The 123,903-nt window shown below is 32.2% G+C and overlaps 2 protein-coding genes across 11 annotated transcripts; one reads left to right on the top strand and one right to left on the bottom strand.

Annotated features, from left to right (window-relative positions):
• Positions 1-14,215: 14,215 nt before the first annotated feature.
• Positions 14,216-95,354, top strand: LOC143222143 (importin subunit beta-1-like). 9 transcript variants are annotated; one of them, XM_076448182.1, is made up of 21 exons: positions 14,242-14,420; positions 16,040-16,218; positions 37,205-37,263; positions 47,947-48,129; positions 48,685-48,885; positions 49,674-49,886; positions 52,970-53,059; positions 53,582-53,692; positions 60,410-60,511; positions 61,212-61,383; positions 63,180-63,424; positions 67,743-67,873; positions 71,524-71,743; positions 72,557-72,704; positions 80,410-80,492; positions 81,277-81,384; positions 84,622-84,765; positions 90,989-91,094; positions 91,614-91,728; positions 91,862-92,026; positions 94,363-95,354. In XM_076448182.1, coding segments are annotated over exons 4-21 (2,475 nt in total). In that variant the 5' UTR covers positions 14,242-14,420; positions 16,040-16,218; positions 37,205-37,263; positions 47,947-48,009; the 3' UTR covers positions 94,364-95,354. The 9 variants fall into 9 exon arrangements, with proteins under 9 accessions (XP_076304295.1, XP_076304303.1, XP_076304296.1 ...); XM_076448180.1 differs by lacking the exon at positions 16,040-16,218 and having other exon boundaries at positions 14,216-14,420; XM_076448181.1 differs by lacking the exon at positions 16,040-16,218 and having other exon boundaries at positions 14,221-14,420; positions 91,653-91,728.
• Positions 93,477-115,821, bottom strand: LOC143222144 (annetocin receptor-like). 2 transcript variants are annotated; one of them, XM_076448190.1, is made up of 2 exons: positions 114,489-115,821; positions 93,477-96,847 (listed from the first exon to the last, which is right to left on the bottom strand). In XM_076448190.1, exons 1-2 carry the CDS (start codon positions 115,432-115,434, stop codon positions 96,789-96,791), a joined length of 1,005 nt encoding a protein of 334 aa, XP_076304305.1. In that variant the 5' UTR covers positions 115,435-115,821; the 3' UTR covers positions 93,477-96,788. The 2 variants fall into 2 exon arrangements, with proteins under 2 accessions (XP_076304305.1, XP_076304304.1); XM_076448189.1 differs by lacking the exon at positions 93,477-96,847 and adding an exon at positions 110,239-113,382 and having other exon boundaries at positions 114,489-115,789.
• Positions 115,822-123,903: the final 8,082 nt, after the last annotated feature.

Raw genomic sequence — 123,903 nt, 5'->3', positions numbered from 1 at the left:
AATCTAACGACATCTTATTTTCACTTTTCCAATTATCTAGAAAAATGTTTAAAAGGGAGGAACATTTCTTCGGTCATATTACATAGAATTACAATCACAATGGTACCTTACGCTTTAATAAGCTTAATAACTAGGAACTAGTAGTTAAAGGAAAGGCAAGTAGCTAACACTTGCTATCCAAGGAAGTTTTCTTGGATATTTGAGAAATAATGCGACATACTGTCACTTTCCTTATGCTACTATTCCTTTAAGTCTAGGCTTTTCACTTCACAGCCCTATACATTAACCATCAACCTACCTACGTTTAGGGTGTTTTATAGAAAATAACTAAATATCAAAAGCAATACAAGTATAATTATTTGAAAATTTAAAGAAGTATGAAGATTAAACAGTTTTGGAGAATAAAAATTAAAAACAAAACAAAGTAAATCTCAACACTTAAATACTTTCTTTATTTTAATTATGCGCTTAAAATTAGTTAACAAATGTTAAACGTATTTTGTGATTATTTTGTAATTAAAGTCAAATATATAAGTAATAAAGGTGAAAAAAAGACATAAAATAACAAAGTAACTTTATAAAAGGTATATTAAGAACAAACTACGACATGAGAAAATTTCTTTGGTGAAGAAAGTTAAATTTATAACTATTACTATAAATAAGGCTTGCAGAAGTTTGAGATAGTAAAGGCATTATATTTAAGCTCATAAGTTAGTCACCTCAACGATAAATATGAAATACTAAAATTACATGAAAAAATAATATGATTATAACTCTAAATGTTATATTAATTTTTATTACACTGACACTAGAAGTACTGATTTTAAACTTTAACAGTAAATATTCATCTTTGATTAATTCAATAAAAAGACTAGAATATAGCAATAGCTAAGTATATTATCCAAATTTTAGTTGTAAGATTCTTGTTTTCATAAGTATAGCCTTAAAATGTTAAGAAAGCTAATGCAGACTTTTCAAGACAGATATTATGATGCTGTTTATCAAATTTATTGCGATACAAGTCTTTGTTTATTGTTTGTTTTGGTTGAAATATTTGGTCTAAAAATGTTTTTAGACAACATACTCTACAGTTTTAAGTTTCTATTTCATATAATATTATATAAACTTATAATCACTCTTGAACAGATTGCAGTTGAAAATATTGTAACTTATGTAACAAAATCCAATTAAACATTTAGTCGTTTCATTGCTGTATTAAAAGGATGAAGTGTATATGTGTGTCTTTACTGTATGTATTAGAGGCGTATGAAAATTTCAAACATCTTTTTTTGTATTTTGAAAGGGAGATTATTGTATATGGCATAAGTTAAGCTAACAACTACGTCTATTACGTGAGATATAGGTTATGCTAACAATTGCCTATATGTGTATCTGTTACCTAAGATATAAGTTAACAACTACTTAAACGTGTGTGTATGTAGATGAGACTAAAGATATAAATTTGGTCTATCTGGAGTTTATGAAATCATTCGAAAAGATGTCACATAAACGATTTAAAAAACTATTTTTATAGGTGAGATGGATAAGTTAGCAATTTGGTAGAAGAGAGGTTGAATGAAAGAAGGCTGTTACGAATGGAGTTTAGTCAAATTGGGTTAATTTCACAAGTGGAGTACCTGAGTGCGAAGTCTTAGGACATTTACTCTTTTGATTTACATCAGTGACATAGATGAAGAATAGCCAATACATTACATAAATTTGCTGATGACATTAAAGTCTTGTGTGTTGCTAGTTGTAAAGAAGATGCTATTGATTTACAAAAGGATTTAGATCATTTAGTGAGTTGGAAAAATAAATAAATTATAATAAAAGCAAGATAAAGGATGTGGGTTATCATAATTTCAATTATAAGTATAACGTGGATGGGAATACCCTGAAAACTGTTATGAATAGAAAGAAAACTTGGTGTAGTAGTTGATCAGTCTTTTAAGATATTCAAGCAGTGTGCTGTTGCTAGTGGTAGAGCAAATAGGATTTTAGGTTATACTTACAGAACTGTTGAATACAAGCCAAAAGAGGTTAAAATTTCATTGTATAAATCGATGTTTAGGCTTCATTTGAAGTATTGTGTTCAGTCTTGGGCTCCTTACCTTACGAAGGGTATTGAACGTTTAGAAAGAGTTCAGAAAAGGGTTACTAAAATAGTGCGAGTGATAGAGAAGTTGACATACGAGATTTTGAAATTTCTCAAACTGTTTATTTTTTTTAGAAAAGAAGAGTTAGGCAGGATTTGAGTGAGGATTTTAAGATTTTAAAGGAAATTGATAGTGTTGGTGCATGATCTTTTTTCATACATAATAGAGAAAATAGCAGAACTTGAGGACACAGACATAAATTTATGCCTGGTGGATGTCATCTATATCTAAGACAGTTTTATTTTTATAATAGGGTGGTTGGCCTTTGGAATGTATTGCCTTCAGATGTTGTGAAAGCTGTAAATGTAACAGAGTGTAAGAGAAAACTTTATAAGTTTATGAATGAGAAAGGCCGGCTTTAAGATTATTTCTAATTTATTTATTAATAATTTTCGTTTAGTTTGGATGATGGGATAGCGGAGATGGGCCAATAGGTCTCATGTTGTCACAGAACATTATTTTATATGTTATACTCTGCATAAATTAAGTTTATATGTGTTTCTTTCCTTAACAAGTAATTTAAGTTAACTATACAGTTTGATCAAAAATACTAGAACCGTAAGTAATTTACAGCTTTTATATGGCATTTTCAATGTATGTGAAGGTCGGAGTTAATCTTACTGTGTGGTAGAGAAAGCTGCTCCCAGGGAAAGGTTGCTTAATTAATGCATGCTATCAAGAGAGAGAGAATACATATATCACTCAAAACACCTGTATACAAAGAGAATATTCTGGACACTGAAAATATGAAACGGCGGATTGACGACAAGTGAAATGATTATTAACAATAACGTGAATATGCTTGCAATGTTTAAAGAGGATGGAAATGTCGTTTACAAGCTTGTTTTTATAAGGGTAGCATGCAGATCACATCCTGTAAAATGCGTTGATGTATCTATTGCTCCAGAATTTTCGAATATTTTGTACATTCAACAGATTATGTTTATGTTTATTCATGTACTTTATTTTGCGTCCAGTATCTTATAGTTCAATTTTTTTCATGTATAAAAGGAATGATTCTCAACAACGTAGGATGGGAGTGTAGTTATAATTATCACGTTGGTGTAAAAATCAAACTTCGTATGAGGACATAGTTATATATAAGTAAGTAATCGAAGAAATAATTATGTAAACAACGGAAGAACTTTTTCTATTTGGTTGAGACAAGTTATTAATATTTACAACTGTTTCCACGTTTCAACTATAAAATATAAGCTTAGTATTAGTACAGTCAAAGGCCTATCGTAATTTGAAATATAAAAGCTTTTTTTTTTATTTTCGAGCAAAACTATATGCTTTTTAAAAATAATAAAATGAAGAGTAATTGAATTTTAATACTGATACATGTGAAGAACTGTTTTCTAAAAACATAAAAAACATGATACTCTTTAACCCAAACACCAACTTTTGAAAACTTTCTGATTATAGGGTATTGTATTTTAAAACTGATACATGTAAAGAACTGTTTTCTAAAAACACAAAAAAACATGATTCTCTTTAACCCTAGCATCAACTTTTGAAAACTTTCTGATTATAGGATATTGTATTTTGTTTTGTGAAAACAAATGTAATTTTAGTTACTATCTCCTAATTCAAATTCATTTTAGAGTTTATATGAAAGAAATAATACAAATTTCTTAAGAATAGCTATTAGCGGTTTATAACAGATACAGTTTACAAATTAGTCGTTCAGGACAATTTCTCTTTTAGTCATCACAATGAATCTTTATTTATATAGGATATGAAGGATATGTAGCATCTGGGGCGTAGATTTCTTTACACTCGATGGGGAGGATGATTTCTGCAACCACTTTTGTGGACTGTTCAATTTGCAAATTGGTAATCTCTGATTACGTGAGGGGCCTGGCATGGCCTAGCGCGTTAAGGCGTGCGCTTCGTAATCTGAGGGTCGCGGGGTCGCGCCCGAGTTGCGCCAAACATGCTCACCCTCCCAGCCGTGGGGGCGTTATAATGTGACGGTCAATCCCACTATTCGTTGGTAAAAGAGTAGCCCAAGAGTTGGCGGTGGGTGGTGATGACTAACTGCCTTCCCTTTAGTCTTACACTGTTAAATTAGGGACGGCTACCACAGATAGCCCTCGAGTAGCTTTGTGCGAAATTCCAAAAAAAAAAAAAAAAAAACTGATTACGTGAACCTGAAAGCTGTAAACATGCAGTCACAGAGTAATCTTGTTGCCACGATACTTGCATGTATACTTAGGCCTACTGATTGATACTTATGAACTATCGCTTAGATCAAAAAGCTTAGAAGCACGCCTATATAAAAGATGTACATTTTGGCTACTGAAAAAGCATACATCCAGGCCTAATTATGTAATTCGATTGATAAGAACACGAGAATCACAAGAACAAAGACACAATTTGTAGGCCTGTGATACAATAAAACAATTCAACAGACCAAACTGTAGGGGGATGATTGTATGCACCATACCCCCACCTAAAATGAAAGGGGGGATGTATACCCTCCATCCCGCAGGATCTACACCCCTGTGTAGCATTGATGCTAATAATTTATTATTCTAAATTAATTAGCGGACAAGGTGTATAATATACTGTCCACCGGTAAAAGGGAGCCTTGTCTTTTTTTTATTTTTACAGTTTGCGTTTATTCAAGGTTATCAGCAAGGGGTGGAATCTCCCTAGACTATTAATAGAAAGTGGTGAATTGAATGAAAGATTTTGTTTTATGTTTATTTATAGCATATTAAAGAGTTTATTTGCTGAATTTTTGAAATGATTAGTTAATAGTATCAATACTACATATTCTCCAAATCCTATGTAAATATAGTTTCACTGTGGTAACTAAAAGACAATTAAACACCATACAGTATTACCCAGAGTGCAAGAAGAGTTTAATAGACGCAAAGTGATCTAAAATTCTGAGGCTCAAAAATCATATATATGTATACCTAGAAATCAGGGGCTCGGTTCCCCTCGATGGACTCAGCAGATAGCTCGATGTAGCTATACGAAAAAACACACCAACACACATGTATACCTAGATTCACAATGTCCACAACAAGCTACCTGAAATTTGTAAATGGCCTCCAAACCACATGTCTCTATCATCGGAAAAATGCACTTTTATCTATCACCTAACATTTGCTACCTTCCCATGGAACTAACAGTAACTAATAACAACCAAAATATATCTGTAATAAGTTAGATTAGTCAGTCTATCTGCTCTTGTCCTACATACAGGTAGAATGTTTGGACGGTAATGAAATTAGTAGCCTGAATTGCAGCATAAATTCTTTAAAATTTTGAGACTTATGAACGTAATTATCGAGGAAATAGATTTGGTAAGCAACAAGTGCACTAGTGGTATTGGATTAACTAGCCTCATGAATATATTTCGCAGAGAAGTAAAACATATCGACATTCATAATGGTTTAGGAAAATTCTAACCCCATCCGCAAAACAAGAAGGTAGTAAAAATAAAAAAAAAGTTTATATTGCTCACATTTACCAAATATATTCAGGGACATCGTCTCAGTATGTAACAACATAATGTTTATACGTATTCAAATATTAATTCTTCAGCACAGGCTGGATTTATTAGGCACACAGTGAATATTTAAGAAGTGAAATTTAATAATGTATATAATATATACCACATAATATAATACAACATCTAAAATAGAAAGTGAACTATTTCTGCCTAATTGGTAGCATCATAAGTACATTATTCTGGTTCTCGCACGTTTGTTGGCAATGTAGTCATCTTGCTAAGTTGGGCATAATATAAATTAATAGTCACAAAACCAGCAGTGACTACACTACTCTTTGTTATTGTATCTAAAATATTCCTTCAGATAAGTAAATGTGTTATTAATGGAGCACAAATACTGAGCTTATTTCAAGTATTCACGAAACGAAGACGATCATTTGCTGAAGGTCTGGTCATATAACTGCTATTTTAACTTCCTTTCACTGGTATCTGTCATCAGAGTCTGATACACGGTTATAACTACTTGAAACATTGGAGTGTACTTCATATAGCAGTGTTTTCCCACATTTTCCTAGAATCAACATCAAAGGTAAAAGTGATCTTATTCTTGACACATGAAGATTTTTTCTGCAGCCATTGTTGTAGCTATGTAAAATTGCCTTTGTCATCTGTTATAGCCATGCTGATTGAATGGACGGCATAGGAGTTAACTTGTCATCCTCGATAGCCCATCCAAAACCTCAAAAAGGCAGGATGTTTCTTTTGAGACTTACACAGTAATGTCTGGTGTTGTAGGTATTGGTGGTAACAATTTTAGTAGGATGTATTTGTTTTGAGGAACTTTCAGGCCTTTAGCTTTCTGAAATCGTATCTTGAGTACACATAAAAGGGTTCTCTTACTTGATTGATCAAATCTAATGCGACTAAAATACCAATCATCCGCATAGCTCTTCAGAACAAATATGTTAATCTACTCGCTACTAGTCATCCAAGTCTTTTTTTCAATTAAAATGCGAATATGAAATATTTATACAAATTAAATATGAAAAGAACAGTGTTTAACGTTGATAAAGTCTCAGTGCCCCTGTGTTCTAATGGATAGTTAGATAGTTCTCTTGTACATTTTTCTGCCCACAGCTATGGAAGTTACTTTAAAAGCACATTTTTATAGTACATAAAAAATTAGGCACACACATGACGGGGGATACTGCTGCACTAATGATTTCCAGTATAACTGAAAGTTTGAGTTTTTGCAACATTGGCAGCTATGAAAGTTGTTTCAAAAGCATAATTCTATAGTACATGCCCATTACAATAATATCTGACTTATTTATTATTTTCATTCTAATCAGCATGTTGTAGAATTTTGGTATTATTCTCTTATTGAATTGACTCCAAGACATGTGCTCTTTGTGACCAGCAAATTTTAATTTTTTAGAAAAGATAGAGAGCAAGGAGTGCAGAATTGGTGCTAGTTGTTCATCTTTGTTACATTTATCTCTGAAGAAAATTAGAAGTCTTTGTTTGTTGGTAATAAGAGGAATTATTGTGGGGCATAAATTTGACACTTTTTCTGATTTCATGCACTCTTTCTGGTCATAACTTCTTTCCTTGAGGATTTGTGCATTATACTAGAGTTACAACTAGAGTTTGAGGTTTTTAAGATAACATTACACTTAATGGTACATGGGCACATATTTTCCTTGTTTCAGTTTCAAGTTTTCCTTCTCATCTGCTAAAATATCATTTTCACGTTTTCAGCCACAGGTTTGAATGTATTCCTAAACTAAAATGTTGTTAACATTTCTTCCTTCCTTATTTTTAAAAGCAGCGGACAAACTGAAGAGGTAAAACAACATTACGTGAAACTAATGCAATTCATCTCTTCTGTTGACAACAGTCTAAGATCTGTATCTCAGAACAGCAACTAAAACCAAAATTAAACCAATATAAAGGAACACCTTTATTCCTATACTAATCAATAACCTAGCATCTACCTGCTACGCCCCTTACAATCCCGTACCCGTTTTTACTTTTGTCCCTAAGACACATGTCCGGCAACGGTCACTTTCAAACTCTCTATTTCTTAACCTGAAGATGACCTAGGAAAGTCGAAACGTTGCTCTCTCCTTATCAATAAAAGTGTTAAAACTTAAACCAGACGTTTTGAGATACATTTTTATTTCAAGTGGGTTTCTCGTCATCAAGAGTATAAGATCTGCTCTTTTTATCCAGTTTGATTTGCCAGTATTTGAATCCCAGATCTAAAGTGTTGAACCAATAAGAACCTTCCAATAAAAAAAATCCATGTGTTCTTGCCTGTCACCAACGCGAAATACCATATCTACGTAATTAAAATAAACACAGAACGTAATCACACTTTCTTTCTTTCTGACAATCATGACTGAAGGTGACCAAGCCCTTTCGAAAAAAGCATGGTTCTGTCCTTCAACATTTGTTGTATTTCCGCTCTGGCTACATGCCTAGAGTTTCAGAGAAGTCTGCAGGGTGGTTGTTTAAGTATATATATGTCACTTGTACCTATGTGGTAGGATCACACGCATATTCAACCAACATGTTACTGAGTAGCTGTTGACGCACTGTATCTGGATTGATGGCTCAGGCATCAATCAATTACCCCGGATATGCTGACAGTCACACATTTATCCTTAGACATGATTTAGTCGAGACAACTGACTGCCTTAATTACTTCCACTTTGTTTACCATTCCGATAACAATTCCTGAGAGATGACTCCTTTAGTTAATGCTACTTGTTTATTGGACACGAAACAGTTAATTTCATGTTTGGGGCCTGTAATTAGGTTGCTTTACATGGAACTAGACTTCACCTACAGTAAACCAAGGAATACTCATTTTGTGCATAGGGTTACCCTGACATCCTTTCCCAGATAAAATCAAGCACTCCAATGTTGATGAGCTCAACCTTGCAGGCAATCAATAACTCTCCTATAGATCATCAGGTCACCAGTTGCATAGGCAAAGCAGACTAATAGGCTACATAATATCGCATCCAAGGGTGCCAAAGCTGCAGGTGAAGTTGATGATAAGTACCTTCATTTTACGAGCAATGTTATCTAGGCATGGTGAGGGATTTACCATTCCATTTACTTTTAACTTATCAGTATTTGTCAGAATGAAGTCATCATCTACTGGCTATATTAGTGGTTTCACATATATGTACAAAGTTTTACAAGCGCTAAGAGAGCTAGGTTGGAAACCAAACTTTTCAGTGAAAATTAACTGATGAGTGGGCCCGACATGGCCAAGCGTTTTAAGGCGTGCGACTCGTAATCTGAGGGTCGCGGGTTCGCATCCCCATCGCGCCAAACATGCTCGCCCTTTCAGCCTTGGGGACGTTATAATGTTACGGTCAATTCCACTATTCGTTGGTAAAAGGGTAGCTCAAGAGTTGGCGGCGGGTGGTGATGACTAGCTGCCTTCCCTTTTGTCTTACACTGCTAAATTAGGGACGGCTAGCACAGATAGCCCTCGAGTAGCTTTGTGCGAAATTCAAAAACAAACAAACTGATGAGCTCCCCCATATCAGTGAGCAGACCCCTCATAGGGTTTATTAGTTGTATGGAGCTGTAGCGATAGTATTTACTGTTTGTTTTTGATAATTCTGATCGTCTTAGCTATTGGTGAAAGATGATAACCCTTTTAAAATTGTTGGATGGCGAAGTATGAGCAATTCATTTTATAGTTATCCATCATTTCCTCTACCATGTAAATGCTTTGATCATTTCTTCCATAACTACGTCTGGGGGTAGGCATCATCAGCATTGGCTGCAAAATATAAATTATGGGAGAAATGGAATAGTTTTGTCTTTTTACTGGATACAAGAGTATTCAAATACAGCACCAAAAGCTGTGGTTGGTTGGTATGTCTTTGTATGTCTTGTGCTTGAAATGATTAATGTAGGCGGGTAGGATAGCATGTCTGTAATACAGCTATGGCAGCTGTTGTTGCAAACTTTTTCATCTTTTGTGATTAGTTTGAAGCTACTACATTGTACTTTATCACATAGAAACTGTCTCTATTAAAGTGAGAATATATCTTACCAATGTGTTTCACTGATTCACCAGGAAGTCCCTCAGAACTTATCCATTAATATATCTTCTCAATCTGAGAAAACCAATAGCATGCGAACTTTACTATGCAAATAATATAGATCATTTGCGCAAGAGGCCAAACCCTCAGTGGTGTTCTTGTTCTGAGCTTCACACTTGGCAAGTTAAATTAGTTAATTTCCTACTGAATCAGACTGTCAGCACAATTTAGAAATGACTATAATGTAGTTCCAAAGTGAGACTTTGCTAAAGTGTTTGATAACATTCAGGCTGGACTGTCCATATTCAAGATCAGGTGTAAGGTGACATGGTCTGGATAAAATATATTCCTTCCTCAAATGTTTTAGGATATGGTCTAAATCTTCTTTAGTTGTGCTCTTGCCAGTTGTGGATGAGATTTGTTTTGCATCACTCCCTAGGTTCGTGATGTAACAGATTTACCGTTGTATATTTATTTTAGTGCCTACGCTTGTTTCTGTATAGTTTCTTTTTTGCATGTGACGTATATTACTGACTGCGTATTGTACCAACTCCACCTGTTCTCTAAATTTGTAGAAAATTATTTAGGGTAAGAATCAACAATGTACTATGTGGTTTGTTTTGTTTTGAATTTCACGCAAAACTACTCGAGGGCTATCTGCGCTAGCCGTCCCTAATTTAGCAGTGTAAGACCAGAGGGAAGGCAGCTAGTCAAAACCACTCACCGCCAACTCTTGGACTACTCTTTTATCAACGAATAATGGGATTAATCGTCACATTATAACACCCCCATGGCTGAAATGACGAGCATGTTTGGTGTGATGGGGATTCGAATTCGCGACCTTCGGATTACGAGTCCAGTGTTTTATCCACCTGGCCATGCCGGGCCTGTACTAGGTGTGTATGCAAAATTAGTGATTGACAGTAACGTTGCCATGCAAACTTTAATAAACGTTCTAGAGTCTCACGTGATTCGTATAAAAAGTAGTTAGCGAGAGACAGAAGAGTATTATTATTACTAGTCAGCTACAGTCAGTGTGCTATAGGCCCCGGAAGCTATCATTGTGATTAACGCCTATTAATCCGAAAAATATAGAACTGGACCAGAAAATTTTCGAGATTGCGAACATTACAAACCGTTCAACTTAAGTGAATTAACTTCGGACGTTAGGATTTCTACGAGGACATTAAGTATATTCGCTGGAAAAGTCAGATTGTAAGGGTGTGAGGATATTCAGGCTAGTTAATTCAAACGAAGTGTGACAATATCAACTCAGTATTAGTTTGCTCGAGGGGGTTTGGATCTTCGACAAAATATTCCATTCTAGATTAGATATAAGACTTAGTGTTGTTTGTAAGTTTGTAAAACTCTCGTATAAAAGCCATCATTTGAATAACCATTATTACAAAGAGTATTATTTTTTGTTTATTAATTTTTTTTGTTTTATAAAAGAAATGTGTGTATAAATCTTCTTCGAAAGTATCATAAATTTAATGCATACTAACATTTAATTAACTTCAAATTCAAGTTTCCGGTTATTTGAAATATTAATACATAACATAAGTAACATAATAAATCGGAGACTCGTTCAAAATAAATTATAATACGTAATAGTGTCTGTGGGCAAAACGTTTTCACTTTAAACCTCCAATCAATATCTAGCTTAAATATCTTCAACAGTGCTGGTACAAATTGCTAAGCATTTTCAGGAATCGCAACTACGGGATAAGTATAAATTCTTTATTTAGGGCAGCAAAATGACGAGTTTCTTTTGACAATTTTTCTCTAATCTATGGTCGCCTTAGAAGGGAACCTACAAGCATAGAGAATCTCACAACTATCCCGTCAATAATTGTCCTCCTACTTGGTGCTCACCATCTCACCTGTAAATAAGATATTTCCTGTTGGTGCATGATGCCTGCTAACTTCACCTCTAGTCTTCCCCAGTTAATATCTTGACCAGAGTTCAAATGGGATTGTTATGGGTATTAAAGGTCTGGGATTTCGATATAGACTGTCTCATTAAATATCAGACTTACAAATGCCATATTACTGTAATGACTCGCAGGTATGTTGTATATACTTCCCTCACTCTGAGGTCAAACTTCAAAAAACGAATTTGCTTAACCAATCAGAGTGCACAGTCGTCAGCGTCTCTCCTTTTTAAGTTGTTTGTCTGAATAAAAAAGAATTCATAGAGTTTCATTGTATCTACATAAATCTTATGTTCAGGAAAGAATTTCTCCTACATCTAAAAATCTCTCTTTAGATGATATTTTCGATTTAGGGACCAACAATCAACCATGCTCATGAGCTCTTTTCGTGAAAGAAAATGCAACTTTCATTCCTCCAAAGCCTTTTAAAATTAGATATACAATATTTTAAGTAAGTGCATATGAAATGAAATACAGATACTCTGCAATACGATATATTGTGATCAGGGCCTCATAGATTTTGTTTACTTATATACAGGTAAAATTGATTTCTTCAAAGTGTGACAAGAAATATTCAGTTAATAACAGGAGATTCAACAACATATCTACCATGAAATAAATCTATATTCTTTGACTAACTGAGTTACTGAATTATTGAGAAATAAGAAATACAACATAATAGAAGCGTACAGTTAAAATAAGCAACTTGTATTTAAAATAAATACTGTAAAAAACACACTTAATGAGTTTTAATGGACAATTACCTATGCCAGAAATAAAGCTCTGAAATTACAGAACTTAACCACATGGTACGCCTAACACGATATTTTTTGTTTCAGAATGTATATCTGAAGATCATGTTTAACACTCAATAAATGAAACATGAACTACTTAAATCCTTAACATCAGATTTAGCCACGGACCCCTTGCACATATTTTTCCCCTGGGGAAACGTGCTGCTCGAAGCGAATGACACAGAACAATAGGTAACTAGAGAAAAAGAAACAGAACAACCTTCCTTACCCAGATGTTATGTGTAGACTGTACAAATAGAAAAGAACAAGGATGTAAAAAACAAACACATAGTATGTTTATATACTGTTTTTATACTTACTTGGTTTTGCATTCTCAGTCAACACAGTATCCCCAGTGGCGCAGCAGTACATCTACGGACTCGCACAGCGAAAAACCTGGTTTCGAAACCCGTGATGGGTAAAGCACAGATAGCTCATTGTGTAGCTTTGTGTTTAATTCTAAACAAAGAAACTGAGTCAACATTTTACTGATTTGTAGAACATATTGTTTGTTTGTTTTGGAATTTCGCACAAAGCTACTCGAGGGCTATCTGTGCTAGCCGTCCCTAATTTAGCAGTGTAAGACTAGAGTGAAGGCAGCTAGTCATCACCACCCACCGCCAACTCTTGGGCTACTCTTTTACCAACGAATAGTGGGATTGACCGTCACATTATAACGCCCCCACGGCTGGGAGGGCGAGCATGTTTAGCGCGACGCGGGTCCGCGTCCCTCGGATTACGAGTCGCACGCCTTACGCGCTAGGCCATGCCGAGCGTTGTAGAACATATCCGAGAACGTCCCTCCTCTCGGATAGGGCCTTGTAGAACATATCCGAGAGGAGGGACGTTAAAAGCTAAAGCCTAAATTTCCATTGGACGAGTAATAAAAGAATCACTGGAGAAAATGATTTGTGATTATGGTATATTATACTAAGACTAAATATGTAGAAGGTCTTTTTTTTTTAGTGTAGACATAATTATTTAGTCTTAGGTAACTTAAAAAAGTCTCATCTTTGTATTTGCTCAATAGTTAGAGCAGTTAGTCAACAAAATTTAAGCCGGCCAGTTTTAGTGAGCTCTCAGAAGTTCCAGTGTTGTGTATGAGAAAGAAAATTGTTTCTTGTTTAGATGAATTTTTTGAGTATTATTCTCTTTGCTGTTGTGTTTCATTTCCCATTAGAAAAACGTTTCTTATATCTGATGCTTATTGCGGATCTTGATGCTCGCCTGTTAGAAAATAATAAACCTGAATATCACACTGTATGGTATTCTGGTCTGGAATCAGAGTTACATATTTTCACAATTGAAGTGAAAGGTATGTTGAATGTGTAAGTCTTTCTGCCAAAACAAAGGTTAATAAGAAACTACAACATCAGGAATTGCTAATAGTTGAATTTTCAGTATATAAATCGCGCAACTTTAAAATATTTCTAATGACTTTCATTAATGTAAGTATGTGTTTTCGTATATCAAAGCCACATCGGGTTATCTGGTGAGTCCACGGCGGGGAACCGAACCCCCTGATTTTAGTATTATAAATCCATAGACTTACAGCTGTACTAGCGGGGGGACGAATTTGATTAAGCTGAAGGATCCAAACAGATCTTATCTTTTAGAAATAAAATTGAACGTTATTTGACATTCTATTTTTAGTGAAAAATAAATGCAGGCATGCATCATATAAATTATGTATACTATTTGTGTTTGTTAGATGTACAATTTCAGTACCTTCTCAAAGATACCTTTTGGCCATATGAATCACCCATAATATCCAGATATTTAGAAGGCCAAACACTAATGCGCAGCTAGCCTTAACGCACCCGCATGTATATTCTTCGCTGGTATTGAGAAGCGTGAGGGTTTGATGGATAGTACTGATTTTGATTTATAGAAAATTTTCACTTATTGTATAATATTTCTTTAAGAGTAATAACTTTGCAACAAGCATAAAATGAATCTTATAACAATTCTGGAAAAAACTGTATCACCAGGTAAGGCTGGTATTCAATGTTTTTTTGTGACTCTTAAGCATAGTCATAAAATTTTCTGTTAAGACGACTGTTAACCTTAGTATTGGTACGTAAAGTTCATCGAATGCATCGTTAGGCTTACTGTTAAGCCTAATTTGTTTTCGGGGAAAAAAATCAAGTTTCGTAGAATATTTACAAAGTAGGAAAAAGCGTAGTTGTGAAGCTATCGTGTGATCATTTATTATTTTTTGTCGTAGTGATCGAGATAAGTACTATTGCACAACTTGTAGTGTCTGTAAGCTCATTGATACTGTGATAGCATTAGTAATATTAAGTATTACCATTATTAGCATATAGCATTAATAGTAAAACTGAAATAAAAACCCTTATAATCTGAGTGCTTTGGAAAGGTGGACCTTTTGAAAGCACTTGGGTTATAAGGGTTCTATTTCAGTTTTATCAAGACTTCTTGAACCCGAGTGTTTTTAGCACATCATGAATAGTATTAATAGTAAAGCTGTCCAGTGCGTATACCACGCTAATATGTGATTTAGTAATGAGCTTCAATTAGTTCTTTGGGTTAGTTATCTTTTCAATTTCCAAGTCGTAAGACTCATATGAAATATATTTTTCATAAGTGTAACATAAGAATGGAAGTATTAAGTGTTTATTATGAACTTAACTTTTTTTTCTCCTGCTATGCAAAAGTTTCTTTACTATGTTCTTTTATAATGTGAAATTGCACCATTTTACCATTGTAAACGTTAAAACCTTAATTGTTATTCATGATTGATGCACTCCTAAAGATATTTATTTGAAATGTGGTAGTTTTCATGATGGTAGTAGTGCTGTCAATCACATTCATGAGATACAAGTAATGGAACTTGTATAGCATAAAAAAAGAGAAAGGTAAAACCTATGTGCATCATAAATTTTTGACATTTCTGCTGTTGCTGTATTTAAAAATACTCTGATTTATGAAAGAAGTCAGAAATATACTTGTCACTTTATTAGACCTAGGATTGAGTTTTATACTGTTAATGTATATTGTAATTTATACTATTTACATGATAGCAAGTTGTGAGGTAAACTGTCAGAATTGATATTCACCTGATTTTAACATTGTATTTCTGTTTTAGTCTTTATTGCAAACATGTTTGAATGATGTGATAATTGAATTGAAATTCTTTCAGTTTTATTTGAAAATTTAGTTAATGAACTAATGAGACATTTACAAAAAACTTAAATGTTTAATTGACTTTATGGAATATTAATGGATTTTGAAATAATTTATAATAAGAATTTAGGATAGTTTTTCAGTTCTAAGCTTGTCCTTGTTTTTGACATTACATTTTACAAGATTTATGCCGAATCAGATATATTTGTTATATATCTGAAAAAAATTGAAGAATAGGCAGCTAGTACATAAGTATGAATGTGGAGGGATGGTCATTTTCTAAGGATGTGATTTTTAAGTTTTTACCAGAATTTTTTTTATGGCCTAAATTTGTGATCCTTGTGAATTATATAAATCCGTTGAAAAAAAAGTTTAATATGGGTGTCTGGGACTTGTGACTGTTCTGGTTCAGTTCAGCAAGCTTGCACTTTTGGTGATTTTAAACAAAACAAATGCTCCACAGCTCCAAAAGAAATCAAGCTTTCATTGGTTGAGAGATGTATAATGACAGTTGTCTAGTTGGGTAGGAAAATACAAAACTTGTGGCTTTCATGCCTACAGTTTCTGCTAAACTATTTCTTCAACTGCAATGGTTCCAAATGTACATTGCTGAAGTTGCAACCAAGCTCTAAGAAACAAAAGGTTAGTTTTTGATCTGTTCTCTTTTTATTGACTAATGTTGAACCACCTGTGCATTTTGATTCATGAGTTAATGTACTATTTAATTTTTTGTAACATTATTTTCAATAAAATGCTACATGCAATATGCTGACTCAGAAGCCTTTTATTACAACCCAATAACTGTTAATCAAATAACTTTATTAACTCTCTCAGTATGGATAACTAAAAGGGTGCATGTCATGATGTTTTATTATTATATTTGTAACTTGTTTTTATCAGTGTATACCAGTAAACTTATAATTTGTAATTTATCTTTTAATATATACTTTATTTTCAAAAGGAAATATTTAAATAAATCCCCAGACTTCACTTGTGTGTCTCACATGACAGTTTAATCCCTATATGATGTCCTTAATTTAACATAAATTACCCTTTTTCTGTTTAAATATTTCTAATGCATGTTTAAATTTTGATAGCCTCCAGACTTTGTGGTTCACAATTATGTAAATCTGAAAAGAAGTGAATAGTTAAGTACTCTAGCAGAGCAGATGTAACACACAGTCCAATAGATTCCTGCTTAAGTCCAAGTATAAAACATTCCAGCATTTCCTGAAGAACAACATTAGAAATCGAATATCAAGAGGTAATAAATCATAGATGGGTAGAAGCCGTTGCCAGCATGTTAGTCCGAAGTTGGAGAGTTTCAACATTGAAAATAAAAGCAGATGACAGTACTATTTTTATTTGTGCACACGTTTTAGTCACATGATTGTAATGATCATAATTACATAATATTGTTTAACATTTGTTGATTTTACAGGTGGTCCAAGAACATTTGTATGTATTTCATACCTTTTGTATTTTATGCATTGTGCCTGATTTACATAGTAATATTTACAGTGGTTATGTGATTTTCAATTTAATATGAAAAAAATTAATATTTATTATGACCAAAATATACTTTTAATAATAAAAAGTAAACTGAAATAGACAAGTAGATAGTTAAATAAAGTACATATATGACATTTACATTTTAAGTGGGTTGAAATTCATTAATTATGTTATTGTGTCTTTAGAATCATGTAGCACCTAGAAAAGAGTATTATTTTAACATTTTTATTAATGAGAAAAATATGTGGTGGATTAAATATAAGACTGCATTTCTCACATTCAAGCGAGCTTGTTCTTTTTACCATGTGTGTGTGTGTGTGTGTGTGTATACATCTTAGTTTCTTCTGTTTATTTATTCATTGTCATAGTGAAAGTAAAAGTTAGACAGGAGAATAACACTGTGTGTGTGTTTATATATATACATCTTAGTTTCTTCTGTTTATTTATTCATTGTCATAGTGAAAGTAAAAGTTAGACAGGAGAATAATATTCCACAAAGATATGCACAAAATAGTCCTTTTGATGAAGGGGTAGTAGGTTTAAAAATTGATATTCTATAGAATGGGCAGGAAAAATTGACAAGTTGGTTCTGTTTACAAGTAAAACTTTGCAGTTGTGTACAAAATAAAACATTAACTTTTTTCTTCATTAACTACATTAAAGTCTTGTAATAATCAAAATATGAATTTGAAAATATTAGTTAAAATTGCCTTTAAAATAGTTGAAAAGTGAGAGGAAATCTTGTATTAAACTGTTGTACTTAAATGCATTACACATTCAAATCAATACAAAACCTGAGAGTAATACAACAGCATTCCCTGGGTTTCTTCCTGTTGACTGCCATAAGACTACTAGGCTAAACACTAAATAGTTATTGATAAAAATTATATTAATTTGTGACATTTTTATACAGATTTTTATATATTATAAAGGTTGTTAGTAATCTGTTTTGATAAACTCAGAATGGGCTATACAGGATATTTTAAGGAGTTAGGGTGAGTAGTACCAATGAGATTTCACTAGCACTGTTGATAAATTGAAATTACTTATAGATAGATAGATAGATAGATAGATAGATATATAACTACACAGTTAGTAATTTTAGTAATGAAGTCATTTAGAAAGCCTCGAAGCTCATTAGTAACTCCAATGGGTTATAATACAACAATTTCAAAGTTTCATATATTATTTTTTTTTAGTAATGTGCTTGATATGAAAATTAACTTAAATGGTAACAACATTTGCATTTCTGCCTCTTAAATATCAACGATGTAAAAAACATTTTTCTTGCAAGTATTATAATTTCCAAGCAGTTAAAGTTGACCTACTAATGAGTGTATAAGAGCTACAGGTGTTTTAAGCAATACAAACTCTTAATAAGGATATAAGAGCTACAATAGTAAATCATGGCTGAAATAAGTTTTTTTATTATTGATTGGAGAGTTTTTTTTCCATTTTATTACTAAAAATGTGAAACTACAGATGTATGCACTACAGATTTTTAGAAACAACAACCTTGATGAAAACAAATCTGTAAAATCTAGAGTGCACACACACACACACACACACACACACACACACACACACACTGTTAGTGTTTAAAAAATGCCATGGCATAAAGATTTAGCCTGACAATTTTAAATTTCATATTGTTTTATTCATTTAGAAATAATTATAATTACTGGCTGAAGCTGTACTCATGTTGATGTAGGCTCCAGTTGTGCTGGCATTGGGAAAAATGAAAAACAAAGGCTTTTTATAATAACTTACAGACCAAATAAAAATCACAGAGTTGATATTTTGATATTAACTCCTTTTTAATTCTGAGAAAAAAGAAGGCTCAGACACCCTAAATATGTATCTGTTTGCAAAATTGTAAATAATATGGTTATTAATTTCTTGTAAAGAAAAACTACTCTCTTGATTATCTGTACAAATCTAACAGCAATATCAGAGAGAATTGTCATTTTTGAAAATCTGATATTTGAGTGGCATGCCATGTCACCTTGACATTTTAATTTTTAATATCTAAGTAAAGTAAAAGATGGGAGATTCTAGATTTGTTTATATTCTGGCTTTCTGATGTCTAAAATATGTATTTATAAGTTGTTTGACATCCAGAAGATCATATAAGTTTAGAAAGGAAGTTTAAAATAGCCAGTTTGGAATGCTTACATGTTGAATACGTAAGTAAAGATTAAGATTTTTTTCTTCATATTGAAGTTAAGATATTAAAATTTAAATATTATTAAAATTAAAGTTAGAACTAGTTTTGAGTCAAGTGTATTGAAATATATTGATAACTATCACATAAGTTTAGAATGGAATTATAAAAATTTGTAACATGCATACTTTGACCCTGCAGATAATATAGGGTTAAACTCTTGTAAAATGAGGGCTCCTTTACAATAATTTGTATACAAATTGAAAACCCTTGACTTTTGATATATCAATTTTAAAGCTTTAAAAAAACCTTTACATTTTCCAAAATTACTTTTGCAGCAGAAATGTGTTTTTCACCATATTCTGCTGAAGCATGTTCAGCAACATACAGTTTAGGAACATGCCTCAAATTAAAACATTGTGTATTTTTGGGTTATGTGTTGTGTATTTTTTCTTTTGACAAGAAAGGGTTGATTTGAGGGTGAATCAGTACAAAATAACTTATTTTCTTAGTTTTTAATTTTAGGTAGTTGCAAAATTGAGTTGCTTTTGTGTGACAAAAGATAGTTAAAAGTCTTAAAAATCAGGATGAAACTGCAAGTTCATTTCACGTGCCTGTTGAAGTTTGTTTATCCTTACATGCAGTTCTATTATGCCTACAAAATAAAAACAAAGTTAAAAATAAATGGAAAAGTAAATATAACCAAAAATGATATACAACTGGTGCTATATGCCACATTTTCATTGACAAAAAATAAACTTAAAAGACTAAATTTTGGAGTGTATGGAGAACTTAAATTTCATTCAAGCAATTGACATGTTTATGCATTGTCTGATTTAAGTTAACGTAAAATGGAAATCAGTGGAACAAAAATCTCATATATTAATAGTTCTATTTGAACAGTTTTCAACTTAAATATTTTTAGAAAGAATTCATTACTTCAGTTTGTAAGGAAAAGTGAAAACAATTTCAGAGATTTATTTCTGCACATCCTCAAGGACTCGCCTGTAAACAATGCAGCTATTAATTTTGTTGTTGTTTTTAAAATTTTTTCTGATTATCCTAAAGAGTAGATTTAAGTTTACTAAAAACTATTACATCTTGAGAATACATATATATTTCTTGATTTTCAACCATTTCTCTTTTGCCTTAGTTTTTTTTTTTTTCACACCTTGGTTGCTACCCTTTTATGATGTTGCATTAAGTGGTTTGATCATTAATAATGAAATATAGATTTAGAAATGGCTATAGATAAAATGTTATTGGACAGAACAGTAATTGCCCTTTTCACACCACTGTAAAATATGTAAAGTAGTTTATGGTTTCATGGGAAGGTTGTTGTTTGGAGCTCCTGTGATATTAACCAGTAGCAGACAGTAGGAAGTTTTGAATACTTTGTAAAAAGCAGAACTGGGTATTTTTTATAGTTTTTTTTTTTTAGACAATATTTGCATTTATGAAAGTGCCTCTATCTTAAATTATATCTGTTGAAAGCTACAAATATTTTCAAAATTCTTCTTTGACACTTGTGAGAAACACAAATACTATAGTTAAAAACAACTGGCAACGTACATTACAACATGTTTGGTTTTGTTTTCCACCTTGCTAAACACAGGGATAGACTGAATTCCATGATTTTGGAAAGAAAGTTCTTTCTTCTGGATGTTCTCGTATAGAGTTAACCATTTTCCTTATGGCCACTGAACTTAATAGATCTGTATGTTTTTATGATAGACTTTTATTTGGGGAAAATTAAAATAAATAATTATAATTTTAAACAGAATTTTTTCAACATAATTTCAAACAAATTTTAAGAAAATCATCTGTGGACACAGTGGAATTATGTCTGTGATTATAAGCCCTACTTTCAGTATTTACTGCACCTAACTTGACCCATATTGTCTTCATTGCACGGTGATATTAAGTTCAACAGATATTTACTAGTACTGTTATAATGTTATCAAATCAGCAAATATAATTTTCATTTCAGTTTTCACATCTTAAGTATTGAACTATAAGGACATACCTTTTCCATTACGATGTATAGATAATAATAAGAGAGTTGATATTTTAAAATATAACTATAAATATGCCTTCTTGAGGTACTACTTTAGCAGTAACTGATTTGAACTGACAATGAAATATTGGTTCCTGCTGATGAAATAATTCCAAATATAAAACTGCTGTTCAAGGCACTAACAAAGAGTATATGGTCAACGAGCAGTGATTAGGTGAAATGTCAGAGGACAGTCTTGTAAATATTTCATCAAGGAAAAGTCTACAGCAGAGATAAACAACTTGTAAATTCAACATATATACATATTCTTTGGTGCTAAGGAATTTTTTGGGAAAAAATTTTTTTCAGTGGTATTTTAAAAAAAGATAACTTGTATATTGATCTCTTGTTATATTTGATATCCAGTTGAAGAAAAATTACTTAATTGCCCAGTTTGGTAATCATTAACTAAATTTCACTTGTCTATCTCAAAAATAAATTGTTTGAGTAAAGTGTCAGTGTCATACCCTGAATTTTTGTTATCTGTTATGAGTTCTTTGATACCATTTTGTAGCTGTTTATGTTTTGGATTATTATTCTTGGTCTGGTTGTAGTATTCTGATTGTTTTGACAGGCCACAACATGGAGTTTATTGTTAATCATTACAATGACTAAATTCAGCAGTATTCACATAATCTTTTATCCATGTGATTAATTGCTGTATGGTTCAGAATCATCATCAATAAGCTGTCTCATTTGTTTACCAGCTCTCTTACAGCAGTTTTACCAAATAAGGTAGCCTTTGGAAAAACTTCTTTTGATTTTGTCTGCAGGTCTACTCGGCCATCCCTTTTATCAAAGCTTGAAGGAACCTGGTCATAGTTTCAAAAGTTGTTGCTACATAATTTATGATAAACTGCATGTGAAACATTTATCTTAAAAGAGTAGTTACTGTCCACTGTCATTTCTTAACTTGCATATTTCTTTTATACTCTCATCAAAATTCTTTTTTTTTTTTTTAACTTGAAACATTTCCTACACTTTTATGGGATATAGAAAAGTCAACAGTTGATCTACAAAGAAAGATGACATTTTTGAAGTTGAACAAAGTAAATCTGGATTAAAGGGTACACAACAAGCAGCAATTTTGGCTAACCACTTCTCTTCAGCTTATGGGTGTTCATGCATAATTTTTATAGGATGTTTTTGTTAGCAGTGTTGATGCACTTCTTTACTAATACATACTCCTAAGTTATAACATCTTTGTCTGATATATTCCTTAATGTGTTTGGTTTCTTTGCCCAATAATCACATGTTTTTTGTTTTTACTCGTGTGAAATATAACAGTCACTGTTGATGATATTCCTAATTCTGGTTTGAAGAGTAACACTCTGGAGTAAGGTTAATATTTTGTGGAGAGGCAGATCATACCTTGCATGAAATGAGAGAGTAGGTTTTAAAACAAAGTTTGGTTAATATTTCTAAAAGTATTGATATCTTTTGGTTAGCATTTATAATTTTGCAAACCATTAAAATGCATCCTTTCTATTAAGTAGGCATTATTGTTCCCAGTGTGTATTGGAAAAGATGGTAAGGACTAGCTGTATAAAACAAAAATCAGATTTTTTACCATATATGCACCCTCATTTCTAGATAAAGCTGTATAGTTTAGATATTTTTTTCATTTCTAAAATGATTTCTTGTTTGATTGTCTTTTAAAGATACTAACTATTGTTCTGCACCAAGACAAGTAAAGTCATTTAGGTTTAGTAGGTATGATATGTGCTGACAAAATATTCTGAAGGCTTGTATCCTTATTTATTGAATATTTTTGTTAATCCTTTTTCCAAAAATCCACATAAATAAAAGAAAATACTTATTGGAAAGAAATAATATTTGTTAGATATAAACTGATCATGACAAAGGATATTCTTAGATACCTTGAGAAAAATAAGTGACTTCATTGTGAAAGGTCAGGTCCTAGGTCACCAGTAAGTTTGACTAGTTTATAAATTGTATTTTTTGTAATTTATAGCCAGAAGCAGTGATTAGTGCAATCTGTAAAATAATTTATTAATCATATATGATTATGATTGATGTATATATGACATAATCTGAAAATGGTGAAATTTATGTACCATTTTTTATTTTTTTTACTTTGGCACATATATGGTGCCTATGGCTATCATCAAGTGAAGAAGTTTTTGTTCTTTATTGTTGTCAACAAGACGTGGTACAAATTACATGAATACATCATTTTCAGTACGAGTGAGATTTTGTCAATAAGAAAAAAGAAGGAAAGCAAACAGAAAGTAGGTATGATTGGTTAAAGTATCACATTGTAAGTATGGTTTAATATTTACTAGTGTTACTCGAAAGAGGAGGTATCCTTGAAAAGTTTTGTATTTTATTGCATTCAGGAGGCTGAAAACTAGATAAAATGAACATTGTTGAGAGTTTATTTTGCTACTGGTATATTGATGATAGATTTGACCACAGCTTATTTCATGGTCAAACTGATGAAATCTCAAATGGGTGATATCAGATAGAGTATTAGTTCTTTTGCCTATCCAAAACATGCTGTTGATCCCTGAAGCATTGTTCAAAGAGCTGTTTTCATTTCAAATTTCACATAATGTTACAAAATACATTGTGGATAAGGCTTTTGATCTTTTAAATGAGTTGTTCCTTAACATGTACATGTGTTTATTCTTTGAGATAAATGTTCTGTAAAGTCATGTTGCAAGCATGAAAAATATAGTGGCAGTGTTAGATATTTTGTGGTTAAAGAAGCTTGTTTTTGTAATCTTCAAAGCGTAATACCAATAATATATATATATATATATATATATATATATAAAGTTTTTTTGACAAAATTGTGTATTTGTTTGTAAATATAACAGCAAAGAAAATTGAGTATAAATTACGTAACAGCTAAAAACAGTAATAACAGTGTTTTGAACTAAAGTTGCCCCTCAGTTGCACATTTTTTGCACAGAGTAAGTTTACATTGTTGAACTGATCTTGCATTTAAAGTATAACTTCAAAGCACCTTTGAGTTCAGGTGATAGCATAATAGCTGTTGTTATCTACCCAAAATGTCATGTTTCTATGTTTTGCTTTTTTACTGTGGCTAATACCAGTTGTTCTTGATCCACCTTTAGATATTTTTTCCTCTTGTGTGTCAACTTTCAGAAAATATTAACAATGCTATTTCACAGTGATATATTTTGCAATGAAAATTACATGAACACAATAAGATGCATTATAAAGTTGTTGAAAATAGTAACGTACAAGTTAAAGACTATAATGTAATAATAAGCATATGATATTATATTAAAAAGAACAAAACTGTATCTGTAATTGCTGCTTAATATTCATAAATATTTTGTTTTTGACCAATGTTATAAATAATCAGATTAGTCCCTTGTAATAGATCTTTCCAAGACAACCAATATTTTGGAAGTGGTAGGCTATTATACATTCTGTAAGATAAATGTGGTTTCCAGTATAGTACCTTACCTTCCCACATAAAAGCTATTTTTGTTCAGTGCTGCCCTCTACATGCAAAGTATTTTCAATGCCTTAAGCTTTGAAACTCTTACTTACTCCATAATTGGTGTAGATTCCTGTATGTGGTGACGGACCTCCCAAGAAAGGTTCTGTTCTTTCAGTTTACCTTCTCTGGAATCTAAACATCCACCCAAGTGTTTGCCCTAACACTCCACTTTGGCCTTGAATTCCTGTGGATAGGCAGCCTAGGGGTGGACCCCCTTGGGTCAATCGGCTGATCCAATTGGACTCGGGTTGACTAAGTACCAGTGTTGGAAGTTCTCAATAGGTGTTGTGGACATTGTATCTGATGCTGGTGTTTGGGAATAGTGCTCACAAAACCCTAGCATTGCTGCAGTGTCCTTGCTTGATATTGTAGTGCATCCCCTCATAGGGCTTCATGGTGGGTGGAGTCAGTTGGCACTGAAATTTCCTTTTTTTTTTATGGATCCCCCACAACAATTTAAATAAAATAGTGAAATATGGTCAATAGGTAAACGACCACGTCTTGAAGTTTCTGAGCAGCAATCTTCAACATCTGTACCACCTGTTGTACCTCGCTTTCTTATCCTACATTCTCTTTCAGAGAAACCTTTAGGGCGAATGTCCCCTCTTTTATTCAGAAGAGACTGGAAGAACTTGCTTGCTCTCCAAAGTCAGTAAAGAAGCTTGAATCTGGAGACATGTTGGTGGAAACATCCACATCTGAACACAGTGAACTCCTTGAATTCAAAGGCAATTGGGGATATACCTATTGAGGTTACATCTCATGCTACTTGAATTCATCACAAGGAGGTATTGTTGAGAGGGATTTGAAGAACATCCCCAAGTCAGAGATTCTTGCTGATTTCTCCACTCAAGGAGTTTCTGCAGTGAGGCATATCTCCATTTGCAAAGATGGAGTTACATTGCCAACCAGTATCCTTGTTCTGACATTTACATCACCACATGCACCTGCCACCATCAAGGCAGGTTATCGTAATTGCAGGGTATGGCCGTACATTCCAAATCCTCCGATGTTTCCATTGTCAGAGGTTCGGTCACTGAAAGACGTCATGTCGTGGTTCCCTGACATGTGCTCGTTGTGGTGGCAAGGACCATGATGCCTATGAGTGTGGCATGGACCCACATTGTGTCAATTGCAATGGCTCTCACCCATTCTACTTTCATTTTTGACCTAAATGATTGAAGGAAAAAGAGGTCCAGTGTTTGAAAACATTTCATAACATTACTTATCCACCACTTCATCTCGGACGTATGCTGCTGCACTCCATTCCACAACTACAGTGGGAGTGCAGACAGATCTCTCTATGCCTCCAAGAGAATTGTTCTCAAAACAAATGAAAAGCCTTTTGACATCCATGGTTAAAAAAGTTGATGAATCAACTTCTACACTCATCTCTGTCTCTTCCATACATTCCAACAAACCCCAAGATCCACATCCTTTGGTTCCAGGTACAGGCATTTCTTTGAATACACCTTCTTCTCCCACCCCAATTGCAACACAATAATTCATTTGCATCCTTAGTCGCTGGAATCCCCTTCCAACAACAAAGACCTGCCCAATCAACCCAGGGCAGGATCCACAGAGGTCGATAGACCTCTCTTGAATAAGGACAATAAAGAAAAAAGATGTGGTTGTAAACAGAAGGGTTCTCCAGCCAATTTGCCTACATGTCATTAAAAACGACCACCTTAGTACAATGGAACTGTCAAGGTTTACGTTGTAAACTGGATGACATCAAAATACTGATTGCTTCCTACCATCCTGTATGTCTTTCCTTACAGGAAACATTTCTGAAACTTGCCAATACAGTCACCTTTTGGCAGTTTTCTTTGTACAGAAATGACAGGTTGTATGATGGATGAGTGCATGGAGGAGTGGTACTGTAGGTTGATCAGCATGTGTTTATCATGTCATTGCCACTTGACACACCCTTGAAGGCCGTAGCCATCTCTATTTCCTTTGGTCGTACCATCACTGTTTGTTCTCTCTGCCTGTCACCTGGAAAGACATATGATCAATCAGACCATGATGCTCTCATTGAACAGTTGCCATCTCCCTCTTTAATTCTGGGGGACTTTAATGGACATCATCCCCTCTGGGAAAGTGCTGTTATTGAAATGAGGTGTCGCTCTCTAGAGCATATGCTCTCTGATCACAACCTTTCTCTTTTCAATACTGGTTCTTCTACCTATTTTCATTCACCTAGTTAGTCCGTTATTGCTATTGATCTCTTAGTTTGTTCCCCTTCATTATTCTCCTATTTTTCATGGAGGGTTGACAATAATCCATGAGGCAGTGATCATTTTCTTATAATTTTGAGAGAGACTGGCCATGGTGGATGCCACCCAACCTGTGTGCCTTGTTGGAAGCTCGATCAGGCAGACTAGCCCACTTTCACTGCTTTCGCAGAACTTGATCCAGCCATCGTCTTTCAGCCATCAATAGACGACTGTGTGGCAGCAGTAACTGAATGTATTATACAAGCAGCTGCTCATTGTATTTGTAAAACCTCGACATGTGTTCTACTATATCCTCATCCCTGGTGGAATCCTGCCAACCACATGGCACGGAAGGCTCAAAAATGGGCCTGGGATACTTTCTGTAGATATCCCACACTTTCAAACCACATCACTTTCCAGTGGGCCCATGCACATGTTTGGTGGGTAAGACATCAAAGCCAGAAGTAATCTTGGATAAAGTTCACAACTGGCATATCTTCTACCACCATTTCCAAAGTCATATGGGACACATTACAACATTCGAAAGGTCAGTGGGCAATACAATTTTGTCCCCTTCTCGATCTTACTCTCTGATAGCCAGGAAGTAGCTGATATCTGGAGCATCACTGATACTCTAGGTGAAAGCTTTTGCCAGGTATCTAGCACTTCTGCTTCTTTCTCCACCTTCTTAGCCATCAGGACTTGGACAGAGCAATCATCTCTTTCCTTTCAAGCTGATTCTCTCTATGACTATAATCATCCCTTTACACTTGTGGAACTGAAACTGGCCCTTCATCGGTCTGGCAGTACATTGATTGGACCAGATGATGTACACTATGACATGCTGCACCATCTATCTCCTGCTTCTCTTGTTATTCTTCTAATTGTTTTTAACTGGATCAGGCAGGAGAATGTTTTTCCTGATGCCTGGTGCCAGGCTATTGTCCTACCTTTCTCTAAGTTTGGGAAGGATCCCAATATTCTTTCGAACTACCATCCAGTTGCTTTGTCTAGTTGTCTCTGTAAGACCTTAGAGAGGATGGTTAATGCTCGTCTTCTTTGGTTCCTCGAATCAAATAACCTCGTCTCGCCCACCCAGTGTGGGTTCTGACAACAGCGCTCCACCATGGACCACCTGATTTGCCTTGAAACCTGAATCAGAGAAGCCTTTCTCAAATGACAACATCTTGTATCAATATCCTTTGACATTGAGAAGGTTTATGACACAACATGGAGGTATGACATTTTGCGAAACCTCCATATATATGGGTTATGTGGCCATTTGCCCATTTTTATTGAAAATTTTTTGAGATTCCAAGCTTGTGTGAATTCGACCCTTTCCTGTTCTTTTCTACAGGAACTTGGAGTCCCTCAGGGCTGTGTTTTGAGTGTTACACTTTTCAGTATAAAGATTAATGCCATCACTGAACAATTCCCTCTCACTGTTGCAAATGGGCTCTATGTTGACGACTTTCACATCTCGTGTCAGTTGTTGAACATGAGATATATTGAGCGGCAGCTACAAACTGCCCTCAATCATTTACTGAAGTGGACCACAGCAAACATCTTTAATTTCTCTCTATTTAAAACTGTTTACATGCACTTTTGCTGCCAACGGGGTATTCACCCTCATCCTTAACTCCATATCGGTGAAGTTGCGCTGCCTATGGTTCCTGAGACCAAGTTTTTTAGGGCTTATCTTTGACTGTAAGCTGACCTTTATACCACACATTAAGCAGCTACAGGTCAAATGAACAAGAGCACTGAACATCCTCCGTGTCCTCTCTACCACCACTTGGGGAGTGGATCGATGTTCTATGCTGAAGATATATTGTGCTCTTATTCAATCGAAACTCGACTATAAATCACTGGTCTGTGGCTCTGCCAGACCCTTGGCCTTAAAGATGCTGGACTCCATTCATTATCAAGGACTTCAGCTCTGCACTGGGGCTTTCCTCACCTTCCCAGTTCAGAGCTTATACATAGTCTCAAGGACCTTCTTTGCATCTCTGCTGTTTGCAACTGTCTTTACTATATGCTTTGAAACTTTGTTGCTTATCAAAGCAATCAACCTGGGGTTGTGTTTTCCTTCCTTGGTGGGTCATACTTTTTCAGAACAGACAATCTGCCAGTGCTCCTTTTGGCCTTCATATCCAGGTGCAGTTGAATGAATTGGGTCTGTCCTTGGATAACATTGCAGTATCCACTCTTCAGCCCATCCCACTATGGCTTATTACAGTCCCCAAATGTTACCTTTCTTTAAGTCATCTGAGAAAACCAGATACTCTTGATTGGAAGTACTGTCTTTTATTTACTGAACATCTTTCAAACAATCTTTCCATTCCTATTTATACGGATGGTTCAAAATCAGATGATGCTGTGGGCACTGCTATGGTTTGTTGTGGCTCGGTGGTTGCGTGCAGAATCCCTTCTACAGCTTCTGCTTTCACTGCTGAACTCTATGCCATTTCTCTTGCTCTGGATCACATAGAAGATAAGCAATATTCCAACTGCACTATTTATATTGACTCGCTTAGTTCTCTACTGGCCCTGAAATCATTTCACGTTGGTTCACACTCTGTTCTTGTCAATATTCAAAATCGACTGGCACATTTTTCTTTAACATCTACTTCTATCCAGTTTTTCTGGATACTGGGACACGTTGGTATTTGCAGGAACAAGCTCGCAGATACTGCAGCTAAATCTATCTGCTCTGGCACTATTACTGCTGTACCTATTCCATACATGGACTATGGGCCTGTATTCAAGACTTGGCTCCGTGCCAACTGGCAGTCGACTTGGAGTGAGCAATGTGAAGACAAGCTTTTCCAAATAAAACTTTATATTGGACTTGGGCTGTCTTGTCATTAAATAACTCAAAACCAGGAGTGGAAAGGCCAATTTCAGGTGACTAATGCTGCTGTTTGAACTACCTGTTTGAACTACCCGTTAGTCATGCTGGCGAGTTATTATTAAACTCTGCACCACGTCTTTTAAAACTTTTATTACTTTACTTTTTGAAAATGTCCATAATGTTGCATAACCTGGAACCAGGACTGGTAAGGCCAACTTCAGGTGAGTGATGGTGGTTCTTGTACTTACCTGTTAATCCTCCTGGCAGGTTATGATAATTACCTTTATGCTACAAAAAGTACTTTACGACTTCTCTTAGTGTAGTTTCTCTCTTAACGTTGTAGACTAGATGTCAACATTGGTTTTATGCTATTTATGTTTTTAAACTCTGTTTTGTTTTACCTTCATTTCCTTTTATGAATTTTACTACATTTACTTTACTTTTACCTTTTTACCAGTTGTTTGGCACAGATAGCCTAGCTGCTTTATGCTATAAAACACTAAATCAACCAACCAACCAATGTGGTTCACTGTGTCCTTGCACAACAAATGAGGTACAATGCATCTTTGCATGTAGATCATCATGCATCAACCCTCCATCAGAAGGAGTATCCCACACCCACCTGACACTTGCAACTCCCTTTATCCACTTATACCTCACCATCACTTTTCATTAGTTGTGGTTTTTTCCAGATTCTTCATCTATTGCAAATTTTTAGTTTTTTGAAGTAGTGCTTTTATGTGCAATAAGTTTGTGTTGTTTCTTCACAGTACTTTATTTTCAAAAAAACTTTTTCTTGTTTTTTTTCTTGTCACAGTAGATTATGAAATTGGTATTTTGTGTCACAGTTTTAGCTGCAGTTAGCACTACTTCAGTTGAAGTGACTTAAATTTAAGGGTTTGGGGGGTTTTGGCTGGGAAATTTTCAGCCACCATTTAGAGGAAGTTGAATTTTGTGTGTCTTATCCCTCTTTTTTTCTAACAGTGTATGGGGTCCTCCTATCCCTGTAGTATCTGTTTATGATAAGGAAGATTTTGACAGTTTTTTTTTTCAATGCTTGTATATCTCATGTGGAATCTGTTAGGTCTATATTAGTGATTATGGACAAGTTTTCTCAGGCTTTATATGTTTTTCTTTATTGCTAGTTTTGTATGATCCTTTTGCTCATAAGTTACACAGCTCTCATCCGATTACCTTCTTTTTCCTTATCCTCTTAAATTTAAAGTATTTGTTATGCATTTCATATATTAATTGAGGGCTAGTGCTGGCATGCCTTATCATCCCACCATAGACTTCTGTCCTTAATGCATTGGTTTGACTTCTAATAGCTAGAGTAATTTTTGCCTTTTGGTGAGTGGATACTGTGAATCCCCGTCCATTTATACAAAACCCAATTTTTTGTCTGTGTTTTCACCTTATAACTCATTTATACATATCTTTCTGATCTGTGGGTAGTTTTTTCTCCATAAGTCTCTTTTTGGAGATATTTCTGAGTCTTTTGTGTCACGTATGGAATTTGTGAGGTAAAACTCAACCTCTTCTTCCTTAGTTGCTCATTTGTCTCAACCTGCATCTGTACCTCACTCCATACCTCTTTCTAGTTTTTGCCTTTTCCTTGCTCTGAGGCTCTGTCATTTGACTGGCAGGTGTACTCTCCTTTGCCAACAGCTCCAAAGACTCCGGTGATGTTTGAGTCAGTTAGGGGCATATTTGTACAAATTATTCACTTCTGATCTGAGGGTGATCAAGGGTTTGACAAAAGAAAGTTTTTGTTTTGTCTATCTTCCACTTTTGACTCCAATTCCAGTATTCTTCCCATTACTTCTGGATCATGCTACCAGTCATCATTTGTCCAAGGCTTTTAAGATTCTTATTTCACAGTGTGCTATTGAGCCTGGCAGCTAGCATTTCCCAGGTTTTCTGTCATCCTACAAAAATCAGGGACAGACTGCTTTTCAGAATAAGGATTTTGTGGTCATCCATTTCAATGTCTCTAGTATCGTTGTTCCTCTGGGTTCTCTACCACATGTCATCCCTATATTTCTTTTGGTGTAGCACAAGAGTTTTTTCCACTTTCTAGTTCTTAGCCATTGGGGTGTTGTCGTAGATGCAACCTCCTAAATTAGAGTATTGTTGTGGTATAGATCTTCCACTCATGTCCTCTACAGCTATGTGGTGGGTTCAGAGGTTGATATTTTGTATTTATATGCTTTATCTTCTGTGCAGTCCTGTCCAAGCGATGATGTCATACGTATTGTCAGATTAATATATTCCATGAATTCATGTAGATCCATCATGTGACAGTTAACCCCTCTGATTGGAATCCCTCATTCTACCATCAACTGGATGTTGGTTTCCAGTGTGTGATTTTGGATTAGAGCTGAAAATATGTGGAGGTAGGTGGGTGCATGAAAGTTAATGGTGAGTGATAGTTTATGCATGTAGAGGGCAGTACAAATTGAGGAAAGCTAGCTATTTTGTTAGTAAAGATAAGTATCTATTGGAAATGTATTCTCAAAGTGAGAAAATATTAACATTTGCTTTCCATTTCTAGAAAAGTACTTAAATTTTGGAAAATAACCTATAGGCCCTGAAAATGTCCTTGAATTTAGTAATTCTTTCTCAGTCCTTTGAAAGTTATATTAATTTGTGTACAGTTCTTAGTCAGTACTGAAACTTTAGCATATTTAGCATTTTTTTGTGTTTTGAATATACATTTAATAAATTTACTTGAATCATGATTGAACAGAAAGTTTTCAGATTTCTTGAGTTGAACAAAATGAATATTTTTGAACAGGTAAGAAATATAATTTTGCCATCTATCTTTATTATAGTAATGAAGTATTAATGATTAGACAAAACTTACATTCATATGCCATAATCTGTAATAGCAAGGAAAGTTTCATGTATATAATGTACATTCTCTGCATTCACATTGCTGCAACAGATTAATATTAATGAATTGTTTTTTTACAAAAAAAATTGATGTAATGCAGAACTGTCTTTTAAATATACTCAAATTTTTGTAACTTTCTCATATCACTCTAGATTTTACAGAAAAGGCAGTGAATGTCAAAATTTTTTTATGAAGATTAGAAGTTAGTGAAGACAAGATGACTAGAATCAGAATGTATGAGGCATGGAAAAGTAGATAACATTTGTCAAAGTTTTTGGAAACTACTGTAGAAAATTGGACAAAATTGCATGTGTCACTTGATGGTCTTTTTTAACTGTTCATTTGACAGCCAACTCATAGAAAAAAGAAAAATAAGAAAAGAGGAGTAGTTGGATAGTTTGATTGGCATTGGAAGTTGTAGCTTGCATGTGATTTGTAAAACCCTGTAAAGTGGGGTGGAATATTGCTTCCTTCTCATGAGGTATTTTAACATTATTTTATGATTCTCCTACATGAAAAGTAGACTACACAAATATTAATAGAAGTTCTACATTTCCTTTTAGATTTTATAGTACCATGTGGTAAAGGGGCTGAAAATAGTAGAAATAACTTTTGATGTACCACTAAGCATATTAGGAAGAAGTCCTAAAGAAATTATCTAATCAAATATCAAAAATCCTTCACATCTGAAGCAGTAATGGATGGAGGTCTTGACAAAATTCTTGACTATAAACTGAAGATTTTTGCTTTTATTGGTCAATGGTTTTTATCTTACTTGACCAAGTTCCAATCATTTGCACCAGCATTAGGCTTTCTTCTTAGGGAGCATAATTTCTTGCTACTTAACTTACTGTCTAGATTTATCAAACCAGGAGGTCTACAAAAAGGTAACAGATTATCCAACTTGTCAAACCAGATCCATCCCTAAATGAAAATTGCATGAGAATTTAGAACTCAGATATTGAGTTTGAAACAGATGACTCTTGCTGCTGGAATTTAGGGTGAGACTGTTATAGAGAGATAGACTCTTGAATTTAGATGTAACTGTCAGAAGTTTTTATTTCAGTTCTGAATAATCTGAATTATCAGGCATGATTTATGTATTTATGGTGACAAATTTAGAAGATTCTGTTGAAGCTTTTGGTAAACTGCTGTTTATACTCCAAAATAAGAATGTGCAAGAAATCAACATAATGTGAGACAGTTCTTTTGCAGCACAGACAACTGGTCAAAACAGTAAAAGAAAAGTTGAAATTGCAATTTAGGAAGCACAATTTTTTTATGGCTTATGTTTTTTAATGAGATCTGTAAAAGAGGATAAAGAATGTAGGAATGTGTTTTGGTTTTCTTAATGGCAGTTAGACATAGAAAGATTTTCAGGGAACTCATCTGTAGAAGTTGAAAATTGGTGAGATCACAATGCTAGAGCTTCATAAGCAAGTGCAAAATAAAACTTCTAATGTTCTGTGATGATAAGAAAACCCACTAGTAGAGAAAAATACGTATCTAAAAACGGCTGGTATGGCTGATGATGACAAAAGAAGGTCGAAACGTTGTTTGCTCCTCTACTTAGAGCTTTTTCTCCCCATATCAGCCATTTTTACATATATGTAAAGCTTCTAATGTGAAAGATTAATCACTTTGTTACTTGAAATTGTTTAAAAGCTGCGAAATGGCTACATGGAGGTGTAATGAATATCTTGAGAATTAAAAAAAAGAAAGAAAAAATGGTGTAAATTGTGAAGCAAAGCAAGGGAAAGCTCTTCAAAGTAGTTTGTTTACTTTTTTATTATTTAATGTAAGAACTGTATATCAGAAAGATAGTTATATTATATGATGTTTGAGGAAATAAATACAAATAAATTTCAGAACCAAACAGTTAAAGAAGTGAAATAAAGGTTGTAAAACAGTGTCTGCCTTTTACTTTTATTGAAATATTTGAAAATTTTGGTCATAATATTTTATGTTAGATTGTGCAAAAAAGTCACAGAATTTGGTGTATAATATTTTTTGTGATCTCTGTTTTAGTTTAAGTAATGAATTGTCTGGCAACTTTTACATTACTAAACCACACACTTTTGCCAAACAGTCTATTTCCTTGAAGGTTTTTTATTTATAAGAAAATGTTATTCATTCTGCTCTGAAGAGATGTAAGTTGTGTATTTATTGCAAATGTGTGGTAGAACTGCAGAATGATAGTTATTGTATTCGGAAGCTGTGATATGATTGTATTGGTAAATTGTCTAATACGATTTATGTATATTTACAAAGTTTTTCAAGTTTTCAATAAACATTATAAGCCTTTTGTACAAAAAAGTCAGAATTTCTAATGTATTCTTTGTAAAAGCATTGTAAAACGTGGGGTACTTTAATATGGCAATGTTAGTAATATAGATCATAAGTTACAGACAAGGCTGTCAAACTTTCTAACAAACTTTTGGTTAAGCTTCTGTATCTATATGTGTATCTTATTGTGGTGTCAGTATCTATATATGTATTGTATCAACTACTATGATGAGATATGCCTCCCCTTGTTTATTACCTATGCTGCATAGAGAAATCTGATAGCAATGCTATGTTCTGGTTCCTTTTAAATAGAAACTTGTCTCTATTTCTGGTCATCACTAATCCACTCTATCTTCTAAAAGAGAAGTTCTCATTTGTTTTATGTCTGGCTGTAGGTTTAGTGTATATTCTTTTAACTATTTGGCAAGACTTAAACAGTAAAGTTATTTAAAGCATAAAAATTGATCCTCACATTCTGTGAATCATTGTTTCCTAACTGGTTATTGCTGGCCTACCTGTATTCATCCATTTCCACTTTGGTTTTATAGTATGGCTTCCTTTATTACATTTTACTTGTTTGCAGTCACATATGTAATGTTTGTATTGTTCACTAAACTTTAGATTATTTACATAGTATAATTTTACTGTTTGTAATATCTTATTTGCTAATTAGTCTTTTAAGTGCACTATTGTGTTTCTCAGTATCACCTTTATAGTTATTTCATGTGACAAGTTAATTTCTGTAGTTTGTGACTTATAGGCTGTAGATACTTAATTCTTCATTGATCCTTAGTTAGAAAATAATTGAACTGAAATGTAAGATGACCATGAATAAAACTTCGTATGGTTTCATGATACATTTTACTTTAATGAAGGTAACAGGATCAAAAACATGAAATGTTTGTAACTGCCTTATAAACTATTGTTTAGGTTTAACATTTGTTTTTAAAATAAGAGCTTCTGAAAAATGCCATAGATGCTGATCCTTTGCTGTCATCCTGCTAACAAACAGTCTACATACCTTGTTCAAAAGCTCAGATTTCAACAGTTAGAGGTAGCTGAGCCTTGAGGGCATTGTCATGAACAAGACTGTAAATGTTCTCTCAAACACTTGGCTGTGGCAAGTGGAATTTGTGAACTTAGTACTTACTTGTTCTAACAGATTTGAAACATTCTGAGTTAAGCTTCACTCACTATTGTGTGACTGCCTGTGACTCAAATTGGTAGCTGTCTGTGCTGCATGAGTTTTGAAGACATTTTTGTAGAAAACCTTGTTATACTTTCTAAATATTTTATTTAAACTTAGTTTTACAATCACTTTTACAATGACTGTGAATCCAAATGTATAAACCAGGTAGCTATTTGCTATTAGATCTTGAGGCAGCTCAAGCATGAAAAGTACTAAAAGAAGTTTTTTTTTGATGCATTGTATAAAAAATATGAAGATTCAAATGTTTTTTTTTTATATTTTATTATCTAATCGAAACTAAATTTTTATTGTAATTCTCCAGGAGATATGTATATGCCCATTCTAGTGAAAGGATTGTTAGCCTATAAAAAAAAAAATTAAGACATGAAGTGGCTGTGTTGTAAAATCTATACATTTCTATTAATTTTGTTTACCAGTTGTTTTTGAGTGAATGTTAGAGTAGCAAAATTGGCAGTTAAAAATGAAATGGGAAACTTAGAAGAAGAAATTGAATGCTTTTTTCTGATTGATTTATCTTTAATATGTTATAGATCTTTGAATTTGAAAATAAAATAGCAAAACTAGACTGATAGTTTAATTCATCTCCAAATCTCATTGGTAACTGTATGATATGTAGTTATTTTACTGGTTCAATAGAAAAAATATATAGTTAATATTGTAAAAAGTTAACGAATGCTAGACTTCACATTTAATGTGAAAAAATAATATATTGTTTGTGACAAAGATTAGTTTCAATACAGTTAAGCGATAAGTTTATAATTTTTGTGATCATCATTTTTTATGTGTAATATATTTTTTAGAATTTCTAGAAATGTAATATAAAGAATTCTGGTCTGTTGTTTCATCTTATCATTGATGTCTTGTTGGAAATGTTAAGGTTACTGATCCATGTAATGTCAAAAAACACTAAAATTTGACTTGTTTTCTTCCAGATAAAATTGAACTAGAAGCAGCACAACATTATCTTGAACAAGCTGCACAAACTAATTTGGTAAGTTAATGAAATTGCCAATCTATAAATTTTCATGATCTTCTAGATAGTTAGTCATTTTCCTCATGTTTCATAAGTGAAATATTTCATTTTTTAATAATGCAGTTACTTTTTATAGCATATTCTGCTTTTTTAATCTTTAATAAACAATGCTTTCTGAGATTCTGTACTAGTTTCAGAATTACTTATGTCACTGGATTGAAATCTTTTTACTTATTATGGAACTTCCTTTCACTGAAAAAAAGGCTGTGAGAGGTATTGCTCATTTGAAGCATTATGAAATATGCTTTGACATTGTTTTACAATTTTGTTGCAAAGGTTGGTATCAAGTACTCAAGTCTTTTGAGTAAGTTTTTATTTCTGTATGCACTCCAGTAGACTCGTGTCTATGATTTTTAAATTGGTTTTTTTGAGAAAAGATAACAGAATATGGTGTCAGTTGTAGTTATAGAAGATGTGTATAAAAGTGATAATGAAAGATAAAGTATTTAATTTGTATGTTATATTGTGAAGTGATAACTACAGTGTAATTTAGTATTGAATATTTTGCTTAACAATGATGTATCTCAAATCATTGGTAGAGAGATATGGACTTGTATGTGTCACTGTTAATAGAAATTGGATGTTTTTATTTGCTCTTTATCTCTTGTTGCCATTGATAAGTTTAATGGCTCATAAAACTAAAATTTATGGCTTAGTTCTTCCATGTTGAACACAGTACCCAAATCCATTTTATTGCTTTTTGCTGTACAATAAAAAAATGAACTGCTTGCTATCCTACATATAAGGCCTAATTTTTCTGAATGTAATCATTCCACTGTCCAGATTCTGTCTCTTCATTATATTTTAATATTTGTTATTCATAGCTTACGTTAACTTGATGAATGTTTTTATAATGCATACAGTTTGCACCTGTGTGTCTTCAGTTAACAGTGTATTTTTGCTAGTGGCTGTTTAGAAAACACTGTTTTTTAAATAGTGCTTGCCAATGATATATGTATCTTAATTATCAAAAACCAGGTTATGTGTTTTAACCAAATGCAGCAGAAATACTAAAAGGATTACCTGAATTTTAATAGATGAAGCAATCTCTCATTTTAAAAATATTAATACCTGTTGCATTATACTATATCAGGGGATAATTTGTTTTAAAAAATTCACATGGCAGCAATTTCTTCACACAGTAGTCTTGTGTAGTAGTTGAGCTCACAGAGCTTTGCTAATGTGTTGCTAATACACTGTCTTAAGCATTTATAATCAGGAAAAAATATGTATTTTTGTGGATTTTTAGCCTTGAAAATGCTACTGTATAACCTCTTTATTAGGCCTACTCAAATATGTTTATATCTTTCAGTGTGAAAATGAGAAGATTCAAATATATTTTAGGCAATAATTTAGGCCTAATTCTATATAAACATGATTTTTTCATTCATTATATTTAGCCTTATGAAATGATGCATAAGTATTAATGATACTTAGAAACATTGGGTATATGAAAGTGTATTGTTGTAAATAGTATCCAGTATGAAAGTAACATCTCATGAGCAGTAGGTAGTTCTGACCAAGAGAAACACATGTAACAGGTTCTTTTATTTTGTGTGCCAGTGGCAAGCATCCTAGGTGTCAGTTACAGAATGATCCAAAGACTGTAGGAATGCTTTCAACAAACTAATGAAGTGTACCAGCAGTGATGGCAAAACTATTCATTAACAATTGCAGCAGCATATGATTTTCATGTAATCTTTGAGAATAAGACTGTCTAATGACAGCTTTTAATTTGTTTGAGGACATCAGGAGTAGCCATAAGCAATACAGTTTTCACCAAACACTTAGAAAATGAATACCCCTATATGGACTGTACATCAGGTGACTGTGCATTTTGCTTCAACCACTACATCGTAGTAGGTAATTAAACTGATATCCATTCAGTTTGGATCATAAATCTGTAGAATTGTAAACCCTCCAAAATGACTCTTGATTTGTGTGTTTGGAAAGAGCTTTACAGTCACCATTTATTTTATATTACTTTTTCATGATGTAAACATCTTTGGTAATGCAGATTTGTATGTATTCAACAGAGAAGGTATAAAGGGACAGTAATGAAGAGATGTGACTGCTATCTTTTATTTGATCCTGTGAAGAAGCTGTCAGTCCCAGTTTTGTATTGATGGGCAATGCAACAGAGCTTAGCCTTACAGAGCCAGGACTTTTAAACACAAATATATTGACCATATTGACTGGATTGTGAGGTTGCTAGGTAACAGTCTCTTGAATCATTTCTGGGATCCACTAAGATGATGTATGGCATCCAGAACCATAATTCTCAGGCATGCTCTTCAGCTCATGGGAACTACATTTTCTACTGAGGGCACAAATATTCACATTAAGGATTCTCGTGTCTGTGTTTTAGGATACCTCACATTTTGTATATTTAGAACCATTATAAAAAATTACATAGAGTTTATTTTAGTTTTACTTTTGCTGTATACTAGTGCTGTAGATCAGGGGTTCCCAAACTTTTTAAACCTGCAGAGCTTCATATCAGAAAGAAAAAGCATTCTGGAGCCTTAATAAAAACAAAAATACACTAAAAATAAAAGCAATCGGTCACTAGCACCAGATAAAGTTTACTTCAAGCTTTTAGAATATAAATTTATTAAAAATATTAATATTTAAACAAAATTTATATCAGTAAAAGTACATTGTACTTATTCATTAGTAGCTCAGATGGGCTTGCTTTTGTTCACAGAGTAGTTCAATGTTTGGAGTACTAGTTGTTACCTGTAAGCGTAAATCATCTTCAGTATTTAGCTTGTTTCCAAATTTGATCTTTGTAGCTGTATGGTAAAATGTTTGCTTACAAAGATATGTTATTTGAAAGCACATCAGAATTCTCAAAGCTCTGTTACTTATTTCAGGGTATTCCATGGTTATTTGAATCCAAAATTGTGTAATTTCTTCCTGCTGAAATCTTGTTTTTAGGATGTAATCAGTTGAAACTTCTGTAAGCTGTTCTTTCTCTTTCGAAGGCAAATCGTTGGTACTTGCAAAGTCAACAAAGGGGTTTTGAATTCACAGTAATTTTTGTAAATGAGCAGGGAAGTACTCTGCAGTAGTTGTACACAAATTAGATATGTGCTGCAAGACAAATTTTTGTATCTTCTCTTAAGGAAATTTCATTCATAAGTAAAAAATCCACCGAGATTTTCGAAGCAATCAAGTTGTTCCATAAGTATATGTTTACCCCAAGTTTCAGCTTACATTGAAGCACTTCCATATTACTCAGAGCTTTGAAGTATGTTACCCTGGTACTCTGCATTATAGCATTCACTTAATTTAGATAGGCAAATACGTCCAAAAGGTAAGCCACTTTCTGTATCTAGCATTTGTCCTTCAAATTTATATGCAAGTTCAAAATGGCATTCTGATAAAAAGAAACCTATCTCCTCATGCAGTTTGTAAAACCAAGCAAGTACTTTTCCCTGAGAAAGCCCAATAATTTCAGTATGAAGCAGCAAAGTTTCATGCAAATGTTCCATATCCTCACAGAGTAAACTGAAGATCCTTGCATTGAGTGGTCTTGATTTTATAAAATTAACTATTTTTATGACATCACCCAATACCTTTTTTAAGTCTTTGGCATTTGTTTCATTGCAAGTACATGATGAAGACAGCAGTGGATACTCTAGATATCCGGGTTTTTCTTTTTTATATGTGCTACTGTGTTTGAAAGTTTTCCAGTCAGAGCTGCAGCCCCATCAGTGCAAATACTTGAGGAAAGTTGCGTTTGGATTTCATGTTGTTCCATAAATAAATTGATCATTTAATATATTTCTTCACCTGTTGTTTGAGTAGGCAAAGGTTTGCAAATTAGTATGTCTTCTTTAAAATTAGCTTCGAACAGGGAACAACCACAAGCAACATTGCATAACCTGCAACATCTGTTGATTCATTCATCTGAATTGAAAAAAGTTGGACTCGTTTTACTCGCCTTATTGACTCCATTAAGCAATTTGTTGACATACCCTTGATTTTTTGAGAAACCGAGTTGTCAGAAAGGAGCACATAGTTTGTTTTTAAGAAATTTCTCATCAGTCGTCCACTCTATCAAATCTTTTGCTCATGGTTCTATCAATTCTTCTGCAACTGTATGAGCTTCATCTGCTTTTTCAGTATGGTAACTAACACGATATGAAGCAACAAGAGCACCTTTGTTGTCCTGTTGGACAAACAAACAAAATGTTGCTTTCCTTGTAATTAATTGCAAACACTTTCTTTTGAAATACTCAGAAGTTGGATTTTTTTTAGTTGGGAGTATTTAGTTTGTAGATGCTGTTTTAACTCTGCTGGATGCAAACTACTGTTACTCGACACTGTTCCACATTCAACACACAACCCACTACATTACCTGTCCATGTAAAAGCATATTCAATAAAACTTTCATCATACTTTTTCTTTTTTGTTTTGGTGCTTATTGCATCATCTTGTATGCTTGCACGTGATGATAACACAGATGAATTAGTATTAGGCCTAGGCATAGGAAGATTTTTACTCATATCAAATTTATTGCCGATATTCAGCCACTTATCCATCATAACGGTGACAACTAATTATCAATTTGTCTGAAAACATATTCTTATATCTTTGGCACTTGAAAAGTATTTTCATGGACATAAAATAGTTTCTTAATGAAAACACTTTCAAACACTTGAGTTTTATCATCATACAATGACATGCTGACGTAAGATCAGTGTTACCATAACAAAGTTGGAAATAAAGACTTATGGAAAAAAGACTAGGCTGCTAGAATAATATATTTTTCTAAGGAAAAGAGTAACCCTATTATTTTTACAAATTTTTTATACAGAAATTTTAAGCCAAATAACAATATTAAGTCAAATGTGATGTGCTTCTAAATCTCAAACATAATGAAACATGATGTCATGCGGGTGTATGATGTCATTGAGATCATTTGTACCAAGTTTATTTAATTAAATTACAACGAATCTAACCTAACCTAACAGTTACCAGTTATAATTGTCATAAATATAAATATAATTTGAAATTGAAACAACTGATACTGCATCTAATTGCATCACAATATTTCAAATTTGGACAAGTTTCAGCTATGACGTTGTGTTTCATTTAATTCAAGATTTAGCTGCTAATCCAGATCTGGCTTTTAAATGACAGTTGTCATCATTACCCAGGGATGACCATTGTTTCATAAGAAAATTACTAGGCTGTCTTGCATTTCCAATGATGCATGTAATTTTGAGATGGTGCCATATCTACTAGCAACCAGTGGTGCCACTGTGGAAGTTAATTGAGATTGTATTAATACTTTTGCTGCGAGAACCTCTCCTAAGCTAAATAAAATTGCCTAGCATTAGGCAAACATGTTATGTTAAAGATATATTTTACTTTTTACATTTTTGTATAGCAAATTCTGATTCAGTTTTGTAGTTTTAGAAAAAAATATTTACATTCTAAAATTTCCTTTCGGAGCCCCAGTAAACTATGGCGGAACCCAAAGGCTCTGCGGAGCATAGTTTAAAAACCACTCTGTAGATTATACTTTCAGTTATATGGTGTCTTAAAATTGAGTTTTATAAAACACATTTTTTGCATGTGTGTGGAAGCCATGCTTGAAATTGATTTGGTCATGTTATTGTTCATAATAAATAATAAGTCTTAAATTTAAATACTATACCTAAGTCTACTATATTAAATAGAAAAATAATGCATAAAAATTACAAAAATTTCAGTGTTTTTGTCTTATCAAGTTGAACATTTTGTATTTTATGAAATATTGTTAGAAACATTGCTTTTTGAAGACATGCATTCTGTAGTTCAATGTGTGATGATGGCAGTAGAATGTGTGAGCATTCATTGAGAAATGTAGCTAAAATGGGCTGTTTCAGTGGGTATTTCACACAAATAAAAACTTATGATTTATTTTTTACACTACTGATAAATTAATGCAAGTAAAACAAAATTTACCTTATTAAAATCAATTCAAGAAAATATTTTAGAAAGACTCGGTTATAAATTTTGTCTCTTCAATGCTGTTTTGTTTTACCTTCATTTCCTTTTATGTATCTTACTACATTTAATTTATTTTTACCTATTTACTTGGCATTTGGTGCAGATAGCCTAGCTGCTTTGTGCCATTAAACACGAAATCAACCAACCAACCATAAATTTTGTCTCATCCAAAGATATGTATTATTTTTATTTTCTTACAGCCAAATAATCTTTGAAGCAAACATATACTTTTGATTGGGCACAAGCTATTTCAGATTTTAATTCTCAGTTTTGCTCCTCAATGGCTCAGTGATAAGTTCGAAGAATTACAATGCTAAAAACTTGGTTTTTATAGTTGTAGTGGACACAGCACAGATAACCATTATGTAGTTTGCCCCCTGACAGCAAACAAACATTCATTCTTACCTAGAGTGATCACTTAATAGTTTAATAACATTTTCATGAAAGCTTAATAAACTTATTTGGCTAGGAACAGTTTTGTTTTTGTTTTAATTTAATGCATTTTGGTATGTCTCGTACTCAAATATGATCATTTTAGTCTTATTTCAAAAGCAAGTCTAGTATTTAATACAAAAGTTGCACTTATACAAAAACATGCTTCCATATCTATTAGAAAAAACTTTACTACATTTTACATTTACAAGTTTATGCTGTTTGTGTAGATAATACAGAAGAGGTTAAATTGATAGCACTGTAGCCTTTACTTGATAGAAAGTTAAGAAAGGAGAATTTTATACAGTATGTTACCTTCTCTTATTTAAATATCTGTTTTCAGTCACTTTATATGCAAAAAGAGTTTTGTGCATGCCACAAGCCTTTTATCTTCCTTCAGTTGAAATAGACTGATTGCAGTGCATGTCTTATGCAAATTATTATGCACTAACTCTCTACCAGTAATAATGTGACATACTTTTATGATGCATGTGACTTCTTTCTCTTCAATTATCTCAGTCACTTCAAGTTTTGGAAGAAAATGCAAGCACTGGTATCCATGCTCTCACACATCTGGAACTGGCTGATTTCAAGTCATCTCATGCAAATCGTCATGTGACAAACCTCTACCAATAAGAATGGGACATACTCTTGATGCATGTGACTGTCTCTGTCTAATTCTTTTGAAATGTTGCTACTCATTTGGTAGTACTCATGTTGTAACATTTAGTTTGTGCTGTCTTTATAAAACTATTTTGTATTCTTGTGTTAATTTCTCTCAATAAGTTTAACACTCCTACGAAAAGTGGGGCCTAATAGGCCCCAGAGCAACATGAAAGGTTATTAATATTAGGCTAATAATTTTGTATTTAAATGAAATTGCCATTTAAATCCATTAATGAATGGATTAACGAGATTCCCACTGTCCCTATCTACTATCTAGCGAAACCACAGCCAGGGGAACGGGCTTGGAGAAATCAGGACTAGAAACGTCTTTTCGTAGGAGTGTTAATCTTATGTGAAAGTGATATTTTTAACTTGTTGAGTTATTTGATTGTGGGATTATTGTATATTTCTGATTATGAAAGTTGTTACTTTTTGTTTTTGCCAACACAGTTGTGTTTGGTTATTCATTTTGCATTATGTTTTATATATATATTAACACTTAGTAGGTTATATGCCCTATTATCATGTTTACACAGGCTTCAGATTGCAGTATTGTGTTGGTAGATTTTCAACTTTACTTTGTTAAAGATGGCCCAGAATTTTGTCAGTTTTCCTTCACCTTTTTACAGATTGCATTCCAGGTTTTTATTATAGAATTTGCTAGGCTTATCTCAATTTGCTTTTTTTAAGACAAATTTTCAATTTTTTTTATTCAAATGAATCCATTTCCCACTATTTCATTCTCTTACTTCACTACCTGTGTTTTTTCTCTTGTTTCTTGACTCAATGGGTTTGGATTGTGATAAGATTGGCCTTTTATTCATTATATCTTCCAATCATCAGTTCCTTGTGTCTTCTCCAGTGGTGCAGCCTTCCTCTCTCCTGTATATCAAAAGTGTCATATGTTGGAGATACTTTGTCTGTTAGTCACTAGGACAACACCTTGTACATTTGTATCTCAAGATTGCTGGAATGGGTACTAATACTTTTATTAAAATAGAGAACATTGTTTTGACCTACTTAAGTCATCTTCAAAAAAGTTGGAAAGGTTGTTCTTTACTGTAATTTAATAAAATTTTAATACCCATAGCAGAAATGTTCTGTCCTATTTTCACCCATAGCAGAAATGTTCTGTCCTATTTTCACCCATACCTGCAACACCTCTTTCTACAGTGGGAGTACAGAATTGGTTTCCCAAGCATGATCTTCAATTCTCAAGATGTGTTTGGAATAATCTTCAGACTCTTTGAAGAATGCTTCTTTGTTTTCCTCACACTGATCCCTCCTCCTATTCACTGTGGGATTCTAATTTTTCATGTGAAATGAGATATTGCACTGTACCAAAAGCTCTAAGGTTCTTATACTAAAAGTGTAATTTTGATAGGTACTTATCTCTTCTCAAACTTTCCACCCTTGATCTTCACTGAAAAGAGGTGGTGCTTTTTTTTTTTTCTCTCTTGAACTCAGAAGGACAGTTTAGTAGAATTGAAACAAGGGGGTTATGTGCGTCAAGAAAGTATACCACTCTCTTATTGGTGGGAGGTTGTGCATGATGACTTGCATGTGAAATGCATTGGAATTGGTGGGAGCATAAAGTAATTTTTGTATATAGAGGACAGCACTGAATATGTGAATAGAGGTAAGTACCTATTGGAAATAATTTTCAGTGTAAAAAATTTATGTTGTATCTTATATTTGTTTTTTCTGAACAAATGTTTTTAAAAAACCTTTTTGGTTAACTGCTTGTTCAACACAACATTCATTAGAATCAACAGATATTCTGAATTACTTGATTTGTTATTGATAAACCTAAATGAAAGATAGTGCAATAACAGAAATTTGTTTTAATATATTTCGTACAAGCAAAAGTACCTGTTTGCAGTGATTGGATAACTTCAAGTTAATTTGTAAGTGTAAATTATTTCATGAATATTGAAGAGGTTAAATGTATTTCACTCGGAGCCAAAGTTCTGTGCTACTTTTATCTCCCATCATGAAATGGAATTGTTGAATATTTTAGTCATGCTGAGACCCACTCAGCAATAACATATGGTAAATCTAGTTTTATTCTTTAAATCGTCACATTTTGAAATATCAATGATAATTTGGTGAATTTTAATGCAGTTTAGAATATGCTTGCTGAATGAAATTTAGCACCTATACTATTCGTGCCTGCATTCTCTGTCACTTCATGAGTGAATGTTGAGTCTTGCCTGTGTGTGCAACTTTTCAAACATAGCTCAGACACCACTGTTAGCAATATATGTATCTATGATCTTTCTGGACACAACAGATTTTAAAGAAATAGGACAAAATTGCAAACTTTTTTTATCTTAACCCTCTCTAGTTGGGTTATGGGTGAAAGGACATGTCTCATACATTGATTCACATTCAATATTTTATTGAACTACTGTTTTATTAATTTATGTAATTAAGTTTGGTATCAAATTGTATATTATAATTCAATGTTTATATTATACATTTAATTTATTAATTGAAAAACAGATATTAGGAAAACACATCTAAACTAATTTTTGAGTGTTATGTATTATGTTGAATGAAGCAAGGGTTCACATTAAACATTTGTGATGTAAAAATACAATGTACAAATTAGGAACTTAGATTACTGATATTAGAAAATCTAGAATTTGAAATAAAACCTTTTTATCTTTTGTGTTTGCTGAGGTATCTATATATTTAATGAATGAAACACAATATAACTGAATTTTACAAAATACTGGCCCACTAAAACACAGACAAAATAGGTAACATTTTCAAATATTGATGGTAAGTTTTTTTTAATTACTGGATACAATAACATGGGTGCATGTGCACCATATCAGTACAAATTCTGTGTTGTTAGCCAAGCACAAGCAAAAACTGGCAGAATCTCTTTTGAAAGGGTTAGTACAGATTAAGTGAATTAATATATAGATAAGCCATCTCTGTCTCAGTCTGTACTGTAAAACGGTACAAAATACAAACGATGGAAACAAATAATGTGATGGTCTCTATATTTAAACGTAATCCCTTTTTTATGTTGTGAATGTTGAATATATTTTTATATACAAATTACTGTATTAAATGTTGCAAAATGTTTAATGAGTCTTGTACAAATAATTTTTATCTTTGAAAATTGAAACATGAAGCTTATAAAACCATTATATGGGAACCAACTTCATAAATTTTCCAACATCTCAAAGTGCTGTAGAATTGTTTTTTCTTTTCTAATATCTCAAAAAATTATAATTTGGTTTTTTCCAAAATGAGTTTTAAAAATTCACAATTTCATGCATCATAAAACATCTACATTGTTTTATGATAATATTTCAGTTACATATTTTCTATCCAGTAGATGAAATTCAAGCTTTATACTTAATTTCTATATTTTCTTACAACATATTCATTATTGTTTTTAAGTATAAATTAAGTAAAATAATGGTGAAGTGAGCTTGTTAGTTTTTGCAATTTCATTGATATATAACCATTCAATATTTAGTTTGGAAGTATTTTAATTAAAATAGTTTATCTTTACAGCCAGAATTCTTGAAATCACTGTCAGATGTACTTCAACATGCAGGTAATAGTCCTGTGGCTAGGATGGCAGCTGGCCTACAGCTAAAAAATTCTCTTACTTCTAAAGATTCTGAAATTAGGGTTCGGTATCAACAGAGGTGGCTTCAGTTCCCAGAGGATATTAAGACATATATTAAAAAGAATGTAAGATCAGTATTTTATCATAAAAATTTTTAATTCTTGTACATTAAAATAAATATTTTTTCTGTTAATATAAATTTATTTTCTAAAAGTTTTGTCTGCAGTATTTATATGAATATATTAAATTTCTTTTCTTTGAAATTTATGTATTACTTTATAATGCAGTTGATTTAAGTTTCTTTTTTAAAAGTTTATATACATTTTGGGTATTTATGACAAGGTGTTTTTTGTTAATTGTTACTAATTAAAGGAACTTCTGAGCACACTGATATTGGCTTCAGCAATACAGTGAGCATTAAATTATATAAAAAAATAATTTGAAACTTCACTTCTAATATAAATGTATTTTCAATTCTCAAACACATTAAATGTGTTGAAAACAGCTACTTTTATTGTATAAATTTAAGATTTAAAATCCTATATGGATTACTCTTTATGTACCTATTTTGTAAAACTTTAGGTATAGGTCGCATTTCCACTGTTTATGATGTGTTTGTTTTTAAATTCTCTTTTTATAATATATGTGCGTGTGCATGTATAATTTTCTTCTTTATTTAGGTATTGGCATCCTTAGGAACAGAAACCATTAGACCTAGTTCAGCAGCACAATGTGTTGCTTATGTTGCTGTAGCAGAACTACCACATGGTCATTGGCCAGAACTTATTCAGATTCTCACTCAAAACATAACTGATCCTAGCAGCTCTGAAATGATGAAAGAATCAACCTTAGAAACTATAGGATATATTTGTCAAGATATAGTAAGAACTTGAAAAGTTGAAATATATTTTTTTAATGTTCTTTTTGTTGTAAGTTGTACTTAGTGTAACCAACAAAACCAATAACTGTGAATGGGAAGTGTAGAGTTTGTTTGCTGTTTAATTCAGAAATATACTGAAAATATTGACATGTTAGTATTTCCTTGACCTTACTATACAGATAAGTTGAAATAGTTTTAAGGTAAATGATACAAATATCTGTCATTTTGTTTAATTTTTTAATATCATGTAATCCAGAGTTTAAAATAAGTGTTTGTATTTGGCACGTTACTGATTTGATAAGTCTCAAAGATAACTGTTAATGATGTGAAGAAATAAGCTTTTGTTTTTAACCTTAAAATATGTTCATTTTCTATTATGAAAGTTAGTATTGTTATTTTTTCAAAAGATATTCTGTGATTTGAATAGGCATTTGGGAGTGGTTGATTTAGTATATGATCTCAAATGGCTTCAAAGTAGTTAATATTAAAAACACAGTTTATTAATACTATATGATTAAATATGTGTATTTAGCACTCCCCATCAGCAGGTATTGAAACACATTTACCAAACGAAGACTTAAGTGATTTTTAGCAATGTGTTGATTTTTTAAAACAATTATTAAAACAAAAACTGCTGCCTTATATTACTTGCAGTATTATCCTCATATTTAATCATCTTCTCATATGACTATAGTTCTCAGCTATAAAATTTTGCAGAACTTTTGTAGCCTTCTTTTCTTTAGAGGGAAACTAGTTTTTAATTGTAATGATGTGTATATTTTTCAACAGGAACCTGATGTTCTTGTTACTCAGTCTAACGACATTTTAACAGCAATAGTTCATGGAATGCGAAAAGATGAACCCAGTGATCATGTAAAGCTAGCTGCTACCAATGCACTTTTAAATTCATTAGAGTTTACCAAAGCAAACTTTGCAAAAGATTCTGAACGTCACTTTATAATGCAAGTTGTTTGTGAAGCAACCCAGTCATCAAACACTCAGGTGAGTGCAAAGCTAATTGATCAGTTGATTTTTTTTGCATACAAAAAAGTTAAAGAATAATTTGTTACCTAAGCTTGTGCTTTGCTTAGATGTATATATTGAAGGTTAGTAGTTCTACAGATCTTTAAAACTATTGAAAAACTTTAGAAGTTATTTTTGTTTTGGAAAAAAAAGTCACTTTACAGAATTATTAATGAAGAGCAAATGAATTGCAATTTACATTTATCTGTTTAAATTAACATCTGAAATTACTAACAGTGTTGTAAGTAAATTATTAGTCATACTTGTTTACTTTGTGCTAAGACTATTATTGAAATTTAAATGCATTCTTTAGTTGTGTTGTGATGACACTTAGAATAAGAATATGGCATATCATTTTTCTCAGAATTATTTTTCCTAGATTCTTTATATTTGGGTTTTATTTGCTTATGAAAGTATTGAAAAGTTTAGGAAACTTAAACCATGAAGTTATTTTTAACTACATGAAATAGAAATTTTTTTTGTACCATCTGATTCTTCTAAGTACACTTACATTGGCAAGTAAGATACTGCTGAATTTAATACATTTGAATTCAAAAACATTATGAAATTCAAATTACTAATTCTTTTCTAGGTTTACAAGTTGAGACAAAAACTGACCAAAAGCTTGCTTCTGGTCAAGAGATATTAATTTCTGTCTCGTATCTCCTTTTCATGTTTTGAATAATGAACATTAATTAACCCTTTCAGCATTGGCTTGGTCCATGGGACTGACCTTGTAATCATTTAGTGCTTGTTACAATTTTCATGCTGTTACTTTTAAATTAGTAAGCATACATTCTCAAAATTTGACAGATTATCAGTACGCATTAGTGATTTCATATGCAAAATGTCAGACTATTTTTTATCATGTTTGATGGTTTGTTAACACTTTACAACTGGCTCAGTATAATATATACAAGTTCTTATGTATACATATTTGCATACGTTAAATATTTACACTGTAATGTTTGATACAGTGTGTGTATGTCTTTACAAAATTTGGTAGACTTTTAGTAAAGACCAAGTAATTTGTACACAAAAAATCAGATTTTCTAATGAAGTATTTTTACTTAAGATTTGTGAAAATGTTAAGCCTGTTTCATTAATAATCCAAGTGTGAATTGATTTTCATGTTCTGATTAAAAGCTATTCTTCTTTCCAGAAATTTTAAATATTATTTAGGTAACCTCTAAAACCTAAATACATTTCAAGCATTTCTCTTCAGTAAGACTTTTATATTTTGACTTTTATTTTCTCTACCCTAACTACATTGGGTCTGTCAGTTTGACTGACGTCATAACCACGTTATAACCGTAGGAAATAAATATAAATTATGCCTTTTTTCTTTCTAAAATGACTATGAGTTAAACACAAACATAAATGTTTAGACAAAATAGTTTAAAACTCATTACATTATACATTTATATAAATTTATTATTTTCATTATATTGAACTTTCAGCTGTGCCTGGTAACAGTACAGAAGTTAGTGATATGGAGCACGTACACTCATGTTACCATATCCAGTAATATAAAACTGACCCTTAGCCTTTATAAAGCCACCTATCTCAGCTGTGTTTTAGTGAACTAGTATTTTGTAAAATGCAATCACATTTCAGTTATTACACATTGTATATTTATATAGATTATTAATATTTACAAACATGTTCTTGGAGTTGATTTTCTTGAAACATAGAACAGTAAATAAAGAAATAAAGCAAACAATTATCTCTTCTAGTTGTAACCTTTTGTATTCAGTTGCTGCTAGTCATAACTTATTAACCCATAAGAAATTTAACACATGGAGGATGTGAAGCAAAATAATTTATTTTATGACATTTTGGTTATTCAAATATATATATAAAACATAAATTACTTAATCACTACCCTAGAATTATAATTTATCAAGTTTAGTAACTAAGCTGTATTTGTATACAAAACAATATGAAATTTTGAACAAGCTAAAGACTGCAGAAATATAGGGTGACCTTCTCTAAAATGTTCATGTGGGAATTTAAACCTGTACATAGGTCATATGATTTACATAACCCCCTAAAAAATATAAGTAAGACATTGTCTTCCAACTCACTCCTGAAGATGGCATTGTGATGTTGAAATGTGAGTCAAGTTTTTAGTGGTCACATACTGACCTTATTTAAATGTTTTTAATTGTGCACCTGTTTTAATGTGTATTTTATTATTTTCTGTTAACACTATTATAAAAAAAAACTTTACAAGGGATAAATAAAGTCTAAATATTAGTAATTACAGTAGATTTTATATGTAAATTTAATAGGTGGAGGTTAGGAGATATACTAGTTTAGATAAGTTGGTTGGGTTCCTGTACTTTTATTAGTATAATGATGGATGAAATGCCTTGCTTATCCAAATGGTAGGACCTTGTTTTTTTGTTGTTGTTTTTTGTTCCATTTATCTTGTATTCCTCTTTAAAGGAGTTATCTCCTTATGGTTGTCTGCATGTAGTGAAGGGTGATATAGATGCGAGACATTTTAGGCTTGATCATTGATATATTACTATTATAACTTATTTTTCATTTTCTTACTTTTAACATACAAGGCTAGCAAACAAGATTAAGACTGGTAGATGAAGTAATACCCCCTGCAGTTGATTCTACTTCCACATTCACTTCCAAAGCTTGTGCATGTTTTATATCCCACTTTTTAACTTATGCACTGATGATGTTTGTAATGTATACATTTTTGTAGTATTGTTAACATTTACTTAACTGTTGAAATAGTTTTCACAGACATATATATATATAGACACACACATACTTACACACACATTTATAAAAGTTATTTTAAGGACTTGTGGTTTTTGCTATAAGCTTTCATGAGATGAAATGTGGATAGTAATAGTAAGGTAGTACCTAAACAAGTTAGGTATTGATAATCTTTCTTGTAATCTTAGCAAGCCAAGATTACTCCTCTGTAAGCCCACAGCATGAAATCAGAAGTTTTTAAATTTATGTATATATACCACACACACACACACACACACACACACACACACACAACACACAAAAGTTTTTTTTTATTTCAGGTGCGTGTAGCATCACTTCAGTGCTTAGTGAAGATTATGTCACTTTATTATCAATATATGGAACACTACATGGGACCTGCATTGTTTGCTGTAAGTGATTATTGCTCATTTTTTGATGTTATATATTCTTTTAAGTATAAGGTATCACAGTTTCTTCTAAGATATCTTTAAAATTTGTTGTAAGTGAAAAGAAATATATAATACTATTCACTTTGATTAACATTACAGGTCTTTAACACACAACCTTTAGTAGTTGGTAGAATTGTTATATACAAACATAAAGAATACACATAAATCTGTGCTAACACTACTCAGTTATAGAACATTGTACTGATTATAAGATGGCTATAAATCTTGGTCACAAACGTAGCAGTAAGAAGTACTTAGTTTACCCATATGGATGTGTAACTACAATCTATAAACCTGAATGAAGAAGTCAGTAAAATTCAGAAATCAACAAATGTGAAAGTTGCTCTAAACAGTATTATTTTGACTCATATCTTGTCTGGGCAAGAACAAGCTCAGATTTTCTTAGTTGTGTTTGCATTAGTAACATTGTTATTTATATATTATGCATAGTTTTTGATATTATTACTATTGTGATTTTTATAGATTACGATTGAAGCCATGAAAAGTGAAATAGATGAAGTTGCTCTGCAAGGTATTGAATTCTGGTCAAATGTATGTGATGAAGAAGTGGATTTAGCTATTGAAGCTTCAGAAGTAAGTAATGTTTAATTATTAGGAACATCATTATCATTTATTTAACTCTATGGACACAGGATTCTGTATTTTATACTCCCTTGTAACCATTATGAAGATACATGTTCTGTAACCCTGAAAATACTTAATGTAGCTTCATGAAATTAAGCAGTCTTTTAGTAAACATTAAATATTATTTGTGTACAAAACATCATATTTTTGAATGAATTATCTTTACTAAAGTGTTTTGTTTGTGAATATATGAAGTTAGAGTGTTGACTTTTACAAGTTCAAAGTGATTTTCATGTCATTGTTTTCCAGTAAAACTATATTTTATCTGTTATTTTCTGTACCTGAACTGTATATGGAATTGTTTAGTTGACCAGTTTCTTTATGCACTACAAAAAATATGAAACAACACCAAAATACTCTTTTTTTTCACATTCTAAATTGTGAGGACATTGTAATAGACAATTACTAAATACTTAATTTTACATTCCAAGCTTGTACTTGTTTTATTTACAATTGAATTTTGATCTTCTCAAACAACAGCTGCTTATTATGTCAAACAACTTTGTGTGAACTATGGATTCAGTTACAAGAACATGTTGAATTCACAACCATGCTTAAGCTTAGTACATGCTATCATTGATCATGAGTATTTTGTTTATTGATTTTATTTAAAAATACATATAATAACTTTATAAGTTTCTTATATTTTAGTTACTTTTATAACAAAAAATAAAAAAATAGATAGAAATTCAGTAATTTAAATCTGAAATCTTGTCTGTTTCAAGCTTTTGCACTTGTACAGTCCAAATCAACTTTAATTCAACATAAAAATATTGTGGAGATGGAAATGGTTTTTGAAATCAGTTATTCAGTTTAAAACATGAAGCATTTCTACAAATATAAAATACAAAGTCCTAAAAACATATAATTTATGTTGCTTTTTTAATTGAGAAATCTCCACACCTGTTCAAACAATGATTCACAAAGAAACTTGCATTAAATTGTTCAATTATGCTTAGTCAAAGGTCTTTAGACCATGTGGCAATTAATTAAGTGGAGTTTTTGCTTTCTGGTGGTTACAATGAATATGATAACAGTTGTTAGAGGAATTTATAAAAATTTTTGAAAGCAGGATGCTCATGTGACGTCACTATTGCTTATTTTTTTCTAAGCCAAAAAAACTTTTCTTTTTTTCCTTTCTTTCTTTTTTGTAAAATGACAATTTAGATCTGTAATTTGCATAGTATAAGTGAGAAATTACACAGAATTACAAGACAATAGCAGAAAATATAGACATTGGCAATTTGGATTGTCATGTGATAGGGAATGTGAAGATTGAACATTTACTGACCTCTAGCTTGATTAAAAAACGTGTGTAGGGTAGAGTTTAGTTGAAGGGACACATTTGCATGCAGAAGCTCAAGAATTTTGGCTTTTATCCTGCCTCTGGATTAGGCATTTCTATACCTTTTTATTAAGGTTTAAAAGGACCATATTAACTTTGCTGCTGTTATCAGGTAAATATTCAGAAATTGAAACAAATGAATGAATTTTAAAAAATAAATTGCTCTCCATTGTTTTTGTTTTTCAATTTCATTGCCATATATCGACATTTCTATTAACCCATAGAAATGTGTAGTCTAAAGGTCTCATTTGACAAATTTATTCCTTCATTTATTTGAAGAATATATGTATTTTGAATCAAATTTTACAATACTTTTATTATTGGTTCTTTGAAGATAAATGAAATCCTTTCACTTAAATACAAGTATTTGTGCAAGACATCTAACCCAACTAACTTTGTCAGTCTTTGGTATACTCAGAAAGGTGCCTTACAGGCCATAGCCAAATGGTGTTGATGGTTCTTCCTAAGGCTTCTTATATAAGAGCACCTGCACCATTGGTCTTTCCCACTAAGCTTGATGTCACATCTGATGTAATATCAGATTATCAGAAAGGTGCCTTACAGGCCATAGCCAAATGGTGTTGATGGTTCTTCCTAAGGCTTCTTATATAAAAGCACCTGCACCATTGGTCTTTCCCACTAAGCTTGATGTCACATCTGATGTAATATTAATGTTCATTCCTAGTAATAAGTTCTTGTCTGCAAGAACTTCATGTGTGTCTTACTTTAATGATGTATTTTCTGATGATTCCCAAATTATTTATGATGTCACCTTGTTATGTTAATCTGTAATTGAAGGGTTGTTGTTGTTGTTTTAAATTAAGCACAAAGCTACATAATGGGCTATCTGTGCTCTGCCCACCATGGGTATCGAAACTCAGTTTTTAGTGTTTAAGTCCGTAGACATACTGCTGAGCCACTGGGGGGCTGTAATTGAAGGGAAATATCAGTCAAGTAGAGTTTGAAGTAATCCATAGGTGTACCACAAATGAACACTGCAGACTCATAATTATAATCTACCCTAGAGTCTATCACACCATTTTAAAGCTAATGTTAGTATACTTATTTCTTTATCTTAAGAACCTATCATTCTATTAGTTAAACAAATTGCAAAAATCCCTTGAATTTTTGAAAGTTATTCCAGTTCTCTGTAAGCTTATCCAACCATCCTCCATATCATATGATTGAATTTCTGATCCTAAGTCATGAAAGCTTAGGCTAGGTGATGACTGAAACACTTTGACAAATTTTTGTGAAACTTGTGTATGTACATTGAACATTATGGACAGCAGTTATGGTAACAAATAGGCTAACATAAGGTGTTACAAGCATAATTTCTTTGACTGGGATCAAAATGAAAAGCCACTACTTAAACTCATAAATTCACTTTGAAATTTCTCTGGAACAAATTACAGAGCACTTTTCTCCATATAAATTTTGTTACAAATCTTCAGTATCCATAACATTGACTTAAAGGACAAAAAGTATTTGGTGAAAATATATAGTTCTTCCACTTTAATCCATTGTGATACCTGATGCCATACAATACCTCCTATCATGTGTCATGCTTCATGTGTGCTACATGTGGAACTGAGTAGTCTTTCTAACTTTGCCATGTGTATAGTACGTTTGCAGTATTGGAGCAAGAGAAAATGCACATTGTTTTGGAAGTTGATTGTTTGCAACCATGTACAAGCATAGCCTGCAATGTGAATATTAGATTTATTCCATTCTTCAGTGATATAATGAGCAGATCAGTTTGCTAAGCAGAATTGTAGAGGGAGCATGTCATTCATTTTGAATTGTGTATTAGTCTTTTTTTAATAGAAGGTTGTAGAGTGGGAAAGGTCATCAAACACAAAGAAAATAGGTAGGACATCTCTCCCCTCTGAAACAGCAAAGCTGAGGCAGTGATTTATCTATGTCATTACACTTTACCAGTTCTGAGAGTGTTAAAACATTTTAAATTTATTCAGTTCTTATAAAGTAAAATACATTGTATTTGACAAAATCAGCAAAAAATATTAAGGGACAGTGCTGGACTAAAAGTTCCAAAATGGAGAAGTTTTTGAATGACAACAATAACTTGAAAGTTAAACAAAGGTTTTGCTTGATTGTTCTTAGTTTTACATAAAAAAAAACAATTTGTACTGTGCAAAAATGTTAGTACAAAGTCAAAAAATAGATTTCAGGCTGCTTTTAAAGAATAATGGAAGGTGACCCATAGGTGAAACATCAAAATTTTATTAATATTTATATTTGGTGTAATGGGAATTCAGTGAAAGTGCTTGAGTTCAGCAAACAGTTAATATTTTGTTTGTCACTCTTTTGCTTTAATAATGGCAGGCAGTCTTTCAGGCATTGTTGCAATATATTTAATCAGATTCCTTTAGGATTTTACTCCAAGTGTCTCTAATACTCTCCCATACAGTTTCTTTGGAAATAACTTTTGATATTTCAAATCCAAGATCTTCTCATTTGGTTTGGGAGCATTGCATCATTTGAATGACTTTAGCAGCTTTTTTCTTAGCCAGTAATTTTTGCATAAGTTGGATGAGTGTTTGGGGTTATTATTTTTGTAGTAGAATCTTTTATCAAACTGCTAGGTATACAATAACAGGGTCAGTATGTATGGTACTAGCTTTGGTCCACTATTCAATCTATTTTGCAAACATCTTCTGTTGTTTCAGCAAAAACCACCCCCTGAAACCATCACAGTTACTTCATTTTAGGTCCTATGCTTTAAGGTAAGTATCTTTCACTGATCTTACAATCTACACTTTGAACCAAATGTTTCAAACTCAACTTCATCTGTCCATAACAATGTATTCTAATCACCAACAATCCAGTGTTTCTACATTTTAGCAAAATTTCAGTCTCTTGGCAATATTGGAAAGTTGAAGTAAAAGTTTTTAGCTTCTATATTGCCAAATATTCCATTCTTTTTTGATACTGTAGATCTGGATACCTTTCTGTCATTTGGTACATGAGCATTTATCTCATGTTTGAGATCAGTTGTAGTCTTTCTTATGTTCTGAAGGCTACATAAACAAATACACTTAACATCAGTATCATTGAGTTTAGGTGTTCTGCCTTTTGTCTTCCTGTTTTTAAATTTATCTGTCTCAGTCTCATGATATAGGGTATAGTTGATAGTGTTTGGGGAACATTTCATATCTGTAGCAACTTGTGGGGGAGGAGAGTTCATTTAGATCATGTAAAGTTTTTGTGAAAACTGCTATACTGACAGTACTCTGTGTTTTTTGGGTCATGGCATGACAGTAAAACCTATTATGTAGTTTAAACACTGTTTCTGTCAAGGTTTATTTGTGAAGTACTATTAAAATGATTTGTTATGGGATATACCAGTACCATATTCTAGTTTCTTTCTATATAGTTAAGATACTGCATGGAGTACCGTGGCAGCTTTTTCAGATCCTACATTTGATCAGTATTATCATTCATATAGAACCCTTACAACATGCTTTTAGTACAAGTATATGGGAATTCTAAAGAATAATAAATATTCTCACCGTGGCTCATTCATTTGTCAAGAGAGATCAGCAAAGTATTACTATGTATTAAAATTTATATTTTATAACATCATGGAAGAATTAGTCTCATAAATTGGAAACACTGACAAAATATCCTCTTGGCCTAACACTTTTACACAGTACTATAGTTTGTCTTTACATCTGGAGCAAGATGGGTTTAAATTAATTTCCTTTGCTGCTTGGTCTGAACACGAGATAAACTTTCAAACTGAATATACAGAAACGTGTAGCATTGTATGTCATTTGAGAGATTTAAACTTTGCCTTTGTATAGACTATATAATACATCAAACAATCATGGGCAATTTGTAAAAGAGGTGTGTCTGGTGGGTATGTTTTTCTACTATATATCTCTGTAAACATATCAGAGTGAAGGGTTCAAAAATTAGCCTTTATCTTAGTATTATCTGTATTATAATGAGTAATTTGCATTAAATTCTGTTCTTTTGAAGGAGGCTGTTTTTTAATTAGCAAAGAGCTAAAATCTAGAACATAAATGTCATGATTTTCATACTAGAGTAACTGAGTCTTTTTGTTTTTCTTATAACATTAAGAATTAAAAACTTGTATGAAGATTTGATTAACTATATTTTGAAGCCAAATTTATTCTTATACATCGATAATAAAGTATTTTATTTAAATTTTAAAAACTTGTGATATGCTCATTTTTACATACCTATAGTGAGAGGATTAATAAAGGTTTGAGATTTGTGTCACTTTATTAGTTACCCTTGGCTTTTTGTACATATGTACCACAATTCTTTTGTGATTGCATTTGTTGGCTTTGGTGTTATTTTAGCACTAAATGGTTTAATACACAAGTTTTGCTATTTGAATGTATTTGAACCTCCTAAATAATAATAACTATATGATATGGGTGCTCCAATAAGTGCAGAAACTGAAATTTTGACCATGAGTTAACTGATATTAGCAATCATATACCATAAATCTGTGGCATGCACAAAATTATAATGACATAGTATGTGACATAGTTGTTTTGTACTTTTTTTTATATTTTACACAGATTAGGCAGTTGTGCAGTAAGAAAAATTAAAATGTAAAATATGAATTAAAAAGCAAATTTTGCATCTATTTTAAATCTTTTTTTCTCAGTGTATTCAATACTTCTAGCTTAGTCTATGACTTAGAAATTTTATGACTGGAGAATTTCTGACAAGTATTCAGCTTAATTTAAATAAAATTATAAACATCTGAATGAATGTTCAAATTTAAACCCATACAAGACCCATACATCACTACAAATTTATCATGGTAATAACTTATTTTTTTATTTTAAGAGTGAAGTCTTCACAATGGAGGTGAAGGTTTTTGTCTATTCTCTCCCACTGCCACTAGCATAATCTTTGAATATAACTGCATGTAGGAAAGTACCTTATTACATTACTTTAACAGTTCATTATATTGTGTAGCTTCATATCTTCAGCAAATTATCGGTTCAGCTTACTCCCACATCAGATGAGAAAGTTAAAAAAATGAAACATATTCTGCCAGCAAAAGTCATGCTAGAGTTGAAAGAAGTATTTTTATTTAGTGATTGGGAAGTAAACATGTTAGTAGAGAACTGATACAGTGATCTTCACTTTTCATTATCTGTTCAGTATATAATAAAGTAAAAAAATTAACTCTTTTTATGGCCCTTTTTAGTAATATATAAATGCTGAATGTAAGATATGTATTCTTTTCAGTGTATCATTGAGGTAATCAGTCTTCCATTATATCTTGTATTTGTTATATTTTTGTTTTGTAGGCAGCAGAACAAGGCAGACCTCCTGAACGAACTTCTCGCTTTTATGCAAAAGGAGCACTACAATATTTAGTTCCCATTCTCATGCAGACGCTTACTAAACAGGTTTGTTTATTATGAAGCATACAAACTAGAATTGAGAATATTGTTAACTTCATTTTAATTTATGAAAATAAAAATACTTTTTCCAAATGAAGTCTTTAGGCACAGTAAATTTGTTTGACTTGAATGTGAGTACAGTCATATATAAGAAAATTATAAAATTACATTCGGTTTTATTAATAAGTATAATTTATGTTGTTTTTAATTATTATAAGATTAACTAAGAGAAGTGTGTTAAAATTAGTGTTTGAATATGTAATGAAAAAAAGTCTTGGATAAAAATTAAAGGAAAACTATATATGAGATTTTACATATAACTTGTATTAGTTTTATTAGTGCTACTGCTAATGCAAGATGTGTATTATTATTGTAAATTATACTTGGTTAGGTAGTTATTTCCACCTGCCAGAAGTGATGATATTGGTAGCCCAAACTGCTACAACTCTTGTATTCAAATGATTTGACTTATTTATGAAAGTAATACATATTCAGAACTTGTTTTTTGTCATATGATACTTAAGGAATAGATCCAATAAAGTGTTGAAAAAATGATATCCTGGAAATACTAAAACTGATAATGTGTTTTGCACCATTTATCAATTGTATAGTTTGAATTTTACATTATTAAGTATAAAAATAAACTTTTTATAGAAGCTCCAAATTTTATCGTTTGTATTCACTTGTTCACACACTCAATTATCAGGATGAGCATGATGATGAGGATGACTGGAATCCTTGTAAAGCTGCTGGGGTATGTTTAATGCTGATGGCCACTTGCTGTGAAGATGATATAGTTCCTCATGTTTTACCTTTTGTGAAAGACAATATAGCTAATCCAGCTTGGCGTTATAGAGATGCAGCAATTATGGCATTTGGTATGTTTCATAAGAAATTTCTGGTTTTGAGATACTGATTTCTGATATTCTCCTACTTATACAGTATAACTTTTTTAAACAAAAAATGCCAGAATGGATCCAACATTATGAGGAAATATATTAACTTGATTACTACAGCAACTTTATTTTTGAAATCCTTTATTATTAGACAAAGTTATCTCTGTCCATCACTTCTATATATGCCTTCTTCATTTTGTATGTATTCCCTTTTATGTGTAATATACAATTAAGTTAAGCATTATTATTAATTTTAATTTTGAGAGTCTGTTACTACCATCTTTTTGAGAAATCCAGTCCAACAATATTTTTACTTTTTCATATTACTAGATTAGATCATGTTATAGATAATTGAAAAAGATACTCATATTTATCATTTTTAGTCAAAGTTGGATATATCCTGGTTCTTAAGTTGTAAAAAGAAAATAAGGACACCTAGAGGGTTTGAGTGAAAATTGGTACATTTTGAATAGTTGAAACATTGTTCAGACAGCTTTTCATATTTATTTAAAGTTGTGTGTTAAAAACAATATTTTCACTGTTTCCTGATGTAGACTTAATAACATGCATGAATATTCTGGTTCAATCAGTGATCACGAGAAAACCCACTTGTAGAGAAATATATATGTAAAAATGGCTGGTTTGGGTTGAGAAAATTTTTATGTAGAGGAATGAACAACGTTTTGACCTTCTTCAGTCATCGTCAGTTTCACAAAGAAAGAAAGAGGTAACTGACCGATAGCTGACCACATGTTTGAAGGGGGTTGTGTAATTGAGTGTAGGAATGTAGAACCGATACACAATTTAAAACAGAAATTCACCGAAAAATCACCCATACTGGACTATACATTCTTTGGGACTCAGCACATGAAACAAAACAAAAACTCAACATACTAAGAAACCAAATAAACACAGCCATAAAACTATGTTCACCAGATAAAATTAATGATGAATTAGACAAAATAAAACAATACTTCAGCAACATCAATAAGTTTCCTCCACAAACCATCGAAAACATTATATGCACACGCCTAGACAAAAAGCAAAATCAACTAACAAAATTAAACATATCACAAGAATTAAAAAATCACGAAACTATATACTGCTGCATGCCATATATTCCTGACATCAGCAGAAAAACAACCAACATTTGGCAAAAACTAATAACAAAGTATGACATTCCAGTTAATGCCAAATTTCAAAAACCAGGCACAAAACTAAAGTCTATACTATGTAAAAACTACACTGACAAATACAACACAAAGATTATTTATAAAATACAGTTTGATAACTTTCACGACTTCTATGTTGGAGAAAGTAGAAAAATGGAAACCAGATTCACAGGACACAAAAAGTCATCTTCACATGTTTTCGCACACTGCAGATCGAATAAACAAAACCATAGAAAATGCCCAAATACTAAATAAAGAAACAAACATAAAGAAATGCAAAATTAAAGAAGCCTTACTTATACAACAACTCAAGCCTAAAATAAACCAATACAAAGGAACACCTTTATACCTATATTAATAAATATAATCAAACATCTAAGCATGCCCTCTACATTCTTATTCTCAGTTACACAATCCCCTTCAAACATACAGTCTTTCTTTCTTTGTGAATCTGACGATGACTGAAGAACGTTGAAACATTGTTTGCTCTTGTACATAAAAATTTTCTCAACGCAAACCAGCCGTTTTTACATATATAATATTCTGGTTTTGTCTTTTTGTCACAGGTTTGAAATATTTTATTGTTTTACACTGTCAAATTTTCAGGTTGTATACTTGAAGGGCCAGACCCTAGTCAACTCAAACCCATTGTAGAACAGGCTATGCCAATGCTAATAGAACTAATGGCTGACCAGAGTGTGGTGGTACGGGATACAGTTGCATGGACCATTGGTCGTGTGTGTGAGCTCATATCTGAAGCTGTAATAAATGAAAACTATCTTAAACCACTTCTCGAGACATTGGTTAAAGACCTTTCTGCTGAACCAAGGGTTGCATCTAATGTATGCTGGGTATGTACTTCATTATTATTAGAATTTCAACCCAGAATATTTAGCCTTTGTAACTGATAATGTCTGACAATATTATATTGTAAATTATTATGATAATAAGAATGTGTTTTATATCTGTCTATCTATATATATTTATATATAACACATTCTTCAACTGAATTACTCATACTGCTAACTCTCTAAATGAGGTTGGTCAAATTGATTGACCAATCTTGTAACCACCTGTACTTGTTATCATGTGTGTACTTCTAACTTTTTTTGGAATATTAAATGCACATTCACAAAACTTGGTAAACTTTTAGTAAATATTACAAAACTCTTGCACATGAAAAATCAGGTTATGCTATTATAGAAATACTATTTGTTATCTTATTTCCACATTTCATTTACATAATTTGTGGAATTTCCTAAATGAATATCAAAAGTTTGCAAGGTAAATATTTTAATTTTGTAACAGTATGTTATCACAAGCCTTGTACACCCTCGTACCCCCACATTCATCATGGTTCAAATGCATCTCACATGTAAATTGTTATTTGAGGACCCTCCACCAATAGGAATATGATTCCCTTTATTCAATTCTACTGAACTGTCACCTCATTAAACAGTGATCTAGTGATGATATTTTTTATTGTGCTTTCTTCAAGCATTTTTGTCTGTAATATTTCATACAAAGAGGAAATATTTTTTACAACACTGTATTCCCATAGGTTTCAGTGAAAACTTACCTTTGTTGTTGTTGTTGTTCTCCAATTCTTCGTCATTACATGATGAATTCCAAAGTTCATAGTATCACTTTGGAAATTATACCACCTGCTTTCAGCACAAGTACATGGACTTTAGTTCAGGAGAATGTGATCGATGAATTTTCAGCTTTCATTTATTGAGACAGTTGATCATTATGTGAGTCAACTTTTTTCTTCTGATATTGCCAGACTTCATCTTAAAGCTGCTGAACCTGTTTATAATGATGGATATTTTGGCAGTTATTTTTACTTCACCTGACTATGCTGTGCCTTCCCAAGCTAGGCCTAACTCAAGGTTTTTAGTCGTGATTTCTCAGGTGTGTTCTGTTTCATCCATTTTACCAACTTCTTTTAATCTTGTTTGTTATTACTTGGCATCCTTTCCTCACAATACTTTGTTTGCCCTCTTTCTCCTGACATCAGGTTGTTTCTCAGCTGCAAACAGGTGTCAGCATGCCTAGACCTCCACATTCTTGGATTAGTTTTCTTTGACTTTGGTTCTCAGCAAATATAATCACTTTTGTCTGTATGGAAGGCTGAGCCTGACAATACCATTTATTTATCCCATGGCCAGTATGGTACTTGTTCATCATACAGCTTCTTTCTGAAGCACTATTATACTGAGAGAATTTCAAGGATACATGTTCCCTCGTTACTTCTATGTTGGCATGATGATCAACTTCAACTTTATCCTTTCATAAGTGGTGGTGGTGTTTTTGCTGTTTATATCTGCAGCAGGTCTCCAAGGTGAACAGCCTCTAGTCGATAGAACAGTGTAGGTAAGGGAAGTCGGCAAAACGGAGCCAGACCCTGAGTCAGGTCGTTTGAATTGAATTCATGTTCATATTTGCTTGACTTCTTCCTTTCGGAAAAGGACCTGGCCATTCTCTCCATTGCTGCCTTTGCCTCCGTCCAAGATAACATTTAGAGTGACATCCTCCACCCAAAAAAAAAAAAAGAGTAAAAAATTATTTAATAAATAAATAAATAAAACTAAACCTAATAACAATTCACGAAAGGGGACGAAGAGGAACCACAACGTTCCTGAACACCCCAGTTGGAGAGAGAATTCTTACGATTTCTCTCTCTAAACTAAACCCCTGCCACGATAGTTTGCGTTTGCTGTTGATATCTTTGGAAGGGATACTCTTTTCCCAGGTTCATATATTTATTTTCAGGACTTGCAGATGGCTCACTTTTTCTGTTGGTCCATTTTGTTGGGATATTTCTGAGAATTTGGGATCATGTGTGGAATCTGAGGAAAAAATTTGACCCTTTTATCTTTGGTTACTTATTTGTCTCATTCTGAGACCTTAAAATTTCCTGTTACTCTTCCATGTCCTGAACCATTCCATTCTTTACCTGTTCCTAGCACTAAGGGTTCTATCATTCTAACATATTTTGAGTATAGGAAAATTATATCTTTCCATTTTTTTACTATGTTATGTCACTATTGTTAACTGTAATCATCAACATATACTGTAGTAGTGTGTTTAAAATTAAGAAATGGCACTATGTAAGTATCTTTTAGCTTTTTATAGACTTTTGAAACTTGACATAATTTCATTTTTTTTTATATTTCACTTATAGTTTATTTTTAGTTTTCCTTTCCAACTCATTGTCTCATTATTTATACCAGTTACATCAACTTTTGCTTTTGGGGTTCAATTGTTATTATATGGCAACTTGTTTCACAAATGCTTAACACACTCATGAATAATGTCATTGTGTTTATACACTTATAATCCAGGTGACATGTTTAACTTAGAAAAATCAGTAAACCTTTCAGATATGATTTTTAAAAGAAGGAGAGTACTTAATCATCTTAAATATAAAAGTAAGACCTATGCACAATTTAATTGTCTGACTATAGCATTTTTAAATAAGAAGCCATCACAAGTGCTATACTTGAACAGACAACAATACTAACAATAGTTACATGTACAATATGAGAAAAAAAAGCTTGCCAATTTTTAAATAACCATTGTTGAAGTATATTGTAAATTGAATTCTATCTAACAACTGTATGCACTTGTGCCTACTGTACTTACATAAAGGGCAAGGTATAAAAGGTGAGCACGACACCATCAAGGATTTGGAATGTGGTATCTGTTTCTTAGGAAGAGCTACAGGCTTTGGATATCATATGTCAAGTTGGTAAAATGTGTACATTACATATACATAGTCATGTAAATTTCCAACTTGTGTAACTAAGAGAGAACTAGAGATTTTTCATAGAATGTGGGGCATGTGGCATAAAAACTGCACTATAAGTATTTTTTGAAAGGTTTGTTTTTGAAAGGTTTGAAACAAAGTAATTATAACTTAGATAAAATAAAATTCAAATTATAACTTGCATTATAATGTTAACTTTATTAACATATTTTGAAAGAAAAGTGATTTAATTAAATTTTGAATATAATATAGTACCTTTTGCAAAAAGGAATTTGAAAAAGACATCTGAGGCCATAGCATGAAATACAATCCTAGAATATTGTTAAAATTTTGACAGTAGTGATTTCTTATACCACACTTTCCTGAAAAGTGTAATCAAAGTTAAAAAATTAATTATAATAGCAATACCTGAAATACATTTTTAAGACAACATTATGCCTAAGCATTTGTGTTATGACTGACTTAGTAACTACCATAAAATAATATGAAATATCTAAATTGTCCTCTTTTTTTTTTTCTGGATTGACTGCAAATTATAATTGAGAAACTTCATATGTTTATACTTTATTGTTCCATTTTATTGCCTTTTGAATTGTGTTTAACTGATAATCCTGTCATACAAGTTGCAACTCACTGAACATGTGTGTAGGTCATGTTACTATGTTGAGTGTTTGAGATGTTTTCGAGAATACCTAATGAATATTTCTTATTATTATCCATTAGCTTACCTAATCTAATTTTGTGTTATAACTTTTTAATTCTTATATTATAGCTATTTTTATAATGGTAAGTAATGCACACAAGAAATAGAGTACTTCCATCATTTTCTTTTGCTAATGACCACTGCTGAAACCTAATCTTTCCTTTTTTATACTAGTGCCCTAAATAATATACTTGAAAACACAAACTAATATCACAAGATAGGAAACAATGTTGTATAGCTATTGTAATTTAACTGGCTTTATAACTATCCCATAAAAGCCTTAATTCCATAAGCTTCTTGATCTGAATTCAATGAGAGAGGAGAAATTTTCAAACTGAAAATGAAATAGACAATACACTGTTCTGAAAACAACATAATGTAATACCTCATTCAATAGATTAAAAGACTGTCTTTCTTTTGGTTGTAAATGGTATTTTTCTGGTTTGTCTTGCTTTAGTAATATATTATGATTAGTAATTTATGTGCTTTTTGGTAACATAAAATAGTAGATTCTACAATGTTTTCTATTTTTGTAGAATACTTGTAGCAAAACAAACCAAAATTTTTAACTAATTAGGCTTTATCCTAATCATTATTTGCAGTTATCCATGAAGACATAAAACTGAAACATATCTTGAATTGTTTTATTGTTGAGTTACTTATCTATATAAATAATGTGTTCCATCCATATAAGGCTTTCAACAGTTTAGCGGAAGCAGCCTATGATGCAGCAGAAGTTCCTACTGAAGGAGCTGAACCACAGACTTACTGCTTATCAGATTATTTTGAAGTTATTGTCCACAAGTTACTAGAAACAACAGAAAGGTGAACCAAACATAAATATTTCATACTGATAAAATCTGTATCAGTTGCACATTAAATACTTTTATAGGTGTGATATATGTATATATTACCTTGATTGTGTTAATTTTATAATAATGTGCAACAAAAAACAAAAGCTGTTGAAAGACTTAAAATAAAATGATGGTCATATGGAATTTGTGACAGTCTTCTAACATTGCTAAAGTGTTTGCTTTACGTTTACTTATAGTTTTTTTTTGCTTGTGCATGTATGAGTGGAATATGTATCTAATGTCTAATTTCATAAATATGAATGGCTAGCATTACCCAGCATTGCTGAGATGAAAATTGCTTTAAATGTTCTAAGATGTTTTGGTTAAAACAACCATATTAATTATATATGTAAAAACAGCTGGTACGGGTAGAGAAAGCTCTATGTAGAGGAGTGAAGAACATTTCGACCTTCTTCAGTCATTGTCAGGTTCACAAAGAAAGAAAGAGGTAACTGACTGATAGCTGACCATATCTTTAAAGGCAGTTGTGTAATTGAGTGTAGGAATGTAGAGAGCATGCTTAGATGTTTGATTATATTTATTAATATAGGTATAAAGGAGTTCCTTTGTATTGGTTTATTTTGGGCTTGAGTTGTTGTATGAGTAAGGCTTCTTTAATTTTGCATTTGTCTATGTTTGTTTCTTTATTTAGTATTTGGGTGTTTTTTATGGTTATGTTGTTTATTTGATTTACATTGTTTGAAAACGTGTGAAGGTGTCTTTTTGTGTTCTGTGAATCTGGTTTCTATTTTTCTACTTGTTTCTCCAACATAGAAGTCGTGGCAGTTGTCACATTGTATTTTATAAATAATTTTTGTGTTATATTTGTCAGTGTAGTTTTTACATAGTATAGATCTTAGTTTTGTGCTGTGTTAATTTATTGTGTTTCAACTTGTATTGTAAAAATATTGGCTGGAACTGGTGATACTGGATTCCCCATGCTTAGGCCATTTGTTTGTATATAGTTGTGGTTGTTGAACATGAAGTTTGTCTTCATCGTGGTGAATTCTATGAGGGTTGCTAAATGGTTGCTGGGAATGTCTATTGATGGGTTAGGGTCTCAAATATAGAGTTCTAAGGCTATCTTGCAGGCTTCAGCTGTTGGGACTTCTGTAAACACCAATAAGTTTTGTCCACAAACTGTAGAAAACATTATATGCACACACCTAGACAAAAAGCAAAATCAACTAACAAAAGTAAACGTACCCCACGATTTAAAAAATCACAGAACCATATACGGCTGCAAACCACATATTCCTGACATCAGCAGAAATATAACCAACATTTGACAAAAACTAGTAACAAAATATGACATTCCAGTTAATGCCAAATTTCAAAAACCAGGCACAAAACTAAAGTCTATACTATGTAAAAACTACACTGACAAACACCACACCAACATTATTTATAAAATACAATGTGATGACTGCCTTGACTTTTATATTTGAGAAACAAGTAGAAAAATGGAAACCAGATTCACAGAACACAAAAAAGTCACCTTCACACATTTTCAAACACAGAAAATTGAATAAACACAACATAATCATAGAAAATGCCCAAATACTAAGTAAAGAAACAAACATAAAGAAATGCAAAATTAAAGAAGCCTTACTTATACAACAACTCAAGCCTAAAATAAACCAATACAAAGGAACACCTTTATATCTGTATTAATAAATATAATCCAACATCTAAGCATGTCCTCTACATTTCTACACTCAATTACACTACCCCTTTTAAACATGTGGTCAACTATCGGTCAGTTACCTCTTTCTTTGTTTGTGAACCTGATGATGACCGAAGAAGGTCAAAACATTGTTCACTCCTCTACATAGAGCTTTCGACAGAGCTGAAGCAATCTTCTTTAGTTGAGGTAGTGTGTTTGTGTACACACATGTTTGAAAGAAAGTACTAGCTTTTTTCAGTTAAGGGATTTAGAGAATATCCATGTATTTTTGTAGAAGGAGGGGAGGGCAAAGAGAGAATAAGCAGAGAAGCAAATGAAGGCCTCACAAGGTTTTTTAAATCATTTAAGCACATAATTGAACAGAATGATTAAGAGAGTTCCTCATTCAGAGAGAAAAATGTGTATAATGGCTCTCTTGATGAAACATTACCAAAAAAATCCAGCCTTTTTAATTTGAGACCAGTTAGTCATTTTGTTTGCCAAAAATTAATGTATTGGTCTTTTTGGCCTCAAGTTGCACTCTTGAAATGGCTTCTGAAGCTATAGTAACATGGCTCTTGTTACTTCCTGCACAAAGTTGTATCTGTACTCTGAGTTTAAAGTTTGTAGCTTTACAGATGTGACTGTGCATAAGGAATAGACCCCCAGAAAGAGACATTTGTGCTTATATATATATAGGTTGGCACTTGTGTAATATTTAAAATCTAGTACACAATTGAGTTACATTTCATTCTTACACAATTAAAAAAAATGTGTATTAAAGCTATCAACAGCTTTTTCTTTAAAAATATGAACATGATTTGAAATTTTTTATGCTGTCTTTAGGAATTAGTTAAATGATGTTCTCAGTAACTGTACTATACTGTACTGTGTTATTTATATAACTCTTTGACCAACTATTCTAATATTGCACACCATTTGTCAGTGCAATGATTTACTGACTTTCCATCTTGGTTTAACAGTTCTTTTTCATTTTTAAATGTTGTTATATTTAATGATTATCAGACATTCAAAACCATAAGATTGTGAGGTTGAGGTAAAAACTGAACTTTGTTACATAATGCTGTTTTGTTTGCACATTTTCTAGTATGGCTGAATTTTCTATTTTTTGTTTCTTACGTGTACCCTTAATGTTCCTGTAATCTGTATTATAAGTTCCTTTGCTTTAAGTAATATAAATATCACCACATTTACATTTTAATAAATTTTTGCTTTATCTGGTAACTATTTTTGGTATTTCCCAATTTTTGTGCAGTCTCATTCATTTGTATAAAGATAATATAAAGTGTCAGTTGCCTCAAAAGTATTAAATTTGGAGTGTTTTTGATGGCTTTAATAAACATTCGGTAATTATGTAAATATCAAATGTTATATTTGAGCTGTACCTCTTATTACTAAAGTTGATGGGTCAGTTGGAGTTGTTAGAACATTGCGGTAGCTTTATAGTCTGATGTCATTTGCATGCTAGTTAGCTAATGTTAAAAGAACAGTGTGTGAAAATAGTTGTATTAGTTTCTACTGGGCAAAAATGAAGCATTCCATCTGCTTCTGTTATTCTCCAAGTTAAAATTAGTTTTTAAAATGTAAAAATGTACGTCAGGGTGGTTGTCCACACCCAGTGTTATTAAATGTAAAAAAGAAAATGCTATGAATATTTTTTGTAATGAACAGCCTATTTTCAATGATACAAACAATTTTTAAACATACTTATTAAACTAAGTAACATAACATTAATTGTTGATGAGAATTTTTGTAGATATATTTTTTAGAATATCGTACAATGCTTTATTAGATCATATACTGATTGTTTAGATTTTATACTGTACTGAACAAGCTTTGTTTCATATTTTCTACATATTATTGATTTCTTTTATCAAAAATCTATAGTAAGTGATATTTTAAAGAATAAAAGGAAAATGTATTTTTTTTTTCAGACCTGATGGGAACCAAGCAAACTTGCGTAGTGCTGCTTATGAGGCATTGATGGAAATGGTTAAAAACAGCCCTAGTGATTGTTATATGGTTGTTCAGAAGACAACAATGATAATTCTTGAAAGACTTCAGCATGTGTTAGCCCTTGAAGGCCACATTCAAAACACTTCTGATAGAGTTCAATACAATGATTTACAATCACTACTTTGTGCCACCTTACAGGTTTGTTATGAATGCCATACTTGTAATATTTTTTTATTTCATACATAAGTTCTTGATTTTTGTATGAATACATTTTTAAATTATCAATTTTTTTTTATCTATATATATTTGAAATAGTAATATTTTTATTTTTCAGTATTCACTGCAGTATTGTTTAGAATTAAAGTAAGACTGATAGAAAGCAGCAATTTTTGTTCTTAATTATTCTGCTTTGATTAAATGAATAGTGAATTTTGGTTTTTTATGCATGTGCGAGAACACATCCACCCAACTTCCAGGAATATAAAAGTATAATAAATGTGGGTCAATTGTCACCTTATTCCAAAAATTAATGAATGTAAAGTAAAAATTATTTCCAGCCTTTTAGTGTATGGTTCATTAATGATGTGTTATCAACAAAAATATCAATGGAATTGATCAGAATATTTGTATTTTATGTAGTGGTTAATTATTATAAATCAAACAGTTATTATTTAGAATAATTTATTCGTAAGTCAAAATCTTTTTGTTTGAAAAATAAACATTGAAGAAAAATCAGTTCTCATATCTTGCATAGAAGAAGGAGCTTGTTTGTTCAATGCATTACAACAAATGTTATCAATTATAAGAAAAATCAGTTCTCATAATTTTTGTCAAATATTTTATATACTGATGAAAACTTTTCTGTTTTTCATGTAATATTCATGTTATCTCTATATTACTATATATAACTATAGAATCAGTGATTACTGTGAGTTAAGGTTGAATAAATGAGTTTATCTGCATGTAAATTTATTCTGTATCAGTTTGTTACTGTATTTGTTTGGCTTACAGAGTGTTTTAAGGAAAATGACGCCTGAAGATGCTCCTAAAATATCTGATGCTATTATGACAGCTCTACTCCAAATGTTCAACTCAAGTAGCTGCAAATCTGGGGGTGTTCAGGAAGATGCCTTAATGGCAGTGTCTACTTTGGTTGAAGGTTAATAAATTCATTTTGATACCTGTATTGGCAAATTTAAATTGATTTTAAAATGCATAAAAAATTTGCTCATTTAACAAGTAGTAATTTTTTTATTTGAAACGGTAATATAAAGCAGCAACTTACAGAGTAAGTCATTATGGCCAATCATGTTACTAACAGGTAACTGAGTAAGTATGCATGTTCCATTATGGCACATACCTCCACTCTTGTGAATAGTTAATCTATTTCAGTGCTGCCATTTAGGTACATAAATATTTTACTTACCAACAAGCCTTGAACTCATATGCATCCCATGATCAGTATTGTTCAGCTGTGTCTTTCAGGTAAATTATTTACCAGAACTATCCATCAGCAAGAGTGGAACACCCTTATAATGCATGTGACTCCCTCTGTTTGGTTCTAACAGACTATCACTTCTCATTAGGCAGGTGCTCTAGTACCAACACTTTTTGATTGTGTTGTCTTCAATTGTTTTTTCTTTAACATTTCAAAAGGGGGAAATAATTTTTAATACAAATTATTTCTATGGTTTTACATAACTTACCTTTGTTTTTTTATTCTCCAGTTCTTCATCATTACATGATGAATTCTGAAGTTCATGTTATCACTTTGGAGGCTTTATCGCCTACAATTCATACAGTTCAGTTATACAGGCTTCAGGTCAGAGAAACTCGACTGAGGAATTTTTGGCTATCATTCAACAACCCTCCACCAATAGGAGTGTGACACACCCTTCTAATGCGTGTAACTCCCTTTGTTTGTTTCTACCAAATTGTTACTTCTGAGTTGGCAGAGATCAAGTGCAAATGTTTTCACTTGCATTCTTTTCACATGTTTATTTAATTATTTTGTTTTTGTGAAGTAGTGATTTACTTGATTTACTCATTTGTTAAATTAGTTTTTGTGTAGTAGATTGCCACAATAACTTGTCTTTTTTTAATGATTTTTTTTGTCATTTGTTACTTCTTTGTAGTTTAAGTCAAATTTTGAAGTTCATGCTTTATAACTTTTGATATTATTACTTCTACTTCAAGTGCCACTACCAGATTCAGGTCTAGGGGTGTCAACCAAGGAGAGATTGATCATTATATGAGGTGTATTATTTGCCCAACAATTTTGGAAATCCTCCTGCATTATCCAGTCCTGTTCATGATAAGGAGCATTTTGAAATCTTTTATTCCTCCTCCTACTTATGCTGTGCCTTCTTATGCATTTCCCACAAGGCCTAGTTTTGCTTTTTTTGATATGCTTTCTCAGGTGTGTTTTGTTTACATATGTGTTCCATCGTCTCCCTAACATCAGGGCTCATACTGAGCATTTATCTTCTCAATTTAAGGTTGGTGTTAGCATGCTTTATCTGTTAGCTGATCAGTCCTTTCTTGACTCCCAGCACTTGAAGTAAATTTACTTATGTGGACGGCTTTTTCTGATAATCCTTAATCTTATGCTTACAACTCTTCTACGGTACTTGTGTAACATACAGCTCTTTTTTTTAAGCACTCCACTGATCCCTTAGAGTTTTTAGGGGATACACTTTCCTTCCTTATACCTCTTTGGAATCATTGTTCTCTTCTGCTTTATCTCTTTGCACATTGTTTTATTGCTATTGGGATTTTGTTGGAAATGATATTGTCTTTTAGAAATTTTTGAGACATATGAATTTATGTGTTGACTGAGATTAAGCACTTTCAATTTTCCCTGTAGTCTCACCTTCATTGCCCATTGGAGAAAACTTCAGTCTGGCTTATGATATAACCATCCCATATGGTCATCTTTCACCACATTTGCTGGATGACTGTTTCTTCCTTGCCATCTTTCAAACTTTCATACAATCATAAATGGGTAGGTCATCTTTTCTCTCTACAATTTTCCTTACCATGAACATGTTCTACTTAGGATTCAGGTCTTGCTCAGTGTCAAATATTGCCTGTGTGGATATGCTTCTTATATCTCAAATTTGCACTATTGGCTATAATATATATATATATATATATAACCATGGCTAATAATGCATACTGTTGAGATAGGATTTTTCATGAAGTAGGTTTTAATGTTTGATATTGCACCCAGCTTTTGTGTGGTTTTATTCAAAGGATGAGGTTTCCTGTATTTTCAAAATGTGATCCATCTCTTTGCAGTAACTCTGATATTTTGTTAAATATCATAAGTGTCTTGTACTCAAGTAATGAAGGTTTTATAATTGTTTTTACTGACATTATTTTTCTGTTCTTGTTACTTGCCTAAATTCAAACTATTAACAAATCAAGTTCAAGGTGATTTTAATTTTAAGAATAAAAATCCTTTTCTTATAGTTTTCACATTTAATTTGCATAATGTTTAGAGCCTTCTAAAAGGATATCAAAAGTTAAGGTAAGTGCTTATTTTTAACTATAGCTATTATCAATGTACAATGCAATGAAATGATTAAAATTAAGAAATTAAAAAAATATATACCTTTTGATATTTTTTATATATATCTGTTCTAAAGATGTTTTGATTATATTTTTAATATTTGGTATTTTCTTTTCAACTTTTATTCTTCTCAATCCAAGTCAGTGGTGGTCTTGAGGCATATTACAGTTTCTTTGGGAGATGTACAACCCTTCATCAAAATTATTGTTCAGCACATAATATTGTAAACCTTAAGAATGAATGCAAAGTATGATGTATATTTTTTAAAACATTTAAATTTTTGTACTTCTGTATTTTGAAACAACTATTGCCTAATTAACTAAAGTAGTGAGACTTTAATATAGTTTAAACTTTATTTCTAAGTAAGAAAAAAACATAAGAGCTATAGTTAGTCAAACATACTATACTCAATTTTGTCTTCTGTGACAACATGGCACCAATTTAAAAATAGTTTTTTTCTTAGATTATATTGTAAAACGAGCTCTTTCTAGTGGTTAGATCTGTGTATGTAATGTCTACATGGAGACTATAAAGCTCAAACATTGTCAGGGGTTGAAATAATGTATTACTCTACTTTTTCCAGCTATGTTTGTTTGGAGAACTTTGAAGTGAAAGAGTCAAAAAGTTATCTAAGTATCTCATTGTCTAGATATACCTCTACAGTACTGTCATTCTATTATTGATGATATTGAGTGTTAAAGTAGAGAAATTTCAAAGCTCATTGGTTATGATTCAGTTTTATTTTATCCTAGTTTCATGTCCTTTATTTCAAAATAAACCATTAAGGCTACTTAATGCTTCAGATATACTGACCATGTACCTTAGTCACACCTTGGAGCATATCCATTTTAGCTTCAATTTCCTGTCTGTAAATAGTTCTTTTACATTCCTCTGTGAGACTGAGCTTCAGGCATAGATTGTGGTTCAGATTTCAACTAGTCCATTTTTGTCTCTCCTTTTTGGTTGTCCTCCTCCCACTTTTTGCTCATGTATGTAACATTTTTTTCCATACTGGGTGCAAAATATACCTGGTACAGAAGTGTTGGAGGTCTCTCAATTGTATTTGTCTCTCAAGGGGATTGCATCTCATTTGTTTCCTTTAGATACCAAAGGATGCTTATTTCTGTCCCTTGTATCAGTCACTCCACTTATACAATGTGAATTTTAGCTATACATGTGAAGGGGTGTAATGTAATGTAACATATATGTGGAAGTTATTATTTTTCTGTGCTGAAAATAAGTTTTTGATAGGTGTTTATCTCCTCTCATACTTTCCATCCTTCCTCCCCACTGAAAACTGGTGCTTTTTTTTCAGCCTAATTTTGAAGTGGTAGTTTGGTAGAATTGAATATAGAGGGCTACGTGTGTCAGGGTGTTTGTTGCACTCCTGTTGATAGAGGACTGTCACATGATGATTTACATGTGAAATTCAGTTGTACCATGTTGATCATGGGATATGTGAGAGCATAAGGCTTGTGGCATACAAAAAAACTTTATGCATATAGATAGAAGAACTGAATGAAAATGGCTATACACATGAGAGGAGGTTATCTATCAAAAATATGTTTTTATTGTAGACAAATAATACATTTTAATGTAGCAAGAGTATCTCTGCACAATTTGGCAAGCTTTAGGTTAACATTTCAAGTGTTCTTAACAGAAAATAAGATTTTTTTCATCAAGTATTTTTACTAAATATTTTTTTGTGAATTTATGTAGTTAGAGTGTGAGTGATTAGTTTGAGTGCATGAACATTTTCTTGGTAAGAATGAAAATGTTTTTTATCTTACAATTTCTAAATTTTATTTGCATAGCCTCTAGAACAGGGGTTCCCAACTGGTGGGTCGCGTAGCCTTGTTAGAAGTAGCTTGGGATAACATTAATTTTATTTCATCAATTTCATTTTCAATTCGCGAGTGCCAAAAGGTTGGGAACCCCTGCTCTAGAACCTCCTAAGTAAATATCATAAATTTTTTGTTATAAAATTTTGAATTTTATTTATTTTCCTTACCCTTACACTACACATACTTGGTCAATTTGACTGACTTGGTTTCAACCATATATATATATACAGTCATGTGAAAATGTTAGGACACCCTATGAAAGCCTATGAATTTTTGTAACATTTTTGGATATACAGATATTTAATCTCAATATCAACAATACTGAGAAATTATAGGAATATAACTAAACAATTAAAACTGAAGAAAAGACTTTTCAAGATCTTCTGTAAATGTAATTCTACAAAAATGCATATTCTAACTAAGGAAAAAGTTAGGACACCTTACCACCTAATAGCTAATGTTATCCCCTTTGGCTGAAATAACTGCAGTGAGATGCTTCTTGTAGCCATCTACCAGTCTCTGACATTGGTCTAAAGAAAGTTTGCTCCACTCCTCAATGCAGAATTCTTTCAGCTGTGAGATGTTTGAGGGGTTTCTTGCATGTACAGCCCATTTCAAGTCACCCCACAGCATCTCAATGGGATTAAGATCTGGGCTTTGACTTGGCCATTCCAGGACTCTCCATTTCTTAGTTTTCAGCCAGTCCTTGGTGGATTTACTGGTATATTTTGGGTCATTGTCGTGTTGCAGGGTCCAGTTCCACTTCAACTTTAATTTTTGTACAAGATGGTCTCACATGATCCTCGAGCACCCTCTGATACACAGTAGAATTCATGGTGGATTCTATGATTGTGAGCTGTCCAGGTCCTGCTGCAGCAAAGCAGCCCCAAACCATGACAGTTCCACCTCAATGCTTCACAGCTGGTATGAGGTTCTTTTCCTGGAATGCTGTATTTGGTTTACACCAAACATGTCCTTTGTTCTGGTGTCCAAATAATTCAATTTTGGACTCATCTGTCCAAAGATCATTATTCCAGAAGTCCTGGTCTTTGTCTACATTCTCTCTGGCAAACTTCAGTCTGCCCTTGATGTTTGTCTTAGAGAGCAAAGGTTTCCTCCTTGCACACCTCCCATGCAAGTTAAACTTGTGCAGTCTCTTTCTGATTGTAGAGGCATGCACTTTCACATCAACAGTAGCCAGAGCCTACTGTAGGTCCCATGATGACATGTCAGGGTATTTGGAGATCTCTTTTAGCATCTTGCGGTCTGCTCTCGGGGTGAACTTGCTTGGACGACCAGACCTGGGCATGTTGGAAGTTGTTTTGAAAGCCCTTCACTTGACTATTTTCCGGACAGTGGAATGGCTGATTTCAAAATCTTTTGGGATCTTTTTAAATCCCTTACCAGACTCGTAAGCTGCTACAATTTTCTTTCTAAAGGCCTCAGACAGTTCTTTTGCTCTCACCATGGTGTTCACTCTCACTTCAACAGTTAGGAGCACACCAAACTAAATGTTTGAGGTTTAAGTAGGGCATGCCTCATTCAAAATGCTGAGTAACGATTTTCTAATCATTTGCACCTGGTGTGATACACCTGTGTGTGAGTTGAGCCATTTTAAGTGGGAATAAATGTGGGGGTGTCCTAACTTTTTCCTCCATTAGAATATGCATTTTTGTAGAATTACATTTACAGAAGATCTTGAAAAGTCTTTTCTTCAGTTTTGATTGTTTAGTTATATTCTTATAATCTCTCAGTATTGTTAAAATTGAGATTATATATCTATATATCCAAAAATGTTACAAAAATACACAGGCTTTCATAGGGTGTCCTAACTTTTTCACATGACTATATATAAAAGTAAAGTAAATGTAGAATGTCTATACATTATAAAGGACAGTTATGCAATATTTATTTTTCAGACTGATTTAATTTACTTATTGTTGAACTTTGACATTTTCACACTACAAGAATAGCAATATATTACACTGTGAACAGCATTGTGTAAAAAACTGATCCAGTTTCCAGAACATTTATATTGAATTAGATAATTGTACTTACATTTGGTGAATGCTATTATTGAGCAGGAGTATTTTGTTTATATCATGTACAGGTGAATGTTATAAATTTCTAAATTTTCATTTTACTTTTACAACCACAAAAAATATATACATGAGAAACTAGAAATTTGATGCATACATCTGAAATCTTTTCTTCAGAATTTTACATTCTTACAATTAAACTGACATTGAAACTTACTCAAATTTAAAGTAACAAAAAAATGATGTCGATGTTTTTTTTATAATATCTAACTTACTAAGAACATGAAATATTAGAATGCATAAAGGATAGGATATTTTGTAAGGAATATAATTTATCTATCTTTCTAACTGACATAAAATAGTTTAAATTAATTCCTATATTTTTTCAAGCAGAGCTCCAGCAGTAGCAAACAAAAATGTATCTCAGAATGGCTGGTGTGAGTATTAACACATTTACTAATAATGCAAAGAACAACGTTTCGACCTTCCTGGGTCATCTTTAGGTTGACAAAGAGAGAAGTTGTAAACTTTTTGTCAACCTGAAGATGACCCTGGAAGGTCAAAATGTTGTTTTCTGCATTATTAATAAACATGTTAATACCCATATTAGCTATTCTGAGATACATTTTTATTTCAAGTGAGTTTCTCGTCATCATAGTGGGGTAAACAAAGAAAGTGACACCAAAATTTTAAATTCTGTTTAGTTCAAGACCTTTCTTTGTACTCTGTAGCAATTTGTTAAGTGAAATCTTTACTTTCTATTGGTAATTTATAACACAAAAGCACATACCATAGATATTTTGTTTTTTTGAAGGATGAAGCTATGTTGAGGAAGTAGGAGGGAAGTCATGGCATATAGCTTTATCAATTATACCTCCAAAACAAAAGGTTTTCTTGTTATAGAGTGACAGCTTAGGTTAGGAATATATATAGTATAAGTAAATAATTCTGTGGTAAGTTACAGTGGCAAGGTATTGCAGAAATATAGATATATGCAGGTTGGAGTGAAGAAATGTGGTACAGAATGTAAATTTTGAGCATTTACTTAAATATTTCTATTTAAAAATAATAATTAAAACTTATATAATATTGACTAATTTGAACTATAAACCAGGTTTTGATTCCAAGTTTCTTTATATACATTGATAATATATATAGTAGCTTGTGTTGGGTGGGTTAACTCATAAAACTTTCATCTCAGTGTAATATCTTGTATTTCAACAACTGTGTGTATCATTTTAAGAAGTAAATCTTTAAAGTGGGTGTATTTTGAAGTAAGTTGTTTTATTAATAAAATTTTTCAGTTTTTTGTTTTATGTATTCATTTGTAAGATTTTGTACTTAACATCTCACGTTCTTTATGGGTACTTTGAGGATTTTTTAATATGGATGTTTTTTTTATTCTAGTTCTGGGTGAGCAGTTTCTGAAGTATATGGAAGCTTTTAAGCCATTTTTGGCATTGGGATTAAAGAACCATGCAGAATATCAGGTTAGATTATTATGGTATTTAAAAGTGGTACTGTTTGAAAGATCTGGATGGGTTATTCCTATATAGTGTTTTGATAGTTTAGATGTGACTGATGTAGAGAATTATGTTATAGAAAGTTATTTTTCTTTCTGTTTCTAGAAAGTATTATGTTTTGATTGGCTGTAGTAGTTTAGTAATAGGTAACAGTTCTTAATTTAAGCTAGCTACTAATTAGTTGTCTGTAATTAAGGTGTCATGTTTGGTTTTATGTAGCAATCTAATAAAGTTTTATGCAAGTTTTATTAACTTTTTGGGTTAACAAAGGTAAACAAGTGAGTTATGATGACTTGAATCTAAATGTCTTGTTTTAATTATAATTACTTTTGATCCTAGGCAAACCTATCATAGGATTATTTTGAATACATACCTTAGTCATACTTAAAAAAAAGGTATAAATTCCTTTTGCTGTCTTTCTCTTTGTCATTAAAAATAAAAGTATATGAGGAAGGTACATATTTCTTCATATGATTTAATAAACATACATCCTATTCTTTTGTGGTTATTAAGTTTGGGATACTGTTCTACTTTATGGTAATAATCTTGATATTTTAAAGTTGAAAAATGGGATTTGTCAATCTTACTAAATTTATAATCCATTCTGTAGTTACTGGGAGAGAAATAAATCATCAATCAAATGAGCAAGCTGTACTGAACATAGAATCTAGCATTTTTACCATTGACCAACTTCATGCTAAAGTAGCAGTTCATGAGATCAATCAGTGACTGTACCGTATCTGTTTGACAGGTGTGTACAGCTGCTGTTGGTTTAACTGGAGACATCTGTAGAGCTCTTGGAAGCAAAGTTTTTCTCTATTGTGATGATATAATGACAATGCTTTTAGAAAATTTAGGGGTAAGTGGATCCATTTTTACTTAATATGCTGTTTACTAACAGCAGAAGTATGTTAACATTCTAATCTTTTGCACTTAGCTTGGTTATTTGATCAAGCCTAGAACATTGAAGTTCTACATACTACAATTCACTGACTGTATCTACACAAAATTTGACAAGTCTGTGGTACATGTAAGCTAGAAATTTCAATGAAGTATTCATGTTAAAAATATTTCTGTGTATTTCCAAAACTTTTACAGACTGCATGCAGTATGGTTGTCATACTAATAATAAAAACAATTTTTACTTTATGGTTTCAATATATAATTTGCACAATCTCTCTAACCTTCTCAATGAATATCATTTTGGGTGGGAGACATTTATTTGTTTAATCTGTAATTGTTTCTACTCATTTTGAAAATTATGAAACAAAATGAACATTCTCTTCATCACTAATTGCCACATCTTGAATTAGTGATAACCGTTTTACATCTGCTAATTTTAGTTGTTTTTTTATTTTTACTTCCTAGCTTGTACAACATAAGCAGTTTAGTCATCTGTGAAAAGCAGTACAGAAGGAAAATATTAACAGATTCTTGTACATCTGCATACTGCTTGGATTTAAAATGTGCACTTGATGTGTAGCCAAATAATTTTTTATCTGTGCTTGTTGTCCAAACAAAAAATAATCTACCTTTCAGATATGCATTTTAAAGCACATTAAAACATATTAATTACTGGAATAGTAGAATAAAATGTTCCAAGACTACATTCCTTTGACTGACTCTCTAACTAAGCTGTAAATATACTAAAAGAAAGTCCCATTATTGCTGTGAACAACAATTTTCTTACACACATGTTAGTCACTTTTTTCCAAGAAGCATCTGTTGCTGCCACATTCAAAAGGAATACTTGGAAGCTCACAATATGAAAAAAGTTTCTTCTTTTGGTTGCAAATGTGTACATCAAATAAGAACACAGTTTTGAAAACCCTTCTAGAATTTAAAGATAGGTGGATGAAGCTTCTTCTTTTATAGGTTGAAAAAACATATTTATATATCAGTATATTGAAAAGTTTGGATGTTAAATTGTAATTTGACATTGTCATTATTTGTAGCATGTGTTTATGTTAATTACACTAGAGAAGCTCTACTGTTGGAGTAAAATAAACCAAAAGGAGGTGAGTTTAGAGTGCACATGTGTGCCATGTTCTTTGATAATCATTGGTAATGAAATTGGTTAAAGTTTTGTTGTAATTCTGTAAAATGTTATGATGTACAATTACCCAATGTCATCCACAAACAAATAAGAATGATACAATAATGGTGTAATGTAAGTATGTACACCTTTATTTAGGTAGCATAATTTTTAAGACACAATGAGATTAAATACTTTCTCATTATCAAAATATTTCATCTGAAAATGAGTAGGAAATATCCAGTGATTTGTTGGGTGTATTTTCTGGTTTTATGTTATTATTGAAAAGAAGTTAAACATTTTTGTTCCAAAAATGTTAAATTTTTCCAGATGGGTCGGAGGTGAAAAGCCATGTCATTTCGTTTGTTATCAAACAGTAGATTGTAATTCAGATTTTTATATTATATGTTAATTTCATGACTGAAAAGTAAATAGTAGAAAAACACACATTGATTTTTTTTTTTAGTGTTGTGTTATGTTCAATACAATACTGTTTCAAATTAGATGCTTGTGATGTCAACATACAAAGTCTGTAGTTTTTTAGGAATTAGGAACTCAAATTACCAGTATTGAAAAGCTAGAACTTATAAACCTTTTATCTTTTCCATTTGTTGAGCTATCACAATATTTAGTGAATCAAACACAATGAACCTGCACACCTTTCTGTTTTTTGTAATAGTCCCTTATATACACTTCTTATATGACATTTGAATAACCAATCCAAAGCTCAGAATGTTCCCTTTGTGATTTTCTCAGCCATTTTCAAATATAACAGCATCCTCTCTTTCTTTCAAGACAAACCTTCATGCTGGTAAGTTGTCTTTAGCTTGTTTGAAATGTCATTTTATTTTTAATACAAATACAGCTTAGTTACTAAACTTGATAAATTATAATGGAATTCTGTGGTATTGATGAAGTAAGTATATATAAATTTTTTTAAATTATTGTGTTTCACTTCCTCAATGTGTAAAATTTCTCAAGATATAGCAAGCTACAACAAGCAACAACTAGTACTAAGATTGTAACTAGAAGAAATAATTGTTTGCTTTGCTTTGCTTCTTTATTTACTGTTTTATGTTTTAAGAAAAACAAGTTTAAGAACTTGTTTGTAAATATTAATAATCTGTATACATGTATAATGTGTAATAATTGAAATGTGAGTATTTTACAAAATACTAGTCCACTAAAACACAGCCAAGATGGGTCACTTTGTAAAGACTAGAGGTCAGTATTACATTATTGGATGCGGTAACATGAGTGCACGTGTGCCATGTCAACGCAACTTCTGTACTGTTAGACAGGCATGACTGAATGGTTAATATAATAAAAATAATAAATTTATATAGATGTATAATGTAATGAGATTTAAGCTATTTAGTCTAAACATTTATGTTTTTATGTTATAATATGTAGTCATTTTGGAGTGTAAAAAGCATAATTTATATTTATTTCCTAATTTTATATGATGTTTACAAGATCTGTCAAATCTATCAAATCCATACAGAGTATTGTTGGTGAAAATGACATAAAATACAAAGCTTAGTTCTTGAGAAACATTTGATAAAACAATTTTGGCACAATAAGGATTTAAAGTGAAATTCAAAAATGTTTTGATGCATAAATGCATTTTTAATCTTGAAAATTACCCTTTTTTACATCTTAACATGAAAATCACCTTGCAATCAGGCCAGGCAGGTCAGACTTGGATGTCATATACTCACAGACAACTTGTTAATAAAAGAGCTTAAATAAAAATTGATGAATTTATTTGTAAAAGACTTTTACAAAAAAAAATTATACTGCAAAGATATACTTATTGAATTAAAATTTATGCTTCATGGTTACATGGTGTTGCAATCCTGGTCAAATTTAAGAAGCCCGTATAAAGAGGGTTAATTAATAAAAATTGTTTTGTACACCTTTTAATCTCAAACCTTATTGTTTAAATAGATAATAAGGTACAGATCCCAGGTATCACATTCCACATAACTGGTAACTGTAGCATCATATCTTACTTTTGCAAATTATACTGGGTTTTAAAATCTTCTAATTTTTTTACAGAATAATAATGTTCATCGCTCAGTGAAACCCCACATCCTCTCTGTATTTGGTGATATAGCTCTAGCAATAGGTCCCGAGTTTAAAAAGTATCTGGAAATTGTTCTACAAACTTTAATGCAGGCATCTTCAGCTCATATAGAGAAAGTAAGTCTATTATTCTGTCCACACATCTTTATTTCTTTACTGTTGTTTAGATGATGTTTTTCATATTTTGAATAAATATAGACTAAAAGAGAAGTTGCTACAGTATGTACTTTTCAGTATAGTATTGTGTTTTCATATATAGTGGTTTTAATATTTTAGTACAATATTGTACAGTATATAGATTTTATGAAATCTGTATAGTTATCACAGCCATAGGGGTTACAATTCAAAATGTTCAGTAGTTGGTTGTTTCAGTGAAGTGTAGATTAATTAACAAGAAATGAAGAGGGGTTACTTACGTAAAAGTTGCCAATAAGGGCAGAATATGATTTCAACTCTAAATTATGCTTTAAAAAAAGGAACATGAGAAACCCAATTGTAAACCTGCAACATACAATTCTGGGGTTATCAGAAAGGTAAAAATATGTAGAACATTTGTAAATAATTATACACCAATAACCATGACGAAAACTTGTACTTCAGTCAGTATAAACCTTATTCCATATCTTTTATCTGTGTTTTTCTTTGTTACCCTTTCAAGACTTAAAATTGATGTTAAGTAAAATAAGTTACTATTATCTGTAGAAACTTCAAAAAAGAAATTGCATGAGTTGTGTAAACAGTTTTGGTAGCTAATTGCTTTGTTAGATTATAATTAATTTTTGTAATTATTAATTGGGGGAAAATTTGATATTTACTTAGAAAATTATATGACTCTGAATTGGATATTATGCCCATTTCTTTTTGTACCTTTAACCACTGAAACAAGCATTTATAACAATGAAATATTTTTATACCATTTTTAAATGCTCACTGGCCAAACTTTGTAATAATAATGTTACAGTAAACTTAAAATGCAGTATTAAAACAACTCATCAATTCTTCATGAAAATGAATCAAAGGTAAAGAAAATTTTCTTATATTCAGCTTGATACGTGTTATTAAAGTTGTTTTTTGAAGCTTTAGGCTGATACCATTGCAATTTCATTGTGTGTGTGTGTTTAGATTTGTTTTCAGCTCATCAGTACATTACTTTACCCTAGGCATCCTTTTGTGCTCATCTCACAAGGTTGTAGTGACATTTAAAATTTAATTAAACTACTTTCTTATCATGATATAGAAATAAACTTGGCTTAAAAACATAGCTAATAATCTCAATTTTAATATTTGTTACATGGCAATATTAAAAAATAAAATACTCAATTTCCATTAATGTGAGAATTATAATGTTTAGTCTTTAGATATCTCCTTCAATTTATTTACCACCCTTTCAATAAGTACAAACTTTAACATAAATTACTCATTATAATTTTGTCCTCTCTTATGCAAAGCATACTTTTTATGGCCTTTGATTTTATATTGTTACAGAGCCATAAAAGAGAAAAATCAGACCCCACCTATCACATTCTCTTTTTCAGAAATTGCCTATAGTTCCCTAATTTTTAATACTACATTATTTATAACCAATAGGAAACCAAGGTTTTAATCTGTCTGATGATGCAATTTATTACATTGTTTATTAGACAGAGAATTGTCTGTTTTGCTTTCAGTTCAAACTTTACTCCTATAGGAAGTACACCAATAAACTTAGCTAAATTTCTAATGGCTTTTTGCTCTGCAGTGGCACAGTGGTATGCTTTGAGACTTACAGTGCTGGAAATTGGGCACCCATGGTGGGCATAGCACAGATAGCTCATTGTTTAATTTTGTACTCAATTACAAACAAACAATCTAACAGCTCTTGTCACATTATTATACAGCCATGTTTCTCTGAACTCTCCGACATGTTCTTCCTCCCTCTTTCTTCAAGTAGAGTGTGTGAGTTCTTAACGTTTTCCAGTTCCAATTTGTTTAGATGGTCAAACATGGAGGCACCCTTCTAAATAGGTTCCACACAGAGATGACTACAGATAACTCATTGTTTAATTTTGTACTCAATTACAAACAAACAATCTAACAGCTCTTGTCACATTATTATACAGCCATGTTTCTCTGAACTCTCCGACATGTTCTTCCTCCCTCTTTCTTCAAGTAGAGCGTGTGAGTTCTTAATGTTTTCCAGTTCCAATTTGTTTAGATGGTCAAACATGGAGGCACCCTTCTAAATAGGTTCCACACAGAGATGACTACAGATAACTCATTGTTTAATTTTGTACTCAATTACAAACAAACAATCTAACAGCTCTTGTCACATTATTATACAGCCATGTTTCTCTGAACTCTCCGACATGTTCTTCCTCCCTCTTTCTTCAAGTAGAGTGTGTGAGTTCTTAACGTTTTCCAGTTCCAATTTGTTTAGATGGTCAAACATGGAGGCACCCTTCTAAATAGGTTCCACACAGAGATGACTACAACCATTTAGTGCAGAGTGGAGCCATGATGTTCTGTTGGTATAGATGACATGATATCCTCCAACACGTTTTACACTCATAAAGTAGTGAGACATCAAATTGCAGTTCACCCTTTGATTAGGAGCCCTCATACTACCCCTCATGGATGTTGATACACCAAGGCTGGGTATTGGATTTAAAGTAGAATCAATCAGCATTGTCTATATTCCTCCATCAATAATGTTGTGAGTAATAGGGGAGTTAAGGGGGATTGTTCCATCTCTGTCCTTTTTACTGTCCATACTTATATCTTATGCTGAAAATGTTTTTGCTTTTTGGAAGGTTATGATCAGTTTTACTGTTTAGGAGTTGATTTTTATTATTGAAACTACCTTTCAATACTGTATATCAGGTCACCATATCAATAAATGTAAGATATCACTTTTGTTGTGCTCAGGAGTTGGAGTAGTTCTAGTTTTCATTTGGTCTATTGAACTTGAAGGAAAGATGATATAGTATGTTGGATTGATCAGCAACCTAAGTCAAAGTTAAAATAATGTTAATATATTCTGTAAATAATTAGCTCAGTCAGGTTATAATCCAGTGTTTTCATTGTGTGTATCATTATTTTTACTAATATGATTGATATGAAAATTTAAATTCCAGTTGAGATTCTTAAATAGTTAAAATCATATTTGGAAAGAAACTTATAGCATTGGTAAACAAAATGTTTCTTTTCAAAACCTTTTTACAGACATAACACTTACGTTTTCACTTATTTTGGACATTAGCAGTATAAAAAATGTCTTTCATACATAGATTGTTATCTCTAAACTATGAAAAAAATTGATTCTGTAAAAATCTATGTGGTAAGAGCCCCAAGTGTCAGAAGTAAGCAATTCTAACTTCAGTTAGAATAAATCTTTTTTAATGCTAGACAAATTTTGAGTTTCTGGAAAAACCATGAGTAATGAAAATTTACCGTCATAGCATTTAACTGATGTTTATCTTGTTGGTGTTTTAAAAAGAAAAATGGTAACATTAAAGATCTGGCTTCTCTTGGTGATTAGCTTCATTTCTGATTTGTTACACTCACCATTCCTCTATGGAATTTTTTCAGTGCCAATGGGAATGCTTTCCATTGCTGGTTTCTGTGTCTAGGGTTTTCCCTTGATCAACTCATTGCTCTTTATCATGCAGACTTCATCACTTTTAGAATAGAGGTCCTCTATTTCCTAGGTACCAGATTGTCAGTTGCCTCCCCCACACCCTTTGTTTTTCCCATTCCTGCAAGTATTTACATTTCCTGCAATTTACCTGATGATGAGTTCCTTCCACATTTGTCACCTGCTGCTCTGTTGGATAGGGATATTAATGTGATCCTTCACTACCTCACTTTGCCTTTGATCAAACCAATCCACCATTGCTCTTTGTGTCATCTTCTGTATGTTTTCTTTCTTTCTCCTATTTTGCTGTGGATGTCAGTGGTTTGTTTATTTGTCATTGATGTTTCACATACTGCTCATCCTTCTATGTATCTTCTTTAGATCATTTTTTCCTCCCTAAATCTTTAGTGACTCATGAAGACAACTCCTTCATTTAGTCACTTTCTCTTATTATTCCAAATCTTTATCTTTGGGCTGGTCTTTATAGACTTCTATGCCCTTCACATGCTCTTCTCTATTACATTGCCCACATGGCTTCCTTTGGTGATGTCCTTTCCCACCATTTTCTTCCACAACAACTATCATCTATTTGTGATCTTCCTCCTTCCACCTTTGCCAGTTGGCTTATTCCTCTTTATTGCTTTTTTGCTCATACCTTATTCTAGGTATCTTTACATCCAGTTTGACTCTTTACCATTTTTTAATGGGCATTTCATTTTCATCCTCCTTTGGAGGTACTTCTTCAGTTGGGCATGTGGACTTCCTATAATATGCTCATCTCTATTTGTATCAGATTGTGGGTTTCTTCCTGTTTAGGTTATCATCTTCTGCCTGTAGCCATTTTTCAGAATTTAATGAGACTTTAACTAGGTAAGTTCTTTTTTCTTATTTATTTTTTTTCAGGGGCCCTTTTACAGTTTGGATTCACTCTGTGGTGAGTGATGCCTGACAGGATGTTCTTTAATAGATTCTCTGCACTGCAAGTCCATGTTGTTTTATCTGCTATATTTCCACAGCCAAGAAATGCACACTGTAGGATGGGGGTTTCACAAGGTTATTTGTAGGTTTATTGTTGTGATGGAATTTTAACAGGAAATTTTACTGTTCTGAATTGTACTCACTGATGGACTACATAGGTAAAGCAGAAAGGGATGACTTTCCATCCCTATCATGCATTGTATTGAATAGATTGGTATGGACTGCTATTAAAAACAGGTTCATGAGAAATGCATTGGAGTTGATCAGTTCCAATTGAAGGCTGCTGGCAAGTGTTAGAAATTGTTTTGTGTATAGAGGGCAGCATTGAACAAGAGTAGCTATTTATGTGAGAGCAATGTGCAGTTGGCCAAACTAGTTAGCAGCTTTCTAATAACAGGTTAAAAAATGATCTGATCAGCTTACTTAGCAGAGTTGAATTTGCTGTGTGTGTGGGATAATTTGGGAAGACACATTTATGTCAATCATCTGGAAGAAATTATGAACTGGGAGTTGTATTACCCCATCTGTTTATCGATTCACTTATTTTAAACACATAAGAAATGCATTTTCAGTATAAGAAAAGTTATAACTTTACACATTGTTTTTTAACTCTTAAGTAGTTACAGTTGACATTAGATGCTATCAACTCTTTACTGTTTCGTAGTCAGTAGTTCAAAATGAATGGTTGCAGCAAATAGCATTTAGTAGTAATTGGAATATAACTTGAGACCTTCATATCACTCCATTCTGCTATTATGTATTTCTCAAGAAACAAGTATAATAGTAGCTTTTGAATACTTGTATTATTGAAATAATTGAAAACATTAATTTTAATTGTTTATTTTTATGATATTAATCAATCCATTGTAATTTCAGTTGATCATGTAGTTTACAACACATTGGTTGATGTAGTTCTACTCATAGGTAATAACTGAAATCATCTCGCTCTACATACAGTAGCCATATTAAAATCATATTTGGAGGGTGGAGGGGACTAGATTCATCCCCAGTGTAAAAGAGACATGCATGTCTTGGTGGTAGCATACTGGTCTGGGAAAGGGTCAGTAATAGTGGCTTCACTCACCTTTATGTGCTATGAAATGGTATTATGGGTGCCATACAATATAATAATGTAATATTATGTCTATACCAATGTGCAGTTGGCCAAACTAGTTAGCAGCTTTCTAATAACAGGTTAAAAAAATGATCTGATCAGCTTACTTAGCAGAGTTGAATTTGCTGTGTGTGTGTGTGTGGGATAATTTGGGAAGACACATTTATGTCAATCATTTGGAAGAAATTGTGAAACTGGGAGTTGTATTACCCCATCTGTTTATTGATTCACTTATTTTAAACATATAAGTGTGCAACTCAAAGTAGTGTTGTCATAAATATTTTCTTTTATTGGAATACAAAACATTAGTAATAAATGAACATTTTAGAACATGGACACCACTGCTAAATATTTGCATATCAAATCATTTGACAATTATTTTGAAAAAAACTTGGGTGCTGCTAAAATTATTTAAAAATTGTGCTTTGTTCTTCCTATAATACAAAAATTCAGGTTACTTAGTTCTTTTTGAGATAAGTATAATGAATTACATTTTGGTCTTTTGAGCTAAAATCTCTTCTTTAAAATTTATGAGATGCAGTATCATTAACTAGCTTTTCATTTTTTCAATAATTTTATGAACTAGTGATTTTTAGTTCTTAAAGTAATTGTAAATTGATTAATGCTTGTGACAGACAGACTATGACATGGTAGAGTATCTTAATGCACTTCGTGAAGGATGTTTAGAAGCTTACACAGGTATTGTTCAGGGACTCAAAGGGGACCAAAGTGCACCAAGCTGTGAGTTAATTTCAATTTTGTTTTTAAAGTCTTTTTTTTTTTTGTATAAATAAGAACAACAAATCATGTTTTTTGTAAGAATATTGCAAATTTAATCAAATATTTTGAAAGACAAACTAATGATCTAAACGTTTGGACATCATAGGTGGTTTTGTAAAAGTTATACCATAGTACTGATTTTCCTTTGTGATCTAAACCCCATAATTATATGTTAAAAAAATGAAGGAAAATGGATTAATTGTTGAGTTGAGGAATTGCATCTCATATCACTTTTTTTAGTAATTCACATAAAATTGATGAATATGTATATTAGTATTTGTCCGATTGTAAGTTTTAAAGACAGTGTGTGTAATTTTACACTAAACTTAAGAATAAACTTTAGAACCTTGCATTTTTAATTTTATTTGTGTAGTTAATAACTTATATCATGTTATTTTTTTTTATCTCAAGTATTATAAAATGTCAATGATATAAACATTTTTAGTGAGATGTTTATAATTACTCATCCATTTCACTTAGCTGATGTCCAGCTTGTTTTACCTCATGTACAATATCTAGTAGAATTCATCAAACACTTAGCTCAAGATCCAGATCACTCAGATGAGAACGTAGCTGCTTGTGCTGGCCTTATTGGGTAAGAAGTTTTAATGCTCATGTGTACAATATTATTTTGTGGGCCAACTTCTTATTTTGATGTTTTGTTCATTTTAATGGCTTTGTTTCTGAATCCTATAAAACATTGTTAATTGCAAATTTTTTGTACTTAGGGATCTTTGCTCAGCCTTTGGATCAAACATGTTACCACTCCTTGATAATGATATCATTAGTGACTTACTTACGAAAGGCCGTCGCTCTAAAGTTACTAAGACCAAAACACTAGCTAGTTGGGCAACAAAGGAAGTTAGAAAACTTAAAAATGTTGTATCTTCATGGTAAGTTTTGTGTTTGGTTATAAAATTTAGAACTAATAGGAGTAGTTCAGTTTTGACTTTCATCTTTATCTAAATGCACAGTTTATCATTTTATTGTTTTCTCCAATTTTTGAATTATTGCTATTAAATGAATAGTGGCCAGTAGTTAGACTACTGTTTCAATAAACAGCAAGTATTCTGTGTTATCAAAAGTAATATTTTTTTTGCACAAATTTAGAGTAATTCTTCATCTTATTAGTTATTTGCTTATAGTATTTACTTTTAAATGTTTTAGTAATTATTCTTTTAACATTTTGTTTGGAAGACTGCAGATATGTGTATAGTGTTTTTCTGAAGAGTATACCTTTAGATTTTCATAAAATGTGTGTGATGCAATGTAAAGTTATTTGGATTGCAGAATAGCTCAGATGAATCACTGCTATAAAGATAACGTAGTCATAACTTCATCACATTCCTTACAATAAGCCTTATTTAAACATGTAGTTGGCCATATTTTATATGCATTATTTATTGTATGATCATGCTTTGTTGTATTGTTTCAGTAGGCTAGCTTTGGTGTTAAATGCTTTTGGTTTTCATATTATGGGGTATTACTGTTTTGTAAACTTTAGGTCTTGAGTGTCACAAAATTAAACACTTTTTGAATATTCAGTTAATTTTCACCTGAACTGTGACTGTTAAGATATTTTGGCCTGAAGAAAGATTTGACTATAAACATGATGCAATGTACTACTTATTTTTTTATGGTTAGAAATTCAGACCTTTACTTATAAACATGTATGGGAATTTTATTTTGTGAAGTACAGGTCTGACATGAGTATCATTATAGGTTTCTTGGGCCTATTGTTTATTATGAATAACTGTTGGAATAGACTAAGAGAACGATTCCTTTAGAATGTCAAAATTGTAAGGGTTGTAAGATATTTTCTCAGTGTTTAGTTACAGTTCAAATACCATTTTTAAAGACTTTTAAACCTAGATACTGATTAACCTTAAGCAACAGGAGTGATAGGTTAATACATTATCTTAAAGAGAGGGAATTGGAGTTCATTTCCATAAAGCATATATATATATATATATATATATATATTGAACATTCTTGAGAAATGTTATACTCTAAAGTTGCACCATATGCTAGAGATGTCTTGAACATAGTTTCCCAGAGGTCTTAAGGATATTTTAGGGTCTTATCAACTCTTCTGCTTTTATGTAAGCAATATTACTGTCATTGTGCATTGTGCTGTTCTTAGTGACTGTGACTCCATATTTAAAAAAAAATGTCATGAATTATAAAAATTTAAGGCCACTTCTACCAAACATTCAGTTATGAGCACAAGATGAATGACTGTTGACATGTTAAGTCATATGTTTGAGGTTCCTACAATAAACTGGGGAATAACTATGTAACAAGTCTTTTCTTCTTTAGTAAGAATAACTAAAGCATTCATACTGGGATTCTCAGTAAAAACATAATTTATTATGACTTTCACAACTGTAATGACATATGCTCATGATTAAAAAATATCATCCCTGGACTTTACAGATGAAATATAGCTGTAGGTCAAACTTCTGACTCAATAATATAACTTTAGTACAAGAAGTTAGGGAAAAAAAATTGAAAGGAAATAAAACAAAACCTGTTTAATAATACAGTATTTACAAAATCCTGATTAATTATAACATTTATAAGGTGTATGGAACAGCTATTGGCCTCATAAAACATTTTATCAACTTGTGTATGTAAAGTGGTAGCTAATGTGACAAAGACCTCAGTGCTATCTAGTCTGTTTTTTGTCTCAGTGGAAAAAGTGTTACCATTAACTATAAAAGGATATGTTTTGATATCATGCATAAAAAACTTGAGACAGCTCAACTAAACAACAGGGGAAGAGGTACATAAAATATGAATATAATAAAAATTAAAGAATGCTATTTCACAGTTGACATTGTTTTATTGCCATGATGTTTGTCTGTTGTGACTAAAATATTTTACAAGTTACAGTTCAGTGTAGTTACTGTAAAGTATAGGCAGGTTTTGGAAAAACATAGCACCAAAGTTAAACTGATAACTAAATTTTTTAAGAATTTTTTTTAAAGTCTGCATTACCACATGTCATAAGTATTTTAATTTATGTTCAATATTAAAAGAACTGAAATGTGTAGCAAGCATTTAAATGTTATAGTAACAACATAAGGCTTAGTAAATAAATGGACTTAACTATGAATTAAAAGGCTTTATATATGAAAAGCATTTGTTTTAATACTGTTTAGTAATATTTATTAACCTGTATTATGAGTCTTAATATATTTGTGACATTAATTTTGTTTCTTTACAGATACCGTAATAAATTGTTAAAAAGTATTTTATAAGCTGAGATCTATTTCAAGTTTAAAGCAGCCACTGAAGGTTGCTGCCATAGAAGACAGCATGCACTACCAAACTTTGGAGAAGTGAGAAAGAGGGGATGAGTGAGACTGTGTGAATGCATCCTCTGTTATCTTTTAAAGCTTTCCATTTGCTTAACTTCCAAACCAAAAAAAAAAAGTAAAACGGAAATAAATTGCCATTAGTCTAATCAAATTTGTGAAATGATATAGATTTGGAAAGGGAATTAGGGCTCAACAATTTTGTTACCTGTTAATGAGAATTATAACAACAGTAAGGTGCTACAAGATTGAGAAAGGTATCTTGAAGACATTGTATAAATAATTAATGCAGTTTTAAAGTGCCTAAATATTTGGGAGGAAAAGTAAAAAATGTGAATGCTAAATCCCTAAATTTTTAAATATTGCCACATCATGTGAAATATATTGGACAGTATATTTTCATTCCAGGAAGGTGGCTTTTCCAAAACTTCCTCTCTACAAAAGAATAAGGGATAGAATTGATATTTTTAACAATAGTAACCAAACAAATAAGTTTCTTAGCTCTTGTTGTTTCTTTTTTTCTTTAGGTTTGTTAAATAATATTCAAACCTCATATTATTGGCAATTTCTTCAAATAATTGATGTGGCAACTTAAAAAAAAAAGTTTAAAGTTGCTTAGTGTTTGTTTAAAACTGATATTATCAAAACAGTAACAAGAACCTGACTTTTTTCTTCTTTTTTTTACTTTTTTATGTGTAAAGTGTAACCAAAGGCAGGCTTATGCTCATAAAATTACTTTAATGCTGTTATGCATGATTGGGTGGTTGAAATAAAATTCTGATTTTTTTCAGTGTTCTTTTTATCTAAAAACTTGCTGCTTTTTGTAATAATGTTAGCATGTAAACAATTGCTTCATATCTAAAGCTTTAAGTATCTAATAAATCTACTAAGTATTATTTCATTTCTAGATGTTTTGTGACTTTGTAAGAACAGGTTTATTCTTTACAGTCTGATTTTTGAATAGTTGGACCATGTAAAGTTAATTTATTAATTCTTGGTTGTGTTGGTATTTCTGTATTCTTAAGTGTGTAAAAAATAATGTTGGTCAGGATAAATACAAACTGATGCAAGACAAAAGGTTAAGATATACAACAAGTAGTTGCCACAAATGGTCTTTTTTCTTCAGTGAGTTTCATAAATGTAATTAGTAACTTGAAATAGAGAAGAAGCCTGGTTAGTAATTGGTTTGTGATGTTTGGTTTAGAAAATAACACAAAACATAGAGTCAGTAGTTGTTTTTTTATAGTTTTTTGAAAATGCATAGTATTCATATTTAGGCATGTGTAACTGAAATGATAAATGCTAGTGACAGTGATAAGAACATCAGTGTTTGAAATTATGCATATAAAAATTGTTTTAATTGTTCAGATACTCACATCCCCTTCTTTTATTTTGTAAGATGATACTTCAGAACAGTTGAAATGTTTTTTTAGTTTTTATATATGCAAGTCATTTAATGAACACAGTACATCTACTATCATAGGTTTGATGTATTGCCACGGAATGCTTTGAGTTCTGTCACCTGCCAAAAAAAAAGTGTTAAGATTTATTATTTTCTTTACCGTAATGAAATCTTTAAGTGTCCCCCCCCCCAATGGTAATGAGGGTAGGCTTAAAGGTCTCTGGGGGCAATTTCAGCATTAAAAAAAAATCAGTCACCTAATGGACCAACTGAATTAATTGAAGAAGCTTCTATTTTGCTAATAAAAAGAGAGAAAACACAATTAAACACTAGTAATATTTAATAAAAAATAATTTGAACTAAACAAAGCATCTCAGCAAAACTTGCAACATCCAAGATTTTGTTGAAGATAAGCATACAGGTGGTACAGTTCCTTATAAAACATAAATTAGCAATTATTTTTGAAATGAAGGAAATTAAATAGTTAAGAGTTATATAAATAATTCAATAGCATGTCTCAAGCCATTTTTTCAATAATCTTGTGAGTATTGATTTCACATGAAAAAATGATTTGAATATAAGCATACACACAAAAAAGTATTAGATGTATATAACACTTTGTATCTTTAATGCCATTGAGATGTTCTTAGGTGCACTAATTTATTTTAGATAAGTAATTTTTACAGAATAACAGTAAATTCAACATAAAATGTTATGCAAAGTTAAACTGTATTCTAAGACTTGAGTTGTGGAAAAACAAAACAAAAAACTGAAAACAAAGAAAATTGGGTGAAACGATCTTTTATTTCACATATAAGATAATTTATGTGGATATAATCACTTCAGCCAAATTATTTCCTGGAGTAAAGCTCTTTATGAATAACTTCTCTCAACTTGTGTGATGAACTGAGAAAGCATCATTATGTACTTGAATCAGTAATGTGATTCTGTCAGAGTGCATTTATTTTCCACATCGCTGTTGATCATTCTCACTGAAAATAAAGGAAGTTGTAACTTCAAGGTATTATCTGACTGCCAGTGGTAAAAGATCGCTGTCTACTTTATGTTCGGTTTTATAAGAATTCTTCCCAATAGAAAGTGCATGTGGTACTACATATGAATGACTCAACTTGGTTGGAAGGAACATACCTAGCCACATTCTTTGAGTGATTTATTTTCTATAATTAAAACATAGCTATGTGCATGAAGAAATTTTAAATAATTTCTTATTAAATAGGAATATAAAAAGGATAGCTGCATATCAAGTCTTTCCCACTCATTTTACCTTCAGAAAGTCCCTAAATTTTAAGTTTAAACCATTTAACACAAGTAAAACAGCTGTTTACAAGTTTATAAAATGCAAGCTCAGAAATAAAGTTTGACGCCAAATCAAAATGAAACATTTTATTACTATCAAATTTTGGTTTTGGTATTTAAAAGAAAAAAAAAATTAAAGCTACTATTCCCGAAAAGTGAAACATAATTACTCAATACTTTTTATAAAACTAAGTAAAAAATACCAGAATCGAATTACAAAACCTTTTGGCATTAAGTGCACAAAGAAAGACGCTATAAGCAAAAAAATACAAAATAAATATTTTAATACCACAAAATGACCATTTTTTTAATAGCAAGTATGGAAGAAAAAAGTTGATTGCATCAAGCTCACAAATAAACCTTTTAAATAAAGGCAAGATGTTATGTTTGAAAAAAAGGCCATTTTAATATACACAAACTAATAATAAATTATTGAATGATGAAAACATATACAAAATATTAATCTGTCCAAATACTAAACTTATTTTACAGTGATTTTATTAGTGTACAACAGGCCAAGACTAAAACCACATTTATTTGGCTTTCAAAGATATGGTAGTTGACGTTTTACTGAATGCAACAGTTTGTTGCATTATTTCTTTAGTCAGTGGTCTTTAGACCTATGTCAGATTAGTAGGAACAGGTACGTTTCAGTTTTACACTGTTGTTCTAATTTCTACACTTGTATTCTAAGTTGGATTAGTAATTTGCTCCTGATAGTGTCATTTCAATATTTGGATTTGTTGTAGATTGGGCTGGTCGATCGTAACTATTATGGAAATTATTAGTAATTTCAGTATCAATGATTAGGGAACCACTTTGGTGGTGACTGAGATGCAACCAAAAATGTAGAATCCCTAATGTCTTTCAAGAATATCATTGTTTGGGGTTTAAACTGCAGGTGCCATAACTGGTGGAGCTAGGCCTTCCAAGAGCTATGATAGATTTTATATAATTGATTCTGGGAATTCTATCTTTGGTTTCATTGTATGGTAATCCCAGCAGAGGTGTATATATGTAATATGGGGTGTCAATTTCATGTAGACAGTGTTAAGCCCCTCATTCAGTCAGAAAGAGGCTACAATAACCCAAAGGTGCATGGTGAGCAAGCTTTGTTTGATCACTATGGTGATTTGGATAGTAACTTAAGCTGCTAAGGTCCAATTTCTTGTTGGCAATAGGTCAGAGGTTCATAAGGCCAGCCCATTGCACGCCTTAAACAGTTGCTTAGATGTGCTAGTCTGTGGTGCATTTTCATCTATGCTGAGGAGAAGGTGAAGCTGACTCTTTGAGTCTTCACTTATCTCAGAGTAAGTCTCTTGTTTTCTCAAGTTGCAGAATATGAATTCTTATTACAGGTTTCTCTATTTTGGTAGTAGTTGGTGAATAGTGAATGTTGTACCAGAAGAGTTAAGGACTTAAATAGAAAAATGGGGATTGAAATATAACCACATAAATTGTGTTCCATCAGAGGCTCAACTTAGAAGTGTAGATTTAAAATTGTAATGGTCTGGGTATAACTCTTCTCTGAGCTGAAGCTCAAGTAAAGAATATCATGGCAATAGAATTATAAGATTAATACCCTAGTCGATAATTCTGTAGTGTGTATGCTGTCTTAAACAATTTATTCGTTGCACTTGGTTTCCCAGAAAATAGTTTTCATAAATATTTGTTCATAGTCATTGTTTGTACGCAAAATTCTCATTTTATAGACCCTATCTATTAAAACGATAAATCCTCAAATATTTTTATTGAGATATAAATAGTATAGATGTACAAACTTGAGTTTGTTCTTTATACGATTTTATTATTCTAAACCTGTATGTCTTTTTTCCGAACTTTATTGAAACATTCGTACTGATAAGTGATGATGATCTGGATAATCAGATGAATCCTCTTCAAAGGTTATCAAGTAACTGAATGTTTATATGTATTCTACTATCGTTTTCAGCATATATGTAAGTATACTCATTTTTCAGCGTGCAACTAATTCTTCGTGTTTTTATTTAAGTGAAGAAAAAAATGCATGACCTGGTCACATTTTCATTGCAATCTAATTGTATTTCGTTCTACATAAATAGTGTTATTTTACAATATTTGACCACTATACTTAATGTTTTATGCTGCGGTGGGTGGGACAAAGTTTGACAATGAATATTTTCATCTTATAAATTAGTAGGTAAACAGGAGCTGTAATACACGTTTTCTTCTTTAGCTTCCTTTCTTTCACGTTGAAACAAATATTTAATATAATTATGTGCTAAAGACAGTGAATTTTTATTTGTTATTTTATGTTACATATGGGCTAAGCGACAAGATCAGACACTAGTATGATTCAATTAGTCGTTTCTAATTTAGAAATGCTTACCGGAGGAAAGACTGTTGATCAGTAGTGCTTACTGCCTAACCGAGCCTGAGGTTGATCGTTACGGATATAATACAGAGATATGCAGCCGAGTAAGCTAACCACTGGGTCAAATTTGGTTTATAGTTAGTTATGTTTTTTCTTTTAATTTTCTGGTAGGAATTGGTCCGTGATTTGTTTCTAAGTTTACCACAACAAAATTTTGTAAACTGTAAGCGAATGCTACTGAAACAGGTAATAAACTAATTGATCTAAGAAGAGTTTTAAACATATTTAATTTTTTTAAGTTTTAATTTTTTTTCCCTCTAACATTTCAATCCTCTTTTGTATTCATTGACACTTAAATATTGGCCTGGCATGGCCTAGTGCGTTAAGGCGTGCGCTTCGCAATCCGAGGGTCGCGGGTTCGCGCCCGAGTCGCGCCAAACATGCTCGCCCTCCCAGCCGTGGGGGCGTTATAATGTGATGGTCAATCCCACTATTCGTTGGTAAAAGAGTAGCCCAAGAGTTGGCGGTGGGTGGTGATGACTAGCTGCCTTCCCTCTAGTCTTACACTGCTAAATTAGGGACGGCTAGCACAGATAACCCTCGAGTAGCTTTGTGCGAAATTCCAAAACAAACAAACCAAAACAGACACTTAAATAAGCGAAGATGTTTTTTTTTTTATTTGTTATATGGATATTACTGGTGTTTTTACAATGAAAACTTAACTGTTTGTTTCCTTACTTGTAATTGTATAATTTATTCTGCCTCAATGGATGGATAATAATAAATTAACACCATAAAATTATACAAAAAAAGATCTTTAATTATGCTTTTAGAAAACTCCATATATGCACTTACGGATGAAGCATGACGTTATTCATGTGTTTATCATCAAATTTTTTTTTTCTAATGAAAGAAGGATGAAAAATAATTTAAAAATAACCAAAAATATTCACAGAAGACTTCTGAAAATCATAAAGATCCTTTTCGAACTTGAAGTACTGGGTTCATGAACTTAAATTTATGGAAAATGTAGTTCTTACTTTAAAAAAAAATCGCTGATTGAATCTGATAATAAATGAGCTGCTAGATCTAGGATTTTAGAAAATTTATAAAATCGAAAATTAAAGTTATTTAAATAGAATCAAACATGAATTTTGTAAAGATGACTTCCACAATCAAATATATGCAAGTTTTCTTGTAATGAAGTCGGATGTAAAAAACATCCTGGAAACCAGATTATATTCCAAATTTTTTTTGAATCAATTCTTACTATAAATTTAATATTTTATTCCATTTTATACAAAAGTGAATCAGGGAGATGATGATAATGATAAAAAACATTTGAAAATTAATTGTGAACAGTGGCATTTTTAGTTAATCATAAAAGATTCATATATTTACACAAGAGTTTAGAATTATTTTTCTAATATTTTAAAAGGCTCTATAAACTTATCAGGGAAAATAATGACAAAAATAACTTATTACTCTCAATAACAACTGTTTTGAATTGTGTAATATTGTACAAGGTAAAAAGAAAGTTTAAACGGGTACGAGATTGTAGGGTGCGTTGCAGTTACTCTTGTTCCTAAGACGTTCCCGGCAACAATTAGTTGCAATCTTTCTTTGTTAACCTGAAGACTAAGGAAAGTCGAAACGTTGTTTTCTGCTTAACAATAAAAGTATTAATACCCATACCAGCCGTTCTGAGATACATTTTTTATTTTATTATTTCAAGCGGGTTTCTCGTCATCAAGAATTTAAGCAGATGTGTTATAAAACTATTACAATACAGATTGTTATGCATATTTTTGTTGCTCATAAGTCACTGCCCAATAATCCTTTTATAGAAAACTCAACAGGTAGGCTAGACGAAAAACAAAAAATTCGATGAGATGCCATTATCCGTATACACAATATAGTGCTATAAAATTATGGTTTAGTCCATAAATTGTTATTAAAAACAAGTTAACTGGATTTGTTTTTTATATTCCTCTTAACTTGTTCATTCTGGATCGAAATCAGTCGAGTAGATGTGAAATTGTACAACTTCATTTTCATATTGGTTCTATTATAGTTAACGAAGTATTTTCGCTTGAAGATTATTTTTGAACGTAAGCTTACAAACTAGAAGAAGTATCGTTAAGTACAGTAGTACTCAATAATAAGGATCGTGATGGACAATGTGGCAGCCATAAAAATCGTCTCTTTGAAACCCACCTTTAAAGTGTCTGAATATTAATGACTATTTCACAGTATTGGGTGAGCAAAACTACGGCTTATTGTACTTGTAAACCGCCTAATTGCTGATGAAGATAATCAAAATTTGACCATTTTAATTTTCTTCTAAATGAATAAATGACTTTTTCACACAAATGCACAGAAGAAATTATGAACCTTATTACTCTAATTCTTTCACATAACTCTTCCGTACGGGTCTCAAATCCTCTTTTCTTGTACAGGAAATAACACTAGTATATATATATCTGAAACGGACAGTGCACTACTTTGAGCGTATAAGATTTAAGGGGTAGGGTTGTAGAGATCCTGATGAGTAATAAAATCTAATCGGATAAATGCACACTTCACGCTTGGTATCGCTGGCGCACAAAAGTGTAGCTGTTTTTTTTTTTTTTATTTCGCACAAAGCTACTCGAGGGCATTCTGTGCTACTCTTTTTACCAACAAATAGTGGGATTGACCGTAACATTATAACGCCCCCACGGCTGGGAGGGCGAGCATGTTTGGCGCGAACCCGCGACCCTCAGATTACGAAGCGCACGCCTTAACGCGTTAGGCCATGCCAGGCCCAATTTCATAAAGGCAAGTAGGGATCGATATATGTATAAATATATGTAGCCTAGCTAGCTATAGTAATATAGAAAGCTTTAATTTTGCAAAAGGTATTGAAATAGGAAAGTGAAAACTACAAATATCGAGTTACTTTTTATCTCTTTGTCTCAGACTGACAATAGTAAGTTTCCAAAGGAGGGATAAAAATTAAATTTTAACAACTCGGATTTTGAAGTTCTCACTTTCTTGGCTCAATACTTTTTATAACTTTAAAACATTATATTACTCTCGCTAATTAGATTAAGTATAAATCGATCCCTACGTTAATAGAATTTTAAAACTATTTATTATACTTATGTATATATGCACGTAGAAACTTAAGAAAGAAAGAAACCAATGTGTTATACTTGCGTGGATTGGACTTAGATTTATTTTCATCAAATAATTTAAAAGAATAAGCCTACTGAAAAAGCAATACTCGTACCATGTTCACAGTCACCTCATAAAACACTTGTGCAGCATATCACACTGAAAATCAACTGTTGTAAACATTGCACTACTATAGCTAAACTTCAATAGTGTATGTACTTTAATAGCAAATACTGATATTTTATATTATTGTATAGCATAAACCAGAAATATACTTTTATGTAAATTAATTACAGTTTTTAATTTGTTTCACAAAGAATAATGTATTTTCTTTTTTTCTAATCTTGAACTAACGAAGGAATGATCAGTTATAATTTACACGTGTTTATTATAACACTAAGGAAATACACACAATAATATATTTTGTTATTGGACTGCATTCTAAGCATTCATCGACTGGGCGTCTCAATAGTCCCATTGGTTTTGGCAAATATATTCGTATCCTATAAAAGCAGTTATTCAGCTAAACAAATAATGATTTTTTTGTAATTCAGTAATGTTATGAATGTACTCAACCCAATGAATGGTAATGCGTAATCTGAGAACAGTTTTAGCTTCCCATACTTGTCATGACGCAAAGTGCAATAGGTATTTTGAACAAATGAAATCAACAAATCGCATTATATAAACCTCTGGTTAAATATTTTATTTCTCTCTTCCATTACCGTTCACGTATTTTCGTGATAATTTTTAAAGCTTCACAAAATAAAAACAGAAATAAGATATCCGGTCTTTTACACTTACTCCTCCTATTAATTTTCAAAATCATCTATGAAGAATTAATTGAAACATTTACTTTTTGGACTTCACATGATGAAATTAATTTTTCAAAGATAATAAAACAACGGCTTGTGATAAAGAATTCTTTCTTTCATATTTGAAAAAATAGCAAAAAAATGTTATAATGGTATCCAAAATAAGTTGATGTTTCGAAATTGAACATAAATCTAATGCAAATATCTCGTGTCCGTGTTCTGCGTGATATGGAAAACTGAATTTGTATTAAGTCCATACATAAACAGATGAAAATGGTTTCCAGCACTATGTAACAAAATTTTTACTTTTTCTTGTTCCTTGGTAGAAAGTGTTATTTCCCAATTGCTTATGCCTAAAGTAAATTGGAAAGACTTATTTTTCTCTTCAAACTTTGCTTCTGTGACCTGGATAATGAAATTTTCAAATTTACCCATTTTCCAGAACATTTCAGGTAGATAGTGCTGAGTACCTGATAGAGGATTTTCTCGAACTTTCCATAGTAATATATATATATACGGGGGCTCACCATTTCAGTTTAGTTCTAGTTGCCTAAGTGAACATAAAGACCTATGTATGTGGCCAATTTATCAAGACAAGAGCGAAAAAGTACTCTGTGACAACATCTGCTAAAATATGTGAAGCCAACAAGACATATTTCGGCATGCCTGTCGAGGATCAAGACAAACACTGGGCACCTCATTTTACCTGCGAGCACTGCAAAAAAACAAAAAAACTCTAGAAGGTAAGACGGACAATTTCTGCTTGCTTGAATAGCAAGATTGTATGTTCTGCAAATTTTAGACCTTTAAAAGTTTAAATATATTTTAATATTTCTAATTCCCAATAGTATAGAAAGAATATCACATATAAAATATTTTCCATGAACCTCTTACATTTTAGTTGTGGATGAAATAAATTTATTCTTCATAATAACAATTTTATTTTGCTTTTTTGCAGGATGGGATAGAGAGGAAAAGACAGATATGAAGTTCGCTATTCCAAGAATTTCGCGTGATCCCACTGACCACTCAAACAATTGCTACTTTTGCATGGTGGACCCTTCCAAACGTTGGGCTGGCAAGAATGCATCTACTATTATGTATCCGGACCTTACATCATCTATCAACCCAATGCCACACTGTCCTGAGCTCCTTGTTCCCACTCTGCCAGAGAGAAAACAGTCATCTTCAGAAGAGAGCAGCAAATCAGAAGATAAGGTAGACGTTGAAGATCCAGATTTTAATTTCAGAGGTGCAGCTTGTGAGAGAAACCTATACTATCCCAACCAAAGAGACCTTAATGACTTGACCAAAGATCTTGGTCTAGCAAAGTCAAATACCGAGCTTTTGACATCTAGGCTCAAGAAGTGGGATTTGTTAGATGAAAGAGTGCAGGTTGCAAGTCAGAGGAAGCGTCACTGACATTTTTCAAGCTTTTTCACTCGTCAAGATGGGCTCTGCTTCTGCCACAATGCATCTGGTCTGTGCGTGGCAGTTGGAATTGCCTGTAACCCAAACGAGTGTCGCCTCTTCATTGACAGCTCATCCAGAAGCCTCAAAGCTGTGCTGGTCCATAACGGGAATAAGTATCCTTCTCTTCCCCTGGCTCATTTGGTGCACCTCAAAGAGGAATACAACAGAGTCAAGATCTTGCTAGAGGCCTTGAAGTATGATGAGTATGGCTGATGGGTCTCCAAGAAGGCTTTACCAGGTTTCCTTGTTATCTTTGCCTTTGGGACAGCAGGGACACTGCAGCACACTACAACAAGAAGTACTGGCCACAACGGACCGAGTTCTCTGTGGGGAGGCACAATGTCAAGTGTGAGCCACTAGTGGACCTCCAGAAGGTGTTGTTCCCATCACTGCACGTAATATTGGGTCTTATGAAACAATTTGTCACAGCTCTTGTTAAGGAGTCTGCAGCCTTCAAGTACCTTCGAGACGTCTTTCCTAAGCTGTCTGAGGCAAAGGTCAAAGCTGGTGTCTTCGTTGGACCACAAATAAAGAAGATCCTGGAGTGCACACAATTCCCCAAGAAGCTTAGGAGGAGGAAGGAAAAAAAAGCTTGGGGCAGCTTTGTCGCAGTGGTTCGGGGCTTCTTTGGCAATCACAAGGCCGAAAATTATGTGAACTGGTTGAGGCTCTGGTAAAGAACTACGGCAAAATGGGCTGCAGGATGTCCCTAAAAGTCCATGTCTTGACGCTCATCTTGATAAATTCAAGGAGAACATGGGAGCATACTCAGAGGAGCAAGGCGAGCTCTTCCATCAAGATATACTGGACTTTGAACGCCGCTATCATGGAGCGTCTAACTAAAATATGATGGAAGACTATATTTGGTGGCTGATGCGTGAAAGTGATTTACATTACAGTCGCAAATCTCGAAAATTATTTCCTTCTAAACATTTTTATAATACTTTAGTATAAATACATATAAATCTTGATTCATATGTTGTTTTATTCAGACTTTTTGTAAATGAAAATGTGCAAATTTGCCCGTTTTTACATAGAAAATAGGTTAATTTCAAAATTTTATTATCCAGGTCACAAAAGCAAAGTTTGAAGGGAATAATTGTCATATTCTATACTTTTACAACATAAGCAATTAAGAAATAACATACTATCCAGGAACAAAATTTTTGTTACATAGTGTAATGATTTTGTTGCATATGGAAATACCTTAAATCGGTTTCCAGTATGGTGTGGTATGTTTACAAGGGAGTGAAGACCACGAAAATATTTTAATTAGGATTTTAATACAATGACCAGTTTTGAGACTCTTATTACCCATGGACATACATTAAATGCAAGAAAACTCATTTTGGAGTTGCACGTAAAACTAATTTAAATACATGAAATTGGTTCCCAGCATGAATTACCGTTTTAGAAATACTTGGTTTTTAGCTCCAGCATGGTGTATCATTTTTGAAATTACATTAACTCGGTTTCCAACATAATTTTCCACGTTTAGATTGAAGCCGCAACTTACTAAAATAGCTGAAATAGGTTTGCAACATGGTTTGCTGTTTGAGAGTAATACCTATGGAGATATTTTAACTTATCTTTTAGCATGAGTTAAAATTTACAATTTGAAGTTTACTCACAGAGTTATAGTAAACCGGGTTACAAAAACGAGTTTCTGTTTTTAGACTAAACTTATTATCTATAGAAATGTCTTAAAATGAATTCCGACAATATCGTTAGTTTTGAGATTAAATTCAGTACTGTATACATACCTTAAATCGGTTTCGACTATGAATTTCCATGTTTAGACTAGAATTAGTACCCTTTGGTTTCCAATGTGGTTTGTTACATTTAGATTGAACTTAGCACCCAGGAAAATACCTTAAAGCAGTTTACCGCATCATTAAATATTTTGAGACTGAACTTTGTATCCATGAAATTATTTAAGAAGGTCGAAACGTTATTCTGTACTTTATTTTAATGAAAGTTTTAATACGCATACCAGCCGTCTCGAGGATACTCATCATTGTTTGAATATTGAAGTTGAAACTGAAAGTGGTTATGAAGTAAACATTACAACGGGATCTAATTTAGCTGATGATGAAATAACCACTACGGTAACACTTTATAGAACAAAAAAAATGAACAAGAAACAGTAGTTTAATTTGAAGAGAAATGAAAAGTTTTGATCCCATCAATATCACTTCGGCAGTTGTATAAAAAGAATCAGATGCAATTTTTATATCACGCACACACATATTTATGGTGTAGAGAAGACAGGAAACATCCTTTGCCTAAAAGCATCTGAAATCGAGCTATTTCTGGGCATTTATATTTTTCAGGTCTTTAAAGGTGCCCGCATATAGGTTTTACTGTTTGTTTGGAATTTCGCGCAAAGCTACAAGAAGGCTATCTACGCTAGCCGTCCCTAATTTAGCAATGTAAGACAAGAGGGAAGGCAGCTAGTAATCACCACCCACCATCAACTCTTGAGCTACTCTTTTACCAACAAATAGTGGGATTGACTGTAACATTATAATGCCCTTACGGCTGAAAGGTCGAGCATGTTTGGTGCGACGGGGATTCGAACCCGCGACCCTCCGATTACGAGTCGAACGCCTTAACCTACCTGGTCATGCCGGGCCAGGTTTTACTGGAAAAATCACAGTCAATTTTCATTAACTACGGACACGATAGCAAAAACTCGGTTTAGAAAGCTAAGAAATTCTTTTCATAAAAAAAAATAACTGATTAACCAACTACATAAAATTCGATCAGTTATTGAAGCCATAAGAAGAGCCCTTCAGTCTGTGGACTTACAGCGCTAAAAATTAGGTTTCGATACTGGTGGTGTGCAAAGCACAGATAGTCCATTGTGTAGCTTTGTGCTTAATTTAAAACAACAACTACAAGAAAAATTTGAAAACCTGGCAGTGCAAGAGAACTGCAGCATTTAGTAAGTAATTATGTCATTTAAAGAAAGATCTCATATGAAACTATAATAAAAGCAAACCGCACAAATTATATTTTAAAGTTTTTGTGTTTGTTAGTGCGAGTGAATTCTTTATGACTGTAAAATTTATGGTAGAAAACGCACAACAGTGACAGAAAAAAAAATCATTATTACTGAGTATTTGATTAATTCTGAGTGAACTGGACCAATTTTGTAATATTTGATAGTATACGAGATTTGGAAAATATGAGTAAAATACATGGATCTGTAAGGCTTGATATACGGATTCTTTATCTATGGATAATAATGGTCGCAGTGACTTTCTATCTCCCAAGTGGTAACTATTCTCAACATGCTGATCGACTGTATTTGGCCAATAACGGTGAATGTGTTGAATTTATTAGATGTAAAAGAATAATCACTTGATTTTTAGTTAAAGGCTGTTTTTTAAGATTACAATTCATGTTTTTTCATTTATAAAACATCTTTATTTGTGACAAATGTATTTGATACTTTGGTAAACTAACATGCTCAAATGTTATTATGTACGTAAGGTGAAGTTTTAAACAATACAAATATAAAATTTATTGTTTGTCTGCCAGTTTTACAGAAATAAAATTATTAGTTTTAGAAGAACACGTCACTTGGTCTTACACAAGAGTTAAGCTTCTTCAACTTGACATCAGCTGAGATGAGTCAGTGGTCGGTTGAAAAAGCGACCTTTCTGTGTTTTTGAAATAGTAAGAATATTACTTATCAAGACTATATGCATAAAATTTCAGTGAGCAAGAAGCAAGCTTTAAACAAAGGTTTGTGAAAATAATATCTACAGAAAGGTATGAATAGTAATATTTAAACATAACTATTTACATAGCTTCTTTAAATATCAGCAGAATATATCAACTTATAAAGTTATGGTATATTATTTAGAGATTTATACAAGTATCCTTGCAAGAGCAAATATATGTTACACAATATATTGGTCACCGAAATGAATCAATAATGGATTTTTAAAACATCTTGAAATACACAATGTATGCGATGCAAATTAAACATAGAAACAAGAACTATAAATAGTATTTTTAATGCGTACTAAATTGATTTTTAAAACACTCTTGGCTACATTAAATGTCTTACTCAGTATTTTTTAAAATAATACATTATGTATGATAAATCCTTTCAGGACGTATAATTGTAAAAGTATGTAAAGTAATCTGCTTGCTATAATATTTGCCTCGTTCTAATAATGGACAAATTAATATAGTATGTGTGGTAAAAACTGGCGTGTGTAATAGTGTTATAATAGCCCTCGTGTAGCTTTGCGCGAAATTCAAAAACAAATGTAACATATATTTAAATCTAGATTACAATATTGATGTTGTTATAATTAAGACACGTTCGGACACCTTAAAATGAGCTCATAATCCTATTAAACTACGCTCCTAGTAACACCATCCGCCTACAGGACTTTAGTTACATTATCCACATATAAATACACCATCCACATTTTTAAAACCTCTGTAATACATAGGCGAAACTATAAAGGTGATAAAATTTAAATAACAGATTTTATATTTTACATACAAGGGAAACTAATTATAATCGTTAACATAACATTATGCAACTTAGATTGAATTACTAATTTTAAAACTTTGATTGCTACTATAAATTTGATATTATGCTGATCGACATCACCCTCTGATGGTTTCCTCGCAAACTATCTGCGCGATCACCATACTGCTCGTCGTCTGGTGTCACGTCGTGGAACTACGACACAAAGACAGCGTTCTCTGGTGACTATTATGTAACACTTATATTTCTGGATATATCTTAATAGTTATATAAACCTCAAGTGTACATACTACGTAATAGTTATGTAACCATAAGGAAGCATCCTTTGTATTACATATTTTTAATATATATTTGGGTTCATTAATTCTGTATTCTAAATTTCTTGTGGTTTGTGTTATGTAAATATTTCCATATTCACATATTATTATATATATTCAAGATTTTTCCACTACATCAATTTTATTTTTCATCATAATAATCATCTGGCTGACTTTGTTGTTGTTTTCTAAATTGTTACATTATTTGACAATGCAGGCCAGGTATGAGTGATAACACATGATTCAGGGAATCGCATTACGCTAGCTTTTTATCTTTCCGTGGCTTATAAATAACATTGTACTACATCTACACTTTTTTTTACCAATCTGAGTCACCTTTAGAACACCTAGGATGTAAGACGTAGGTATGCGTTCGGATCTGTCTGTGGGCATTTAAATGTATTTGTATGTTATCACACATAAACATCACAAATGACAATCTTGAATAATTTTATTTGCAAAGTTTACATTTTTCACTTTAAAGTTTATATGAAATCGTGGTTATTATAATATTTGACAATTCTTCTATAATCGAAATGTTTATAAATATAAGTAGGCATGAAACAAAAATAATTGAACTTAAATACGTATATTCAGTCAATAAATACCTTTTACTGTTCTCAAAAACTTTGATTCGAGCTCCTTTTTTGTAATTCTAAGTTAAATCTAATGATGAAAGAGCAAAATACAATAAGAGGCAAATTTGAAGTTTCATGCTCATCTTTGTTTAACATGTTGGTACCAGTGTGACTTTGATAAAGATGAGAAGTTTTAATTCATATTTATCTTTGCCCAGAAAAAAAAAATGCAATGGTAATAACTTTGTGAGGTGTACTAGATAGTAATGTACGTTTTAAAACGTATAATAAATACGGTTCATTAAAACCTGATGATTTTCCCAATACCAGTAGCTGCAAATGTAATTATTCGACCTTTCGTTTATAGTGTCACAAAAGTTTCAAAAAGTCATTAAAGACGCAAAACATCATCTTTTCTCCCCTTTTCACTGTAACAATCACTTTCATTCAAACATACTTTATTTATTAAGTTAAACCAAAAATGATAATTCTTGTTCTCCTCTGGTATTTCCATTCTTATGTTAAGCCATAGATAAATAACGCCTTTATTGATTTAACCTCTTATTCAAATTATTTCATATAAAGAGAGATAATCATTTTATTTTAAAATATACATACTCTCTGAAAGATAGTTTTTAAATTGTGAATAAAATTACAATGATTTTAAAAATGATGTTTATGGACTTCATATGTTTAAATCTAACCTTATGTCAGTGGGGTAGTAATAATGCAAGAACTAAGTAAATATTAAGGTGCTTTACATGATTATTCAAATATACCATTAATGTTTATAACTGTAAGTTTTGTAACAATATAACAGTTTATTTTATTGGCTTAAGAATTTTTAATTTTATATTGTTTTTCGTGATTCAGATGATACATTATCTTTGGTGAATGTCTCTATAATGATAACATAATACGTGGATGTATTATAGAATATGCAGATTATATAATTTCAAATAAATTTACTAAACAACTGTACTTTTACAGAGTGCTTTGATTAAATTTTACACCAGCTGATATTTAATGTTATTATAGAGTTTAATTAAAATTGTTAGAAGTACTCGTAGAAGCGAAATGAACCAATGTGTGTGAAAATATAAATCTCTAAATATCATGTTACTTGCCGTTACATAATTTCTTAAACTAAACGCTTAATTTAGAGTATCATAACAATATTATACTTAACATAATTTAAAGTAACAAAATGATAAATGTATTTTTTTAATTAATAGAAAAGTAAAATAGCGCCTTGACTATCGCTTATCAACATATAGTAGAAAAAACTGATTGACATTACTTTTAATAAATATTTTTTAAAAATATTTTATCAATAATAATAGCAGGTAAGTCTTTACATACACGAAACAGAAATTCGTCAGTATTAATACGTGTCCGCTTTTCACATCTACATCTTTTGATCCTTAGAACCCCCAGAATGTGACATAGGGGTCTGGGTTGGAATCTGACTCATATGTCATTAGTTGTGGGATATTGTGTGTATGCCTTTCTCTATAAAGATTTTTGACCGATCTCAATCAAACTAAGCATGTGTTCTTAGGGTTCCTAGAAGAGTAGCATATAGAAAAGGCTGTTCTGACTTGGCGATCCAGTGAAACTTTCCGAGTTCTTTTATTTATTCCCTTCCCTATTCTACTGAATTCTACCCAACTTCTAAGACACCCTTATGGCACCCAGGAATGTGTTGTAGGGATAGTCTTTATCTTTGGGATCATTTGTTTCCCTATGTTACCTCTGTGAGCCTTTATGTATTCTCATGTTACTCTATGATTTGTATCAAACTTCGAAGACACCTTTAAGACATCCAATGGAGCAACATAGTAGGATGGAGTTTGGATCTGATCACCCTCAATGTCACTATTCAGGAAGCCTATATTTGTCTTACGTCCACCTTTCCAATCTGCAGGTTTTGACTGATTTCAACCGAATTTATCATGCACCGTTAGCCCTCTTAGCCGTAGGAGTCGGCATTTAGAACTGGCCCGGGTAGCATTCTTTTAAAACAACTGTAGGTTGAACATGCACATCAGCTAATATAAGGTAGAATGTGTGACATTTCAGTATTGTACTAGCAATAGAAAACTGTTCAGTAATTTCAACCAAAGTGATGAATTATCTTAAGAGATAAATGAGACTGAAATCCATCTGGAATTATTCAACACGCTAATCGTACAATTTGGTAAAAAAAACTTTGAATTTACGTTCTTAACTTAAACAAGAACAATAATGAATCTAAATTACTAACTTTTAATTAAAGTTATTTTTCATTATGTTATTTTATTATAAGGATTTTTTACTTTTTATTTGAACAAGGTCTGAACATTAAGGACTGAAGTTGTTAAAAAAAACTAAAACATAAATAAATTGCAATAAACACTTGCACAACGTTCGGGCAGGCCTAGTCGCATCATTACATAAACAAAAAACAATAAATTTAATTTGTGTCTTTTATATAAACCTCTCTAATAACGGCATATGAAATTAACAAAACGATTTCGAATCACATTATTTTTAAACTATTGATTGGAAATTTATGCTTTTTAAAAGAATGTTAGTCACATGTTAAAGATTCTTTGACGTAATAGTCTTATTGGCTTGAATGTATTTGCTTCACAAACTGCGTTAATATTTATGCAAAAAGAGAAAAACTCTAATATTCAAACCTTTTTCGAAATATTATCAAACATATTATGAAAACGGTTCTTTATATTTTAGTCAGCTACTCCTTCACTGCAAATCGCTTTTGGGACAAGGGCAACAAATCTTAGTTGATGGCAGCTTCTGGTCTAAATTTATTTCATCGTGTTCATTGTTTTCATCAGTATTACTATTTGATGTATCATAAAGACTGATGCCACACCACTTTCTTAACTGGTTCAGTAAGGTTTCACTGAAAACTAAGTAAATCAGTGGATTTATGCAGCTATTCAGGCTAGCAAGTAGTAAAAATATCGTGTGTTCTGGAGTCATCTTCGTATCTATATGAAGAAATATTGAGATATCAGTTAGTATTTCTACTGGTTACATAATACCATTCGGTAAACAAAAATAAAACAGGAAATTAAAATAATTGGTTTTAATTATGAATGACAAGCTGCAAACAAATCGTAATATTTTAACATTACTATAATCATTTATTTCAAATTTTATCATTAGGAAATGCTATCTGTAGATATCGTTTGTGTTCATTAATTTTGCTTTTGCAATAATTAACGAGTTAGATATTAAAGTTTATTTTGTTAGTCTAGTAAATTGAAAATATTTAACACTTGTGGACTTAGAGCTAGAATACATTTGAAAACGAAAAATGTTGATTAGGTATTTTATTTTCATGTAATATCAACATTCATTCTGACGGGGACGTTAAGATCAATAGCAGCCAAGCATGGCCAGGCGGTTAGGGCCCTCGACTCGTAATCTGAGAGTCGCGAGTTCGAATACCCCGTCACACCAAACATGCTCGCCCTTTCAGCCGTGGAGGCGTTATAATGTTACAGTCAATCCCACTATTTGTTGGTAAGAGAGTGACTCAAGAGTTGGCAATGGTTGGTGATGACTAGCTGCCTTCCCTCTAGTCTTACGCTGCTAAATTAGAGACGGCTATAGCAGATAGCACTCATATAGCTTTACACGAAATTCAAACAAACAAACAAATGTTTAATAGAAGCTTTCTAGCATGTGAAAGAGATGGAGCTGATACAATTAACATATGTGTCATTTTAAACTAACAGACATATGTATGGATATGAAGAAGCGTAGATTGCAGTCTCGTGACATGCTTAGGCACATGATTGTTGGCATCCAAAATAAATCAAATTTGCTAGATTTTGAAATACTTGTCTGCAGAATGACATAAAATTACTTTGGGGTTTGTACAATACTTTTTTTTTCCGTAACAAGTATATTGATTGTAATATAAAATGTTATTGTTGAGTATATTCTAGTATCAACTCAGTAAGCCAATAAACATAGTCGTCCACAAACATGCCACTGTTTAAGACATGATATGTAGAACGAATTACTTTAAGCATACTGCACGTACTTAATGAACAAGATAATTTTACATACATGAACTATAACTTACCAGTATTGTAAAGTTTCAGTACTTGAACAGTACAAAATGGTACCCAACAAACAAAGAACGAGATAATTATAACCAAAGTGAGTTTCACTGATTTGACTTTGGCATATGTGAGCTGACTACGGCGCTTATTAACAACTTGTCTTTCTCTCCTTTTGAACTTGTCATCACCATTATTTAATCTGTTATGTTTGTCTTTGGCATCCAGGTGGAAGGATCTTTCAGAAAAGTCGCTCCTTCTTCTACTTGGTTTTCTTAAAAATGTGATATCGCTTGAGTAGTGGTTACGAATGTCTTTACAAATCTTGACGTAGCATACGAATATAACCATAAGAGGAAATCCAAATAATGTGACTGCAAAAAATATGACGTATGTTGTTATCCCCCATGTTACAGTAAACGATGCCCGACAGTCGAATCTACCAGGATATACCTCTGTAAGTAAAAAAAATATTGTTTGTGGAGCCGCAAATAAGCCTGAGATCATCCACGTAACTCCGTTCAGTACTTTTATTATCTTCAAGGCATTCCATCCTTTTGATGTTTGAAACGCAAGAAACCTATCTATTGCAATGGAGACGAGGATGTAGACAGAAAGATAAAGTGTGAATATTTCTGCGAATTTCACACAACGACAGAAAAAATCACTGCCTTGAAAGTTCAATAAAACTTTCCTCATAACATGAGGAAGTATATTAAAAATAATAACGAACAAATCCGCAAGGCATAAATGAAACATACAAATGTGAACGCGTGATAAAGGCCAGACCTTTCGACGACGGGCTATGGCACCTAAGATAAATCCATTACCAAGTATTCCAAGCAGCATTATAATGATCTGTACCGTAATCTCCAGCATAGGAAGTTCTCCATGATCTCTTGCGTCTATAACAAACGAATTGTTCTGGTTTGTCTTGCTTGAACTGTTTCTGTCTATCTCTTCCCCCATCCTTTTATTAAATAGCGTGTGGATCTAAGAGACTCTGGTGACTATGGTGATACTAAAACATAACGGATCTACTTGTCAAATGGGTGGAGAAATCCGAACATTGCTAACCTACTTAGTTATTTTTATCTACTTCATGCTATTGGCAGCCGAGGAGTAAACACTGCTGGTGAAAAAATAAGAGCAAACAAATTTATTTAGATTATATTACTTTTATAATACTGTTAAGTGTTATAATTATACAGTATTCATTAAACCCAACTGATTATATATTTAACAAATGAAATATTTATTATTACCACATTTATCGCTTTTTTTCATGCACAGACATCACATAAACCCACTTGCATAAATATGACATAATATGTGCAGCTTTAAAGAGCATTGGCTGCGCGCCATGACTGTTTGGAAAGCTCCTAAAGCTACGTAAAGTTTTCTACTCTAATATTATAACATATATAAAGCAATGTGCTTTAATAAATGCAACTAAAATAAAAATATGTTGTACTGTAATGAATTAGTCACAATTTTAGAGTGTGTAAAAGTGTACCATTACTTAAATGTGAACCAGTTATCTTCACTGCTGTTTTCAATAATCTTTTTAAGTAACCATTTAAGGAATAAAAACCATAAATAATTAGTGTACAACACTTTGTTTTAATGTTATTTTTTCAAACATACACTAGACTCATTCAACGTGAAGAAAATATCATCGTAGACTATGTTTTTTATGAGTTGTAACGTTTGTTGCTCAGTACAAAGCTGCTTAATGGACTATCTGTGCTCTATTTGCCACGGGTGTCGAAAACCGGTTTCTAGTGTTGTAGGTGTGCAGACATACTGCCATGCCACTGGTGGCGATTTATAATGAAATAACATTTTTCTATGTTTCACCAGTTGTCTCAAATTGCAGAGCTCATTTTATATTTGACGTTAACGGTACACGAATGTAAGAATTTATGGATCTTTAATATTGTACGCTTATCATTGGAAAATGATCAACCTCAGTATATTTGGGAAAAAAAAATCATCTTTGACACTTTTAATTATTTCAAACATATTCATCATTAGCAAAGTAAGTTGTCAAACCAAAGGAAAGTATATTCGAGAAAATGAAGTATTTTGAGACGAAAAACTTGAGCCGGCACTTATTAAACGTTTTTATATGCTATTGCAGCGAGGTGGAGTAAAATAATATTTCTCTGTTTTCAGTTCCTAGCACAGAGATTATCAAAGTAAAGTTTATTAATATTCTTTGGATTCAATTTTCTCGCTTGTTTGGAACCTTTGGAGGAATCTAAACAAGGGCTAGGTGTACATAGCTATCCTTAATGTTAAATTCATAAACTCTGTCTGGACCTGAAAGCATATTCTTATGTGGAGTAGTCCACACCTGCTTAACAGATTTCTAGTTTTAAGTAAAGTTACTAACATCTATTTGAACAGTTTTTAGCTTGAAAATATTTTAGAATTGAAATTTCATCGCAATGTAAAATTTATTTCATATAACTTGGAAAAAACAACACAAAAAACGTTTTCATACTATATTTCTACACAATTGCAATGAGAATCTCCTCACTAAATTACCCCTCGGCAGACTCAGCACACGCACACGCTAAACTACACACTAGACTTTTCTGACCTCTTTAAAGAGTAGGCCTATTTCTGTTAAAAAATTGTCTCTTGTAATTGGATATATTTTGTGTCTCATATGACTTTTTTTCTTTTTCATCGTAATTTTTCTCTTTCCTATCCTTTTATGATCCTAGTGGTACGATTTAAAGAACTGTTAATGAACCTCAGGTTCCAAAATAGCTTCAAGTAAGGCACTTATTAATATGCTTGTATTATGAAAAGAGCTCTTTCAGTTCTTACGTTTCTGTATAAGTAGTTCCAGATATAGCTAATGTTTAGATATTTGTTTCGGTTGACGTTTGGTTGATTGTTTTTTTTTTTGTTTTTTTTTAGAGTTTGTTTACTTTTTAACGATTTCAGCAATATATAGTGTTTAAAACTGTATACTTTGCTGTAAGGTGTTCAGATATGGTGGATCTTTCTGAGTGCAGCAGCCTTGTTGCATTAGCATGTTGCATTTATCTCCAACTGATAGATATTTTTTGTATCCCCAACGTAAATTTCAACTCAACTACAGGGAGAATTGAAACAACATATCTTTAAATAACTTATATTTAGTTATTGTAGCGTGAACAGAAAACGACGAAATATAGTTTCAATGATTTTGGTGACTATTCGCATTTATATGTCATTACGAGACATTAATTTTTTTCCATAAATATGTCTAGATCCCACTTAAAAATTTATTGACATTGTACATAACTTTACAATCCCTTAATTTAAACATATCTATTGTTATCTTAGTCTGAGCCAAAGTAAGGACAATTTTAATTTATATTTTAAGTAATCCTGTTTTTGTAGGTTGAATTTCTTGCTTCAATAGTTTTCGCAGCATTAAAAATTTCTATACTACCATAGCTATATATAATTTAATTTTTAATACACTTGTTTCTTTCAGTTATATTAGCTTTTTTGTGCACGAGCAATACCAAGTGAGAGATGGGCCTATACACAACTCGAATTTATTACTAATCAGAATTTCTATTAGCTTATTAGACTCAAATCTAATTATATGCCCAACGTAGTGCATCGTTCGTTATATATGTATGTATATTTTATCGACGGGCTAGGTCCAAGAGCACAACTTACTTTCATGTTGAAACAGAGGTATACTTCACTTGACGGGAATACTAGCTAGCTGTATTCTTGTTAAGCCTAACGCGGTTTACAAGCATACTTTTCATAGAGAAATATAGATACCTAATGTCTTTCTAGAAATACTAATGTCCGAAGTTAATTCTCCGAAATTGAACTGTTTATATTGTTCAAAATATATAAATGTTCCTGTTTAAATTCTGGAGTTTTTAATTAATAAGCGTTAATCACAATTAAAACTTCTGACGGTTGTAGTATACTGATTGTAGCGACCAAACAATATTATATTACTGTGTCTCGGCTAGCTTTTATATCAATTAAGCGAGATTCTCGAATATACAACAAGTGCTAGTGTTTTAGTAAAACCATGTATTGTTGATTCGTGCTTTCTCTTCTACAAATTTAGAAAAGAAGCGGTATTTGCGCAATACACATCGAACAAATGATGTAAAACAATAAACCTGTTACACCTCCCTCCTTAGAGAATTAGAAATTAGTGTTAGACAATTTTTAACCAAGATATTGTATATATATATTTATTCTTCTTTACTTTGGAGAGCGGTCACTTCCCACAACTGTTTGCAAATAGTAAAGGGTGATATACACTGCTGACCAAAATTTTAAGGCCAACGAACATAAAGAAAAAATATGCATTTTGCGTTGTTAGACTGAACCACTTATTTGAGTAGAGCTTCGAAAGAAGAAAAGAGAAAAAAAAAAATTAGTGTTTAATAGGGAAAATGTGAACACTACGAAATTAGCCTAAATATTAGCTGGTCAAAAAGTTTAAGACCATACTAAAACGAAGCGTTAATCGGTAAACACGTAACGAAATTTAGTCATTTGTGTTCAAGCATTAGCGTTGTCAACATCTCCCACTGATATCTCCTGTGTTACAATAGGTAAAAACATGGCAAAAGCTAAAGGTTAACAGAGTTTGAGCGTGGCAGAATTGTCGAGCTGCAAAAGCAAGGTCTTTATCAACATGCCATCACTGGTGAGATTTGGCGTAGTAAAACTGCTGTTGCAAATTTCTTAAAAAATCCTAAAAGATACGGAACGAGAATTTCAAGTGGTCGGCCCAAGAAAATTTCGCCGGCGTTGAACAGGAGGATTCGACGGGTTGTTCGGCAAGACACTAGCCGATCGTCGAACCAGATTAAGGCCCTTACGGACGCAGAATGCAGCTAAAAAATAATAAGACGGTATCTACGAGAGAAAGGCTTTAAAAACCGTAAACGTCTTCAAAGGCTGTTGCTCGATTAAACTTTGCTGAGAAGTACCAAACATGGGACGTAGAAAAGTGGACGGAAGTTTTGTTCTGTGATGAGAAAAAATTAACCTGGATGATCCAGATGTCCTACAACGTTACTGGCATGATAAGGATATCCCACCGGAAACATTTTCTACACGACACAGTAGAGGAGGTTCGTTCCATCATGATCTGGGGTGCTTTCTCCTTTCATGGAACAATAGAGCTTCAAGTTATACAGGGGCGTCAAAAAAGCAACTGGCTACATTGGCATGTTGGAGAGAGCATTCTTACTGACAGAAGGCCCTCGCTTGTGTGGAAATGATTGGATCTTTCAGGAGGACAACGCTGCAATCCACAATGCCTGCAGGACAAATGATTGTTTCATGGCAAATAACGTGATTCTTTTGGACCATCCAGCGTGTTCGCCCGAACTGAACCCCATTGAAAATGTTTGGGGTTAGATGGAAAGGGAATTCTATAGAAATGGACCACTTGGAATAAGATTCCAGCCAGCCTTCTGCAAACGCTTATATCGACCATGCCAAAGCGATTGTTTGAAGTTATTCGCTATGACGGCCATGCAACTCACTACTGAGACCTCTTGTTGGGCATTTCCTACCCTGTTTAGGACTTCTTTGTGGTATGGTCTTAAACTTTTGACCAGCTAATATTTAGACTAATTTCATAGTGTTCACATTTTCTTTATTAAATGCTAAAAAAAGGTTTTTATTTTTATTTTCCCTTTTCTTATTTTCATCTTTCGAAGCTCTACTAAAATAAGTGGTTGAGTCTAACAACACGAAATGCATATTTTTTCTTTATGTTCACTGGCCTTAAGATTTTGGCCAGCAGTGTATATATGGGACGTTGTAAGCTTGAGCTACATCTCGCTTTTCTAATATATATTTCTGTTATTTTGGTTATTTTGTTATTTCATTATCATTTATGTAAAACTGGCGAAACGATGTTAAGACTAATAGATGGTGTATCTCCACTGCAGTCACTTCCAAAACCTAGGTTACATTCTACATCCCACATTATAGCTTGAGATCTTTTCAATTGGTGTAGCGTTTTTTTATTTTTGTCTTAGCTTGTGTTTAGTTGTAACAAACCTGACATTAGTCAGAGGTTTGGATTTGCTGTTTTTACGTAGTCCTTCCTTTTGATTTTGTTTTATTTTATTTTACTTAACTCTTCAGTATTAATATTCTCTGTATACACACACACATACACAGATATATATACATACATTGATAACAAAATAATACATACAATACAATGCCAAAGAATTGTACAGTTTCAAAAATTATGACAATAAATAACGCAATTAATACAAATAACCTTATGATAATAAAATAACATAGCACTTGAAAGTGTTTGAACACAAATGTTAACTTTTTGGCTCAACACAATCAACAATGACGCACCTGAGATGTTCTTTGAAAGTTAAGATAAGTTTTTAAGGGAGTAATAGGAATTTTTTGTTTGGTTTTCCAATCAATATTACAGTATGGCAAGTTTTACAAAGATGAGAAACATCTTGTCTACATTTTGGCCAAAATAAATGTCTCGTAATTTTTTCACATAACTTGTTGACACCTAATTACCTCCAATGAAAAGTTCATGGGCAACTTTCAATATTTCGGAATTATATGTTTTTGGAACAACAATTTACAAAACTACAGCCCATTCTTCTGAAGCTGGCACGTTTGGTTGTCTCCATTCTCTTACGACTATTCCATTTTTGATAAAGTAACCACTTGGAAAATTCTCCAGTTCATTCTTTGGGAGTGCATATTTAAATAGTTATGAAATCTGTGGATTCTCTTCTTGCTGATCAATACGTTTGCTTCCAGCAAATGGGACTTTTCCAGCTGAATCAGTTCTCTCACGTACATCACTGTTACTCACTAATTAATTGTCAGTAGCAAAATTATTCACAAGATCCCTGTCGGATCTAAGAAATGTCTGAGACAAATCTATAATGTTATCCTCAAAAGACGTGTTTATCATCTCTTTCTGGCTCAGTTTCTTAGCCTGAACTCTAGTTAAAACACACGAGGGAAACATGTCTGAATTACTCTCAACAATAACATCATCCTTAGATGAAACAGTGATCGGCTCACTTACCATCTTGGGTTCGGCAATAACTTGTCCCCCGGCCAATTCGTTTACCAACAATAATGATACTCTTTTAGTTGACAGTGTAGGTCTTACTCCAACCACAACTGGTCCCAAAACTACGTCTGATATTAAATAAATGTTATGAAGAGGAACATGAGCAAAGCCATCCTCAATATCCTGAGCAAAAACAGACTCACCAATGGCTCACTCGAATCTAAGGGCAATATACCCTTTAACAACAATGACTGAGTCGCCCCAGTATCGCGTAAAATATATATGGGTATGGGATCAGCAGTGTCATTTGTCAAAGATACAGAACCAACAGACACAAAAAAGTTTAAATTACTCCTTAACTACATCAACCTTTTTATCAGTGGCCAAAACAACATCATCGGGTAATCCGATGAAAATATGTTCATATGTGAACACAAATGCACAAAGGTGTTGCCTTCTTTTTTTTTTTTCAAACTCAAACATTTGGACATGACATGATCAGGGATCCCAACAAAAATGGCAGGCAGGCCTTGATGATTTTAATGAAATGTTATCCTGACTGTCAAAAGATTTCAAACTAGAGGAGCTGGATTTCTTAGAAGAATCCTAAACTTTAGTTGTTTTAACAGATACGGGTTTTTGTCAAAATTGTAGAAATTTTGTTTTATGAAAATTGGTTTTATGTGTTAAAAATCTAATAATCGGATATAGCAACTGCTTCCTGTAGTGTTTAAACTTTTCATCTAAATAAGCTTTGAGGTCGTCACTTGCACAGTGTTTAAATTCCTCAATTAGACGTACTTTTCTTAATTTGTCGAAAATGTTGCCAATATGCATAGAATAGGCTATATGTTAGAAAAACTATTGTAAAAGTATCATCAAAGGCCTGGAAACGTTGCGAGATAGCTCAAAGAAAAGCTACGAGAAGGATAGGCCTAGAGCGCAGTCACTCTCGAGACTTAGTAGCAAAAAAAGGATATAAGTCTTATATTACAAATATAAATAATTTCTAAATTACAAAGATTAGGAAGTAGGAATGAGAACATGAAAAGTAAAAAGTGAGGTAGAAATGGGTGGATGACAAGAAAACCCACTTGTAGAGAAAAGTATATATTTAAAAAGGCTGGTATGGGTGTTCGCTCCTCCACTAGTGCTTTTTCTATCCATACTAGCCGTTTCTAAATACAGAAATAGATGGGATAACATTATAATACTTGGTTAACTGAGTACAACGTTTCCAGGCCTTTAATAATACTTTTACTATAGTTTTTCTGACATGTAGCCTATTCTGTACTTATGAATTTTGATAAAGTCAAAATAGGAATTTTTAGCTTGAGAAAATAATGTAAGTACTAGTTCCAGCCTCGTTTGTTTTTTTTCTTACAGTCCTTAGTTGCGGGTTTGAAATATAACCTTAGCATTTTAATTTAACATGTTTCTGTACTTTTTGATAATCCTTATTCCCCATCTTAAATTAACAATTTTTAATTGTTTTGTTTTTTAAAGAATAAAATTTAAGCCACATACATACATACGCATTTAGTTTAATGCTATATATTTTTCAACATTTTAATACTCCATTGTCATTTTTCCCACCCACCTACTGTTTACCGAGCCATGAAGTTTTGTGCCTCACGCTTCATGTAAGCACAAAGTTAACGAGCAAAGTACGAATATCAGTAGAATAAATCACCTCTCACAAAGTTAATGAAATTTATTATGGCAATCATCTACCGTTAAAACACTCACTGAAATAATCGCAGAAAACCACTTAGAGACAAAGTACAACAGCAAACTCGAGAAATGACGAATTCTCAACATGGAAGTTTCTAATTAATGTACCATAAGTTACACAGGTAATTTTCCTTTTATTGTGCATTAGTAAATCATCGGATTTGTTTCAATTTCGGAAAGTGAAGGACTTAAGAGAGAAAAATTTGCAGACGAAAAGCTATAGGTGCTTAAATTAATTTTAAAACCATCCTATGGCATATTTTATACTGCATTAATTACTACTGTCCAGGATTCAGTAACAGTTTCGTAACCCATTTTTCTGTAGAAGTTTTAACTATAATCTATAATAATAAGGCTGGATACACTGATTTAATTATTCACATTGTTTCTTCTGGTGAAACCAAACACTTCCAACTAGTTTTATAGTGTTTATATGTTCAACATTTCCGCAGTGCTTGGATTGCTTCGAAGAGTTTATGTTGGTAGCAATAAAAAAAAATTAGATGGTGGAAATCTCGACTTTTAAGATTCTACTTAAAAATAGCCCTCAGTCTTCGTAGGAGTTTCTTTAATAGCTGTGCAGATATTTTAACGCAGTATGTCTAGTTCTTTTTTTTTTAGGTTTTCGTGTTTAA

Source organism: Tachypleus tridentatus, chromosome 8 (assembly GCF_004210375.1).
Source record: "Tachypleus tridentatus isolate NWPU-2018 chromosome 8, ASM421037v1, whole genome shotgun sequence".
NCBI classification, from domain to species: Eukaryota; Metazoa; Arthropoda; class Merostomata; order Xiphosura; family Limulidae; genus Tachypleus; species Tachypleus tridentatus.
The sequence above is the reverse complement of the archived record's forward strand: the minus strand, read 5'-3'. Positions and strand labels throughout refer to the sequence as shown.

Bases quoted from the DNA above. Each gene is read 5' to 3' on its own strand.
- LOC143222143 (XM_076448179.1), top strand. From the start codon at position 14,381: ATGAATCTTATAACAATTCTGGAAAAAACTGTATCACCAG. The intron at 48,130-48,684 runs GTAAGATCAGTA...TTCTTTATTTAG, and splicing joins AGACATATATTAAAAAGAAT to GTATTGGCATCCTTAGGAAC. The intron at 63,425-67,742 runs GTATGTACTTCA...CATCCATATAAG, and splicing joins TTGCATCTAATGTATGCTGG to GCTTTCAACAGTTTAGCGGA.
- LOC143222144 (XM_076448189.1), bottom strand. From the start codon at position 115,434: ATGGGGGAAGAGATAGACAGAAACAGTTCAAGCAAGACAAACCAGAAC. The intron at 113,383-114,488 runs GTAAGTTATAGT...TTCTTCATATAG, and splicing joins ACTGAAACTTTACAATACTG to ATACGAAGATGACTCCAGAA.